The 144,179-nt window shown below is 40.1% G+C and overlaps 2 protein-coding genes across 4 annotated transcripts; one reads left to right on the top strand and one right to left on the bottom strand.

The window, feature by feature from the left end:
• Positions 1 to 45,058: 45,058 nt before the first annotated feature.
• Positions 45,059 to 137,052, bottom strand: Map2k4 (mitogen-activated protein kinase kinase 4). Of its 3 annotated transcripts, XM_048367198.1 has the most exons (12): positions 136,894 to 137,052; positions 125,868 to 125,900; positions 102,753 to 102,855; positions 82,834 to 83,008; positions 70,330 to 70,449; positions 64,042 to 64,161; positions 63,238 to 63,289; positions 62,022 to 62,149; positions 53,007 to 53,084; positions 51,667 to 51,815; positions 47,714 to 47,759; positions 45,059 to 45,863 (listed from the first exon to the last, which is right to left on the bottom strand). In XM_048367198.1, the coding sequence occupies exons 1-12, from the start codon at positions 137,006 to 137,008 to the stop codon at positions 45,750 to 45,752; spliced, it is 1,233 nt and encodes a 410-aa protein (XP_048223155.1). In that variant the 5' UTR covers positions 137,009 to 137,052; the 3' UTR covers positions 45,059 to 45,749. The 3 variants fall into 3 exon arrangements, with proteins under 3 accessions (XP_048223155.1, XP_048223156.1, XP_048223157.1); XM_048367199.1 differs by lacking the exon at positions 125,868 to 125,900; XM_048367200.1 differs by lacking the exons at positions 82,834 to 83,008; positions 125,868 to 125,900; positions 136,894 to 137,052.
• LOC125366472 (short transmembrane mitochondrial protein 1-like) lies at positions 130,402 to 130,561 on the top strand. The gene has a single exon (XM_048367201.1). The coding sequence runs from the start codon at positions 130,418 to 130,420 to the stop codon at positions 130,559 to 130,561; it is 144 nt and encodes a 47-aa protein (XP_048223158.1). The 5' UTR covers positions 130,402 to 130,417.
• Positions 137,053 to 144,179: the final 7,127 nt, after the last annotated feature.

Here is a 144,179-nt window from a genome sequence, read left to right as displayed (position 1 = left end):
AGATACTAAATGACACATTTGACAAATATTAGATGATTAATAAATGGATATAGACATTAGATGGTAGACAGATGATAAAATGGCACAGACATTTGGTAGATAATAGATGATTGATAATAGATATAGACATTACATGATAAATAGAAAAATAAATATGTGAACAGGAAGATAAAAGATAGATACATGCATATGCATGAACAGTCATGGAGAGACAGACTTAGTTGCAAATTTAGTTAGATACAAATGTCCTATTTCTCAGAGTCCCTGGTCTCACAAAGTGGCCACCATCTATCTAGGCAAACAGCCCCACAGTGGAAACCATCCAACCAGAAGGCCCCTCCCCAACACCGGTCCCATAGCTGAGCTGGCAGGAGGGTTTCTAGGCTCAGTGTCAGTGGAGCTGGCTGTGGCTTGGCTCCAGCTTAGCTTCCTTGGACCACAACACCAGCTAAAGCAAACTGCAAGTGGAGACATTGCTATTTCATTACATTGGCTCTGGGCAACTGCTTTGCTAAAAATAACTGTAAACTTCTCACAGTTCAACTAGAGGCAGGAAAACACTCCATTATTCAAAACCCACAACTTTGATTCAGAAAGTAGAAGAAAAATGCAACATAGGACTCTTCTGTTTATTAATTGATGACAAAACACAAGTGCAATCCATCCAAGATCTTCCAGCTGAGTCTGCAAAGAGCCTCTGAAAGGTGCCCTGTGTCCTAATAAGAAGCTTCAGCATCCTCTGTGTGGGAGACCCACCTCTGGGGCTGCAGATTAGCTCTAAGAGTTTGAGTGAAGAGGAGCCAGCTATTCTGAGAGTCAGATAACTATGGTATTTTCAACTTACTTACAGAGTGAGCAGTTTTTCTCTGCAATGAAAATAATTGTGGCAAGACCTTGCTTATTTCTCAACTAGATTTCATCAAGATTTGTTTCAGCATTATTCACAACAGATAAGCAACATAAAATCCCTTCATAGATGAATAGATAAAGGCAGTGAATGTTAGTCAGCCTTTCAAAAGGAGCCAGGTGCCAGTGGCTCTTACCTGTAATCCTTCTTACTTAGGAAGCTGAGATCAGGAGGATCACAGTTTCAGGAGAGCCTGTCCAGAGAAGTCCACAAGACTCCATCTCAAATTGGAGAAGTGGAGCATGGTGGCCTGAGTCTGTCATTCTAGCTACAAAATGGAAAGAAAAAAATAACTGTGGTTAAGATGTATGCCTGGTGAAGGAAACAAGACCATCTCTCAAAAATAACCATTGCAAATAAGGCCTGGATGTGTGGTTCAGCACCAGAGAAACTGCCTACCAAGCACAGGGCCCCAAGATCAAATCTCAGCACCTGTGGGGGGGGGGGCAGGGGACAAAAAACACAGTGATTTGCAACAAGATGGACAAACATAGAAGATGATGATAGGCTAAATGAGACATTCATTTCCATGAAGAATGTAAAATAGTCACACTCAGAGGCAGAGAGTACATGGTAGATGCCAGGAAGTGAGAATGGGAGAAAAGGGGGTACATTCACCCTGGGGCACAAAGTTCTACTCATTCAGGATGAAGGAGCTCCGGAGATCTAATGTGAATCATGGAAACTAGTTAGCAGTGCTACATTGGATTGTTACAATTTGCCAAGGCACTAGATCTCATGGAAAATGTTCTTACAAGCAATAACAGAAGCAGTGGAACTTTTGGGAAGTGATGGATATGATTTTTGGCCTTCAGCAGGAAGATGATGTCTTTTTTCACTGGAAGTTGTAAACAATATGTAAACCCTGCTTCACATGAACCGGTCACACCCCAATAAGGTTAGTGGTAATTTCAGCTGTAGTCTTAGCTACTTGGAAGGCTGAGATTAGGAGGAACATGGTTCCAGACCAGCTCAAGCAGAAAAGTTTGCAAGATTCCTCCTCAACCTATAATGGGATACTAGCTACCAGGGGAAGCCTAACATAAGCAAAGCAGCTGGGCAGGGAGCTGAAAAATAGCCAATGAGAAAAAATAACGGAGCTGGAAGCATGGCTCATGTAGAGAGCACTTGTCTAGTAAGCAGAGGGCCGTGACTTCAAACCCAGGACCTGAGTTCAAACCCAGAGAGAGAAGGGGGATAGAAGATGAATGGTGAGAAAGGGAGGAAGGAGGGAGAGGGAGAGAGGGAGGAGAGGGAAGGAAGAAGGAAGAGATGGAAAGAGGAAGAGGGCAAGCAGAAACTAACATCACTGAGCATGTTTGGGCATGCCTTGGTCTGTGGGTGTTGTCCTATTTCATCCCAAAAAACTCCCATCAAAGACACACGTCCAGCAAGGCGAAGCATATGTGCCCACCTCGGTCACCACAAGCACCATAATCCTTGCTCCTCTTGAGGGAAAAGCTGCTTCTCCAGCCATAGCAAAGCAGGACAGAGAGCTTGGCCACAGCACCTGCCCAACCCCCACAGACCCTGAAAGAGGGGAGGATGGGGACAGGAACCAACCTAGCCTGCAGAGGTGACAGCTGCTGGGCACATGGAGGGGTTGATGGACGGTCCCCAGGAGATTGCTTCAGCTTGAGCAAATGCTTGGGTCCCAGTAAGCCCATGTCCTAAAGACCACACACTCTTGTTTCCATTCCCTCTTCTTTCTTGAGCATAATTTTCTGAAAGTGGTTCCTTCCTCCAGCCAGTGAATTCTCATCTTAAGCACAGAGAACTTCCATGGGCCCCACCTTGAGTATTCTGCCCCAGGCTATTCCATGACAGGTCACTCCAGAACCTGGCCACATACATAGTTTGCATATTATATTAGCAGAGCTGGTGGCATGGCTCAGTGAGAGAGCACTTGCTCCCTCTGCAGTGTGTCAGTGGCTCTAGATTCCTCCCCAGCACCTTAAGCACAGAGTATCTTCTGTTAATGACACCCCCTCCCTTTCAGTCTCTCTCCACCACACCCTGCTACTAGCCTGTGTCACTGATTGAAGACACATGGTCACTTACTGCATTGCTTGTCTGTGGGCTCACTCCCATGGAACAGGAAGCTGGTCTGTCCTTCCATCTGCTATGTGCTTCAGCGACTGGCTGACTGAAGTAGCACCCTGCCTACCATCCACCTATCCCGCAGGGGTCCCATGGTGCTTAGCATAAAGGCGTCCATGCTCCATTATCATCCATTCATCAGTAAAGATGACTTAATAATCAATCACTGTTATTGGTAAATGAGTGATAATGGACCACCCATCATAATTCAACTCAAACTTCCAAAAGCCAAAGAATAAAAAGAAGAAAGTAATGTTCTGAAATAAAACTCTCCCTTAATATATGTAACATATATGATGATATATTAACATAAATAAATATTTTTTCCTTTGGTGATGCTCAGGCCTTCTGGCTTCTTAGGTAGCATTCTGTGATTTTGAGATAAAAATCTCATTTCCTGTCTAGGCCTGTGCCTAGACTGTGTTCCTCCTAATTTCTGCTCCTGCTGGTAGGTGGGATGACAGGTAGAAACCATCACGCTCAGCTTCTTCCACTGAGATGTGCTCTCATGGACTTTTTTCTTTACTCCCTGAGTTGACCTGGACCTGCGGTCCTCTGGATCTCTGCCTCCCTTACAAATGGATGATGGGTGCATGTTCCTGAGGCATTCTGCCCTTCAAGAGCTCTAAGAACTCCTGCACAGAGACAGACAGAAAACCAGAGGCCTCACTGTCCAACCCTTTGAGAGGAGTATTGTGACACATTTGGCAGGAGGAGTCAGATCTGTGTTCTTCCTGGCTCCTGTGAACTCAGCCATGCACTCAAGTGGCCTCTGGGGCCCAGAGGAGCTGGCGGATGTACTGGCTGCGACTGTGCAGGGCAGGCAGCCACCTCTCCAACTTGAGTGGATGGTAGAACCAGGAGGGGAAGGTGAGGATTGTGGAGTTTCTTCCTGGAAGGGTAGGATGAAGGGTGGAATTAGGGGAAAGGAAAGATCTAGACCCACTTCAGGACAAATCTCAGCCTAGTCACAGCCATGGGAAGGACCAAAAGTTAATGTTCCCTGGAACTGGAGAATGGACTCCCCTGAGCCCAAAGCTGTCCATTTACCAACTCGTCCTGCTCTATGGCTCTGTCCAAGGCTGCCCAATCTGACCAGGACAAACAGTGAATGTGACAGTGTTCTTTTCTGTTTGGCACAACATAATGACAGCAAAACTATTAAAAGGAATGAAGGCCATTGCGAAGAAATTCTATCTTCGCAGTAAAATGCATCCTACCCTGGGCACCCCTCTAGACGGCTGTCTGACAAAAATCTATGACATGCTGCATTTATACCACCCTCATATTTATGCCCCCATAGAACATCAATGGCAAACACAGGAAGATTCCTGCTTTTTTTTCAAGGATTATGTTTCTACTACTGTTTCTACTCTTGGCATGGGGCAAACACATTTGTAGAAAAAGAAAATGTGGTTGATGTCCACAAGGAAAAGTAATTTAGAACCTCAACACCACTACCTGACTCAACCAAAATGTCCATCAACAGACCAATGGGTACTAAACATGTGGTTCATAGTCCACTGGAATGGAATACTATTCAGTCACCAAAAAGCATGAAATACAGCAGGGTGCTGGTGGTTCACGCCTGTAATCCTAATTACTCAGGAAGCTGAGATCTGAGGATTGAGGTTTGAAGCCAGCCGAGATAAGACTCTTATTTCCAACTAACTACTAAAAAAAAAAAAAAAAAAAAAAAGCTAGAAATGGAGCTGTGGTTCAAGTGGTAGAATGCTAGTCTTGAGCAAAAGGCTCAGCAACAGCATCCAGGCCCTGACTTCAAACCCTAGAACAACCCCCTCCCACAATAAAGCATGAAACAGTCATTTGTGACAGCACAGATGGACGAGTAGTGCATGATTCTCACTCATCTGTGGGACCTATAAAAGATATCTCATAAAAGTAGAACAGTAGTTTTCCGAGAAGGAGAGAATAGGGGAGGAGTGGAAAGTTTGGTCAGTAAAAAGACCATTATATGTAGGTAACGGGTAAGTTCTAATGCTTCCTAGCACAGTAGTGTGAATATAATTAAAATAATAAAATCTGTATCTCACCATACCTAAAGAAAGAATTCTGGCTGGGCACTGGTGGCTTCACTCCCATAATTCTAGCTATTGAAGGGGCTGGTATCTGAGGATCACCGTTCAAAAGCAGCCAAGGCAGGAAAGCTGCTGAGACACTTATTTCTAATTAACCACCAAAAAGCCAGAAATGGAGCTTTAACTCAAGTGGTAGTGCTAGCCTTGAACAAAAAGCTCAGTGACAGGGTCTAAGCCCTGAGTTTAAGCCTCAGGGCTAGCAGCACACACACAAAAAAAGATTCTAATCCTTCAAATAAAGTAATTATAAAGGTTAGTCATCACCATCTCATCATCATCGATAAGCCTACTGCTTCCAAAGTTCTACTTTTGTCTACCTCAAAATTATAAATCACATTTGGTTAGTTTAGAAGGCAATTTCTTTTTACAAAAGATTCAATGGCTAAAAATTCAGCTAGCGTAACATGATAAAGGAAATTATTCCAGACTCCATGTTAGCCTATAAGAACTTTGTATAGAATTCAGGACCTGGGATTCCCATATTAACATATTTTTTCCATATTAACATATTAACTTGCATGCCATTCCAATTCACATGTTTAAGGAGTGTATTCTGGTTTATCTTATGCAGAAAAACAGAATTGTATTATATTTCCCTCTCTTTAAACATAGATGCCACTCTACATGCAAAAGTCTTTTGTGCATACACAAAGTTATTCCTGGAATCACAGAATTAAGAGCCAAACTCTGCTCGATGTGTTACACCACAGACCTCCTTCATTTCCCACAGGAATGGACTAAGTCCTAGGGATGCCTCCTGCAGGTCAGGTTCCCATGGGAACTGTCTGATTCTAGATGCTTCTCCCCAAGAAAAAACAGTTGCATTCTTCTATTCCCCACCATTCTCTCAGTCATCCATTCTATCATTTTTTCTAGGGTTCCTTGACCTCTTGGCAAAGGCCAAGTCTTCCCCCAGGCCGAGGGCATCGGCTGGGGCGTAGCAGTTGCACACCACCTTCCATGCAGCGGGGAACCTTCTTCCACCCAGAGCACATTCCTTGAGGATGCTTCAAGGTGAAAGACTCCTTCAGATTTTACTCCTATTCTTATTCCTCCATGGCTTTGCAGTTCATTGCAAAAATGCAAACTATAATCTGCTGAAGTGCACAAGTTCTGAAGCATCTGAAGGCAAAAAAGATGCAAAGGACTGGGGTAGACAGGATAGTAGGAACTAACGTGTGTGTATTTATTGAAGCTGGAAATCTGCTGCAAAGACACCTGGGAAATTCCCTCCATTGCTCAGGCTCTAGACATTCACAATGAGGCTGTAGCACACTTCCTCATCCCAGGCCAGTTCCCACCTCTCATCTCTGCCCGTTGTACACCCCATTTATCTGTTTTGCGTGCTAATCTCATGTATTCATTTGCCTACTTTATTCTGGGTCTCCTCCCTTGCTTCCATGCCACTCCTTTTCCCCAGTTTTGCCATGCTTGGGATTTCAACTTTCTTCCCTAGGGCTGATAACGAATGGAGCAACCCCTAGTGCGAAAGTGAGGGCTCCGTGTCTAATTAATCATCCTCATTTGCATACACAGGTGAAAAGCTATTTCCCACAAAACTACTGAAGTTTCCTGAGCAATCTGCAGCAATCATCTGTCAAGAGGAAAGCCAGGAGTATGTCTTGGTACACTTAGGCTACTGTAGCAAAATACCATGGACTATGCAACTTCTAAACAATGGAAATTCACTGACCATTGCTCTGAAGACTGAGCAGTCCATGAGATGAAAGTCCCAGAAAATTCAGTGTCTGTTTCCTGATTGATGGGTGGAGGCTTTTCCCAATGTCCACTTGTGGACTGAGAGGGTCGGTCTCTTGTGGCTTGCTTCTTGAGAGCACTAATCCTGTTCATGAAGGCCCTATCCTCGTGGACTTATCATCTGCCAAAGACCTCCTCTATTACTACCCCTACCACGGGGCTGCAACAAGGGAGTGTCAGGAGATGGGAAGATGGAAATATTCAAGCAGGTTGCTTAGCTAATACAAACGTCATGGGATTCCCTAGATTTGCCAGCTGTGAGCAAGGCTCACCCAGAGCTCCATACAACATTCAAGACAGCTACAAGATACAAGCAGGGAACTTTCCCAGGGGGATTTCTGGCTGTGGTTTAGGAAGAAAGCAGAGAAAGAGATATCAAATGGACAAGCAGAGAATGGTCACAGAACCCTTGCCCTTCTATGTCCCCCATATACTCCAGACTCCTAAATCTCAAGCCAGCAGCACATACTTCTTACTAAATAATTAGTCTCTGTATAAATTTATTTTATTGGTATAATGTTAAGCAAAGCACTGATTCTATGAGATCCCTCTGTGTTTCCGTAGATGGTAATGCATGAAGAACTTGTTCCAAACTTCAAACTTCATTAGAGTAAATGAGAAGTGTATTCTCATATCTGAATTTGTGTTGTAGCATCCAAAAGACTTCTTTGATGTTGGGTCATTAAGAAGTTGGATTTGGTTTGGAGAATTTCTTTGGAGAGAGGACGACATCTATGGTTGCATTCCTTCTAGAAGGGCTAGCTCAGGATGTCTCTGAGGCACAATGCATTCTGATGAAAAATAACTTTTCAACTAGCTCACACATTTAGGGAGTGAAAACAAAAATGTGAAGTCTATATTGCTTAATTGAGACTTTTTAATTTATAGTTTAAATTTATAGCTTGAGACAAATTTTCTAGACTCTTGGTTGTTGGTGGGGCTTTAAAAAATTTTTTCTATACCTAGTTTGTGGATTTGTTCATTTTGCTACTGAAGTTAGGCAGAATGAGAATTATTAAACAGATAGAAAGTCACTTCTTTATTTTTTCTGGTAACAAAAGTGTGTCGAGCCAGATGCCAGTGTCTCACAGCTGTAATCCTAGCGACTCAAGAAGCTGAGATCTGAGGACTGCAATTTGAAGGCAGCCAGGGCAGGAAAGTCTTTGGGACTCTTATCTCCAATTGACCAGCAAAAAGTTGGAAGTGGACCTGTGGATTAAGTGGTAGAGCACTGGCTTTGAAGGAAAAAGCTAAGCAAGGGTTTAAAGACCTGAGTTCAATCCCCAGTACCAGCATGCACACACACACACACACACACACACACACACACACACGTATAGATATATTGAGACATAGATATTGGAACACATATGAATTGGATATAGGTATGTCTTAGGTTTGATGTGTTTATTGTGCCTTAGAGAATTTTAACTGTTTTCTTTAATTACTGGAATGTAAGCACTGAAATGACTTTATAGATTGTGCACATGGGGAAATTTGAATGCAGAAAGACAAAATGACCAGCTTCATCCTTGACAGTCCAAAACTCTTATCACCCTAATTATGTCCTTATATTTCTGAGGGTATATTCTCAGAGAATTTTTTTTTTTTATTTTTTTTGGCCAGTCCTGGGCCTTGGACTCAGGGCCTGAGCACTGTCCCTGGCTTCTTCCCGCTCAAGGCTAGCACTCCACCACTTGAGCCACAGCGCCGCTTCTGGCCGTTTTTTTCTGTATATGTGGTGCTGGGGAATCGAACCTAGGGCCTCGTGTATCCGAGGCAGGCACTCTTGCCACTAGGCTATATCCCCAGCCCCTCTCAGAGAATTTTTTAAATTAATTTTATTTGTTTCCTTTTTTATTGTCAAGATGATGTACAGAGGGATTACAGTTACGTACTTAAGGTAGTGAATATATATATATTTATATATGCATCTTTTTTTTTCAAAAAAAATCTTACCCTTGATGTACATTGTCAATCTAGTCTACAATGCTTATGACATCTATTATTATTCACCATAAAATAATTCTTTCCAGATCCGGTGGTATATACATTTCTTTTCATTTGCTTAGTGTAATCTGTTCCTTCTTTTTCTCTAATTTCTTCTCTCCTCCCTGCTTCCCTTCAGTTGCTTAGTTTGTTCTCATCAGTGTCCATTGCAGCTATAGGGCCCTTCCTACTTTATTTATTTATTTATTTATTTACTTATTTATTGCCAGTACTGGGGCTTGCTGGTTTGGACATCACTCTAACACTCTACCTCTCTTTCCAAAGGAGCTTGGCTCAGCAAACACCACAAATTCAGACTTCCCTTCTCTAGGATCTTGAGAAAATAAGTTTCTGTTGGTTTAAGTTACTTGTTTTATGACAATACTTCCAATTTCCATCATTTTTTCTTTCAGCCAAAGGAAAACACAAGAAGGATAATTTTGCCAGGTGCCCGTGGCTCACATCTGTAATCCACTCAGGAGGTAGAATCTGAAGATTGTAATTCAAAGGCAGCCCAGGCAGGAAAGTCTTTAAGATTCTTCTCTTCAATTAACCAGCAAAAAAGCCAGAAGTAGAGCTGTGGCTCAAGTGGTAATGCCAACCTTGAGTGAAAAATCTAAGAGACAGTCCCCACACCCTGAGTTCAAGCACCAGCAACAGAACAAATGAAAATAAAATAAAGGTATTTCCCACTAGCTTTTGAACTTATTAGTCTACCCAAACATTTGTTGTCTTTAGGGGTGAGCTCTTCTTTTGTCCCAACCAACCATGGTACAAGATTCTTTCTAAGATGGAGAAAAGATGGAACTTTCTTAGAGATATTTCTCACTAAAATTTTTCCTAGTCCCTTGTCATAATCTTTTTTTTCAATCCTTGAGTTATGAGAATATCTAAGTGTTGCAGAACACATTCCCAGAAATCCTTGTCGAATATCTATCTTCATGTGGTAGAATTGGCAGCTCATGTTGAAAGCTTCTTTATGATGTATTTTGGTGCTAAGGCAAAGTTTTATTTTAGCCAATGCTGAAAGACCAGAAAACAGCAGCTTGCAAACAGGATCAATGAGTAAGAATCTATTTTTAAGCAAAGATATCTGCAAAAGAATTGAATACAATTTCTACAATGAAGATCAGTATTAATAAGAATGTAAATGGGATGGTCTTTGATGACAGAGTTATGACTGGCACAGGACAAGGCTGAATAGAGATCCAACAAGCTCAATGGTTATTTAGCTTCTCTTTCCTTCAATTCAGTGGTTTATTGTTCTATAAAGTTAAAGATGAGTGTGATACGTTGCCAGGCAGCTCTCTGCTCCAGGTAGTTGCTCAGAGCCATGGGTTCCTTCCAGATCACATCTCAGACATTTCTTAGGACATCAAGGTCATTTGATCATACACAGGTGTAAGGCAGGAAGAGTGTGTGTGTGTGCATGCACACACACGCGTGCGTGCGCATGTGTATCAGTGCTGGGGCTTGAACTCAGGATCTGGGGCCTGTCCCTGAGCTTTTTTAAAATACAAAATTTCATTATTATTATTACTATTAAGGTGTTGTACAGAAGGGTTACCATTTCATATGAGAGGTGATGAGTACATTTCTTTTTTGTGGAAAACGTCATCCCTTCCTTTGCTTTCCCCCAGTTCCTCCCACCACCCGAGGCTTTTTTTTATTCAAAAGTAACACTCTAGGGCTGGGGATATAGCCTAGTGGCAAGAGTGCCTGCCTCGGATACACGAGGCCCTAGGTTCAATTCCCCAGCACCACATATACAGAAAACGGCCAGAAGCGGCGCTGTGGCTCAAGTGGCGGAGTGCTAGCCTTGAGCGGGAAGAAGCCAGGGACAGTGCTCAGGCCCTGAGTCCAAGGCCCAGGACTGGCCAAAAAAAAAAAAAAAAAAGTAACACTCTACCCCTTGAGCCACAGCTCCAATTCTAGATTGGGGTGGCTAATTGGAGATAAGAGTCTCATGGACTTTCTTTCCCAGGCTAGCTTTGAACCATGATCTCAGCCTCCTAAGTAAGTAGGGTTACAGGTGTAAGCCACTAGTGTGGCTCAGACAGATTTTTTAAGTCATCTTTGCTGAAGCCTTACCTTTGCAGAAAACAAGAAAATGAATTACCAGAAAGGAAAAACATTAGATGCTTAGCTATTGTGCCAAGGTTTAATTGCTATATTTCTCCATCTCTTTCCTCCTCTACTTCTTGACATGTTCATGACAACCGAATAGCTATGGACCTGTTATGATCCATGGACAACTCTTGACAGCATTGGCCCCATGCACAGCAGAAGACAAGTACAGAAGAGACTCACAAACCTGTGGCCCATGTCACTTTCCTTCACTTCTGCCACATGGTCACATGGCCTGAGAAAGACCAGGTGGCTGAATAGCCCAGCTACAGCATGGTTAAGACAGAAGGGACCATCCCGTGCAGCAAGAGGTGTCCATCACAGACAACAAAGCAGGGCATGGTAAGTGAGCAACTTGATGGTTAGAATCAAGGATATCATCCAGAAAACCTCAGAGAAAAGAAACCTCAGAGAAAAATATGAACAAGATGGGGCAGGACCCAAGAAGCCCCAGTGGGCAGTGTCCTAGTTGTTCAGGATGCTATCACAAAAATACCACAGTCCCCCTGGCCCACAACCAATAGGAACTCATTGCTTACACTCCTGAGGCTGGAAGTCCAAGATGGAGGCATCGACTAGTTTGGTCCTGGGTGAGTGGGAGCCCACTTCATGGTTGTGTAGTTGTGTCAGAATTGGCAAGGGCCCTGCACAGGAACACTAATCCCTCACTCCAGCTCTCATTTTCAGGTTTTAATCATTCCTCAAAGGCTCTGCCTTCAAATACCATTACACTGGTTATCAAGTGCCCACACAGAAATGTTCAGTCTATACCTGGCAAAGTGGGGAAAGACAGTATTTAAAGCCAGAAGTTCAGGGTTGTCAAGTTCAGGGTTGCTGAAGTTAATGAAACACAGTGAGTCCCAAAGCTGGACACTGTTGAACTTTTTGTACTAACATATTTAATCTTTGTAGTCACTCTGGCCGGAAGGTGCTTTGTGAGTGCTATTTTAGAGATGAGGGAGTCCAAGGCACAGAGAAGGTAAGTGACTTTCCAAATGTCACACTGACATTCAACAGTAGAGAAACATCTTAGTCTCTTACCACCATATTTTATCACCTCTCAAACATAATACTAAGCACTGTTTTAAAGCAGCAGCCCTCATCTGTAATCCTATCCACTTGAGAGGCTAAGATTGGGTGGTTGAGATTCACAGGCCAGCCTAGGCAATTAGTTCACAAGATCTCATTTCAACCAAGAGCTGAACATCTTAGTGCTGTGTGTCCGTCATCCCAATTATTTGAGAGACTAAGGCTAAAAAGATTATGATTCCAGACTAGCCTGGGCAGAACAGTCCACAATAGTCCATCTTCACAGAAGAAGCTGGGTATGGTGCACACCCCTGTCATCCAGATTCCTGTGATGGAAAATTTTAGAACAGCTGAATTATAATCCACACATCTCAACCAGTAAAAACTGAGCCTAGTAGCATATGCTTGTCATCCTAACTATGCAGAAAGTATAAATAGGAGGACACAATACAGGCTGGCCAGGGCCAAAAACAAGATCCTATTTAAAAAATAACTAAAGCAAAAAGGCTGGAAGCATAGCTTAAGTGGGGAGCACCTGCCTAGCAAGCACAGGCCCACAGTCTGAACACCAGTAAGAAAGAGAGAGGAAGGAGGGAGGGAGGGAGGGAGGGAGGGAGAAAGGGAGGGAGAGAGAGAGAGGGAGGAAAAGAGAGAAGTAGTTAGAGAAGAAAGGAGAAGGGAGGAGGAAGGAAAGGAGACAAGGAGAAAAAGGAGGAAGCCACAGGGGAGGAGGTGGAGGAGGAAGGCGCTACAAGTTATTTTTCTACAAGAGCCAAAACAAAATCTGGCAACTGTATTTACTCAGAGATACATTAACATGAGGTAACTAAACAGGACATTTATTAACAAGAATTATGCAGCCGTATCCCTTTTATGTCCCATCCTATTAAAATGTCTTGCAAAGAAGAAGCCATTTGTAGGCCACAAATCTTACCTGGGCAGCAGCAGACAAGGGGGAGAGCAAGCCTCCTCTTTCCTCTGAAACAGTGGTGAGCACAAGCATGTCACCATTCAATCTCTTCCACTTGGAAATGAACATCAATCAATTTTTAGGGAGCACAAACTGCAAACATGGAACAAAATCAAAAGGTTCCTTTTGACTGGAGAGTAAAAAAAAAGGGCCATAGAAAAAGAATTATTCACTGAAAGCTGATATTTTCCACGAGAAAACCAATTTGGACACTCATTTACTGATTGCAAATCTTGAATGATGTACTTAGAAAGGCAAACTGCATTTCCACAGACATCTCCCCTTCTTTTCCCCACGCATAGATCTTAGCTCACCCCTGCCTTTTTTTTTTTCTTCCTTACATGCCCCCCAGGTGCCCGTAACACTCTTCTGTTTATTTGGGAGTATTTGGGAGAGAAAGTATTGGGTCTATTTGCCATGTGCTTTTGCTCAATGTTAGCAGCAACAACTGTCATACCAAACACTGTCATGCCCATGATGTATGGCTGGTAGAACCCATCATAGGGTCCCTCACCTTGAAATACAGAGCAACTATACATAAAGACAGCATAAAGAGCCTCAAGGAGCTGGGTGCCAGTGACTCATGCCTGTAATCCTAGCTACTCCAAGGCTGAGATCTGAAGATCATGGTTTAAAGCCAGCCCAGGCAGAAAAGTCCACAAGACTCCTATCTCCAATAAACCACCAGAAAATTGGAAGGGGAGCTGTGGCTCAAAGTGGTAGAGTGCTAGCACAAAGAGCTCAGGAACAGTGTTCAGGCCCCCAATTCAAGCCCCACAACAAACAACAAAGAATAAAAAAGCCTCACAGAAAGCTAGTGGTAAATAGGAGATGTGGGAAAAGAAAGCAACAGGCAGAGTTATTCTGTGCAGAACATAATACACACGTCTGATAAATCATAGTGAAACCCCTTAGGGCTATCAATGCATGCTAAAAAGGAAAAAAAAATGAATGAAAGGAAAGGAAAACAGGTACTACTGGGAGGAAGAAAAGGCTCAAAAAGAAGGTGATGATGAATATAGTCAGTGGTGTTTCTTTGCATAAATGAAAACAATAAAAACTTTTTAAGTTTTTTTAAGAAACTAGAGGGAGATAGAGAAAAGATGACAGAGTAGAGGAGGGAGATTGAGATACATGTTTTACATGCATGCAAATGTTGCAATGAAAACCCCTCTGCCCAACTAATGTATGCTAATGAAGGAGAGAAAAACAATCAGTGCAATCTCATCCTACCCAGAATGCACCAGGCTTTAGCCACTGCTCAGCCCCACTTCCAATAGTTTGCCCACACTCTCTGGTGGAGGTTGACAGCCCTTAACTGAAATACTGGAGACTAGAAAGACTTTTAGATTAGGAATCTTTTTTTTTTTTTTTGTAATTTTGGAATCTTTACATATGTATAATGAGATATCTTGGGAACACAACCCGAGTTTAGCCATAGAATTCTCTTAGATTTCATATGTACCTTGTATCTGCATCCTACCTAGTATTTGGGGCGGGAATGGGGAGTGTACCTGCATTTTTTTTTGGGGGGGGGGCAGTCCTGGGCCTTGGACTCAGGGCCTGAGCACTGTCCCTGGCTTCCTTTTGCTCAAGGCTAGCACTCTGCTACTTGAGCCACAGCACCACTTCTAGCCATTTTCTGTATATGTGGTGCTGGGGAATCGAACCCAGGGCCTTATGTATACGAGGCAAGCTCTCTTGCCACTAGACCATATCCCCAGCCCAGTACCTGCATTTTGATTGCAACCTACCAACTTGGATCAGGTATGAACTTTTCTACTCATGGAACTATGTCAGAACTTAGAGCATATCAGACTTGGGTTTTCAGCTTCAAGCCTATTTTCTCTTTTTTTCCAAATGAATGGATATTATTCACCACACCAAATCTAAGACCTCACTGATTCTGGGATGTAGCTGTTTCATATAGCTTGAAGAAATAAAAATCCCTGTCAATGAAATTTTGATGGCAGGCTTTATCACATTCAGAATCACTATTTTATATTCATGACAGAAAGAGTTGTTTTTAGGTTTCTTTAGACACAGGACTGAATCATTCCTTGTTTTGGGGCCTATATAAAAGTGAATATATATGCTATCTCTGTTGATCATGGCATTGCTTAAAAAATAAATAAATAAAAATAAAAACACCTTCATATTAAAAGACAGCTTTTACTATGTTATTGTCCAAGTTCTTTCACATTTGTTCTTCCTCCCAGTCTTCCTCTTGGTGACCCTATGTTACAATGTGTCCTCCAGGGTCTCCTAGCTTCCCTCCTAAACCAGACATTGATTCTGAAATACTTGAGGATGAGTGCTTTCTTGATCTGGCCACAAAAGATACCAGTGGATCTGTGGGGGGTTCTTAAGACTTGAACAGCTCTGGCAAGTGGCTCTGAAACTGTCTTGTCATGCTGCCATGAACAGGGGAATTCTGATGTGTGCAGGACACAAATGAGATGTCCTGGCTGTCATCTGGCCAAAAATAGTTGTGAGTTACTATGATCTCCAAGACTCATCACAAATCCAGAAGTGGGAAAATGGCCACATGCCAGTGCTCCCAATTATAATCCTAGCAATTCAGGAGACTGAGATCCAAAGGATTGAGGTTCAAAGCCAGCAAAGATAAAAAGGACTCCAATTTCCAAAATAACCAGAAAAGGCTAGACTGAAGGCACAGATCCCATGGTAGCACACTAGCTATGAGCAAGAAAGACCCTGAGTTCAAGACATAGTACTGACAAGAAAGACCCTGAATTTAAGCCTTAGTAGTGTACCATGGCTTAGAGTACAACTCTTATCTACAACTCTTTTTCTGTACTGTGCTCCTGTCCAGCTTTCTTACTCCTTGGCTTGCCACTTGGTTTATTTTCCAAGATCCCTTCTGGCCTCCCTTTCACTGCCTATATCTGACTCTGCCTTTACAAGCATTGGTCATCATATCCCAGAAAACATAACCAGTAGATTGAAAGAACATGTATAGGCATTTCTGATGGATTTGTATGCAAGCCCCCATCTGTGGTTGCAGTGATTTTTCATTCAGAGGTGGGGAAGGGACATAATGATCATCCTTTCACTCACCCCACAGATGTTTCCTGGGAGCCCTCAGGTAGTATACATACCACTGGAGCTAATACACCAGGATACACACAACACAGTGTGATATGGAATATTTATTTAGTTCATAGTCATGGGTTATACCTAAGAAGATAAAGCTGGCGGGGTGTCAGGAGCCAAACTTGCAGCTAAATTCTTCCTGACCTTTGTTGTGTTTTCAAGGACGTGCAAGGACATGGCTTAATGGAAAATCGGAAATGCTTTACTATGTCTGCCATGAATCCATTCTTATGTTAACCAAACTCATCCTGTCTTAACTACCATCAGGTAATGCTCTGGAGTCCATTCTTATGTTAACCAACCTCACCCTGTCTTAGCTATGTCAGGTTTTGCTAATTTCAAGCCTTTTTGTGTTCTGGAATTTTAAGCCTATGTTGTTTCCTGGTTTTCAAACTGCATTTATCCTGGAAGTTAAGAATAAACCTGGCTGCAGTCTTGAGTTACAATCTCGAGATGCAGACCTCCTGTACCCCATCTTTGCCTCTTGTCTTTTTTCTCTTGTCTTGTATTTTTCCTTTTCTTTAATCCTCACCCCCCTCATTCAGGATTCCCTTTTCGCTGCTGGCTGGCTCGGTAGATGTGGTGCTCTAACAGGGACCTGAACACCTGGGACGACAGCAGAGGACCCCCGCTCAGGTAAGGATGTCTGATCACTTGGGAAGGACAGCGGGAGAGAAAGAGTATTGTGGGGAGTAAGAAATTATGGGATAAAGTATAGGCTGCATGCTATATGTGCAGGCCCCCAAAGGCATGCTTAATGCCCGGGCAGTGAAATTTGGCCAATGTCACTTAGAACGTTTCTTTTACTTTATTGAGGAAGCATGCCCCCAGTTTCTGGAGGAAGGAACCAATAACTTAGAAACTTGGCAGAAAATTGAAAAAAAAAAAAAAAAAAAAGAAGAAGAAGAAGAAGAAGAAGAAGATTCAGGAACATTATGATGCAAATGGCCCTGAGAAAACCCCAGTGGATGGTATTATTCTTTGGTATCTGGTCCGAGATTGCTTAGATCCTACACATGAACAGATTAAATTCAATCAATAGATTGGAGAAACTGAACAGGGACCTGATGAGTGTTGCCCAGCCCCGGGAGCTGCTGCCCAGGAAGAGCTGAGAAAATTAATAAGATCTGAACCCATGGGCTAGATATTAAGGAAGACTCAGATGGCTCAGACACCAAGGAGAAATTATACAATGAGCCTACTAAATTGACCAATTTAGATTGACCAATTGGTAGATTGACTACTAGATTGACCAATGTTGAGAATATGTTGAAGTGCCAGACTTTGAAGTCAGGTCCCACTTTACCACGTGAACCCCACTTTACCACGTGAACCTGAGATAAGCAGGCCCTGTGAGCAAACCCAGGGCAAGCTTATTAGGGCCCAGCCAGTCAAAAACTCTAACCGCTGGGAATGCTTAACTCTGACCACCCCTAGAAGGCCTGGAGCCCTATGCCTCAAGCCCTGAGCCAATCAGATTTGTACCTGTGTCCTGATCTTGCTTGCTTGAACACCTGATTGCTGTAATTTTGTTTTTGCCTTTATAAGCCCTGTGTAATCGTAGCTTGAGGCTCCTTCCTTACCTCCGCTGTGTCGGTGGGTAAGACGAGGCCAGAGTTGCAGCTCGCTTGAATAAAACCTTGCCTTGCTTTTGCATTTCGGAATGTCTGAGTCTCGGTGGCCTTCTTGGTGGTCGTCTCGCGACTTGGCACAATAATGTGTAAATCAGTTATAGCTCTATTGTCACAGCTTCATCCAGAACAACAAACTCCCTTAAAGGTAGATACTGGTGAGCTCCCACCGACAGTCCTGGCAGACTTACAGCTCTCCTAGATGCAGGCTTCTCGCAGAAAGGAGGGACCTGAGGCTAGGGAAATGCTAACACCACCGAGGTAACTTCTCCTGACCAAGCGCTTTACTTCCATCCACCACAACAACGACAGATTTGAAACCCCAACCAGGGTGAGTGACCATTAGCCGGGAGCTTGGATTTTCCATAAAGCCACTGGGCTAGGTCAAGGAGATCAGCAATTGTGGGTGTTTGGAGTCAACTGATCTCTAGTTCAGCTCCACTGGTCGCTCATCAAGTGGGGGACAGTCTAAATTGCTTCAGGAAAGCTGCTCAAGTTTGAGCCCAATCTTACATATTTGAAATATTTTGCAGGACTTACCTAACTTCTATGAGTACTCAGGCAGATGAAGTTCTCTCTCTCTTTTTCTGCCTCTCTCTAAACTCTGCCTGCCTGCCTGTGACATAGGATGGGTATCAATATTTGTTTAACATCTGTTTTGAAAGACTCAAAGAAAGGTTTTCTGTTCTTGTTATTGATGTTTGTTAAGCTTGGAGATTTGGTTAAGTTCTGCTTGTTGTTAGCTAAATCCTGTTTTCTCTAGCATTGACCACGTGGCGGGCAATAGATTCAGTTTTAGCAAGCGCCATCTTGGTTCCATCAAGGTTCCAAAAACTCTTGGAGGTAGAGTCCCACCCATCCCCCAGGTGATGGGCGTGTCGAATTCCTAGAGGCAGGGCAGGGACTTTCCTCCAGCTCCCGATAACCCTGCCCCCACTCTGAACTCTGTAACTATGGCCTTGCATGTCAAAGGTGCTTTGCAATTCAAATGCTGGAAGATGAAGGTGTCTTACTGTGAGCTTGCTGTCTGTGTTCTGTTCATAAGCTCCCCATGGGAGCTAAGCTGGTTTCTCAATATGTGGCTTCTCGGATGATCTGAAAATTTTGGTTTACTGAAAAGGTGTTTTTTTTTTGTTTGTTTACTATCTAACCACGTGGTTCTAGAATATAGGCAAAATAATATCATTTGCCACTGGAATTCCAGAAAACTTACATGGCCAATTAAAGAACAATTCTAAGCATGCCCCAAAGCTTGTGCACACTGTCTGTATGTGTATGTATGTCTGTCTATGTCTGTCTGTTGGTAAAACTTAAAAACAAAACAAAAAACAGGTTTTAAACCTAAACTGATATGTTTGGGTTCAAGTAAATGTGTCTAAGAAAAACTCCAAAAGGTTCTAATATATAGCACGTTATATAAGTACAATGACGTAAAACCAGTGTGTTATTCTTTATGTCTATCTATGCTAAGAGTCAAGTGTACATCTAATCCTGACAATTCTTTGGTATAGACTAAGATTTTGCATCTCCATTTTTTTGTTCTTCTTTTTTTGCTGTGCTCTCATAAACTCTTTAAGATCAAGGGACCAGAGTCATTTTGTAAAAACTGCACAAATGTGACTATTAACCTAAATTTTCCTGACCCAAAATTAACATTTTGCTTTATAGGATACAGGTTGACGTGTGCTAGCTGAGTGGACCGTGGCAGCCTACAGAAAGCTGCCTCCACAGTCAGCTCCCAAACTGCCTGGTTTGCTCAGGCATCTAGGAGTCCTGTGGGGATTTTGACTGGCCCAGGCTGTCAAAGGCTACTACCCTGGCTCTGCCTGCCCCAAGATTAGAGTTGGGTTTATAGCAAGCCTATCATGACAGAGTTGCAACCGAGATTTATTCCAAGGTTAAAAGCATCAGAGTTGTGTTTGGCGACCACAGGGTTGCATTGGGGTAGCTTAGGTGTCTTCTTCCTCCATGACTCACAAACTGTCCTGGTTGCTACAGAGAGCAGACTTGGTTGGCCTTCAATCTGTGTGGATTTTGTGACTAGAGAGATGGTTAAAGGCCCAAGCCTTCAAAAATCTGTTTAAAAATGCCCTTAACCAGTCTGTGTAGAAATTTAGAGGCAACAAGCAGGAGGTGTGACAGCCTATCCAGGGAACTCTGAGATGCTACTACAGACTTATCCAGATGCAAGCCATCTCTCCTGCTAGCCTGCTAATTTGGGATGGAAGACACAGCCACTTCAGATCCACTGAAGCTGAGACTTTTATTGTTATTCATTTGTTTTCTCTTTCACATGCCAGTAAGGTAAGGTTAAATAATATGATTTGATTTAATGGCACATGGATCTCATTCAGTCTGCTGTTCTTTAAGTGTTACAGCAAAACTCTGGCAACTATTTGTTGGTCAACTCTTAAAAACTTACAGGTAAACTCTACTCCTTTTGTTCTCCTGTTGCTTTAATTGGAAATAAAAAGGGCTTTTTTTTTTTGGCCAGTCCTGGGCCTTGGACTCAGGGCCTGAGCACTGTCCCTGGCTTCTTCCCGCTCAAGGCTAGCACTCTGCCACTTGAGCCACAGCGCCGCTTCTGGCCGTTTTCTGTATATGTGGTGCTGGGGAATCGAACCTAGGGCCTCGTGTATCCGAGGCAGGCACTCTTGCCACTAGGCTATATCCCCAGCCCTAAAAAGGGCTTTTATGGATAAGACTCCTTGGACAGTTCAAAGCCAGCCCAGGCAGAGAAAAATAAATATCCCTCTTGGTCATATTTGTGGTCCTTATTATTTTACTAGTCAAAAATTACAGATTAAAACTTCTCTTTTGCGTACTTTATATGATTTTCAAAAAAATTCTGGGAGATATTAATTGGCTTCACCCTTATCTTAAATTATCCACAGCTGAATTAAAACCCTTATTTGATCTATTGAAGGGGGAACCTGACCCTACATCTCCCAGACAAATGACAACTGAAGCAGCTGAAGCCTTAAACATAGTAAATTCTGCCATTTCTTCCCAACATGTAAATTATATTGATTACCCAGCCCCTTAGGAGGCATATATTTTAACTATACCTCATTCTCCAACAGCGGTCCTCTGGCAGAAGGGACCCCTTTTATGGCTCTCCTTGCCTGCTACTCCTTCAAAAGTGTTAACTCCCTATTATCAACTGGTAGCCACCTTAGTTCCATGTGTGCCATGTGGAATCTTGTAAATATCTTGGATAAGATCCACAAGTTATTTACATACCCTATACTTTACAACAGCAAGAATGGCTTTATATTCATTGTGATTTCTGGGCCATTGCTTGGGACAATTTTATGGGCATAATTTCACATCATTGTCCCTCTAACAAATTACTTCACTTTGCCTCTTCTTACCATTGAGTGAGGGCAATACTATTACAGATGAGGCTACTCAAATTTTTCTCACTCAAATTGACTTAACAAAGCAATCACATGCTGCCCACCATCAAAACAGTCGTTCCTTACATCAGCATTTTCATAGCACATGTGAGGCGGCTCGTCAAATTGTAAAAGCTGGTCCCAACTGTACTACCTTCCTACCTGTGCCCTCCAATGGCATTAACCCTCAAGGCTTAGTGGCCAACCATGTTTGGCAAATGGATGTTACCCACATTCCCTCTTTTGGATGGCTCCACTTTGTCCATGTTACCATAGACACTTACTCTAATTTTATTATGGCTACTCCTCTTATCGGGGAAGCTAGCAAACCTTGTGTCTCCCATGCCTTATGCTGCTTTGCTACTATGGGACATATTAAAACTGATTATTAAAACATATTAAAACTGATAATGGTCCAGGATATGTTGGACGAGCTTTTCAAAGTTTTTGCAAATCTTACCAAATTGTTCACTCTACAGGAATTCCCTAGAATCCTCAAGGTCAAGAAATTGTTGAACAGGCCAACGGTTTGTTAAAACACCAAATTTCTAAATTAAAAGGGGGGGAATTATACCCCCTCTCTCCTGTTAATATTCTTTCTTGTGCTTTATTCGTACTAATTTTTTTTTTTAATTTGGACTGCAATGGCCACTCCACAGCACAGCAGTTCTGGGAAAAGAGAGAGCAAAGAGCTTTTGCCCAAGTTAAGTGGAAAGATCCTTTAACAACTGCTTGGCACGGGTCCGATCCAGTATTGACATGGGGTCGAGGACATGTCTGTGTTTTTTCACAGGATGAAAATGATGCCCACTGGCTACCTGAGCATTGCATTCAGATTGTGGAAACTCATCAGAATGGTACAAACGCTGACCCACTGGGCTTACATACCAGATCCACCGATTGTGCACCCTGCAACTTGGGAAGGAGCTGAGGTGTTTGTCCATGTCAACAGATCAGCATACGGTACAGCTCCAGATCCTTTTGTCCAACATGTTAAAATGGGAGACTTTGCAGCTTCTGGCATTGGAACCCCTTCATGTTTTACAACTGACTCCAACAGTTATATTCCAAGCTGTACTGTAATGTAATCCATAAATCATAGAATTTGGATTCCTGATAATAGTCAAGTATATAATATACAAATGACTTCATTGCCTACTGGGTTTCCTGTACATGCTAATTCTACATCGTCCTTCATGATACCTCGCTGCATCAACTCTTCTCAAATAGTTCTCCTGTAGAATCTACAGGAGAACTGCACCCCATAAAGTGTAGACATGAACACCATTCTATAACCAATATTTCAGGAACTAATTTTCAATTGATGGACTGGTCCGGAGCCAATCTCACCAACAAGTACAACCCAGGTCTGTGGTGGATGAATGGACACCCTCAACGCCATGTCTGGATGTGCTGCCCTAAATAGGCCCACTTCTTCTTTAAAAAATATTATGAGTTGTGTAACACCTCCTTATGCCCTTATGTATGGACCTTTTAATATTTCTATAGGAGCCATGTATTTCAATGTTACTTGTACTAACTGTTCTTTGACAAATTGCTTGTATAGTGGTCTTACTGATTTTGTAATTGGTATTAAGCAGCCTCCGTTTATCATGCTTCCTGTGAACATATCTGAAGCTTGGTATAAAGAAACTGGTATTCAAGTGTTAAAACATGTAAAAGAGCTCATGCGCCCTAGATGATTTGTAGGGCTATTGATAGCAAGCATTGTAGCCTTTATTTCCTTAGCTGCCTCTGCTGCAGCAGCTACTGTGGCTCTAACACAAAGTGTGCAGACAGCTCACTATGTTAATCAGATTGCTCATAATACTACGCAAGCCCGGCACTTTCAAGGCAGGATTGATGATAAGGTAGAACAAAAATTAGAAGCATTGTATGAATCTGTGTTGTCTCTGGGAGAACAAATCCATGCTTTACAAACTTTGCAACGGGTGCGCTGTCATACTGGGTTTGACTTTATTTGTGTGACCCTCCATAAATATAATGGGTTGAGCTATCCTTGGGAATAAGTTGTAGCACATCTAAATGGTATTTGGCACCATAATAATTTGTCCTTAGATCTCTTTCAACTCCATAGGCAAATAGCTGGACTAGAGCAAGCTCTGGACTCTAAAGTGGCAGAAACATAAGAACTGCTTGAACAACTTCAACAGTATATCCCTTCCTTGACTAATGTTAAGGGGCTGCTAATGACATTGTTCGGCCCAGGGATACTTTTGCTGATGGTTTTCCTATGCCTTCCTTGCATTGTACGCATATTGCAAAACTCACGGAGTTTAGCCAGTCAGCTGCATAAGGTCAAGCTCCAAGTGAATGAATTTTCTCCCAAGAGGAACTGCAGCCAGAGACGGGTTTGAGGGTGGGGCCAGCTTGACCAAACTAAGACAAGGGCCTTCAGCATTGCTCTGAAGAAGATCCCCAGGATGGGTAAGGCAGGCTGGGGTGCCCACCCCACCTAAGACAGGCGGGTTTGCTTCTTTAAACAAAGGCGGGGGAGATGTCAGGAGCCAAACTTGCAGCTAAATTCTTCCTGACCTCTGGCTGTGTTTTCAAGGACGTGCAAGGACATGGCTTAATGGAAAATCGGAAATGCTTTACTATGTCTGCCATGAGGCCATTCTTATGTTAACCAACCTCACCCTGTCTTGGCTATGTCAGGTTTTGCTAACTTCAAGCCTTTTTGTGTTATAGAATTTTAAGCCTATGCTGTTTCCTGGTTTTCAAACTGCATTTATCCTGGAAGTTAAGAATAAACCTGGCTGCAGTCTTGAGTTACAATCTCGAGATGCAGACCTCCCATACCCCATCTTTGCCTCTTGTCTTTTTTCTCTTGTCTTATATTTTTCCTTTTCTTTAATCCTCACCCCCCTCATTCAGGATTTCCTTTTCGCTGCCGGCTGGCACGGCAGAGCGGGGTGGAAGAGACTGCAAAGAGCTTCCAGGAAGGCTCCTCTGAACAGGTGACATTTGAACTGGACCTCAGCTGCAGAGGGAGGAAGCTGCAGAGGGGGATGACAAAGCAGCTGTGCAGATGGGGTGAGAAGGCTGAACCTGGATGCAGACAGTTGGACATGTGTGAGCTGAGACAGAACCAACTTGAGCCAGGAGAAAGGGGTCACAGTGGATGACAGAGAAGGACCCAGCATGTGGGTTTATGTAGCCTTCACCTGTGAAGAAGCTGATCCCCAGGAGTACTGGAGAGCATTTTGTCAACACGTTGACTTCCCTAGGGACCTCAGGGGTTACATCCTAATGCCTGCTGGCATCTCTTCACTCACCCCAATCACTCCCTACCCAGAATCCTCTGAGCACTGTGCTTTAAGGCAAAACTTCTCACAGGAAGGGTATACCTGCTTGCCAAGGGCATGGTATTATTCATCTTTATGCCCCTCACAGCACTTAACACAGGCTGAGCATTCCTCATCTAAAAATAAAAAATGTTCCAAAATCCAAAATTTTCTGATTTCACAAGTGGAAAATTACACATCCAACCTGGAGTGACAGAGTCTAGAGGGAAGACTGGCAGACTAAAAATACTGAATCAGGTTATCTGCAGGCTGTGTGTCAACAGAATGTATGAAACCCAAGTGAATTTTGTTATTATGCTCAGTCACAATATCTCATTAGATCCATGAAAATATTCCAAAATCCAAAACAATCCACAGCCTAAAACACTTCTGATCTCCATCATTTTGGATAGTTGATACTCAATAAATATGCGTAGCATTGGATTAAAACTAGTATTCTTCCTGAGTGCAGGTGTCTGGAGGCTGAGATCTGAGGACCATGGTTCAGAGCCAGCTCGGGCAGGTAAGTACATGACACTCTTATCTCCATTTAATCACCAGAAAACCGGAAGTGGTGCCATGGTTCAAGTGGTAGAGTACTAGCCTTGAACACAAAGAAGCTTTGGGACAGCCATCAGGATTTAGATTTATAAGGCCAAAGAAAACCAGAAAACAGTAAGATTTCTCTCCAAACTTCACACTCACATAAAAGCTGGGGACTTCCTTTGTGTGGCTTTCCTGATGCAGAAACATGCAGGCCTCAGGATGGGAGATTGAACCATCACTGTACTCATACTTGGCATAATATCAGCCGGGCATTTTCCAGGCAGAATGTAGGACTCAAATACTCAGAAATATTGTGTGCACATGCGTGCACACACACACATGGACACACACATGTACCTGTACCAGAGTTTGAACTCAGGGTCTTACATTGACTAGAGAAGAATGCATACTGCTAGGCCATACTTCTCATGCAATAGTCATTCTTTCTGTTTGTTTTTGAGATATGACACAGCTTCTTTTAATATCTGGATGCACATTTGGGTTTTGATCTACTTCTTTTTTGTTTGTTTGTTTGCTGGTCCTGGAGCTTGAACTCTGCTTGGGCACTGTCCTGAGGTTCTTTGGCTCACACTTAGCACTCTACCATTTGAGCTACATCATCACTTCCAGTTTTTTCTGAGTAGTTTATTGGAGATAAGAATCTCATAGACTTTCCTTCCTGGCCTGGCTTTGAACCATGATCCTTAGGTCTCAGCCTCCTGAATAGCTAGGATTCTAGATGTGAGCCACCAGCACCCAGCGACCTGCCTCTTTAATGCTTCCCATTGTAGCTGGGATGAGAAGGCCATACCACATCATAGAGACTTTCCTGCCCAGGCTAGAGGGATGACTGGCATATACCAGTGAGCCCAGCTATTGGTTGAAAAAGGGATCTTGTACGAATGTTGGGCTGGCTTTGAACCACAATCTTTCCAAGTAGCTGGGATCACAGCATGAGCTACCAGCAACTAGCTTGAAAGCCCAACAGTGGCTGTCCCAATGTAAACCACTATCACTATCTGGATCAATGGCTATGGCTACCTAGACCACTGGATTGATTGTTTCAATACCACTGTGGATGTCTTCTACTAACACTTGTTTTACTTAGTAATGGCTCCCAGATGCAAAAGGAGGGATACACAGTAGGCAGCTGAGCATAGGACATGGAAGGAGAGAGATGAAGACTGGAAATATGGGGCAAAGCTTCAGAACATAGAGAGTTCTGGTGCTCTCTCAGGCTTCAGGCATCTGCTTTGTGTCTTAGAGAGCATACCTTGCAGCTAAATGTAGGGGCGAGGGTGTTGACTGCAACCCAAATGGAAGATGAGCACCTGGATTAGGACAATGTGACAGTTGAAATAGAAAGAATATGCATAGGGGAACTTTATGGAAGTAGAATTGACAGGAAGCAGCCTCCACATGGGGAGGAGGAGAGTCAAGGAGATCAGCTTCTTAGGACATGAGCATCAGGAAACTGAGTGGTGAATTACCTAGACATGAACGCGAGGAGGAGGATCTGGGGAGAGACATAATGAGTTTGTTTTCAGATGTCCTGAGTTTGAGGAGCTATGTGCCAGACATTCTTGGGGTGACGTGTGAGAAGCAGCAAATTTTGGGTGCTGGAAATCCAAAGAGAAGTCATGGATGGTGACTCAAAAGTGGACCCCACTAATCAGTGTGTGCCTCTTGGGGAGATAGCTGGCACAAAAGGCATTCTGCTACCCTTGGAAAATTCTCTGATTATTTTTAGCTCATCTCAGAGGTAGAGGAGGGAAAATAATGGATCCCCTTTAACATTTGCATACATTCATTCTAAAATTATACTCTCCTGGTTTCCAAGGACTTGCCGTGCCTGAGTGTTGCTAGTTGGCTGCATACCTTCACCCTGTGTATATAAGGCATAATGACTCAGGCCTCTCGCAGGACTCTTTTCTGACTCGAGATGTCAAATGGAAATAGAACATATGTCTCCTGTGTTGGGACTGAGACCCTGTGGAGAATTCTATGGGCAGCAATAAATAATCCCCACGGTTCCTGGAAGGGAGCTGCATGCACAGACAGCCAAGGTCACAGCAGATTTATGTGAGCAGCATCCAGGGGCCTGCAGATAAGTGGGAGGTCCGAGGGATCCGGGCTGCAGGACAGCTGGCCCTGGGGCTGTGACACCTGGATTCCTCCAGAGCTGTGGAACAGATGTTCCTGTTGCCTAGCCTTTGTGATGCCTGACTCACTGCCAGAAAAAGAACTTCAGGCTCATTAAAATCCCAGTATGTCTTCTGACAATCATCCCATTCCTGTACCAAGGGCATAGTTACACACACTTCTACTATTGTGAGTAATAATAATAAATTCTCCCAACTACTTGGCCTACTCAGGGAGTCATGGCAGAAGAAATGCACCCTAGGTAAAGAAGGCTTCCACAGTGCCCCTTCACTCTCCTTTTCCTCCTAATTTTCTTAAGAGAACCTTTCTCTTGTGCAGAGTCTTAGTTAACTACCTTCTCAGGCTCCTAGTTTTCTCACCTGATATGAAGGTATCAGGCTACCCTGTTTACATGCAAATGATTCATCTGACAATGTTCATGTACAATGCTAACTTAAAAGTCTGGGGTTGAGGCTTAAGATTCTGCATTGAGGGTGAGGGTGAGAGCCATACTGGGATTCAAATTCATTTTCTTCAAACTCATGTTTCATGGGCTTCATGTTAGTGAGGCATACACTCCACCACTTAAGCCAGAACTCCAGCCCTTTCTGCTCTGCTTATTTTTGAGGTAGAACTTTTGCCCTGATCAGCCTGGATCATGATCCTCCCATTTATGCCATCCTCCTATTCACTTGTCTGCATGGCTGGAATGACAGCATGCACTACCATCCCTAGTTTTTTCTTGTTAAGGTGAGGGGCTGGGGACTTTCTAGATTTTTATTAGATCTGGTCTCCACCTCCTGAGTAGCTGGCATTACAAGGGTGAGCCACAGCATCCAGCCTAGTCTCACAAGTTTCTTTTATTTGGTCCATCATGGGGCTTGAACTCTTGGCCTGGGTGCTGTCCCTTAGCCCTTCATCTCATAGCTAGCACTTGAGCTACACTTTCAGTGTTCTGTGGTTAATTGGAGATAAGAGTCTCATGGACTCTTCTCAGGCTAGCTTTGCCTCCTAGTGGCTAGGATTACAGGCATGAGCCAACAGTGCCCAGTTCTCACAAGTTTGTAACAAGGCCCCAGGTGAATTCATTGTGAACCCCACTTTCCATAGAAGAAAATCACAGATGGCAAAGAGCCCTCACCTGTGTGTTAGGCTTACCAAGAATGTTTCTGACCTCGGTAGGGGAAACCAAAGGATGTGGGAAATGCATTCCTAATAAGCACAGCAAAAATTTGCCTCTGAACGAACTGATCCCTGAGCCTCTGACAATTAAGTGTTCCTACACTTGTGATTCTCTTCATCTCCAAAGATGTCCATGGGTGAATGAACTTAATGTACTCATAGCCCGGTGCTAGGTGGAGGGATTATGGGTGAATTTTGCAGAAAAACAGACACACTGAAAAATGAGTCAATAATGGAGAGGGTAAAAAAAAAAATTAGATGACCAAACAAAAAAGGTGGTATATTTAAAAAAAGGATAAATGTAAAAAGTGAGGAACATAAAAAGAAGACACAAATATAATGGAGAACAGAAAAGGAAACATCCACAGGTACAGATGGGGTTATTGAAATATAAGAAAAATTTGTAGAGAAATGTTACAATCAAGTCAACATCAATATATCTCAAAACCCAGATGATGCAATGCATGTATTTCTTTTTTTTCTTTCATTCTTTTTTTAACATGTGTTTGTGTGCGTGTGTGTGTATGTGCCAGACCCACGGCTTGAAAGCAGAGCCTGGGCACTGACCATTTTAAGCCACAGCTCCACTTTGCACTTTTTGGTGGTTAATTGGAGATAAGAGTCTCATAGATTTTCCTGCCTCAGCTGGCTTCAAACCATAATCCTCATATGTCAGCATACTGAGTAGCTAGGATTACAGGTGTGATCATATGCAGTTCTTTCCAAGTACAAAATGTAATAAGAAACTAATGCAAAAAAAAAAAAAAACACTAGACACTTCATTTAGACTTGTAACACTCAAGAAAATTAGAAAATAATTCTCTTTCTTGCCAAATCTCACATTCATATAAACCCAAACTTCACTGGTATGTTATCAAGCTCTCAAGTAAAAAGTAATCTTTAGCTGGGTGCTGGTGGCTCATACCTATAATCCCAGCTACTCAGGAGACTGGAATCTGAGGATCACAGTCCAAAGCCGGCCCAAGAAGAAAACTCTATGAGACTCTTATCTCCAATTATACAAAAAGCTGGATGTGGAGCCGTGGTTCAAGTGGTAGTGTGCTAGCTTTGAGAATAAAAAAAAGCTTACATTTAAATTTGAATTCAATTTAAATTCTTAAATTTAGATCACCAATAATAAGCTTTTTGCTTAGTGGAATATAAAATTTTAAGGGGATAAATTTCCCTCTAAGCACTGTTGAGTTGCTCTTGATCAGTCAGATCTTGAGTTAGTTGGGAGGTTGTGTGTTATTGATTAGTCAGGCCTTGAGGTTGTCAGAAAACCAGATACACTAAGGCAATGCTCAAATTTTTTATTGAATTATTGTGACAGTAAGAGCAAGCTAATAAGAGAGACAACTTCCTGCTGCTCAGTTTTCCTCCATGATCAGCATGTGTGACGGTCAAGAGAGTGTTGAGTGGACTGGTGGGGAGAAGGGTGTGAGCTTCCTGCTAAGGAGCCCTGGAAGAAAGTTATGAACCCTTAGAGGAGGAGAAGGTGATGGGTGAGAGAGCAGTGGAGTGGGAAAGTGTCAGGCCTTATTACCTCCTGTGTAGTCCCCTTTCACCCTCGAGTGTAAGCCGCCCGTCCCACAGACGGCAAAGCTGGAGGGCTACGTGCAAGCCTTGGCGTGTGTGGCCGCGAGACGCCCCACCCCCCTCACTCGCTAAGAATAAGGAGGCAGGACACGCAGGCTGTCTAGGGAAAACTTCTGGGAAATCCACTGGTTTACTCAGGGAAGGGGTTTATATGACAGTAATGGCAGCAGGAAGGGGAGGGATCTGGAGTCACTAGGGATAGGCTGATCTGGGCTGTCCATCATGGTGATATCATGGAACTTCCCCCAGAGGTGGAGATCACAGCCCACAGGACCGCCCCCTGGGCTCCGGCCAGCACCATTTTGACACACACATGGGTGCTCCGAGAGGAGAGGCGGGCTGGTTTAGGACTCTTCCAGTTCTGACCCCGAAGGGAGTAGGAGTGGCTAACAGCCACGCAGCACCAGGGCAGGAGAAAGGGGTGGTCTCTCAGGACTTGCCAAGCCGATGCCCCAACAGGAAAGTATTCATGGTGAGCACAGAACTGTGCCTTATAGAAGACTACCATAAGGAAATGTCACCTGCAGAATGCAGACAGTGCCCTGCTGAGAGCCTCAGTCAGGTGGTCTCCAAGGGGAGGCACATGGCCTAGGAATGCAGGTAAAGGTTTGCACAAGGCTGGCCAAGGACTTTCTCATTGGTTGTAATCGTCTCCAAAAAGCTTCAGTGCCCTGATGGAACGAAGTCTAGAACCGGCAGAACAGCTTCTCCTGAGAAGCAGGCCAGTCAACGCCTCAGCTCTGCCTGTGCACAGACCTGAGAAGCAGACATAGAATTTCTGCCTGGATTTTAAACTTCTCACTCAACACTGCAAATTCTGGTGTATGGCATTAATATCCAGGTTCTGGCCAAATGCTGGTGCTTCAAGCCTGTACAGAAGATGGCAATTTGAGGTCAGCCCAGACAGAAAAGTCCAAGACATCCCATCTCCAAAACAACTTAGCGAAAAGCCAGGCTGGAGGCATGGCTCAAGTGATAGGGAGCCAGCCAAGCAAGTATGAGGCCCTGAGTTCAAATTACAGTACTACTATTACTACTAATAATAATGATAATATAATGAAGAAAGATAAGAAAAAGGCAAAAAATGACATTGTGTACAGATTTTAAGGAGGGAAGGAAGGAAGGAAAGGAAAGAAGGAAGAAAGGGAGGGAGGGAGGGAGGGAGGGAAGGATATAAAAAGACAGAGACAGTGAAGTTGGTAGATTCATAAATCTGTGTATTCAAGGTGTTACTGGCACAAAAGCTTCTCTACACGATTAATAATTTCAACTTGCCCTCATTCACACTTTTGCTCTCTCATTTACATACTAAATAGGAAGAACCAGAGAGGAATGTGCAAACATGGCCTCACATAGTAAGCCAGCCATGCAAGCACAGCCATAAAGGAAAGAAGGTGAATCACAGTGGAGTGGGATGAAGGCATAGCTAAGTCTCACTGGTCATGGAGGGCTACTGAACCATAGGCACACACTTTGTAGTCCCTATCTGGGCCAAGTTCCTCCTAGAGCCTGGCAAGCCCCACTCAGGCCCCCCATGTCTCACGCTGCCATGTTCAGTGAGCAGCTAGGAGACAGCATGGTCACTGCTGAAAGGCTGGGCAGGAGAAGGAGAAGATGGGGCCAGAGACGTTTGGAGACCCTTGCTTGAAAAGGACCTGGGACACTGCTGTAAGAGGCTGAAAGACACAGATGTGTTTAGTCCATTGATGCTGCAGGACAAAACACGACAGACGGGGTGGCTTGTAAAGCCAAATTTGATTTCTCACTGTTCTGCAGACTGGAAGTGGAAGTTCAGACACCAGAAACTTGGGCCTGGCCTTTGAAGCCAGAGCTTGCTGGCTGGCTCAGAGATGGTCATCTTCTCAGTGTGCCCTTGCATGGCAGAAAGATGGTGGAATCTCTACAAAGTGTCTTTGATAAAGGTATTGATGCCTTAATGAAGCTCCACCCCTAGGACCAACCAAAGACCAGTCAAAGGCTCCATCACCCTCCAATGCTTTAAGGAATAGACTTGCAACCCATGGATTTGGTAGGACACACAAGCACTGGCACAAGATGCCACAGGAAGATGGAAAGTCAGAGGCCTGGCAGATACCAAGGAACTGAGCATGATCATCACAGGTGTGTGTATGTTCCTGTGTATAATTGAGTGTCTTGAAAGCAGTTCCTATTGCCTGTTTTATTTTTAAAAATCTGTATATACATCTATATCTATCATCTATCAATTATCTATCTATCTCTACCTATTATCTATGTATCTACTTACCTACCTATTTATATCAGGCAATGGATTTCATGAGCAATTATTTGTTAAGCTACTATTTCCTAAGCACATGCCTTGAAAAAATTAAAAATGAAAACAGTAACATTAACTCCTCAGCAAAGAATTTGAGAAAGGTAGAATTATTCTAAAGACACTCAGCAGAAAGAGTGCTCTTAGGGGGCTTTTAACTACTGCTGGCTTTAATGAACTGGGTTAATAGATTGGGGAAAATAAAGACTCTAGCCTTTACACTACCCATTATATTAATGACTATGGATGAGGTGCTTAATCTTTCTGATCTTCTGTTTTTCTCATATGCAGAAGGAAAGGAGTAAAATTAAATGACCCTTAACCTTCCTGGCCTCTGTAAACCATCCACTAAAATCAACCATCCTGGATATATTTGTTATGCAGCTACATGGCTCCACCTAGTGTCCAGATGAAACTGGCAAGTTAGAGATTTACCATCTTTTTTTTTTTTTTTTTTCTTTTGTACTGGGGTTTGAACTCAGGGCCCTATGCTTGCTAGGCTGCTACTCTAACATATGAACCACACCCCCAGTTCTGCTTTTTGCTGGCTCTTGGAGATGAAGTCTAACAAACTTGTTTCCCAGATTAACTCAAAACTTCTTTGACTAGATCTCAGCCTCCTTCGTAGTTAGGGTCACAAGCATAAGCCGAGTGCACCTCAGCCAGTATTATCTTCAATTGATGCTATTATAAAAATAAATTGTTTTTTTTTCCAGATTGTTCATTGTTGTTGTTTTTTTGTTTGTGTTTTTTTGTTTTGTTTTGTTTTGGCCAGTCCTGGGCCTTGAACTCAGGGCCTGAGCACTGTCCCTGGCTTCTTTTGAGCCACAGTGCCACTTCTGGCCGTTTTCTGTATATGTGGTGCTGGGGAATCGAACCCAGGGCCTCAGGTATACAAGGCAAGCACTCTTGCCACTAGGCCATATCCCCAGCCCAGATTGTTCATTGTTGATGCACAAAAACAAGACGTATTTTTCCCCATCCTGCTTCTTTGAGTACATTTTGAAGTTCTAATAGCCTTTATGTGAAATCTGTGGGTTTCTCTCTAAATAAGATCACATTACCTGCAAACAAAGAAAATTTTATTTCTCTTTCCAATATGGATACTTTCTCCCACTCTCCTGCAACTCAGGCTACAATTCCCAATACCATATTCAATAGAAATTGGGAAATGAATATGCTTGCCAGTTTCCTGATTATCAAGAACAGCTTCAATCATTTGCCATTAAGAGTAATGGTTAGTGCAATTTTTAAAAATTTTAATATATGGCTTTTAAGGAGTGTGACATAGGTCATTAAAATCCCTTTTACTTTTGTGGAGGGATATCCTTGCAACAGTGGTGTCACTGGTGTATGTGAGCCCCATGGCTCCCAACTCTTGGTCTGTAATCTAAATCAATCATAAGGACACCCCAGAACCCAAATATCTGTAGGACAAGGTCTTTTCTATCCACCTGGCTCCACTATCACCTATCCAGTTAATGTGGTAGAAAAGGTTGCAGCCAGTACTTTAGGATAATAGAAGTTGAGAGTTAAGGAAGAAGGAAATAAAATATTCATCATTTGTAGATATGACTGATTACATGCAAAACTGAAAACAAACTATAGGCCTGCTATAGAGAAAATGACTGAAAAAAGTATGTATAAGGCTAACATATTAAAATTCAACCTCTATATGTAATTAATGTAACTAAAAAGATCACATGCTATAACAAATAAAATCAATTACCTAGCAATAATCTATAGACCTCTATAGATGCTAGACCTCTGTAGAAAAAGATTATAAAATTTTATTGAGATAGCAAATAAGATAAGAAGATGGAAAGACATGGGACCCAAATAGGGCATAAAAGGGTAAAGATCTTAATTCCTCCCTACCTCAGCTGCAGCCCTGTTTGGCAGAGTGCTCATTTATGAACCAGCAATGTCAGCATTACATGGACACTTGTGTACAATGCACATTCTTGGTCACCCTCTACACCTGCAGAGCTAGAAGCCCTAAGGATGAAACCAGCAATCTGTACTTCAAATATCCCTCCAGGAGCTCCTGTGAAGGGTGAGGGTAGAGAATTAATGATCATTAAACTCAAGGCAATATGGTGCCAATAAAAATGAAGACAAATTTTTCAAAGAATTTCAAAATATTGCTCTCAAATTAAAACCTGTCATAACTTCTGTGACATCAAGTTGCCATTGTGACATCATAGGCCCATGAACGAATAATCTTGTGTGACTTCATAACATTTCAAATATGACATGTAAGTGATATAAAAAAATCCATTGTGACATCATGGCCATTGTGACATCACAAATTGATTATGCTCTATAATATTTATGACAACACATAGCCTTTTGGATATCATAGTCCCTTTGTGAGTTCACATACTTATTGTGAATTAATGACAATTGAAATCGAACATGTCATTTTGACTTCACAAACCCATTTTGATGTCACAAATCTATGCTGAACTCATCACCATTCTGACATCATGTCGTTGTGATATCATCAACTCATTAGGACATCACAAAACAATAATAGCAGCATAATATGATATCACATGGCCTTTGTTATATCACTGTCACATAGTGACATCACAAACCTATTATGACTTCCCAACATTGTTTTAAAAATGGCCTTTGGGACATCACAGTCCCTTTGTGAACGACTATCCTATTGTGAACTAATGACAACTGAGATCAGATGTTATTTTGACATCACAAACCTATTGTGACCTCATGACATCATTAACTCATTGTGCATGATTGTGATATAATCTTGTGACATCAGATTGCCATTGTGTCATTGTCCCACTGTGATCTCACAAACATTTTAGAGGACATATAACCTTTGAAACTTCAAGCCCCTTTTGTGAACTCATATCCTCATTGTGAACTAATAGCAATTATGATGTGATATGCCACTGTGACATCACAGACCCATTGGGACATAGAATTGGGACATCACATTGCCATTGTGACATCATAAGACACTGTAAATGCCTGCTCTGCGATTTCATTATATTTCAAATGCAGCATGCATTTTGATACCAAAACCCATTGTGACCTCATAATCATTGTGACATCACAAACCCATTGTGACATCACATTGCCATTGTGATATCACCAGCCCACTGTAGCATCACAAACCTATCATATTCTCATAATTTTGTGACATTATGTGTAGGCCCTTTGTGAGCTTTTAATCTGAGAAAACCATTAAGAGATCACATTGCCATTATGACATTACTGTTACATTGTGACATCACAAATCTGTTATAGGACCTCATAACGTTTATGACAGCTTTTGGGACATCACAGTCTCTTTGTGAACTCATATACTCATTGTGAATTAATGACAATTGAGGTAGGACATACCATTGTGACATCACTAACCCACTGTGGCGTCACAAACCTATTGTGACCACATCACCATTGTGACATCACACCATTCCATGTCATAATATTGTGACCTCCACCTTGCCATTATGATAACTCTGACCCATGTGACATCCCAAATCTATTATGACCTAATAACACCTTTGAAAACACATGGCTTTAGGGACTCACGGTCTCTTTGTGAACTCATATACTCATTTGGAAGTAATGGCAATTGAGATCAGACAGTGTCATTTTGCTATCACAAACCCATTGTGACCTCATCACCATTATGCCATCACAGTCATTGAGCCATAACCAACTCATTGGCACACCAAAAAACTATTATAACATCATATTGTAACATCATATTACCATTATGGAATCACTGTCCCATTGTGATATCACAAACCTATCATTAGCTCATAAAACTTTTGAAAAACACATGGATTTTGAGACAACACAGTTGCTTTGTAATCTGAAATTCTCATTGTGAATTAATGGCAACTGAGATCAGATATATTATTTTGACAACACAAAACTATTATGACATCATAACATTATGGCATCACATTGCCATTTGTGACATCATAAGTATTTGTGCATGCCTATTCTGTTTCATATGTGACAGGTGGTTTGATATCAGAAATCTATTGGCATCACAGACCCATTTTGATATCACTGATCTACTATGTAATCACTGACTCATCATGACATCACAAATCATGTTGTTATAACCCTATGACATTAGGTTGCCATTGTGAGAGCATAGACCCTTTATGAGCTCATAATCTGTGACATCATGTTTCAGACATGAAATTCATGCGATCTCATGACCATTATGACATCACAAACCCATTATGACATCACAAACCTATTATGGCCTTATACTTTTGGAAACACAGGGACTTTGGGACATCATGGTCCCTCTGTGAACTCATATCCTCATTGTGAACCAATGACAATTGAGACTGACATATCATTGTGATTTCACAAGTAATAAACTGTGACATAATCACCATTGTGATATCACATTGCCATTGTAACATTGCAGCGATGTCACACACCACATTGTGACATCACTAATTGCAACACCACGAAACTATTATGACATCATAATATTGTAGCATTGCATTGCCATTATCTTCCATTGTGACACCAATCTTATTATGACTTCATTTAACACCTTTGGAAACACATGGCCTTCGGGACATCATGGTTTCTGTGAACTCATATCCTCATTGTGAATTAATGGTAATTGAGATCAGATATGACATTGTGACACCACAAAACCATTTTAACATCACAAATTCAATTGTGACCTCATTGCCATTGTAACATCATATTTCCATTATAACATCACTGTCCCATTGTGACTTCACAAACCTATCGTGACCTTATAACATTTTAGAAAGCACATGGCCTTTGGGACATCATGGTGCCTTTGTTGAACTCATATCCTTATTGTGAACTAATGATAACTGAGATTGGATTTGTTATTGTGACTTCACAAACCCACTGGAACATCATCGCCACTATGATATCATATTGCCACTGTGACATGTTAGAGTCATAAGCCTTTTTCACTGCCTCTAATAAGGACTACAAAAAACTTTTGGTAGTAGACAGCTTATGTGGTTGTCCAGTTTGCCTTGTTGCTTTTACAGAAACTTAAGTGGACACATTTTTCCCCTTTCTCTATCTTCCCACTGACTGGGAGTTCAAATTTAAAGTTTTTTTAAGCAAACTAGGCAATCTCAACCCGTCACTATAAAATCTTTCTTTCTGACCACGAGAAGGGTAATCTCTGCCAAACAAGATATACAACTTCAAAGCTGTGGCCCAGTAAATTTAAAAGAAATATAAAAGGCCACCTCTCCCTCCATCTTGGTGAATGCCCTCTATTATATAATCTAGATAGAGCCCAGCTCAGACATGTCCCTTAAAAGCTGGACATTTTCTCTCAGAATCAGATAGTAGATTAGACGGTTGGAGTCACTGGGAGACAAGAAGAATAGATTATTGCTCTCTGTCTCTTCTCCCCTAGGAGCACGCGCGTGCGCGCACACACACACACACACACACACACACAAAGACACTGAAGGATTATATTATTTTTAACAAATATTAAAAGTGCCAATGCCAAATTCTAAAATTAAAACTACAAAGTTATGAAAAAAGCAGTTAAGCTTCCTTCTCCCACCTCCTTGTAGGTGTTAAATGGTGAGAGCAGGGGCACATAAAGGAGTTCTCAGCATCTGCTCTCCTCTCTGAAATGGAAAAAAAAAAAAAGCTGCAAGCTCCTGAAAAAAGTAAAACCAAAGGAATATGCCTCACAAAAGGAAGTATTGGCCTAGCACTGGTGGTGCAGCCTGTAATACTAGCACTCAGGAGGCTGCAAAAAGCCAGGCTGACGGCATGCCCAAGGGGCAGAGTACCAGGCAAACAAATTAGAATCACTGAGTTCCAATTCTAATACTGGGGGAAGCAAAGTGAGGGGGAAGAAAGCCCTGAAGGTTACCTGCACTTAGGTAGGCCTCATCCATCTTCCTCACCCAGAACCACTTGTTTATGGATCAGGAATTGCTCACTTCAGAAAGTATAAATGGGCTGCATATAGGAACAGCCATTTTGTACCTATAACTCTCATTTCCTGTGCAGGAAGGAAGAAAGGTTTCTCCCTTTTTCTGTTTCTCCCCGACCCCCTGCCCTTTTTTTTTTTTTTTAATTCTTGATATACTGAGTCCTTGCTAAAACTTTCACCTTGTGAGACTCCTGTTGGTGAAACACACTGACACGTGTTTCATCAGTGAATCGCGTGCAACTAGGATTCTATGTGGAAACTGGGAACATTCCCACTCACAGAATAGAAGGCCTGAGAGTGCTCTTAGCCAAATCATGAGGCAGTCCTTCTGTGCCAGAAGAAGCAACTCAAAAGGAACTTAATCCACACCTCCCATCGCTACTGACTGTCCAGCTACCAAAACAAGGGTGCCATTCTTTTTCCTGGAAGGAAAAGCAGGCTCTAAATCAAGGAGCTCCTTTTCTTCCCCAAAGAACTATATACCCCTTGCTCATGCCTGTAATCTTAGCTACCCAGGAGGCTAAGATTTGAGGATAACAGTTGAAAGCTATCTTAGGTAGACAAGTCCCAGAGACTCTTATCTACAACTAACCAACAAAAAGTCAGAAGTGGAGGTATGGTTCAAAGGGTAGAGCACCAGCCTTGAGCAAAATATGAGGCCCCAAGTTCAAGCCCAAGTACTGATGCATACACAAAAAGAACTACATTCATTTGGAACAGAGAACACACAAAGTCAGTGCTAAGGAAAGGATCTCTCAAAAACTAGAGGCTACAATAAGGCAAGTGAGGCAGACTCGAATTTAATGAAGGTGGATCCACCATTTGGGGCCATGAACAAAGCCAGGAATAACAGAGCTGAGACTTACTCTCGAAGTAAGAACAAATATGAAATATGAACCCTGCATACTATTCAAATTCATAGTTTGGAATAGTTTTAGAATGACTTGATGAAAACAGTAGAGCTCAATGTATGGAGATAGTCAAGAGAGATCAATATTCCTATATATTCCATTGTGCTCCTAGAGAGAATAGTTGCTTGGGGCATGCCCCCCCCCAATTTAAATGCTACATTAGAAAATATTTGCATAATGCAAAGAAAATTGGAAAGAAACACAACCATCTCTAGTTGTCAATAACACAACCTTATAATTTTATAACAAATGAATTATACAAGATGATAGGATTTAAGACCTCTGGGGAAAGATCCATTGTAATCCACACACTGGCAATGACACTCCAAATCTAAGAGGTACTTATACTACCTTCTGGTGAAAGGCACTGACTACTTACCTGGCCAATAGATCAGTTAAAAGCAGGATAAACGCAGTCACTCGGCCTGCACTTTAATCTGATTCCTTTCATCTGAGCCATTCTCTCCTCCAGTCACTTCACAATCACCTTGGAATACTATCCAGGAAGGAAAGGTTTTACAGAGAGGCATCTTGTGACAAAAAGCAGACTCCTATTCAGAGAGGTTGAGCCATCTTCTTATCTTGTGATTAAAGGTGAAACTCCCCTCCTTCCAAGAGAATAGCCAGAAACTCAGGACAGCCCACCCACCAGGCAACAGTAACTTGTTCACTCCCAAGTGATAATTGCTAACAAACTTAGAAAACAAAAACTAAGATGACTGTCAACCAGGCCTGTTTAGTCACTATGTGTATCGCTCTCCCTACCCTCATTTTGTCTATTTAAAGCAATAGCTCCTACCCGTGCCCTGAAGATAGCTTAGGCTAGCTGAAGTGCTCAATTTACCTCTTCCCACATCTGCCCATCCCACGTGATAAATCTTTCTCTACCCTTCACCACATCTGTTTATCTGGTACATGGGGGCTAGTGGCTAGACCTGACATTTGAAAGCCTTGGAGACTGGGCCTACAGTCTAAGGCTACAGTTGCAATAACAGTTTCAAAAGGCAAAGTAAAATACACAGAAACAAATTCAACAAAAGAAAGCTAGTCTTACATTCTAAAAAGTATAAGACACTGTTCATTAAAAAAAATCTAAATGAGTTGGAAAGCATCCCATGTTCATGGAAGACTTAACATTAAGGTGGTAAATAGATCCCCAAGCTGATCCATAATAAATGCCATCCCTCTGAGACCCTCAAGGAACTTCTTAGCAGCAACTGCAAAACTTGCTCTAAGATCTGCATGGGATAGGAAATGGTTCAGAATAGCCACTTGATTCTGAGAAAGGACAAGAAAGTAGGTTGTCTTAATTTAAAAATTGACTCCACTTCCTGTTCTTCAGTGAACAGTGGGATCAGCCACCAATAAATGTTAACAAGCATCCTGAACAGCTCAGCTCCAATTTTGAAATCTTTTTCTGATGATGTGCCAAAATGTGTTTATACCTCAATATAAACTGTGGCCTATTTAAACTATCTTCATTAGCACATAGTCCCAGTTAAATAACCATGTATATAGTAAATCCAATTTCCATCTGATTTGGAGTCTGTGTCCACATAGGCATTTTGCTGGAGGGACTGGTAGCTTCCCAGTCCTTATTTATACAGGTGCAATGTGAACACAGCTCTCAGAAGTAGACAGGAAGTTACTGTTACCTCAGTCTACCCACACGTAACAGGAATGAATAATTAGATGGCTCACCTAATGACTGCATAGGTAATACATCCATGAGGTGCCTGGCCCAGCAGCTAAAGACACAAAACCAGTGCTGAGCTTCCAAAATGGAGTGGCTACCCAGAGTTCCAACTGTCCTTTCTCTATCCTCCTGCTGCAAAGACAGTTGGGTAAAATCACCAATGAAAGGAAATAATACTTGCTAAAAGGACCAGGTGAAGTTCTTTTATTGTGGCTGCCATATATTATTATGCTAATACAAGTCTTCTATGCTTATTTCTCAAACTATTTTGGGGGGGGGTATTTTTGTCAGTTGTGGGGCTTGAAGTCAGGGCTTGGGGGCTGTCTCTGAGATTTTATAACTCAAGGCTAGAGTTTTAGCACTTGAGCCACAGTTCCACTTCCAGTTTCCCAGTGGTTAATTGGAGATAAGAGTCTCACAGGCCCAGTCTCCAAGAGTCTCAGAGGCTGCCTCTGAACCATGATCCTCAGATTTCAGACTCCTGAGTAGCTAGGATTGCAGTTGTGAGCCACCAGTGCCCAGCTTTCAGACCTAGTTTTTAAGGGAACTACCCAGATGCCTTTGCTTGGCCTACCAAGTGCACTCCCGCCTACTGAACCCGTTCCCAGATGACAGAGCTGGCCCCTGTAGGGTTTACAATGCACACACCTGTAGTCCTAGCTACTCAGGAGGCTGAAACCTGAAGGATCAGGGTTCAAAGCCAGCCTGGAAAGGGAAGTCAAGACTCTATCTAGTATTGGAAGTATGGTTCAAGCAATAAAGACACCTGCTGAGCAAGTATAAGCCTCTTAATTCAAATCCCAGTACTGGCAAAAAGTAATATAAAGAAGACACTACCCTGTGATTTGGGAGGACTACATTTGGGCTCAATGGAGATGAACAAAGTACTTCTCATGGAGCCTGGAACGCCATCTGTCTCTCATGACACTGTCTTGCTGGAGTGGCTGCTCAACCAGATCATGGAGACTCTCTAGGGCTACCTCCACCCTGTCCCCTTTTCCTTAGAGTGGAGGCTTAGCTGGACAGGCCAGGATTTCTCTAGGCACTTACTTGCTTCTATGGAGAATGTAGGATACTTACCCACATTTGGTCCTGAAATAGAATCTCAGGTCCTTCAATTGCAGGTACAGGAAGAGAGCAGCATGTTGAATAGCAGGGTAATCAACCAGTGCTTGATGAGACTGGGGACAGCACTTACTACTGGAAATATTCCTATTATTGCCACCAGTAAGAAAAATTGTGACGGGCTTTGACATGCTCCACTCCAACAGCTCCCACACTCCTCTCTCTGCCCACTTTCCATGCACACATCTCCCATTTCTGCCTCTCCTCTCATCACTCTTTAACCTCCCTCATCTCCTCCTTCCCCTTTCTCAGACCTAACAGCTAGGATCTAATGCTTACCTTGCAGCCACAGTACCAAGAAGAGAGCCTGGCTGGCAATGTGAGGCAGATTGGTTTTACAAAGTGAACCTATCCATTATGACACCGGAGGGCTGCCCTTACCCCTCTAGCATTAAGAATTGGGGCAACCCACAAAGAAATGAACTTAAACAGAGTGCATCACAAGACTGTATCACACTAGTCCAAACAGAAAGTAGACAAGTTTTGCCTTGTTTTTTTGTTTTTTTTTTTTTCTCTGCTCTTACGTGGCTTTTCTAAACAAGATTGACCTTCTACCACTTGATCTATAGCTCCACTTGACTTTTTGCTGGTTAATTGGAGACTTAAGTTTCTTTTGGATTTGTCTGTCGTCCAGGCTGTGAACCATGATCCTCAGATTTCAGCTTCCTGAGTAGTTAGGATAACCGGCTTGAGCAACATCGGAACCTGGATAGGTTGTGGCTTAAAAATATAAAATACAGGGCTGGGAATATGGCCTAGTGGCAAGAGTGCTTGCCTCCTACACATGAAGCTCTCGGTTCGATTCCCCAGCACCACATATATGGAAAACGACCAGAAGGGGCACTGTGGCTCAGGTGGCAGAGTGGTAGCCTTAAGCGGGAAGAAGCCAGGGATGGTGCTCAGGCCCTGAGTCCAAAGCCCAGGACTGGCCAAACAAACAAACAAACAAAAATATAAAATACAATTGCACATTGGCAGAAAGGGAAAGCAATCATCAAGACTTCTGGAAGGAGATGTTTTTTCCCCCAATGTGAAATGCACAAATAATTTAATATCATTACTTGGCTTTTCCCCCTTCCCAGGTTCTGACTTGAGAAAATCAAATTACAAAGTCATCATCACATCCTGGATTTATTACAACTGACCTGCAGGCAAAAGGATAGAACTATTACATAAACACTTCGGTTCCATGTATATATTTTAAATAGAGGAGGAATTCAAACAAGAATACAGGATAAAATATTCCAAAGCTCCAAGAAGCAGTTATGTTACTGAGCTCCATTTTTACAGACAAATAAGGCAATATCCCTGCACATTAGCTTTTTTGATAATTTTTATACACTTTCATATGGTACAAGAGAAAAATAACCAGAGCTCACAATGTACAGTTCTTACACTATTTTCACAGTTTGTGAACACTATACACCCTTTTGTTTTAATAAAGATACATTGTAATAAACTCCTTGCCCTTAAGTTTATAGTTTATAATCATATATGATTAATACACTAAATTTGCCTTTTTATTAATGTGGCCATCCACACAACAAAATGGTCAGAGTAGCTCCTGGACAGCCAGAATTACTTTAAATTCCATTTGCATAATGGCAAAGGGAGCCTACACTGAGCCAGATAGGAAGTTGACAGCGGAGAAGCAAATTCCTCTCAAGTCCTAGGGGCTACAGAGGATGATGGCTTGGTGTAGTTGAAGGAAGACACAGCGGTGCTTCCTCTCAGAACACTGGGACGTCTACAGGTGAGGTTGCCATGGGAGTGAGTGGGAGACAGGGAAATCAGGCAAAGGGACTATGGACAAACCATTTGTAAATTCTGAAATTCCCAGGGATTTAACTTGAAACAGCACCATTCTCCCTTTATTTTCTTCTGAGTCTTTGTGCCTGTCACTCCGGGAGGAGACACAGCCAATACCTGCGAGGATTTGGTTCTGTAATGGCATCATCATCTGCATCTCAGACCATGGCTGTCCTGAGTTTGTGTGCCTGGGCCACTCACAGTGCCGCCTCACTGCTCTGCAAAGCCCAGTGTTCCATGCTATGGGCTGGAGCACAACCTACTGAGATCCTGGCTATTGGGGAGGTGGAGACAAAGAGCAAATTGCGGTATTTGCTATCCAGTGTTGTGTTATTCTTTTTTATTTGTCTTTTATTTATTGGGGTAAGGGTGGAGAGGGAGTAAGAATTCCAATGAGAAGAAATGATGGTAAATTGATAAAGATTTAGCAGGTGACAAGTTTATCTCAAAGACTGCCATTTCAGATCCTTATCTAGTCACTGGGGTTTCTAGAAAAGATTGTTTCCTCACCTACATCAGCTGGGCACCATCTTTTCTTGTGTGTGTGTGAGTCTCTTGATGTCACTTGGCTTTTACTTATTTATTTATTTATTTTTTTGCTCAATGTTGGCACGCTACCATTTGAGCCACACCTCCACTTCATGCTTTTTGTTGGGTTAATTGTAGGTAAGAGTCTCAACGACATTTCTGCCCAGGTTGGCTTTGAACCACGATCCTCAGGTCTCAGTCTCTTGAGTAGTTAGGATTAAGCCACTGGTGCCCAGATTATCAGCCTTCTAAAATTAGATCATTAGATCATTTGAGACTTGGGGATAAAAATCCCTGGTAAGGAAATTTTCTGATGATTATAAAAGGTTCTGAGATACATATGTATATGGCAAAACAGGGGATTAAGCAAATTTCACAAGGCGGCAACAGACCACAGGAAAGAAACTGAAGACTTTAGAAAGTGAAGACTTGGAATAGTAATGGCAAGAAGCAATCAACTGAGATTGGTCTTTTGCTGCCTATAAGAAATCTTTAATCAATCAAGGCACATCGCTACCAGCTACTTCTTCCTGTTAGTGAGTTATGATGGCTAAAGTATCAGACTTGGGGCCCAGGGGATATATATAGTTTTTTGTTTTTATTTTCTGGATAAGATACTAGAATTAAAAACATCTGTAAACTTTGCCCTCTGGACCTTTTTCTTCTTTCAGTCCTGGTGGTTTGTGGCAGGTGGAACATGAAGTTGGCAGCACATTAAATTCTGAGAAGGAAAAATTGTTAGGATCAGCACCTTCTTTGACAAGTGGCAAACTTCGGGTCTTCCCAGCAAATAGCAGAAGGACTGTTTTATAAAGGAGAAAAAGAACACATTCTGTCCTATCTTCATATTTTAATGTTCACCTCTTGGAACATAACATGATTTTTGTTTTTGGTAAAGATAAATTCATTCTAATTTAACATCGTATATCAAACAGGAATTTTGGCTGAGCACATCATTTCCCTAAACATCAACGGGGACTGGTAAAGCAACAGAATATCAATCAAATCAGTCAATCTATTGCACTTGGTGAAGAACAAGTAAAATTCCTCCCAGTTCCAGAAAGGCAATGTGTATCACCAGCTGTGCAAGCGCTTCTCATCACTCAAGCCCTGGAGACTATGTTCAAATATCCACCACTATGCCCTTCCAGGATTTGGAAGTCACATGAGGAAAACCCCATTCCAATAGCTGCATCTCCAGGTTTCAAGTCTAGAAATGGATTTCAGATGTGATCTCATCACAGTCAACAACTCGATCGTACGGCTTCCATGTTTCATGAGTAGGCTCATCAGGAAAGAGCAGGACGAGGTCTCTCTGACCAGCATTAACACTGGGTGATCAATCGGGCATTACGGGGATACAGGTCCTAGGTGACAGAGTACACAGACATGATGGAAACGAACACCAATCTTATTGCACATGGTGTATGGGCGAGCAATTAAAAACACTGTGATAACAGGATGAAAATTCGTTACGTCTTGCTTCCTCTCAGCCCTTTTCCCTAGAGTCTGATGTAGCAGCGGTATCAATCAACATACATGGGAGAGCTGGGAGTTGCTGGCATTTGATCCAGGATTTTACACACATAGCATGCAACCTCGACAGTACGTTCTTCATACATCAAAATAAAGGGATGTTTCTGGAAGAAAATTGGAAAAGCAGCATCACAAGTCTGTGTGAGAGCCCAGACTAAACTATTCTCAATGTCAATAGAGTGCAGACATGCAGGCACAATAGAGCACAGATGTGATATTGCGGGAGAGGTGAGGACAGCCTGTGTGTTTGATGCAGATATGGTACTGGGCGTCGTGTACCTACATAGGATTCTCAGCCCTATATCCTGGCTGTGAGATCTGGGAAAAAATGCTAAGGCAGACAGCCAGATGTGTTTGTTCCTCAACATATGGCTGGAGCCTCTTCCACCCCACTTGAGGGCCATAAAGAACTACAGGAATACCAGTCGCTACTGTCTTAGGAGCAGTAAAATCCTAACCCTCTACTTTTCCATATGTAGCATTTTCTTAAAGGCCCTAAGGAAAGGTTTTTGGCTTCAGTCCTTTAGACTTCCACTCCAAAACAGGCTGAACAGACACTTGCCCCACCTATGTTCTTCTGCCCTGAGCACTGCAGAGCCTGTGGCCTAGTGCCTGCTTCACCAACCATCTTTCTGCCCTCCGTTGCTACAAACATGTTCTCTTCACCTTCTCTAAGGACACTGCTGGACACCTGTGCAATCATTGCTTGGTTGGCCATACACTGACTTAACATCCTAGGAGAGCTAGAAGCTACATGTGACCAATCTTGTTTATCAAGACATAGTTCAATATGTATTATACTCATAAATAGACTTGCTGAATGGAAAACTCCTTCGAACAACTACTTAAAGATAACAAATGAAATAAAACCAAAGTATCCCTATATCATTAAATCACAGTACTTTCTCCCTTATCTGAAACAATGCCACACTCAGTAATGTCCAAATTCCATGAGATGAATAAGAACTTCTAAAGGAAGTGGCTATGTGAAATATTGGTACGTGAGGATTAAGAGAAGCACAATGAATGCTAAAGAAGCTTTTCACTAATTTTCTTTCCTTTTTTTCCCCCTTTTTGTTGGTTGTGAAGCTTGAGCTCAGGGCATAGACGCTATCCCTGAGCCTCTTTGTGCTCAAGGCTACCACTCTACCAGTTAAGCCACAACTCCACTTCCAGTTTTTTGAGTGGGTACTTGAAAACAAGAGTCTCACAAGGGCTTTTCTGCCTGGGCTGGCTCTGAACCACAATTCTCAGATCTCAGCTTCTTGAGTAGCTAGGATTACAAGCATGAGCCACCAGTGCCTTGGCTTCACTAACTTTTTCTAACAGACAAGTTACATGTACTGTGGGAAAATGGCTATGCTGTGAAAAAATAGCTTCTTAAGTAAAAGTTGGAGTTCTCTGGGAAAAACTTATAACATGTTAAAGTTAAAACTGCCCATGAAATTTTTCCTGTTAATAGATTAGTAGGAAAATACAGATTTTTCCCTTTCCAAATTCGAGTGCCTAAAGTATCTTCAAGCCAAGCTCTGGGACTCATGCCTGTAATCTCAGTTACTCGAAGGCTGAGATCTGAGGATCATAGTTTGAAACCAGCCCCATCAGCAGACACATCTGAGAGATTCTTGTCTCCAGTTAACCAGCCAAAAAAAAAGGCTAGAAATAGAGGTGAGGCTCCATGTAAAACCACAGCCTTCAGTAAAAAAGACAAGTGAGAGTGTGAGTCCTTGAGTTCAAGCACACGCACGCACACACACACGCACACACACACACACACACACACACACACACACACACACACACACACACCACATCACATAACTAAAAAGCACTCAACAAGATCAAGCTGTCTGACAGACCTCTTCTGGCCTAGTGAGCCACACACTAGTCTTAGCATGGACTGCTCTAACTTGGCGTGGGAACACATCTTAAGTTCCTCAGGTCTCATACTCACCAGAAGCTCTTTATACTTTGGCCTTTTGGATTCATCCTTCGTAAGGCTAAAATAACACAAAAGAACAGCATTAAAATGACATGTTTACCCAAGTATTTTTTTAATATTACAAAGAATCCAAGTTTCTCTTCAGATCCAAAGCAACCAAGGAGACAGCCTGGTAAACATAGAAAAATCAGACAAAATTACTCAACCTCATTAGGGAAAAATTAAGGGGAAAAGAAAAGTCAATTGTTAAGGATTTACTAGTCATAAGTATAATTTATATATACACATATGCACATACACAAATTTTAATCAGCAATCCGGTAATCCTGATCGAGTTTCACAGATTTACCCACATCTCTCACAAAGCTACATGTCATGTGCTACATGGATTCCCTCTAAAAATGAAGGACTTGGTCTTCCATGCAAGCAACACTGCAGCTGACAAGCCTCTATTAATATCCTCTTCTAGCTTTCCCCAACTACACAGAGCTTCCCTGGCCTTCGTGCAGGAGGAAAGTCCATGAGACTTTTATTTCCAATTAACCACCAGAAAACTGAAGTGTCGCTGTGACTCAAGTGGGTAGAACACTAGAGCTCAGGGACAGTGCCCAGGCCCAGCGTTGGAGCTCCATGACAGACAAAGAAAAAAAATCCATTAAAAATTAGCACCAGAAGAAGCTTAAAAATACAAACAACTTCCTGACTTGCATTACCTACTACCTTTATGAATTCTATCTGCTTTCATCTTGCATTTAAATAGAACCATACTTTTTGACATCTTCTTGTATTCAACATCACTTGCAAGACTTTCCATGTTGCATTTGTAAGCAAGGCTCAGTCTCCTCTGATGCTATATTCCAAGGTATAAACAATGTATAATGTGCCTGCTCTACTCTTACTACATTTGTTACCTGTAGGTTATGATGAGTATAAGCAACTGGTGCACATTCTTATTGGTATCTCTCAACATTTTGCTCTCCATTCTTTCAATGGGGATATAATTGGGACTTGAATTGCTATTTGTGGGATATGTATCTAGTATGTTAAATCAACTCCAGAAGCATACCATTAATCTGCACTCCTACACGTTATGTAAGAGACATCTTACAGGCACTAACACTTAGAGCCATTTCTTATGTGGTAGTCAATCCATTGATTTCAGCAGTATTGCAGTGTAGTTGTGATTTGGTTTTCCCTGATGACTAATAATGTCAAATGAACATCCTTTAATGTTTATTGATCTCTAGAGTGTGTTTTTCAGGACTATTTTATTAGCTTACTATTTTTTACTTATGTATTTTAGTGTGTCATCTTTTTAAGGACAATTCAATAATGGTATTATTTTTACTGACATATCTCAGTGTTTTGTTAGGATTCTTTATATAGTCTGTATGAAAAATTATATATGAAATATCTAAATGGAAAATAACTCTTTTCCCATTGTATGGCTTCGCATAGGTTTTATTGTTTACAGGTTTTATTTGTGTTTTGTTTTTGTGTTGCTACTGGGGCATGAATTCCAGGTTGCATGTTCATGTTCAGCATTTTCACTCATGGATGGTGAGTTGAGCCATGCCCCCCAGTTCCAGTTTTTTGCTGATCAATTGGAGGTAAGTGTCTTGAGAATTTGTCCGTCTGGGTTGGCTTCAACCCATGATTCTCAGATCTCAGCCTTCTGAGTAGCTAGGTAACAGGTATGTCACTAGTGCTTGGCTCAATATAAAGTCCTTAATTATAATGAAATGTAATTTTCTCAATTTTCTCTCCTATGCCCAGTTGCTCTATATGTACAGTTTAAGAAATCTTTATCCAAAGGTAATGCAAACATTTTCACATGTTATCCTCTAAATGCTTTTAATTTATTCAAGTGTAGAAATTCAGTTTGGCAGGAAAAATAATTGGCGTGGAATAAGAAATATGCACACAGCAACAGAGCACATCTACCTCAGTAGATGTGAGTGGGCTTTGAGAGCCAGGTTAAACTGAACTACTTTAAAGACTAGAAAGTCCCTTTCACTAGACAATGTTTCTTATTTGCTTGTTTCCCTTGGCCAACCATGAACTTAATATATCACAAATACACTGAATATCTGTTTCTATTCTGTAAGTTTTTGGAGGGCTACAAACCCATGTATGATCCATGATATTCTGTCTCTCCAAATCAGCTTCTGTTTTCTTCAGGAAAACATTAAAAATTAAGAATGCTTATTCTACATGGTTTTACATAGGAAGCAACATAGGCAAATAAGCATCATAAAAATACAACTCTAATTTAAAAAGTAGTTTGGAACAAAGCTTTGCTTTTTTATTTTTTGGTTGGTCCTGGAGCTTGAACTCTGGGCCTGGGCACTATCCCTGAGCTTCTCTGGCTCAAAACTAGTGCTCTCCCACTTGAGCCACAGCACTGCTTCTAGCTTTTTGTGAGTAGTTTATTGGAGATAAGAGACTCATATACTTTCTTGCCTTAGGCTGGCTTTGAACTGGAGTCCTCAGATCTCAGCCTCCTGAGTAGCTAGGATTATAGGCGTGAGCCACCAGTGCCCAGCTGAACAAAGCATATTTGACTGTGAAGGAAACAGTTTGAAAGTGGAATGACTCAGACTAGAAATAACACTTGACACATAATCAAGTACAGTGGCAGGGAGACTAGGTGAATGTAAAAACTAATGTAAGTACATAATAACTATGAGTATCTTTCAACTCTAGACCTCAGGGACATGGAATGACATGGCACGCTTAACATACTCAAGGAAAACAATGAGACAGCGATGACTGTAACTTATCCATTGTGGGAAACAAGTAAAAAAAAAAACAGCATAACACAACACAAGTACTTTGACTGCACAGTTAGAAAAAAAAATCCAATAGATACCTAGGAATTTACAGCAATCCCACCCTAGTGAAGGCTCTCAGGTGATGATCTTGTAACATTTCTTTGGCTCTCTCAAGTAAATATTATATAAAACAGTATTTATATATTAATAGGCACTGTGTATATCATGCACAGACTGGTAAATAACAGACTGTTTTTTAAAAAGAGAAAAAAGCCAATTTTAGTCATCCAAGTTGCCTTCTACCTAAAACCTAAGACTATTTCCCTGAAAGACCCACATAAGGTAAGATATAGTTAGAAAAGGGGGAAGGGATTTGAAAAGTAGAGTTAAGCAAAGCATTTGCTTCCTAGTGGATCAAAAGGGGGACAAGGTTAGATTTTCGTAGTCTTCCAAGACCCAGAACACAGATGCAATCCTGTGAGGGAAAAATGGTGAGAAACAAAAATAAGCATGTTTAAGATTAAAGAAGAAGACAGACTGCATAGCTACCCTGTGCTCATAACCATAAGCACATCTTTAAACCATGCTCAATAAGACAAGCAATTCCCGAAGTATTCAAACAAGAACACAAAAAGATTCCACTTAAAATGAATGGCAACACTATAAGACATGACCACAACGTGCCACATTTGCATTTAGTTATCCTTAGGTGCAATAAACAAATAAAAAGAACAGTTAGAAAAAGGTAGACAACATAAACAGGTGTAGAATTCATACCTGCAGAATGAAGTTCCCAAGAACCAATATATACCAATGAAGCTGAGGGCCCAAACCCTACCATGTACACATAGCCTGCTATGTGCACACAGGACAGGGACCCACACATGAAAGTCTGATCTAAAAGCCTGGTGATTCTGGTATTTTGTGGTAAAAACTACACCAGAATGAGATGATCACTCTTAACTAGTTGTAAGGTAGTGGAGGTCTGGAGGCAGCAGCTACTGTACTGCCCATAGCTGCCTTTCACCAATACCTGAGAAGATTCCTCTGGAGGCCATCTCGAGCCTTCCAGGGCTTGGAAGACAGGAGATGAGAACAGATGTGACCTCTGCTGTGCAAAGCATCAATGTAGTGAAGATCAAGTGACCTGTTTTCACAACTGTGTTAAAGCACTGGTAAACAAGTACTCACCACAAATTGACAAAGTTGGTGAAGCTTGGGGAGAATTCCCTCTCCTCAGAGTTGCTCAGCTGTGGAGGGTCTCCTTTCACGACCTGTGTTAGCTGATCAAATACACTATTCCACTTTGGATAAGGAAATCGGCCTGTGGCCAACTCATACTAAAGAGAACAGAGGAAACACAGCAAAAGCACGGGGCATTATTTACTCCACCATATTGGAATAGCACAGAGGCAATCTAAATTTCAAGCAAAACTCCCATTAAACTTCAATCAAACCCTGCTCCAGGTTGAGGTAGAATGCTCAGAACCATGAAGACTCTAAGTGGAGGTCACACTTAGAAATTAAAGTAACAGAGACAGCTGTATGTCAAAAAATGCAAGGGTTAAAGTTAAATACCAAGCAAAGGATGTCCTATGATGCAAGCCCCAGGGAAACCTCTGACTTTGACCCTGTTTAAGTAAGAGACTCTGGAAGGCTTTATCTAGAACTTTTCAAATACAGACTCTCTACACAATCTGCTGTCACCTCCAAGGGATGCAATAGTCCAGAACACTTGTCAAATTACTTTGCAAGGCAAAAACAAGGTAGAACAAACAAAGTCCAACCTGAGCTCTGAGGAAACAATGTATAAACCCTAGTCTACAGCTATTTTTTATAGCAACTACTACTTCAACCATAGCCAGATTTTATTGTTAATAAAGAAATCAAGTCAGGCCAGGCATAGTAGTGTATACCTATAACCCCACCTATTCCGGAGACACACAAAGGTAGGATCATAGTTCAAAGTCATTCCAAGTAAAAGTTATCAAGACCCTATCTTAACCAACAAGCCAAGTGCAGGGGCAAGCATTGTAACACCAGCTACACAGGCAGTATAGGTAGGAGAATCATGATCCAAAGCTGTCTGTGAGCCAGAAAGCAGCTCAGAAGACACAAACTCTTCAGTGCCTTGACCTTGGACTTGCTGGTCTCCACAACTATAAGGAATACATTTCTAGGGTTTCTCTGTGTTTACTGTGGTGGTTGTTTGTTTGGGTGCTGGAGATCAAACCCAGAGCTTCATACATGCTTCCCAAACAATCCATAAATAAGCTACGTATCCAGTCCTAAATTTCCATTTTGGATAAGCTACCCAGTTTATGATTTCTTATTAAAGTAGCCCAAACTAACGCAGGTATTTTTTCAACAAAATTAAAATTACAATACAGTCCAGAAATAAGGAAGAAGTGGTATTTATTTGTGCTTGCCTGTTACAAATTAGTACCTTTTCTTTCTCACTAGTCTTTCTACGTGCTTTTTACCCTAATTATCTAATTAGGACAAGACACAGCAGAGTCAAGATAACATACCAATGTGATTCCCAAACTCCAGACATCAGAGCGGACATCATAGCCTTGTCGAGATGCACTGGGGTCTATTCTTTCAGGCTGGAACACAAAGAGAATTCAAGATTATTAATTGTGCTTACCCTCAAGGAATGGACACATAGGAGCCATAGAAGGGTAGCTGTCCAGAAAGCTAGCAGGGAATCCGTGCCCCAAGTTGGGCTGGGAGTAGTAGGAAATTATTAAATGAAAAGCCAACTGCCAACCACAAAACTCAGCTCAATCGCTACTCCAAAAAAGAAGACACAGTGACCCTTATAATTTCCCCCCAAAACATTCAAAGTGTTTATGAAGTTGAAGCTGAGAATGACCAAGAGGAGAAAGGAAAAACACTGAAAGAACAGTAAAGAATTACAGGATCATATTAGTCACAATTAATGATAAACTGGAGGGAAAAGATAAAAGACAGACTAAGACATGATTTTTACCAATGTTTGGATCCGTGGGTAAGGCCAAAGAACATTATTCATGAAATGCAAAACAAAACAGGAGGTGAAGTTGCTACAATTATCCCACCTATTCTTCATGATAAAGCTAAATTTATCTTCCTGCATTCATTATTAACATTATTTACCTTTTCCCCAATTTTTGATCCAAACTAAAGTAGCATAAAAGCCCAAGATAGCCAAGTGGCTCATGTTAATATAGCTGATGGCTTATCCCTGTAGGCCTAAGGACACAGGAAGCTGAGATCTGCCCAAGCAAAGAAGTCTGAGAGAGGCTGGGAATGTGGCTGAGTGGTAGAGTGCTTGCCCAACATTCATGAAGCCCTGGGTTCAATTCCTCAGTACCACATAAACAAAAAAGGCTAGAAGTGGCACTATGGCTCAAGTCGTAGAGTGCTAGCCTTGAGGAAAAGGAAGCCAGGGTCAGTGCTCAGGCCCTGAGTTCAAGCCCCAGGACTGGGAAGAAGAAGAAAGAAGAAGAAAGAAGAAGAAGAAAGAAGAAAGAAGAAAGAAGAAGAAAGAAGAAAGAAGAAAGAAGAAGAAGAAGAAGAAGAAGAAGAAGAAGAAGAAGAAGAAGAAGAAGAAGAAGAAGAAGAAGAAGAAGAAGAAGAAGAAGAAGCCGCCTGAGAGACTCTTATCTTCAATTAATCAGCAAAAAGTTGGACATAGAGCTGTGGCCAATGTGGTAGATTGCCCTAAGTTCAAAGTCCAATATCAGAGCCATATGTACGTGTGCACATGCACATGCACACTCACACGCTCTCTCTCTCTCTCTCTCTCTCTCTCTCTCTCTCTCTCTCTCTCTCTCTCTCTCTCTCTCTCTCTCTCTCCTATGAAGAGCAAAACTTTTTAGTAACTTCTTCCAAGGGGGCATCTTTACAATGCCTTAAAATTAAGGCAGCATCTTTTAAACAGTATGTCAATGATGGAGAAGAAAAGCCAAGCAAGAGGACAATTGGTGGCAGTTGTTGGTGGACCTTCCCCAGGCTGGCAGCAATTGCTGCTGAAAGAAGAACCCAGAAAAGTACAGCTATGGATTAGCTTGCATTCTCATTCTCTGTGTCAGTGATGACTAATTTGGAAATGCATATATTTTAATTTATAGATAAGATCTGTGCTGTATCAGTATTTCATTCACAGCAAATTACTTTCCTTTTAGCTTTAAATATACTTTGTCTGGTAAGATACAGATTACATGAAAGTCTCAGATATTTAACCAAAAACAAACAAAAAATCAAAAACTATTTTACTACCAACAGCCAGATAAACAGTTTCTCCACATTCTCATGAAATGTTCACTAATTCAGACTGTGTTCTGAGGCATCACACACTTTATTTTAAAGAATGTACATTATGCAGACATGTTCTCAAATGACAAATAATTAAATTAGAAACAAAAAACAGAAGATACCTAGGAAAGTCTTCAAATATTTGGAGGCTAAATAACACACAGATAAAGGAATAGTTAGAAAGGTTTGAGCTAATTGAAAGTAAAATTACAACTTACAGTACATGCATTAGAAGACTCTCAAATAAATAACCTAACTTTATAGCTTAAGGAACTCAACAACACAAAACAAATTAAATCCAAAGTAAGCAACCAATAGGCAGGATGTAAAAAAAAAAAAAAGAATGGAAATACGTGGAGTGGAAATAGAAACCAGAGAGAAAAAAACAGTGGGAAATTGGTACACCTCAAGCAAGACCAACCAAAGAAAAAGACTGAAATGATTAAACATGAAAAGTGAAAGAAATAAATGATGCAGACACACTGTTGAAAATCGAAACTCTACCAAAATTTGTGGAAATATGAATGACCTTAAACCTATGTTATTTCAGGAACTTTTTAAAACCTTGCCATTGGTAAAGTCTAGACACAGATGGTGCACTGGTGAACTTTCCCAAACATGCAGGGAAGAGTAGCAGATGTCTTGCACAGACTTTTTTTAAAAATCAGAGAAAAACGGCTTGCTTCCCAACTCATATCAGGAGGCTAACATAACCATTTACAAAATCCCAACAAAAAATCACTAACAAAATTTGAGCAAATCCAATCCAGCAAGACAGTAGATAACATGTCATGACCAAGTAGAACTTTCTTAATACTGTATTAGCATAATTAGCTTAATTTCATGGAGGCATCTAACACTATACTTGCTGATGAAATACAGAACATTTCTGGGAACAAATCATATATGTCTGCTGTATTTCTATATGGTACTACATTGGTTCTAGCCACTAGGAAAAGGCATAAAAAGGCGGGGGGGGGGGGAGGATTGCCTTATTCAGAGACAATTGAACTACTATAACTATCTAGGACATTCCTAGAGACATTTGAACTTGTATAACTCTGTATGTAGGACATTCTGCTAAAACAGGAGAAGTAAAACAAGGCCACAGGACATAATGACAACACATGCAAATTAGTTGTATTTCTATGTGATCCTAGTAAAGGACAGAAAAAATTTAATTCAAAAGAACAATATAAAAATGGACTCACAATAGAATCCATGTCATCTTTAGTACTGAATTTTAAAGGCACACACAAGCTTCATGCTGAGTAATTAAGAAGACCTAAGCCAGTAGAGAAACCTGTCTGGTCCTAAGACATCCAGTATTATACTACCCACAGGGGAACAGATGCACTACCCATGTAATACAAAACTCAGCAATACAGAAGAAAGAACTACCAACACACACATAGGTATCTACCACATAGGTATCTCCTCAAGGAAGAGACAAGGAAAACAGGCACAAGTAAATTCATACTGTAGGCATGGTCCTACACACCTGTGATGCCAGTACTTGGAAGGCTGAAGCAGGAGTGTCATATCAAGACCAGCCTAGAGCTACATCCCAAGATCTATCTTTAAAGAAACAAGAAAACATATACTTTTTAAGTTTATATTTATATGAAGCTTGAGTTCCTATTTTGGATGGAAAAACCGACAGTAACAGAAAACAGTGCTGTTGGCTGCCACAGGTAGGAGGGGAACATGCAGTACAGAGTTTCTGGGGATGAACATAAGGAACCTTTTCCACTAGCAGGCAGGCATGTTCTGAACCTGCCTAACTATGATATTTGCCAACACTCAAAGGGGGCTCACAATTGGGTGTGGGGGGGGCATCATTGGTGGTTAGTGTGATAATGTCTTTTTGTGACTTGTATGTTTATATCACTGAACATCTGGAATTTCTAACATGTATGAGTTAGGGAAACTGTACCCAATTCCTAGAAATAGAGCAAAAAATGATTCCATCTCCTTTCAATGCCATGGGGCACATTATTTAAGAAGCCTAGCCAAGGAATATTTAAATGTACTTGATTGTTTGCTCTTTATTAGGATCCAGACACTTAATTTAGTGATTAAAAATTAAAAACTTTCATTTACTAAGGATGCAAATGATTTCTGTCCAATTACCCCAAAAGGTACAGTTTTATGAACCTAAAAATAATCAGCAATTTTATCTAATGGCTAACTATTCCACCTAACTACTCATTCTGACATTCTCTCTTCTGTGATCATAAATGCTGATTTACTCTAATGTTCTTTGAGTCAGTTTTATAATATCCTGAGTGCTCAGTTTCTCATTAATGAGTTAAATGCATTTCTTCATATTTATTGTTTGTATATGCAAGGCCTAGAAGATTTTGAAAATTATTCCTTGAAAAACATAAACCTAATGTTAATAAAATGAATTCAATTCCCTGAGAGTATTTTAAAAATTATTTCTTGAAGAACATAAATCTAAGATTAATAAAATGAATTCAATACCCTGTCCTCGAAATATAAATCATAAATATAGGCTTTAAAACAGAAGGTGTTTTAAAAGTATGACAAAAAATTTTCTTAGAGAATATAGAGTACATAACATTAATAAAATCAGCAAAATATTGATGGAACTGTTTTATATCAGAAATAGATATAATCTACAAAAGACACACAACAAGTTAGTTCATATTGAAATATATAAAATGTAAATCAGTAAACAAGGCACAATATTAACAAATTTTGAACAAGCTCTCTTCTATCTCTTTTCAAAAGAAACAAATAAGTATTATGTATAATGTAGCAGTAATAGTACAAACCTTTTCTGATATTTCAGTTTTAATTTATCAAGCCACAAAGAATCACAACAAGCCCCTCACACCAAGGCAGAATTATAGGCTCAAATGCTTCAGAAGCAAGTAATCAGCCACAAGAGTAAAAAGTCAATGAGCTACTTAATACTAGTAAGTTGTGTTATACAACTAATTACATCAAAACTTAATAACTGCAGGGTACCAGTGACTCACACCTGTAATCTTAGCTACTCAAGAGGCTGAGATTTGAGGATGGTGGCTCAAGGCCAGCCTAGGCAGGAAAGTGTGAGATTCTTATCTCCAGTTAAGCAGTAAAAACAAAATGAAATAAACAAAAAAACAGGAAGTAAAGGTGTAGCTCAAGTGGTAGAGCAGCAGCCTCCAGCAGAATGGTAAAGGAACACCCAAGCCTTGAGTTCAAGTCCCCCCAATACTAGCACATACACACTCTCTCTAAATTAATTATCTTAATTAAATTAAATAAATTCAAGTCGATCAAGGAGGACTTGATGGAAAACCTGAAAAATGTTTATTCTGATGACAGCAGTTGAAATAGTACGGTAAAACCAAAGAGAACAGATCTAAGAAAATAAAGAATGTAGTGACAATTGGTATATCTAGCTCTTAGGAGATTAAAAACACTTGTGATGGTAAAGAACCCAGATATGTACAGGTTATATGAAAAGAATAACAAGGAGCATTAAGATAGCTTGAGTGGATGGAGAGAAATAATACTGTATCATATTGGCAAAACTAGATATTGCAAAATAGCAATTATTAAATAAATTTACAAGTTTAATAAGATTCCAGTTGAGTTTTTTAAATAAAGGTGCTTCTATCACCCGAAAAACACAGGAAACTATGTGTAACAAAGTCCTGAAACAGTTCCAAATCTAAAAATTTAGCATATAGGTATTCATTCTAAATAATAGTTTGAAAGAATAAATGTTTAAATAATATCCAAATTAGTTAAATATTAGGAATAAAATGAGTATAATTATAGATGTATTGTTTTTCCTTTTCATAATCACCAGTATTGACTGCACAGTTGTACCTCAGTAGTTGAGTGATTATGTATAAAAGGTAAAGCCAGGTCCTGGTGGCCAGGTCCCAGCTACTCAGGAAGACAAGATCTAAGGATTGAGGTTTGAAGCCAGCCTAAGCAGTTACGTCTTTGAGACCTTTATCACCAATACACTACAAAAAAGTCAGAAGTAGAGCTATGGCTCAAGTGATGTAGCGCTAGCCTTGAGCAAAAAAAGCTTAAGGGCAGCACTCAGACCCTGAGTTCAAGCTCCAGGACCAGTATCAAAAAAAAGGGCGGGGGGGGGGGGGGGCTGGGAATGTGGCCTGGCGGTAGAGAGCTGGCCTAGTCATGCATGAAGCCCTGGGTTCGATTCCTCAGCACCACATACACAGAAAAAGACAGAAGTGGTGCTGTGGCTCAAGTGGTAGAGTGCTAGTCTTGAGCACCAAGAAGCCAGGGACAGTGCTCAGGCCCTGAGTTCAAGCCCAGGACTGGTTAAAAAAAAAAAGAATTTAAAAAAAAAGGGCGGGGGGGTAACAGATGGGATCACATTGAATTAAAAAGCTTCTGTACACCGAGAGACAATAAACAAACTGTAAAAATAGCTTATAAAATGAGAAAAAAATCCTTACCAGAATAACTTCTACATTAGCCCTTATATCTCTGCCTCCAGAGTAGCCAGGATTACAGACATGAGCCACTAGTGCTGGGCCTGCAATAGCACTTTTATCTGCTATAGGAAACCTCTTTTCCTTACATCTCATGAGCCAACCACAGCTAGCTTCAAACTTTCTGTAGAAGCTTTCCCAGAACTGAAAAAAGTTAAGGCCTTGCTTTGGACAGGCTTGGAATGTTGCAGTTAGGTTAATCTTCCATCCAAACCGCTCAAACTTTCTGTATCAGTAATCAGAATACTTCATTTTCTTATTCTTCTGTGTGTCCACTGAAGCAGCACTTTCAATTTCCTTGGAGAACTTCTCCTTTGCATTTACATCTTGACTAGTGTCAAGAGGCCCAGTTTCCTGTCTATGTCCACTTTGTGCATGCCTTCCTTCCTCAGTAAGTTATTTCTAGCTTTGATTTAAAGAGGGAGACTCAAAGAGTAATCAATGGGCCTAATCTCAAGACGGTCATGTCCCTGCAAATAGAGAGGCCTAGACTCAGGGGCATCTAGTTAATGAAGCTACCATCACACTAATTAACTTTGTGGTCTTATATGCACATGATTTGTGGAACCTAAAAATGATGACAATGGTAATTTCAAAAATCTCTGGTCATTGATCACACAGATATACTAATAGTGAAGAAGTTTGAAATATCACCAGACTTGCTCAATACAGCTCAATATAGACCTTTAGTCTTTAAATTGCAAAATATGTGCAAAGTGAAATGAAACAAAACACAATGAAATGAAGTACGTATGTATTCTTTGTGGATTTAAATATTTTTAATAAAACTACCAATGTAGCATTCTTCAAATACATGCAACTGTTACAAAAATAGAAATAAAAATAGAAATAACTCAATAATTACTTCAGTAAGGAAAACTATGAGGTACAGAGGATAAATTACTCAATTACTATACACAAACAATAGCGCATGATATCATTTAGGGATATAAATCCATATGCAGCCTATGGAGAGAACCATATCAAATTTAGAATCTATACCTGACTATTCCAATATGCTTCACCTAGTAAAAAATTAAATTTACTTCAACATGGAAGGGAAAATCCAATTTAGAAGAAAACTGTCACTGACATATGACCAGATTATGAGGGGTAGTTGTCTCACTTTTAGAAATAAGTAATTCATGCTGAGCGCTGGTGGCTCACATCTGTCATCCTAGCTACTCAGGAAGCTGGGATCTAAGGATCACAGTTCGAAACCAACATGGGCAAGAAAGTCTGTAAGACTCTTTATCTCCAATGAACCACCAGAAAATTGCAAGTGTCACTGTGGCTCAAAGTGGTAGAGTGTTATCTTTAAGCAAAAGAGCTCAAGGGCAACACTCAAGCCCTGAGTTCAAGTCCCATAACCAACAAAAAGAAGAAAAAGGGAGGGGAGGAGGGAGGGAGGAAGGAAGAAAACAAGATAGAAATAAATAAATTTGAGCCAAGTATGGTGTTTTACTCCTGCAAACTCAGAACTCATGTCCTTAGCTGTTAAGCTAGTTATCCCTAATTATGATGAGAAATGCATGGCTTTCTGAAATGTCTCAAGAATCTGCATGGGCAGTCAATAATCACAAAGCCCAGAACTTAAGTATCTTTTTAAAAATCTTGAAACAGACACACACACACACACACACACACACACACACACACACACTTTTTATTTTTCTAACAAAACTAAAAGGCAAGAATTTTAAAACATCGCCAACATTAAAAATTTTCAATGCAACGGTGTTCAAACACAAAGCCAACATCTTAACATGCTAAGAGAACTTCTGTGATGCTGGCTTTCACACTATTTACTCATTGAGAAGTAAGTAGAAAAGAAAGGAATGCTGGTAAAATCTTACTTTCAAATCATATGTGAAATAACAAAAGGAATCTGTAAAAACACAAAAGTAAGTCTCTCCCCCAGGCCTGGCACATGCACACAGGCACACAAATGTCAGAACCTTACCTGTCACCATTTAAAGATGTGTCCTGGTCACCAAAGAGCCAAAGACACATTCAACGAGGACACTAACACCTTAAAGAAAATGTTTTAAAATCTAGACACCAAACTCTAATTAAAAATCACATTAGAATGCAGGCTGTGGGAATCAGTGCAGATACATGGGGCAGGTGAGCACAAAAGCTCTGAGAGGACATCATCTCTCTTTGGGTAGAGAGGCTCCAGGTTGCAAAATGCCTAAAGACTTCCAGCCTTAAATTTGTCTGCATGCTTCTTGCCCATTCCCTTCAGCAGGAACTGACACTACTCAATCACAGGTACACATGAGGCATATGCACTCTGCTATGAACCAAAGTCTTCCTATTCTTCAATAACTGGAAATGGCATTTGTTAGCAGCCCAGGAGACATTCTCAGCACGCACTGATTACCCACACGAGAAGAAAGCTCAGGAGGGTTTAGAAACACAAACTTCTAGAGAACATACCATCTTGGTGCCAAAGTAAAGTGAATATAATAGAAAAGGGTAGGGGGAAAAGACTATCAACAAAACAAAAAACAATAAAGCCACAAATGCTAAATGTCATGTGAGAGGGCTACTGACTCTCGAAGCTCAAAGAACTAATTAAGCAAAGGTTCGCGTGGAAGCTAGAACCTGAGTTTGGGCTGAGGGGAGGGGAACATATACCCACATGGTAAAGCCCCATGAGCAATGGTAGATTCCTTTCAGTCAACATTAAAAGGCACAGAGCTTCTGTGCAACAGCTACCTAGCAAGAAGCCCTGGACTCCGCACTTACTGCCATATATGGCCTACACCCAGCGTCTCTTGTCTTGGCAATGGAGTCCACAAGCTGTCCACTGATGCCAAAGTCACAGAGCTTAATATTTCCACTTCTGTCTAGAAGAATATTTGAAGGTTTGATATCTACAAGAGAGAAATGTCATTAGGTATACAATTACAAATATATCACACAGAACACTCTTGTAAGTGAAGAAGAAACATGGGATATGGGCAGTAGCTTGGCTTTAAAATGCTTTAAATGTATACCTGACTTACTAAGCTGTAATCTCTCTGTACATCACCTTTATAATAACAATAAAATATTTTTAAAAAATAAAGTGCTTTAGTGTAGAGTCTGGGAAGTAGCTCAGTAACTGAGTATTTGTGCGACATGCACAGAATCCTGGAAGGAAGGAAGGAAGGAAGGAAGGAAGGAAGGAAGGAAGGAAGGAAGGAAGGAAGGAAGGAAGGAAGGAAATAAAAGAATGCAAAGATGCTGCACTCTGCTCTCAGATACCTCTCAATGTCCACAGGTCCACCTTGATTCCTTGCTCATATGCAGAGAAAACATCAATTACCTACCAAGGAAATGAGTATTCATCTAATTTACCCCCTTTCCATTATTTTTACTACACATACTAATTGTGCAAAATAATGGGTAGCATTATGGGTAGCAATTACTTTTTAACTAGGAGTAATAGTTTACAGCAAAATCTAATTCCTAAGCCCAATATTCTAACAGTTAGAATAATTATTATACTAAAAGTATGAATTAGATTTATAGAATCCTAATGTGGAGGCTCAACTAAAGCTTTTAAGAACACACGGGATTTTTTTTTTTTTTTACTAAAAATACAAATATTTCAGAGACATTTATATAGTGAAAAGTTCATATAGTGATCAGTTCTTTAAAACAAATGGAAAAAGAGTTAATTTCTTTTCTGTAAAAAAGCAATCCAGGCTGGGCATTGGTGGCTCACTCACATAACTCTAGCTACTCAGCTGAGATCTGAGGATCAGGATTCAGAGCCACCCTGTGCAGAAAAGTCTATGACACTCATCTCCAAGTAAGTACCAAAAAAAGCCACATGTGGACTTGTGCCTCAAGTAGTGGAGTGCTAGCGTTGGGCACAAAAGCTCAAAAATGGCACCAGACCCCGAGTTCAAGACCCAGGATCAGCACAAAAAACACACACAAAGGAAAAAAATAATAATACAGCAATCCTACTTACCTCTGTGAATAATTTTCAAGTTTTCTTTTAAGTGGTTTAGTGCTTTCACAGTCTAGAGGAACAAGAAGAGATGGGATAAAGGATTAAAAAAAATAATAAAACAGCATAACAGTTTACCATATGCAACAGCACAAGCAGCCCTTCCTACATGAAAGGCATGACACTCATCAGGATGCACTCACTGGACTCATAGACATGTTGAACTGAAACCCCCATGTACAACCATTCAAAAATAACTTAAAAAAACTTTAGAAAGTAATAAGTACTCTCTGATGGATTGAAAATGCAGCAACCCATCATTAATACAGTAGGTCACTCAAAGTCTGCAATGCATCTTCTGTACCTCCGGTTCCATTAGTAACAGTAACGAGCAATATTGTTCACAAGTCTCAGCTCCTGACAACCTCCCACCTAATGGGGTCCCCCAAGGCTTCAACACTGCTCCTGCAGAGCCAGTTTATTACTCAGCCTTTCAGTAAAGAGGCTTTACATAGATTTCTACAATTCTGATTAACTTGGGGCCATGTACAGTAATATACTATATTTAGAAATAGATTTATAGCAATAGGGAAAGTGAACACAAAGTAGCTTTTTCTAGTCTTACATAAGGCTTGGTCTGCTACAGTTCCTGGAGCACTGAGTGAAAATAATATTGAATTATTTGTCCAGTATAGATATGAAAGGTGTTCTTATGACCTTGGAGGTTCAATCTAGGAAGAACTGTCAAATATCTGCATTGAAAACACTAGCAACTCCTTTATTTGGGTATATACACAAAGAAGAATTTGAAGACCAGATACTTACTGCTAAAGTGATTTTGCCTAAAATTTCTTCTGGAATAACATCATCTAATACACTATATACATATTTGTAAAACTTATCAAACGAGGTAGACATGAGTTCCATACAGATCCAACAGTCACCCTATAAAACAACAATATGTGTTACTGTTACATGTTAAGGTTAAGTACCTTCTTGCCCTCACTTAGAAAGTAATTAGGAAAAAAGCTATGCTCTTTTTCATATTGAAGCTGGTTCTGGGCAAAAGTCGTGAGATCTGATTTGAAAAAATAAGGAAAGCTAGAGGAGCTGAGGTGTGGTTCCGGTGATAGAGCATTTGCCAGAAAGCCCTGAGCTGAAGCTTCTTAACTTGAGGGGATTAAAAAAGCCAGATGTATTCACTTTTAATTATAGGGATAGTACTACATAGAAAATTAGTATACTTTTACAAAATTTAACCATCATCAAAGACAAAATTAGGACATGTGTGGAAAACCAATCTTGCTGACTGAGAAAAAGAGATGGCAGACAATTTACTCGAGAGAGTAATGAAAGTTCTCAAATTATGTACCTCCTGAAAGTAAAAATACTCTTAGGATGAAAACAAAAATTATCTCACACAATTTTTAGGTTACTAATTTATGATGCCAGCTATTTCCTTGAAGATTTCCTACCCACCAACCTCCTGTCCCTCAAGCCTAAATGACTATGTGAGATAAATGCCCCACAGGGTAAAATGACTTGATAGTCACTGAGAGAATGAAGATTCCTTAAGTCTTTCTTTAGCCAACACTTATAAGGCTGTGTAAGTGGAGCACACGGTGTCATGATCCATTCCCACGAACATTCATTCATACAGCCAAGTGGCTATAGAGTCTATGCTTATAGAAAGCTTATGTGAGCCAGGTACTGGTGGCTCATGCCTGTAAGCCTAGCTGCTCAGGAGGCTGAGGCTGAGATCTGAAGATCATGGTTCAAAGTTCTTATTTCCAATAAACTACTGAAAAAACAGCTGGAAGTGGTTCTGGCAAATTCAGGTAAACCCCACAGTTGGTAGGATGAGGCAGGAAGATTGAGAGTTCAAAATCAGCTTGGTCTAATGTAGAAATACCATGTCTGAAGGAAAAAGAAAAGACAGAAAAGAGGACGGGGAGAGCAGGAAGAGGGAGGAAGAAGGAGGAGGAGGGAGGAGGAGGAAGAGGAGGAGGAGGAGGAGGAGAAGGAGGAGGAGGAGGAGGTGGCAGCAGCTACTTATGTGACATAATAAGTTTAACAAAGTAAGCATTTACTATTATTTTCTGTAAGGCATCCTCTAAATCTGTTTCTTGTGACTGTTTTGGAGAAAATTAAAACTCTCTGCCCAAAACAGGAACTTGAATTTATTTATATTAAAATCTCAAGTGTCATGCCTCATTAGAGAAAAATACAGCACATTGAAAGCAAGAATAGGATGGTACATAACCTCAAGAGTGGTAAAGATCTTTTACATTATGAATCTGCCTTAGTATCTTGCCTCTCCTACTGACTATTTCTGTTGACCAGGCCTCCTCACTTCTGGTCTATGCACTGAGAATGCTCCACTATCATCATGAGACGCCATGACAAGTCTAGTGGGTTAATATGGAAGGTGTTACATAAAATAGAAAGACATAGGAGTAGGAGGTAAGAATTACCCTGGATGAAAAAGAGAGGCAGAAAAAAGCAGATGGCTCCAAAACAGGAGGACCTTGTAGCTTTTAAGGTACTTCTAATATCTTTGATAGTGACTTTGGTTGTAACTAAAAATAGAAACCAACACTTGAGCTTCATTTAAAGAAAGCAGAAAGACAAGAAAGGAATGGCCCTATGTTGCCAGAATGGTAGCAACAACTGCTTTCACATTCAAACCAAACATGGAACAGCCCAATGCCTGGAACTCAAAACAAGAAATCACTAATGCAAAATTACTGAAAAGGAATAGTGGAAGATGAAATACGGCACTTGGACTACTATATAGAAGGTGATAAACTGTTCAGCTACTAAGGCAACAAAAGATTTCCTAAAGGTAAGACCCACAAAAACCCAGTAACATTCTTAGATAACAATAACCAGTTGGAAAATGGTAAGTAAAATGTTTAAGCACAATATTCACAACAGAAATGAAAGCAACAGACACACAGAAATATATCTAGCAAAAAGGCAATACCCATATGGAAAGTGTAAAATGAAGGAACTAACAAACCTGACCAAATGGAGAGGTAGACCAGACATACCAATACGAAGAGTCCAATCATAAAGACATCAACTTCTCTCCAAACTAATCTAAGGAATCATTGAAGTTCTTTATATTTAAAATGTTCATGGCCTTGGACAAACTGACTTCAAAACTTATATAGAAACGTAGAGCCAAGAATCAAAAGCTAAGTTTGAGAACCAAGGATGTAGAATACTTACCTATCATGTACAAGACTCTGGGTTCAATAACCCTCAACACTGAGAGGATTCAAGGGCCATAAGCACAATAATAGTCTGATTCAAAAGGCATTGAGGGAGGCTGGGAATATGGCCTCGTGGTAGAGTCCTTGCCTCATACACATAAAGCCCTGGGTTCAATTCCTCAGCACTACATATATAGAAAAGCCAGAAGTGGCACTGTAGCTCAAGTGGTAAAGTGCTAGCCTTAAGCAAAAAGAAGCCAGGGTCAGTGCTCAGGACCTGAGTTCCAGCCAGGATTGGCAAAAAAAGGAAAAAAAAAAAAGGCATTGAGAAACTTTGATACAGAAGAGCTACAAAGCAAATACTGGAGTAAGGATGGAAATACTGGCCTTTCATATAGAAGAAACTGTGAGTAGGGAGTACATTGATGATCTTGACCTTGGGATAATTCCACAGGTGTCTCCATTGGTTCAAACATCAAACTGTATGTTTTCAATGTGTGCAGTGCACTGTAGCCAATTTTTAACTCTATTGGGTATATTTAGAACTTGTGAGAAGAATAGGATAGGCAAAAGAGATGGGTAGTGAAGAAGAAACTAAACTCTGCCAACAGCACCATGTTCTACGTCCACAAGTTACTCAAAACAGCACTTCTGCCCTAGAATTTATTTCCCAACTTCAAAAGATATTTGAAATAGACAGTGGGCATAGCTCAGTGAAGAGACAATCCAGGTCCTGGGTTCAACCTTCAACATCAAAAAGAAATATCGAAGATGATTACAACCAAAGTTTACATGCTACTACATTCTGAAACCTTATATAGAAAAATGCACTCACAGAGTACTAGGTCTCAGTCATGACAAAATAAAGAGTAGGTAGAAGCTCAAAGTTACTTCCATTATTCAATACTGTCAAGCTCTTTTTTCCCTCCTTGTCTCCAAAGTCTGAAAATGTCTTTTAGAGACCTGTGCAGCTGACCATCCACTAATCAAAATCAAACCTGTTGATCCCAGTTTAATTCTAGAAAGCAGTACATTTACATGATTAAAGAAAATGGCAAGTTACCAGCTCTGGTATGAAGAATTATTATTCCCTGGTTCTGAATAAAGTTTCAGAGCTATCACAAGCTTAGTACTACCCAATAGCAAGATTACTCTGCACAAAGAATTGGCAACTTTATGAAGATCTCAAAGCTCCCTGATGGATGGGTGATGAAAACAGAACATGAATTAAAATCTGAAATGGTATGAATTTTGTGAAATTAAATAACTACAGGTTCTCACAGTGGAATGAAATATATCACCTCTTGCATATACCATCAGGCTTATTCATTTCTATTATCTCATAAATCAATAATTTCATTCATTATTAGAACTAAGAGTCATCAAAACCAGATGTTTTCTGCAGAGTGTGGTACTTGTTTCCTATAATCCTAGCCCTTTCAGGCTGACACAGGAGAATCAAAAGTTTAAGTTTAATCTCAGCTATATAGTAAGATTCTATCAACAAAACAAAAACCCAGATGTTTTACTTTTATCAAACTCAAGAGAAATCGTTCTCTAAGCTCTTTTTAAATCTATTCAATACTTCATAATTTAACACTTACGAACTTTCTGCTTTTCTAAAACTTTGGTTTTTTGTGTGTTTTTTTTTTTGTGACTCTGAAATTACCTATTACTCTCCCTTTCTAAGATTTGGAGAGAGAGACCATGTTTCACCTACTTACACATTTTGTGAGTTTATACCCCGTGACTATATAGCTCCTAAGCCATTGTTTGGGCTTCTGAAAAATTAGAACATGTAAATGACTAATTTTACAGAAAGCTACAAGTTCTTCATTTGTGCAACACTCCTGATAAGTGGAAAAGATGGCAAGATTTTTGTGTTTGGAGTTCTGTTTCTATCAGTTATTATGTAACTTTTGTTAGATTTATAGTCTAAATTTTGCACCCTATAAGGGTGTGCTTGCAGACTTGAGGCTCTGATTTTAATACGTGTGTGTGTGTGTGTGTGTGTGTGTGTGTGTGTGTGTGTGTGTGTGTGTGTGTGTGTGTGTTGCTCCAAATTCATTTTCCTCTTTGGAAAACAGAGATGCCACCCAATCCCGAGACTGCTACAGAAACAATAAAATTTAAAAAAAAAAGATAAAGCACTAATATCTTGGTGCTTTGGGCTGTGTATTTCAACTCCCTTCAATCTTCCTGAGATAGAAAACAACATTTTTCTCAACTGTCCATAGAAAGAAAACAGAGAGATACTATTTAAACACTATTTCAAGTCTTGGTACTTTGTATCCAATACCACTTCAACCACAGATATCACTTACTCCCTTTCATATATCAGAAGCTCACACCCTCCAACCTGGGACTGCCTAGTTAAGTGCTGCTTAAGTGAATGGTGAAGAAACAAAGCGCATATAACAGCACAATGAGGTTCACTTGGGAGGAAGAGAGAGTCTACAGTAACAGGGAATGCAGTCTGGGAATACTGGCTGTGAAATTCAGTTAGGAGAAAGCATCAAGTTCAGTCCCTAATGAACTGTTTTGCTTAAGAGACAAAGTAAGTGACCAAATGGTTTAATGTTTGTAAAGAATAGTTCACAGTTGGGAATGCAGGGAAGAAGAGATAACATTTTTCTGCAAACTAAAGAAAGTTCCAGATTCATGATTTTACAGATAGCATACTAGGGTAATACTTAGGTCCACAATACAGTAACTAAAAACATGATACATAACATGGTTGTAAAATAATGACACAGGTTAATAAATTCAATGTAGTTGGTCACAAAAATTAATATAAAAGTACAATAGAAAGCTCATGAAGCCGTGTGCTGGTGGCTCATGCCTGTAATCCTACCTACACAGGAGGCTGAGAGCTGAGGATTGTGGTTCAAAGCCAGCCCAAGCAGGAAAGTCCACGAGACTCTCATCTCCAATTAACTACCAGAAGTAGCATTGTGGCTCAAAGTAGTAGAGTGCTAGCCTTGAGCAGAAGAGCTCATGGACAGAGCCAGGAAAGAAGAGATGGAAGAAAAAAAGGAATGGAGGGAGGGAGGGAGGGAGGGAGGGAGGGAGGGAGGGAGGGAGGGAGGGAGGGAGAGAGAGCGCTTATGAGGTATAAAATAGGACTGGCAATCTAACCAAGAAATGGCTCTATGGTAAAGTAGCACTTGCCTGTCACCACAGCTGATTAAAGGCAGAGAAAAATAAAAATTTCACACCTGGTATCCACACACCTGGCTATCCAAAACCTTCACTACCCCCACCACACAAAAGTAGGAGTGGGTAAGTTTTTCTTCTATCCAGTTCACAACAACCAAAACACCTTACCATCTACAGATGAGAATCACATTTTTAGAGTGTATGAAATACAAAGCGTGAGTCTTATACAATTTCTAATGGCAGTCCAGACTACCATGAAATGTTTCACTCACAGCTGCTCTGTGGTAGACTGTTAGATTCCTGGTCCTGTCTCACTTCAAGGTTTTCCAACACAGAAACCCAAACAGGAAACAGGATCATGACACCCAGAGAAAAGAAAAGAACTACAGAAAAATCTGGATAAGGAGAATTAGAAAAAAAAAAATCCATTGTAACTAATTGTATTTATTAGCTTCCATGTCTGAATTCTGACAGGTAATACTGAGGATTTGTAGGAAAAAGAAAGTAAGTGTTAACATTAAAGGCAGGTATATTTGATGACCAAAAGGAGTTATAGCCTGAAGCAGGAGGGCACAAAGACAACATAAATAGAATCTAGATCTACAATAAAAGAGCAGGTATCACCTGTGGCCAATTCGTCGCATTTGGCTATAGATTAGAATCTAATGTTGCCATTTCCAACTTGTCCCAATCACACATTTGTTCATCAGCTAAAACCCAACCCATTTGTTCCTACCTCTCTGAAGAGTGCACCATAAAACTGAACAATGTAGGGGCAATCACTACTCCGCATTACTACATCCAAATCCATAAGAAGTTGTTTTTGCTCCTTTTCATCCACCGTTGACCGTATTCTCTGGAAAAGAATGACAACAGAGGTCACAAAAACAGAAAACAGTTTTAAACCCCTGTGAACAGAACTTTTACAGTAGCAGAAAGTTATCAGACTTCACAAATGCTAACCAGCCACAGGTTATCATCTTGCCTTTTACTTCACAGGAATAATTCTGATCATAGACATTTTAACAAAATAAGACTTAGGAATGCTTTAAATGGCATGGCATTCACTGGTAATGTCAGAAGTTATGCAACACAAGTCTTAGGCAAGTAAGATTTAGCATCCACATGCAAATATAAAGAAAACTATAATGAGCGACAGCAGTTTATATATGGGTGTGCTATAACTGTAGGTGGCTTTGTATATGCACACTCCCTATTTGAGAACTATAGGGGAGCTACTACTACTTGATGCAAGAGCAATCTCTTCACTCCCTAACATCTGCATACCACAGCTTCCTCCCTCAGTCATGAGATACGGGAAATGGTCCAGAACAGGAGGAGAGAATGCTAAGTGTTAGCATCAGGTAGTGCACAAAGTTCCAACTCTCTCAAATCCTAGTCTATGACTTTCTTGGTTTACTATACTTCCTATACATTAGAAAAAAAAAGCTCTACCTGACTCTCTACTTATCAATCAACATGCAAGTCAATATAAACCTGTGAAAGAAAACCTGAAGGAAGAAATAGAGAGCTTTTTGTGTGATTATTCTTAAGCTGAGACCTAAACTGTTCTATATGTTATGGACCTGGACATTTCCTTCCCCCAGGTTTCCAAATTCTCTGAACATTTCTAAGAGATGAGCAGAAGCCATTGGAACCATTACCTCCCGCCTCCTATCTAGGGACAGTTTAAAGTGCACAGATGTTCAGAGGAACCACCCTACGGCACTAGAGAGCACAGAGGCGAGTCAGAAAGCATAACATTAATAATGAACTGGGGTTTAACATTAAGGCATGCAAACAACTTTTGTTCTCATAAGAAAGCTCACAACATCACACTGCACCACTGTGTACAACACATAGCACATACTTACAAGTTAAGTTAGTATCAAAAAATACACAAGGAAGCATTTGTCCTCCAAAGACTTCGAAGTTATCTGTCCTCAACGTTCTTGAAAAGGGATGAAGGCAGTCAATTAAGTTCTTGAGCTCATTGTACAGAAGAGAAACCAGAAGCAAAGACACAAAAGGCGCATTCCATTTGACACAAGAACAGAAATAGGCTCTCAGCTCCGTTTTTTGACACTACATGAGGAATTCCATATGGCTCAAAGACAAAAATTAATTTTATTGCCTTGCCAGTGACAGTATTTCATACTAAGAAGTATTAACAAGCATCTTCCTCAGATAGACTGGTTTATTTGAAAGTTTTACATAGCATGTTAATGTCAGATGAATAAGGATAAAAATGAGAATAAAATATATAACTAGTAATGTAAAAGAAATCTTTCCTTCTCTCATTCTCATGTCTGTATTTTGAAAGTCTGGGAATTAATCATCTTGCTTGTTAATCATCATCAGTCCAATACTTTCTCAAAAAGGATATTTTTTTAATGTCTATGTACTTATTATTTAGTGGGAGGAATGGGGCTTAAACTCAGGGCCTTGCACTCTTGCTTGGGTTTTTTCACTCAAGACTGGTCTACTACCACTTGAGCCATACCTCTATTTCCAACAAAGATTGTTTTTTTTAAAGTCACAGTAGCCCAGAGATGTGTTTGCTCAAAACACAACATTGACAATTTTTTGTAATCTTTATATTTATTCCTGTTTTTAAGATAGTATTTTCAGAGTGAGGCTGTGAAAATATTTATTCAAGGCAACTGGTTTTAAAAGGGTCTTCATAAATACATCTAAACTTAAGACAAAGAGTTGATAACTAAAGACAAGCAAAGGAAAACATTAAAATCACCCTTCAGTTAGAGAACTAGTTAAAGAACTGTTATTCTTTTAAATTTTTATTTTCATGGATATATGCAAAATGTAACTAAACTAACACACATGCTCACAAAGCACAATTTAGAAAGTTGTCTTTTTTGCTAGTCTTTGGTTGTTGTTTTCTAGAACTGTTTCTGTGGTTTCTTAAATTTACATCAGTTTCAGGTGCTTATGCAAATCTTGGAAAGCAAATTACAAGAAAATGTTCAACAGTTATCAAGGTTTGGCTTTTGCAAGCCAATTTCCAAATGCCCCCATTGTAGCCACTGAAATGATGCAGTCTACAATATGAATTTGGGGCCTCACAGAAATCCCTGATGGATGAAGCAGAATGTGGAGGTCCCTCCCCACACAGCACTAACCTTTTCCTGTCATCACACAGCAGGAAAACCAGTTAACCTGTAACATTCTCCAACTCCACTTTCAATACACAGCAGCAGCTGGATAATCCGCTGGCCTAACTAACATAAGACTGACAGTGATCCTGGCTGCCTTTCAATATGCTCTCTGAACATTATGTCCAAGCAACTGGCTGGGGGACAGGAAAGCAGCTACCAGATAGTACTCCATCTGCATTCACTGGGACTAATGGCCAGGGAATTACAGTTTTAGGGCTGAGTTGTAACATCTCATCAGAGCACTTAACAAAATAAATGAATTCCAAAGGCCTCAAGGACCCCCAAAAAGGCTTAAGTACAAGCACACATCTACAACATTCAGACTGGAGAGTACTTAGTGAGAATTAATGTCTCATATCAGTGAATACTTAGTAACAAAGGTCACTACCAGGAAATGTTTTTTTGTTTTGGTTTTGGTTTGGTTGGAAATGAAGACAATTATTCGTGGGAAAGACTTCTACCATTTGAAACAGTGAAGCTAGGATCATCTCTTTTTAAGATAGCATAACTATGTAAAAGTTGAACATATCAATGAGAACCAGTGTCCCTTCCCCTCATAAATCTGCCCTTCACTAGGGCACAGGAAGACAGAGTACAGAGGAGAAGACAATTCTGATCCTCATAATTCTCTTGTGGTAACACGCTCCCAGATCACATCTATTGATCAATGCTCCGAATTCTAGTAAATTGTCCTTCATTTACATCATAAATTTAAGTTAGTAAGGCTTGTGTGGTTTCAAAGCTCTTTTTTTTTTTTTTTACAAAGAATGGCTTGAAATGTCCATAACCAAGTATTTCTAAAAGTCCTCTCATTAACTATAAAGGAAACAGGTGTAGGGTTTTAGTGATTAGAGATGAGTACTGAGGCTAAAATATGACAAGGCAATCTAACTAAAAAACTGTCCATTCTCAAAGAGAAGTGCCATTTTCAATTTATCACCAACCAAACTCAGAATACTTGAAGACATTCTACTCTTCAGCAAAACTTTGTGGGACCTGCTACCATCCAGTTAGCTGAAGCTCACTGCTCAGCACACATGGCACATGACTCTATAGAAGCAGATATGGTCACCCTGTTACTTCAGGGTTTGTATTCCATATTTCAAGCAAGTGCCAAACGTCTTCCCCAGTGGATATGATGGCCAAGGAAAAACACTCCTCTAACAAAAGCCAACCCAAAAGCTTGAAGACAGCTGTCTACCTTCTGTATTAAGTGCAGTGGCCAATGGGAATTCTAGAACAGGCACATGAGCAAATGCACCACAGGAAACTTTACATCAAGTGTCATACTGAAATCCAAGACATGACAAGAACCACATTCTCTCAATATTAGTTGTAATGGCTGAATTGTAAAGATGCACCCAAAGGTTGGGAGTGTAGCTTAGAGACATACTGCATGGCTAGTATGTTTGAGGCCCTGGATTCAGGGAAGAAAGGAGAAAAGAAAGCAAAGGGAAAAAAGGGAAGAGGAAAGATAAGAGAGAGGGAGGGTAGTAGAAGGAAAAAGAAAATAGGACAGGAGAGAAGGGGAGGAGAGGAAATAATGGGAAGGGAGAGAAAAGTAGAAGATAGGAAAGGGAAAAAAATATTGTCCAGCCCCTGTGATGTATAAACACCAATAAAGTTATGCCATAAACACACCTTTGTTCCTGCTAAAGACCTCCTATAGTTAGTCAGTAACACAAAAGGGAACAGATACACCCAGATCTCAAGGTACTCCCACTACCCCCAAGTCTTACAGATATTCTATTCTCCCAGTAGAAAACACAGGAATTCACTTGTAATAGAAGGAAAAATCCCAGAAACCACTGCAGCACACCAAAATCCTGTCACCTTCCTCTGGGCTATAGAAAGTCTTGGAAATTATTATTTTCCTGATTTATAAAATGAACATTCTATATATGCCATAGGTGCAGCACATACATACACATACCAGCTGTATGATTTTCATCCTTCGCTGGCTAGATTTCCACAGAGATTACACACAATGTCTCACAATGCCATCATTAATAAGGCAGATAGCAACAGTAGCCAAAACAGAGAAGAAAGAAAAGAAAGGAGAAGAGAGACAGAGAAAGAAAGAAAAGCAAGGTAGGTTTAGATTGCTGTTTAAAGAGGCAAAATTTCCTTTCTTGTCACAAAGGAACAAATGGGAGAGCATTAAATCAACTGTTTTACATTATGAAGGCATATGCTTTTAATAAGGCAGTAGAGAGGATGCTAATTCTTAACTTCACACTAAATTAATTATTAGTAGCATTTCACATTCTTCTCACTGAGGATGAGGAGTCTAATTAGCATTCTTTTTTCCCTCTTCTACCAGAGAACCTGCAGATGCACAGCAAAAGCACGTTACATTACATCACAGAGGAGCTGCCCTAGGGACAAAGTTAATGGAATAGGCCTGTCATGCTTTATTAGGGAAGCATCTTCTTCTTCCTCTTTTCTAAATATGTAATGTAAATTTGAAAAAAAAATGTCAACCAGCGATGAAACTTTTAAGGGTCTGAAGATGGCAATGACGTATCATACCCTCAGTTCCTGTGACAAGAAAGTGAGGCAACAGTACAAACCTGATGTACAAGCAGTTCAAGAGGTATGACTGCAAGACAACAAACAAGGCTAGAAAACATGCATGGGCCACCCTATCCCACCTCCCGCCATGGAAAGGGTGGCATAAATGAACTTAGCTTTTCTCCAAGTAACCAAGGCTTCTGAGATATGGTCCAAAGGCACAACTCGGGTCAGTCAAGCAATGGCAGGTTTCAGAAACTAAATATCCAATGTCTAGAAACCTACATGGACCTCTCTGTACATCACTTTGACAATAAACAAGAAAAAAAAAAAGAAACCTACATGGGCTAGTTAAAATAGATCCACCCACAGCAAACACTTCTGAACTGTCTGATTTGTACCACAAAATTCCCTCTCAGTTAGTGTCCTGAGGCTACCAGTACAGGTAGGTAAGTCTCCACTTCCTATTCTCTTTGTGTGGGGAGTATGGGCAGGGAAGGGGTGCTGAGGACTAAACCCAGGACCTCAAGCATATCAAACAAGCACCCTCCCAGTGAGCACCCTGAACTGGTCTTACTTTCTCCATCACCAGGGTAATACTATGTTTATCTTATTTATTGTTTCCCACAAACAATCTGCACTCTGAAAACCACAGACTTGAAGCAAAGCCAAGACTCCCTCGATCACATCCCTAGAATCTACCCAGTCTTGGAAGGGCTCCACTTACACTTTCCATAAGAAATACCACAGTTCATAAACATTAGAAGGTATTTTTTTTATTATGGTTCTGTCCTATATAGCCTGGCCTGAGCTTTCCTGTATATACATTGTATTTCCATAAGCATGCCACTGAAAGTAAACAAAATGATAGCTACATGAAATCACTACACTGTTTGGGGAACTGAGTCTATCACAACATGTAGGAATTACTAAGTAAAAATGAAGATAATGGAAAAACTATGGCTCTGTCAGTCATGAATTTCTAAATGAAGCCACATGAGCTAGCCAATCATAAGTACACAATAATGAAATCCGAACAACACAGCAATGACTTCTGCATCCCACAGATACCTGAATAATCAAATATCATCACTACGGTCTTTTAGTTGCCTAACAAAGTACCCTATACCACCTTTCCTAATTTAAGAACACTCTTGTCACACAGAATTCTAGTGGTTTCAGAATAACAGGCAAGACTAATAGTTAAAACACTAAAATGGACCTCCTCTTATTATTACTGACCATCACAATCCCACCAAAATCATTCAATTAATGGAACTTTCAATAGAAGGAGTATGTTTACTAGAGTGACATATTTTTCGGATTACATATGCTTGTCATCTGCACCAAGAGTGGTGGGTACTAATCAGCAGACAACAGAGAAGGGCTGAGCTGAGTGCTGCTGATTCTGTCACAGAGAGTCCCAATCCTTCCCAACAAGCATCAGAAGTAAGATAGGTCTGGATTCTAGGTCAAGAACACTGAACTCAAAATACAAATACTAGGCTGAGAACATCGCTCAAGTGGTAGAGGGCCAGCTTAGCAAGCATAATGACTTGAGTCCAAACCCTATTTCCACCAGAAATAAGTGAACAGAATTCCAGATATCAAAGATCAAATAACCAGGCCTGGATCAGAAACAGTTATATCAGTGAACAAGAGTGGTAAGAGAGGAGTTGAGGGTAGGAGAAACAAGTGAAGTGGGTCACTACCAAAGAAAACACTCAAGGCTCTTTCATACAAGTTCACATTGCTAACTCAAGTCTAGCCTACATACACAACTCAAGCAATCTGCTTTTCTGACTAACCAAAGTTAACTTGCCAAGCAGAGGACTAAAAAAAATCATCATCATAATCAGCAGCCACTACCACAGAACCTATCTACATATGCAAACCCTAGCTCCAGGAGCTCCCATGAACTCCATTCTCCAGCGAGATGGAAGCTGTACCCCAGAACAAGAACCTGATGTTCCTTCAGACAAGAATCCAGCTCCTGCTACCTTCAGAGACAGCAATCCTATTTCCATTTTAACTTTTCTGTGCTCCCCTGGTTGATCTCCAGTAGCCTACAAACATGAAAGCCGCACACACAACTCCAAAAAAATCTATTTGTACACTGAGTCCATTAAAAACAAACAAACAGGGAAGCTTGTGCTGCGCTGCCAGTCATCCTTCCTTTATTCAGCAATCCGTGTAAGCCATCAGCTTACATTCTCTGTCTCAGCCCAGGGCTCTGAACTTCATCTCCTCTTCTTCATTCTTCTCCTGAGTCCTGGGATTTGCTTTGTCTCCCTAATTCTGATCACCCCAGCCTAACAAATGTTGTATGTTTCTAGCAGACCTGATTTTCTCTAACCATGGCTGAGAAACCTAATCCTGACTCATCTTGCAAACACTGGGCCTGAACTCTGAGTTTTGCCACACAGTACTAACCATTATAAATGGCTCCACAGAGAAGCAAGTCTACTTTAGTCTCAAGTCCCACATTCAGTGGTTACCCCACCATCATGCAAAATGGAACATTAACTATAATGTTTACTGGAGAACTGTTCACAATAGCCAGGGAACAGAAATGGCTCAAGTATCTTATCAACGGATGCTCAAGTATCTATCAATTTATGAGTGGATAGGGATTATGCAATTCCCACAAACCATGAAATACTATTCAGCCAGACAAAAGAATGGAACTCTGTCAGTCAGGAAAATATGAGTGTAACTGGAGATTATGTTCAGTAAAATAACCCAGGCACAGAAAGATAAACACTGTGTGGTTCTTGTTAGTCAAAACTAAAAAAAAAGTTGATCTCACTGAGCATGGTGGCTCAAGCCTATAATCTTAGCTATGTGGGAGACAAAAGAATGGGAAATTGAGGTTTGAGCCTAGCCCAGGTATACAAGTTTACAGGATTCCTTCTCAATCAATTGCTTGGTGTGGTAGTGCACACCTATTATTCTACAGGGAAAGCACAATGGCTAGGCATGGTGGCATGTGCGTGTCACTCCCAATGACTCCAGGGAGCACAAGTAGGAAGATCATAACCTAAGCCAATCGGGGCATGAAGCAAGACTATCTCAAAAATCATCAGAGCAAAAGGGGCTGGAGGTATAGTTCAAGTGGTAAAATGCCTCTTCTTGCCTTGTAAGCATGAGGCTCCAAGTTCAATCCTCACTAACAACAAAAAAAAGTTGATCTCACAGAAGCTGAGAGTACAATGGTGGTTAAGAACTGGGAATGGATCACAAGAGACTGATGGGGAACTGCTGTTGATCAATGGGAATTAAGTTAGAGTTAGATGTAAATAAGAAGTTCCGGTATGCTATGCATTAGACACAGGAAGACAGTAGATATTAATAATGTACAATATATTTTAAAAATCTAGAAGGGGTTTATTTTCACCACAAAGAAATAAAAAATGTTGAAGAAATGCTGAACCTATTTTGAACATTACACATGTATTCATGTATCAAAATAGTATGTTAACTCCCTAATATGTACAATCTATGTTTTTATACATTCTCATTTAAATTTTTTAATTTAAATGAAAAGAATGGGACATTAAGTATTTTTTGTAGCATGTTTATCAAAGTAAGAAGCAGATTGACAGCTCCCCTCGCTGAGCTTCAAGAGACTCTTTATGGCCAACAATGCCTCTGCCCTAGGCAGCCCCCAGGACTCAGTCATCAGGCACAGGTACATAAACCAGTAGACTCACACCTGCTCAAGAAAGAAGATCTCTTTTTCAAGTTACGTGCAAATAAAATCAGTGGCTTTACAATGTCCATGCCTACCGTCCTAACAAAGAACCTCACTAGCTGTCTGAGAGAGTATCCTAAATATATGCCTTTTTGAGTCTGATTTATCATACTTACCTTAAACTGTTATTTTTAGACCAAGAATTACTCCTTGTAGCTAAATAGTCACCTACTCACACATCTCACGTGGCAAAATTAATTTGGAGAAAGTAAAAATGAAGAAACGAAAATGTTTATAGAGCTACTCAAAGCAAACCTTAAAATATAATTTTCAGGCCAGCATATTATATATCCACAAAATACATATTAAAATGTCAGCATGGATCTACTTGGAAGTGTGTTTCCCCTTTTGCCAGCAGTGATGAAAAGGTTTCAGCAGTGAGCAACTGTCTCACAGTTCCTTTAAATGTACCATGTCAAATGTAAGTTCTTAATCATGGATTGTTTCCACATAATTAGGCTGTCAATCTGATAGGCTGTCAATCTGATAGGTGACTGGATGCTATCGGAATGTACTCTCACGTGTGATGAAAGACTAGAGAATGCAACAATAAATACATTTAAATTTTCACCACGGATGATGTACATCCATCACCAATTGGTATATTTCAATGTATATTCTTATTCTTCTGTTGTTACAAAAGTCATGGAATTCGGGCTGGGGATATAGCCTAGTGGAAAGAGTGCCTGCCTCGGATACACGAGGCCCTAGGTTTGATTCCCCAGCACCACATATACAGAAAACGGCCAGAAGCGGCGCTGTGGCTCAAGTGGCAGAGTGCTAGCCTTGAGCGGGAAGAAGCCAGGGACAGTGCTCAGGCCCTGAGTCCAAGGCCCAGGACTGGCCAAAAAAAAAAAAAAAAAAAGTCATGGAATTCAATGATATATCTCACCTATAGGAAGATTGATACAGGAAGTCTGATATTAGTCATACATCCATCTTCTTCTACCTTAAGCTGCTATGCTCCCTGAATTCTTTAAGGTTGTAAACAAATTATGCCTTCTAGGAAGCATGGATTTAACTGTGGTTAGTCTACAGGTCCCATGGCTAACTGCCAAAGCTCTTTAAAGAGTTGGGATCTACAACAATATCCAACCCCTGCTCTCATTGTAGTCACTGATAAAATTATATTATGAAGGCTGGAAAATAATTCTCTATTTTCTCTCTTATATTTCTTCAAAACCTGAGAGTTACATCAAAACAATCAAATTAATTATTGAGGGGAAACTACCTTAAATGTCAAGAGTAAAGTATTTTCTTTACTTTTCAAATCCTTTATCTTGGAAAAACTCCGTGTTACTAAAATAATTGATGTTATTGATCAATACAGTTGAAGGGCACATAACACAAACAACGAAAGTGGAATGGATTTTTTCCAAGTGCTTCCATTTCCTTACGAATGGAGCAGTGTCATTCCTTCTGATGGAGGCAAAGAATTCCATTTTGTATATGTACCACATTTTCCTGATCCACTCGTCTACTGAGGGGCATCTAAGTGACCCAGACCCAAAGAAACATAAACCCTATGGTATCCCTCATAGGAAATAACTAGTATAGGAATAGGCCAGCCATGGCAGAAGACAAAAATACCCCAATAACTACACCTATATGACCACATAAGAAGATACCAAGTGAAATGAACTCTGCGTTACGGAAACAAGAGTTATATCAATGTTGTAATTATTCTCAACATGCTATGTGAACTCGTACTACTTTTTTTCTCTTTTTCCTTGTCTGTTTGTTTGACTGAGTGGTTGTCTAGTTTTGTTTCTCTTGTAGTCCCTTCCTGTGGCTGTACCCTCACTACCACTATACTACATCTGAGTACCCTGTATATTGTCTGATATGGAACTGGGGAAGGGAGAGGGAATACAAAAATCAAGAGACAAAGAACAAAAAGACAAACCATTCAAAAAAAAAAAACCACTTAGAAACCATTTGGTGTAAACCAACTGCACAACTCTTGTGGGGAGAGGGGAAGGGAGAAGGGGAAGGGGGGAGGGGGGAAATGAGGGAGGAGGTAACAGGTAGAACGACAAATGTACTCACTGCCTTTCATATGAATCTGTAACCCCTCTGTATCACACTTTGACAATAAAGAAAAAAAAGTGGAATGGATTTTTTTTTCAGTGTTTAAAATACATTCCCTGGAGGCTGGATGAATGGTTTAGGACCTTCAGCATATAGGAAAGTTTTCCCTTACAACCCAATCCTGTGAAACTGGAGGTCAACATGGGTATGGAAGATTAAACGCATATCCAGAAAAGGTTCAATAAAATAATCTCTTTCCACTTACAATGAGTGAACCCCAAACAAAAAATCAATTCCCATTCCCAGAAAAAAATTATCTTAATGACTAATTCAGAGGTCTTAGCCCGTAGGACCTGCAGTCATAAGCAAAATGGTGGGTATGTTCATGTCTTCCTATGAAAAATGTACAAACATTATCAAAAACAGAGAACCTACATTTCCTGACATTATTTAATTACTTTTACATAAGTCAGCATCAGAGATGTCCAATAAGAAAGGAAAATAAAATAGTTAACAGATTTTCCCCCAGTCCTGGAGCTTGAACTCAGGGCCTGGGGGTGCTGTCTCTGAGCTTCTTTTGCTAAAGGCTAGTGCTCAACCAGTTGAGCCATAGCACTACTTCTGGGCTTTTCTGAGTAGTTTACTGGAGATGAGAGTCTCACAGACTTGCCTGCCCAGGGTGGTTTCAAACCACAATCCTCAGATCTCAGTCTCCTTAAGTAGATTATAGGCGTAAGTCACCAGTGCCTAGCTAATGGTAAGATTTTGCTTGCAACAATCTTCCACATAGGATGTGTTTTAAACTAGTTCCATGCTTAACTAGTTAACTGGTAACTGAACTAGTTAACAGTTTAAGGCCTGTGACAGACACAAATGTCATCTCATCAAGCCACTTTGACAAAACTCTCAAAACAGGAGACTAATTGGAAGAAAATTAATTCAGATTGTTAAAAAAGAAAAAAAAGGCAGTGTAAGCTTTTTAAATTTTCCCCTATTGATGATTTTCCTCACAGGCCTCATATAAAACAAATATATTTGTTTCACATCAAAAAACAGAGTACAGTTATGCACACCCAGCCAGAGTCAGATGAACACCAACAGGTTCATCACAGGCACCAATCTACCCGCCAAATCTCCATCTCTGGCCTGTTGTTACATGAACACAGTAAGTAGCATGACACAGGAAGGACAGCATATGATAACATCATTACAAGGTATGCATTTCAATACAACTTTTGAAGCCAGGGAACAGGGCAGTACTGAGTAGAGATGCAATAAACAAAGAGAAGCCGAGCCGGTCAGGACTGAGTAAGGTTGAGGTTAGTGGCAACAGCATGTGTGTGGTTTCCAGGAAACCTTCTGCAAGACTGCTGTTAGCCCTAGCCCCGCACCTTGCCTAGCCCAGTGTGCTGCCTCTTCCTCCAGCGCCCGTCTGGCTTAGAGCAGCCCTGCCCTGCTCCCAGGGTGCAGCCGCCCAGCCTGAACTCACCTTGACCGTGAAAGGGGCTGGTTAAGACCTGTTAGTGCGTCGTGCCAAAAGTGCAACGAACATACACACTTGGTACATTCATGTTTCCAGAGAAAGAAAACATGCCTCTAACAAGACAACCTCTACACAGCACACCTTCCAGGAAGTCAAGAGAGACAGTGGTTTAAATACCCCTATGAACCAGAAATATAAGAACAGAATGACACAGTGGATAACTTGCACCACAGAATTCCCGCTATGGATTCAAGTACCAAAAGTAATCACGGCATCACCTACTTTAACTGCCATTATCTGCCCACTGGGTTTGTGGATCATTTTGTTGACAGAACCATAAGCTCCTCGTCCAATCTCTCCAAGGTCTTTCAAATCCTCTGCAGTGAAATCCCAGAGTTGCTCGGGGGAGATCTTCAGTTTTCCTGACGACTCAATGCTGTGTGTTCTCAGTCTCTCTCTGTTAAAATATTGGGAAGCAATTTTTCCACATTTTAAACAGGTTTTAACTTTTTTGCTTTTAGCTAGCACTGCTTAAGGTGTGAGGAAAATTTGTGTTTTTTCATAAATTAAAACAGTCAAACCTCTAGGTTTGGTGTTTGACATCATTTTTATATTAAAAAAATCTAAATTCACATATCCTGTAGACATAGCGTCAATGACATTCATAAAACCAAGTTTCCATTTGTTGACAACTCTAATACTGTCAATTTTCATTTCTGCATATTAGATCCTTTCCAAAACAGGCAAAATCATATTATCAAGTGAGAATCCCAGGAGCTGAGAACTTAATCTCCAAACAGTCCTTACTCTATCTTACCCAACATTAATTAGCCCAAGGCTTCAATCTTAGCCCAGGCAGCTTATCCTATAGGAATCAAAACAAAACATCAAGGGATGGAAGTCAGAAAGCAGCATTTTAAATTTTATTTTAACTTTTGAATAATCCCAAAATGTTTGGGGACCACTGCCTTAATATACTGCCCCCTTCTTGTCACCCCTTGCTAGTCAGGGAATGGGTAGTTTTAGCTGGCTCTAGGAGGAAATCTGTCATGTGCTATTCCAAATCATATCTTCAGTTCAATAAGTACAGCAAGTGGTTGAAAAATGAGTTATTCATGGAAATGAGAGCTCATTCCTTAGTGACGTGCATTAAATAAAATGTTAGCTCCTTAATTATTTTTGTGAAGAAATAATCCAATAAAAAATATAAAGTTAGCCAGGTACCAGTTAGCTCATACTTGTAATCCTACCTACTTAGGAGGCTGAGATCTAAGGACTGTGGCTTGAAGCCAGAGCAGGAAGGATAGTCTTATGAGACTCTTACCTCCAATAAACTATTCAAAAAAGCCAGAAGTGGTGCTGTGGCTCAAGTGGTAGATTACTAGCCTTGAGCAAAAGAAGCTCAGGGAAAGTACCCAAGCCCAGAGCTTAAGTCCCAGCACACATACACACACTCTCTGTCTGTCTCTCTCTCTCTACACACACACACACACACACACACACACACATAAATCAATCTGTCCCCCACCTCTACCCATAACCCAATATGTAGGATCAAATTCTATCAACCTAGAAAGGGTAATGTTTATAAAGAAAGAGTTTAGGATTGGGAATATGGCCTAGTGGCAAGAGTGCTCACCTCGTATACATGAAGCCCAGGGTTCGATTCCTCAGCACCACATATATAGAAAACGGCCAGAAGTGGTGCTGTGGCTCAAGTGGCAGAGTGCTAGCCTTTAGCAAAAAAAGAAGCCAGGGACAGTGCTCAGGCCCTGAGTTCAAGGCCCAGGACTGGCCAAAAAAAAGAAAGAAAGAAAGAATCTAAGTACCAACCACATTTTTCATTTTTTTATTTCACAATAAATGATCAGAATCTGTTTTAAACACTGATCTTGTGATATGAACAAGGAAAGCTTGTGTGTTTAAGTTCACTATTTTTCCTCTACCAAAACTCTGGAAAAGTCTATCTGCAAAACTCTATCAAAGGGCTGGGGATATAGCCTAGTGGCAAGAGTGCTCGCCTCGTATACATGAAGCTCTGGGTTCGATTCCCCAGTAGCACTTATACAGAAAATGGCCAGAAGTGGCGCTGTGGCTCATATGGCAGAGTGCTATCCTTAAGCAAGAAGAAGCCAGGGACAGTGCTTAGGCCCTGAGTTCAAGGCCCAGGACTGGCCAAAAAAAAACCAAAAACCTCTATCAAAACCCCTCCAATTAGTATACAATGTTTATGTAACTATTTCTAAGGTTCTCAAAATCTTGACAGGATTCAAATCTCTCTTGCAGTATAGTTATATTTATGTTATATTAGTACTAATATTAATAGCCAGGATTCACAGTTCAAAGATTAGTAACTTCATCTAAATAACAACTTAAAGAGCCAATATTCCAAATAACAGATATTCAAACAGTATTATTAAGTCATAATTCCAGCTTTCATTCATGTAGGTGCTTTTCCATTCCAAAAAATCTTCATTTTCTTCATTTGATATTGGAGTACCTACAGTCACAAGAAGCCCAGAAATCAGTTTTACAAGTGACCATTTATGTACAGGTAAAGCTAGGATTGATCTTTTAATAGGGAACTTGTATGTACACATGAACACAGATACTTTCACAGTAACCTTTTTTCATGAAGCAGAAAGATTAAGCCAGGACACAGTATGACACAGAGGAATTCCACTGCTAGTGATTATTGTTCTGTAAGCACTGGGAAGTAAACACTGACTCTGTATCTAAGTTATCATTGTAGAAACACACAGCATCAGCCTAACACTGAGGATAAGTGAGAAAAGTTAACTGGAACTACTTTTAAGTTGGAAGCTACTTTTTTTTTTTGCCAGTCCTGGGGCTTGAGCTCAGAGCCTGAGCACTGTTCCTAGCTTCTTTTTCCTCAAGGCTAGCACTCTACCACTTGAGCCACAATGCTACCTCCAGCTTTTTCTGTTTACGTGGTGCTGAGGAATAGAACTCAGCACTTCTTGAGTGCTAGGCAAGCACTCTACCACTAAGCTGCATTCTCAGCCCACATTTTTAATTTTAGTCTTTAGTGTAAGAGCTGTAGCAGACAGGCTGTAGGTGGTTTGTATACTTTCTTTTAGTGTAAGCTTCTCCCTTTGAGTGTCTGTCAGTGGAATTATGATGTTTTTCAAGCAAATAGAATATTATGGCAAAAGTGATAAGATGCCACTCTTATGATTGGATTGTTACATAACACTTTTTGCTAGCATTTCCAAGAACTGAAGTTAATTTTTCACTACTACACACAAATCATAGAATACCAATATATCAATATTACATTTTCAATCATTGTTAAGACTCAATTTTAGAATTGTGGAACATCTCTGGCAATGGTTTAGCATAATGTCGTCTGGTGTAGCTTCCATATAAAGCTTTTCCTCCCCTGCCTCACCCTCTCTGTGGTATTGGGGATTCTGTCACGTGAGTCATGCAACCAGCCCCCCTTTTGTATTTAAGACAGGATCCCCTTGTTAACTTCTGACACAGGATGGCCTTAATTTTGTAATCCTCCTGCCTCTGCCTCCCAAGTATGTAGAATTATACAAGTATGGCTGCATGGTTGGCTCTTTATTTTCTTTCTGAAAGTGAACGCTTTGACAATTAAGAGGTGCAAGGTGGGGGCTGGGAATATGGCCTAGTGGCAAGAGTGCTTGCCTCGTATACATGAGGCCCTGGGTTCGATTCCTCAGCACCCCATATACAGAAAATGGCCAGAAGTGGCGCTGTGGCTCAAGTGGCAGAGTGCTAGCCTTGAGCAAAAAAGAAGCCAGGGACAGTGCTGAGGCCCTGAGTTCACGGCCTAGGACTGGCCAAAAAAAAAAAAAAAGAGGTGCAAGGTATCTTTTTGGGTGAATGGAATTTCCCCCAAACTAAATGCTTGTTAAGATACACAACAACTCTGAATAGGCTTTAAAGCAACTAAACAAGATACCTTAAATGTGTGTGGTTACAAGACATAGAGTCTCCCTCAGTGAAGCTATTGAGAGAAAATGGCTTCTCACACAGGTATCGAACCCAGGGCTTCGTGCATGGTAGGCAAGCACTCTACCACTAAGCCACATGCCCAGCCCCACAGATTAATGATTTTACAAAACATTCTTTATTTTCCAAGTCTAAAAAAGCAATTTGTTAATTTGCGCATGACCTTCGGTATCAGAGCAGATTTTATCATTTTTAACATAGCAGGCATGTAACAAACTAATGAAAGGATAAATGCAGCTTAGCATAGATTTGTGAAAGCCGATGCATATAAAGTAGTTGTCTCTGCAGACTGCTCCTTTTCACCACGGACAGATTATTAGTGTGCTCCCATGGTGGGAACTGTGCTTTGAGTCGTGATCGATTCAGAAGACACATGAATGCCAAGTTATAGACTACTACCGTCAACATACTGGAATAGAGTACTCAGCTACAGTACTGCTTGGACTCCTGACTCTTCAAAACATTTTAAATGTCATCTTTGTATTCATTTATTACAGATACTATTTGGGAATCTACTTTGACAGCTAGCAAGGCAATATGCTACTGCTATTGAATGATTACAGCAATTCACAGAAGACTTTAAGCAAACTGAACAAACATATCAAGCCCAGTTTTTTGCTTGAAGAGAGGGATACGAAATTATTGACTAGCCAGTGTCGGTCACTCAAATGTAATGCTTATATAACATAGCTATTTCTAAGAAAATCAGAATGGGGTAGACAGCTGTTACAAGTTTTTATATTAAATGTTACGGGTATAAGAACCACTGTATGCAAAAATAAACACTTATTTTTACGTAGCTATTTGGTAAAAAAAAAAGTTGTGAAAAGCACAGAAAGACATGTCATGACTATGACATCGTCATATGTTCCTATAGCATTTCTTCACTCATTTATTCATGCCGATGGCCTGGCACCTTTCCTATTAAAACCAAGGGAGTTTCATAGTTCTAACTTCAACCATGATGACTTTGGAAGGAAGAGTGCAAGACAGCATTGGACTGCCTAACCATTAAACTCTAGCAGTCAGTCAACTTATACCCACAAGTACTTTAGGGACCAATAAAAGAATGCAAATAAACATTTTTAAAAAGAGAGAAAAGCACTGAGAATACTAGTGAAACACAAAAATGTAAAAAGTACTCTTTTTACAGGTATACTCTTAAAGAAGGACAAAAAGTTCTCTGACTCTTTCTTGGAAAAGCACTATTTCTTTTTTCTTTAATTTTATTGTATTGTCAAGGTAATGTACAGAGGGGTTAGAGTTACATACATAAGATAGTGAGTACATTTCTTGATATACTTGTTACCCCCTCCCTCATTTTTCTTCCACCTTTCCTTCCCCCAATCTCCTCCCTCCAATTGTGCAGTTAATTTCCAACCTATTGCCTTGTGAGTATCACTTTTTCTTCTGATCTATTGCTCTACCACTGATTTGAAATATGCCTTCAGGTGTGTCAAGGAAACAAAGCAGATCTTCTATTCCCATTTCCCACCTCCTTCCCTTCGTTCGTTCTCTCCCTTTTTTCCTTTCCTTTTTCTCCTCCCCTTCCTTCCCCTCCCCTCTATCCTTCTTCTGTTTCTTCCTTTACTTCAGTGTTGGGGATTGAACCAGGAACTAATTCTTTGAATATGTACAAATACGACTGAATAAAAAGTAAAAGTGGAGGCTTAATACAGCTCAACTAGAAAATGCTGAAGAGACATAACAATGAGTGCCATTTGGGAGGCAGACAAAGGAGGACTGCTAGTTTGAGGCCAGCTTAGGTAAAGTTTATGAGATGACTCAAAAAGAGAATAAAAACAAAAGGAATAAGGAGTATGGCTTAAGCAGTAGATGGTTTGTCTAGCAAGAATTAGCTCCTGAGGCTGGGAATATGGCCTAGTAGTAGAGTGCTTGCCTCATATACATGAAGCCTTGGATTTGATTCCTCAGCACCACATATATAGAAAAAGCCAAAAGTGGCTCTGTGGCTCAAAGGGTAGAGTGCTAGCCTTGAGCAAAAAGAAGCCAGGAACAGTGCTCAGGCCCTGAGTTCCAGTCCCAAGACTGGCAAAAGAAGAAAAAAAAATAGGAAAAGCACTATTTCTTGAGAAAGGGAATGTATTTCATTTTAATCTGTAAATATGCTTCATTTCTTCTTCCTAATTTCCTATGTGTACTGTCATAGAGACTGTCCTTCATTGCCTTCACCGACAGATATATCAGCCAGGGAAGCTGTCATGGGAACCTGGGGAAATAACCAACCAGCCCTGCCACCCAACGTCCACTCTCCATTTGTCCTTTCTCATGGCATCCTCCTTTGTGGGGGAAGCAGTGCACTGGGCTAAAAGCAATCATTCATTAAAAACACCATTGATTCGTTAACTGCTTACAGAGTGAATTAAGTTCCTTCTCAAACATCACATGTTCAAGGCCCAGCTCTTAAATCCAACTATAGTGAAGACAGAGCCTATGAAGTGGTAATGAGGGCTAAAAGGAGGTTAATGAAGGTGGGGCTCTAATCCAACTAAATTATCATCATAAGAGAAGATTCACACTGGTGGCTCAGGCCTATAATCCTAGCTACTCAGGAGGCTGAGATCTGAGGATCATGGTTTAAAGCAAGAAAGTCCATGAGACTTTTACCTCCAATTAACCACCAGAAAACAGGAAGTGGCACTGTGGCTTAAGGGGGACAGTGCTACTAGCCTTTAGCTGAAGAACTCAGGGACAGTCCCTAGACCTAGAGTTCAAGCCCCAGGACCAACAAAAAGGGGGCAGGAGGAGGAGACTCATTAGAAGGTCATTAGAAGGTCACACGAGCTATCAATCAGTGAGATTATTTCCACATACAAGCCATGGAAAGAGACCTCTGAACAAAAGCCATCCTGTTGTCACTTTTTCTTTGACTACAGAGCTCCCACAATTAGGAGAGGTTAAGGAAATAAATTCTGTTGTAAGCCACGAAATCTATGGTTTTTCTTTTCATGTGTTTGTTTTTATGGTAGGCCAGGCTAAGGTACCAGCCATCCTTGTAGTTAGAGATGGCAAATTTAAACAAGCTAGAAAGAAAGTCCTTCTTCATATATATCCCCACCCTGTCTGTTTCATAGAACAGCAGAAACATCTTGAGGCCCTGCCATCCTCGACATTCTTGAGAACCCCACCTGGTAGCTAGAAGTATGTAGCAGCAATGACTGACAAGGGTAAATTCAGTATTCAGTGGCTAGCTGCACCAAATGCTACACTTCCTCAAACCCACAGACTAGTTTGACCAGAAGCACTTTCCCTAAATTGAATCTCAGCCTCTGGAGTCTCTGATTTCCTAGAGCCCAAACTAATCCTGTGGCAAATGAATAATTCTTAGTTGCTAGAGACATAATAATTCCATATCCTAGAGGAAACACACGCATACCCCTCATGAGCAGAAACCATTGGCACATGCTATGACAGCCAAAAAAAAAAAATGCAATGTGTGTCCATAAATGTAACTACTGTGAAACAAGCAAGTTTATGGGTAGAATAATTAACATAGGACTTGAATGCATACCAAACAGGACTTACTAAAGTACGATACAATGTGGTTGTTTTGAAATCAGGGACTTGTTACATGAAAAATACGAAACCTATCATCAGCTCTATACAGGCCACCACAACTGCCCCCACACTTGTCTTTTCTTTTTTGTTTTGTTTTGTTTTTGTTGCCAGTCCTGGGGCGTGGACTCAGGGCCTGAGCACTATCCCTGGCTTCTTTTTACTCAAGGCTAGCACTCTACCTCTTGAGCCACAGCACCACTTCCAGTTTTTTCTACATATGTGGTACTGAGGAATCGAACCCAGGGCTTCATGTATAGGAGGCGAGCACTTTACCACTAGGCCATATTCCCAGCCCCCACGCTCGTCTTTTCTGATTACTAATCTTCTTGGGAGAAGGACCAATATGTCCATTTATGACTTAATTCCACAGCTAAGTTAGTTGTCATCTTTCCATTGACCCAAACAAATCTACACATTTCTGAAATTTAAAAACAATCACCAAGAACTGTGACATAATGTCCCCAGAACTGATTAACTCAAAGAGTTCACATGTCCCAGACAAAAATGTGTCACCCTCCATTTCTCTCCCTGGAGACTAAGTGAGAAGCATTATTTCCTGTGGAGGAATGCGTGTTGAGTGAAATGAAGATGCTCTGTGATTGAGACTCATGGACCAAAGGAAATCACCTTCCCTCAGCCAGTCTCATCACTAAGAGAAAACTTTGGTAATGTTTTTTTCTTTATTCTGGCTGCATTATGATAAAAAGCTTAGCATGAGTGCCAGGTATCAATAAGGAAGAAGATTTTGAGTTTTAGGTCATTCTGGGCTACATAATGAGACCCTGTCTCAATTTTTTTTTAAGTTTGTAACAAAGTTGTCTTCATTTTCAGTTCATATTTTCATCTTGCTTCTTAATAAGTATTACTGAGACATCATTTTGTGCTATGCACCTGAAATAGATTCTCCAAAGTTAGAACTTTAGCTTCTGAAGCAAGGAAGAACCAAAATCTCAACTACTTTCCATTAAGAATCTGTTTTTGTTAGTTTATCGGTTCTTTTACTGGGGCTTGAACTAAGGACCTGGGCACTATCCCTTAGCTTTTTCATTCTGGGTTAGGCCTCTACCATTTGAGTCATAACTCCACCTTTGTGTTTTTGATAGTTAAATGGAGATAAGAGTATGATATAATGTCCTGCCTGGGCTGGCTTCAAACTGCTATCCTCAGATCTTTGCTTCCTGAGTAGCTAGGATTACAGGCATGAATCACCAATGACTCACCCTGTCGCTTCTTTTTACTACACTTACTATATGAATTTTCTTCTCAGCAATTAACTAACAAACCATTACATTCTTGAGTATACTTTCATCTTTTGAGGAACACTTAAATCAATGAGAAAAATTTTTTTATAAAGATAGATTTCATCTGCAGACAAATTTAAGAACACAGGCATTTTGCCAGCCAGATTCAAAACTCCACACTATTCTGAGTGCTTTATGTTGTTAAATTTTTGCTTGAATATATGAACTGTGACCAACCAGCTTAATACAAACCTAAACTATGCTTTAAATTGGATTTTATTGCATTTCCTTAGGATATTCTTACACATACTCGGGATACCTAAAGAAAAGTTAAAATTGTTGGACTGAAAGGCATTTGAATCTTTCTGAAAAAGTATTTGGGTTTAAGATAAAATTTAATGTTATAAATATTTTGTTAAAGAAAAAAATTTAAACTGATTCTCATGGCTTCTTAAAGACCATCTCAATTTGATGTTCAGGGTACAAATATTCACAGGTTAACAATTCATGCACAAAGGAAACAAAGAGTTCTTTCAGGCCTGTCTTTCTAGGAATTCTTCTTGAAAATCTTGGATTGGCTTTGTGTTTTCCATCTGGGCTAAGTATGAAGAATCAAGAGATACCCAGTCCCAGGCAAACCAATCTACAATCTCATTAACATTTTCAGGAAAGTATGTTAGACTAATCTGGGTATGCTCACCTTGGTGAACCTTACCTTAGACGTACTTCTAAGCATTTTTCACCTAATTCTTATGATTATTTCATAAAGTCTGTGCCAAAGGTTTCATTTTATTTAAGGTTTTTATTTTAATATCTATTTTTTGACAGTCATGGGGCTTGAACTCAGGATCTGGGCACTGTCATTCAGTTCTTTTGCTCAAGGTTAGTATTCTACCACGTTGAGGTATAGCTCCACTTAAGTTTTTCAGTGGTTAATTGGAGATGAGTCTTATATTACCTTTCCTGCTCAGGCTGGCTTTGAATTGCAATCCTAAAATCTTAGCCTGCTGTGTAGCTAGGATTACAGGTGTGAGCCACTGGCACCCAGCTAAGAGGTTTCATTTTAAAGTACACAGGTAAGGATATGCCATCAGAATGAGAAAAGTTTGCTCTCCAGCTCCAGTATACACACACACACACACACACACACACACACACACACACAGAGAGAGAGAGAGAGAGAGAGAGAGAGAGAGAGAGAGAGAGAGAGAGAGAGACTGGAATCCTTGGGTGAACGTTTGGCTCTACACTATGAGCCAGTATGACTTTTCAAACATTTCAGAATTGTAGTTAAATATGCTAAACACAGTCTTCTGGGAATGCAAGCATCATGGATTAGTATCATTAATATGGCTTTATAAATGAGCCCATGTGATATGAGGCAATGTCACTGACATCTCTAGCCTCAGTTAATTATTTATATACTCATACAATGATTCAAGGAATCTCCAAGGAGCCAAGACTGAGACTTGTACATTGAGGTGTACATTCTATACCAACACTCTGCTGCTTAAATCTATTTCTTTTGAAACATTTTTTTCTAATATCATAATCTATTTATGAGTCTCATTTCTGATTCTTATCTTGGTGAAAACTATTTTTTTTTTCATTAAAATCCAAACTTACTTGCTGTTTTTATAGGGATGGAAGTTTAGAAAAGACATGAAGAGATACGAAGAATAGGATATGAAGGGTCAGGCACTGGTCTTCATCAATCTGCTGAGTATCTTAGTGTAGATATTCTAGCACCACCGCTTCCCTCCTGATTATGCATCATAGGAACCACATTCTATAGTCTTAACTAGGCCTAGACGGTCTCACCTTGAGAAGTAAGTTAACATCTTTCCCAGTAATTCAAGTCTTCTATAGAGTGTGTTCTTCACATTTCTAAGGAAAGCTCACCAAGAACTAGTATCCTTAACATAATAGCTCTTAAGCTATTATTACTACCCAATTCTTCAATATAGATATATATTCATCTAGAACCTCAAAATGCACTCCTATCTCCACAAATGTTATGAAAAGTTTTAGAAGGACTTGAGTGAAGAATTTTGAAACACACTTTGAAAAAGGATGAACATGGTTGAAATAAATTGTTTGCAATTAAGAAAACTGAGCAACAATGAAACCTGTTGAATTTGTTTTGGGAAGGAGACGGGGGAGAGGAGATGACAAAGAGGATGAAGTGGGCCAGAACATGCTGGGATCATGGGTGGAAATATAATAATGAGATGCTTCTCTGTATAGCTAATGTAAGCTACAATGAGTGAAGAAATGAATAATGAATCAATGAATGAATGAACAAATGGCAGCTTCCTATATAAAGATAAGCCCTAAAGAAGACAACCATCCTTCTAAGGCACAAACAAAAGAGAAGGTGGAGACATACGGCAAAACACACAATTGCAGATAAAAGCAGGATTTATGGGAATGTGACAGCTTCCATACAGGCTTCGAATGAAAAGGAGAAAGAAGAAAGGAACTTTCACCTTGATTTCAGATTTCTGGCCTCAAGAGCTGTGAGAGTGCTGGGAATGTGGCTTAGGGGTAGAGTGCTTGCCCAGCATACACGTAGGCCTGGGTTTGATTTCGCAGCACCACATAAACAGAAAAGGCCAGAAGTGGTTCTGTGGTTCAAGTGGTAGAGTGCTGGCCTTGAGCAAAAAATCTCAGGGACAGCGACAGGCCCTGAGTTCAGTCCCCAGGACTGACCAAAAAAAAAAAAAAAAGAACTGTGAGAGAACAAATTTCTGTAGGTTTAAGCCACCGAGTCGGTTACAGTAATTCATTATGGCAGCCTAAGAGCTCAATAAACCAAAACCACGAGTTCCTGTTTCTATAAAGATTCAGAGGCTAAGTATCTCAGGCTTCACCATAGACTCTGCAATAAACTGCTGTTGCAAAATATACAACCTGATGAGTGTGGCTAACATCCAATAAAACTTTACAGGCAAGAAACAAACAAGCCAGATACATAGCTTGTGAGCTTTATAGCTTGCTGACTACATGACAATTGATACAGAACTGATACCACAATGGCTAAGCATTTAAATTGCACCTATCATTTAAGTGACTTAAATCTTAATATCTATTTATTTCCTGTATCTTTTATCTCTCTTAGGTTTATAATGATGCTATATAAGAAACCACAATTATCTATTCAAATCTGCCAACTTAAGGTCCAGAATTTAACATCCAAATGCATTTCAGAATTTTCCTTAACAATCTCCCATAAAACAAGAGATAGTAAATAGAATGAAAGTTTGACTGCCCTTCCTAAATTCTCTCATCACTGAGGTAAGCAGCATATCTCCTTGGACATTTCTCCTATCTGCATATCTTTCAAGAGGTATTAGACAATTATCATCATAGATTTCTTCATCCTGGACATGAGAACTCAATTTCTCATACCAAATGACTGCTTTTCCCTTGATAAATAAGTATCTTCTTGTGCATAAAATCCACTATTGTAACAACATTGTATTATTTGACACGTTTTAGAAGTGTCTTATTACCACATTCTTCCCTCTCTCTCATTTATGCGACAAACATATCTTCCTTAACAAATAATTTCTTTTCTTCTTTCCCCCTAAGCAACCTCGGATTTATCAAGCCAGCATGTACTAACTGCCTCAAAAATCCTTTACTTCCTCCTTAGCATGTACATATATAACCCTGCTAATCTTCCTTAGGAAAAAACCAAAACACAACACATACCCTGCAAAACATGGCAAGTGCTCTTCTGCGTCCAAGGATCTCTAGATGAATACTGCTTTATGCATCCTTCTGCAATGCAGCTCTGTTAATTCTGGAAATTTCCACAGTAAAAGGCTGTCTGCTGGTTACCATGGAAACCGCCTGCTTCCTAGCACTACTCAGAAAATGAGCATCTTTGCCTCGTTCTCACATGAAGCAAAAAGTAAAAACTGAAAAACAAAGATGTCCAGAAGAACAGCTCCAAATTCCAAGTAGAAATGTTAACATTTCATATTGTTTTCAGATAATATTGGACAAGCAAGGTAGTACATGCCTATAAGCTCAGCACTATGGAGGCTAAAACAGGAGGATTAAGAATTTTAGACCAGCTTGATCCTGGTAAAACTGAACACAGAAAAAAAAAAAGAAAGAAAAAGAAGTGGGATAACATACACAATACAGTGGGAAGCTAAGGACCAGTCATAAACAGGAAAGCAGTGTTTATGACAGTGGTTATATGGAATCAACAGAGATTACTAAGAGGCAAGAATGGAATTCAGGAGCTGGCACTTGATGGATGACAGTGAAATTAACTGATGCCACTGAAGTCAGAGAAAATGGATATGGGTAGTAAAGAGGGGAAGCATCCATCATGACTACTAGAGGTTGTTTTGAATGAATGAGTTTTCTTGCCATGGCTAAGATGAAGACTGTTGGTGTGGAGTATCTGGAGATGTGGAATTCAGAAGGGCAAGGAATTGATTTTAGCTACACTGAGTTTGAGATGCCCATGGAACAGCCCACCGAGATGATGTCAGGTGACATATATGCATATCTCGCTTTGATGTTAGGAAATACACATTGAAGATTAAAATACTGTGAGTTGCTAACTTATCAGTGATAAAACTTGCCTCAAACAATGACAATGTATTTATATAAAAGTGGATCCAAGGCTGAGCCCCAGAGAAATGTAACATTTAGAGACAAGAAAGGGCAAAACAAAGTGATGCTTGAGAGGTAAGGAGAAAGTGAGAGTGTGTGATATTACAGAACTCAGCATTATTTCAGAGCAGGTGGAAAAAGGTTATGGTTCTGTATGCCTGATGCTCTGAGGATACAGCTACAACTACCTTGCTGGTACAATCTGCTGAGAACTCTTGATTTCTTAGCAACCTGGATGGATAGTAGAGGAAGAATTTTAAAGAGATTGGGACCCAGACAGAAAAAAAGATCGTTTTTTTAAGTAGTTGTACAAAGGGGTTTCAGGGAACAAGTCAATTTATGTGTACAATGCATCTTGATCTCATGTTGGATTGGGGCAGCTTTTCTAACTTGGTTTTTGAGACAAGTTCTCAATATGCAACCCAGGAAGGTCTCAAATTCTGATAGTCCTGTCTCCGGCTTTCATATACTTGAGATCAGAGGTGTGTACCACCAGCTCCAATGAGTTACCAGAGTTGTGTAACTAGAAAGCCCTACATTGTGTAGTACATTTCCCCACCCCGATGACCTCTCCACTCTTGATCCGAGTCCACTTTTCCCTCCTCTTTTAATTTTCCTCCATCCCAATTGGTATCCTTTCCACTCTACATGAAGCCAAGTCTTCCCCACCTTGGCAATTCCAAATGCCTGGGATGCCTCCACTTGCAACACTCCCTTTTACTATCTAGCAAAGGTACAATCTAGTTTACAAGCCTCAGTGACTACTTCAATATCTTCGTGATGCAGGAATGGTCTGGGCTCATTTCCTTTGATAGCATGCGTGCTGTTTACAGTTTTACAGGCACATATGACGCACACACACACACACACAATCTACCTCTAAACATCAAGTAGCAATTTCCTATACAACTGGGATAATAGGCATGGTCCACTTTTTACTGGCTGAAATGGAGTCTCACAAACTTTGTGCGAAGGCTACATCTGAATTGTGATATTCCTAATCTCCGCCTTTTGAGTGCCTAGGATTACAGCTGATGCCACTGCACCAGGCCAGGGCTTTTAATTTTCAAACCCACTCAATGAAGAGACTTCTAGGTGTGCATGTGTTTATCCTCCTCTTGCTCTTAAATAATGAAACAATAAGCAGTGGTATGGGTGTGTTTGTGCGCACACACATATACCACTACTGGGGTTTAAACTCCAGGCCTCTCTCTCAGCTTTCTTTCTGGACATAGACTCTACCACTTGAGCCACACCTCCAGCCCTACTTTGTGCTGGTTAACTGGAAATGAGTCTCTTGAGCTTTTTCTGCCCAGGCTGGACTCAAACCTCAATCCTTCAGTTATCAGTATCCTGAGAAGCTAGGGTTACAAGCATGAGCCACTACCTCCAGTGCCTCACTAAAGGCAATGGCTTCTAAATAGAAATACACCATTAAGGAACAGATATAAAGAAGAAAGAATAGCAAAAAGTGAGTTTTCCGAGACTGGGGGAAAAAAAAGATCCAAATACCAAAAAGAAAGTAGTGAGTCACACATCAAGGTTTAGAAATGATAGTCATTTATCATTAGAGTAACACTGTCAATATTTTGAAAAAAAAAAATTCTACTCCAGATTCCAACAGCCAAAAAAGTACTAACCTGATTGCCAGCTGATGGTGGCTCATGACTGTAATCATAGCTACTCCGAAGGTTGAGATCTGAGGATCATGGTTTGAAGCCAGCCTGGCCATGAAATTCTGTGAGCCTCTCATGTACAAATTACCACCAGAAAAGAAGAGTGGAAGTGTGGTTCAAAGTGACAGAGCACTAGCCTTGAGTGAAAGAGCTAAGCAACAGCGCCCAGGCTGAGTTCAAGCCCCATGACCAAAAAAAAGCACAAATCTATTTCAAAGATTAGTTGGATAAAGACATGTTTCCAACATTCCAAGACCCCCAAAACATTTCCTTATTAAGACAGAACTCTTCTCAGGAAGACTTAGAAAGTACACTCCACCAAACCAAGGATTGAAAGCTGGGGAGAAGCTGGACACTGGTGGCTCATACCTGTAAATCCTAGCTACTCAGGAAGCTGAGATTAGAATTACAGCTCCAAGCCAGCCCAGGCAGGAAAGTCCATGAGATTCTTAACTCCAATTAACCACCAGAAAGCCAGGAGTGGATCTATAGCTCAAGTGGTAGAGCACTAGCCTTGAGCACAAACACTCAGGGGCAGTGCCCTGGCCCCAAGTTTAAACCCCATGTCTGGCACATAAAACAAAAAAGGTTGGGGAGGGAGACAGGAAGACAAAGAAAACATGAAATGCCAGAAATGGAATCAAACCAGCTATTCACAAATTGTGAAGAAGTCCTAAAGTGCACCCATTCCAGTTCAGAGCAAAAGTACAGACAGACCTCTAAATATCATTGAACTACAGCTTTCAGAAGTATAATAAAAGCTTTACTAGACTGTACACACAATAGCATTATCTACTGCAGGCAGAAGCTGAAAATAACCCAAGTGTCCATCAACAGTTGAATAGATAAAGAAAATTTTGTATGCATATACAGTAAACTATTATTCACTCTTCAGAGAAGAAGGAGATTCTGACATGGACTGCAACAGGGTAGTCCTTGAAGACATTTCATTCAGTGAGCTTGTAACAAAACAACTGTGTTTCTGATTTCACTTGTATTAGTTGCCTACAGCAACACAAAGGAAGAGAGCAAAAGGAAAGCAGCAGAAATTGTCTTAAAAACAGATACATGAATCATTATACTAAAAGACTTTATTTGATAACCCTAGTTACCCAGAAGGCAGAGATCAAGAGGATCACTGAGTACAGTTGGGCAAAAACATAGCAAGATCTCAATGTCAACCAACAAGCTCAGTATGGTGGTACAAGCCTGTAACAATCAGCTATGTGGGAGGTATAGTTCAAACTCCAGTACCATTTTTCAATGAAAGTAAGATACAATAAAATGGCTCATCTACTACACATAGACATGGGCCCATACCTAGGATAATCCTCATACAGTTACAGAACACCAAAAATTCGGAACTAGTGCCAAAAGCTTCCAATGAGAGGTAGAAGAAGGCAATCTAATCTGTAAGCAATATCTCTGCCACAACTAAACAGATCAAAGCATGGCTCCACAAACTTACACTTAACTCATCAAAATGCCATTCTCCCTTCTCTTCCCCTATACTCCTCAATCTTGCAAAATCCAATTCAAATCTTGCTCCTCGGTGAAATTTCTCACTAAGTACTTTATCTAACCTCTCTTGCTCCTCTGTCTTTCCTTTGACATTCTGTCTGCATTACCTTATGCTCTACTTCTTGAGCTGTCATTTCTTGGCACTTCACTTAAACTGTTGGTTCTCAGAAACTACTGGTGCACTCTTGCATTTTTTAAAAAGCATTCCAAAGGATCCTTCACACAGGAAAAATGGAATGCCCATCTAGATCTGAAAGTGGTTCCTGGACATAACTTTATTCGTTCTTTCCTTTCCTAAAATTTATAAAGATTTGCATTTATAACCCTACTAAAGCTCATGGAAATTTTAGGAGGAAAATATATATAAATAGCAAGAGATATCTTACTTCAGAGCTCCCACAAAAGCAAGTAATGGATTCTAAGTTGCAAAGTACTTCTCTTTTTTATCTAAGTAATTATTTATTGTCAAAGTGATATGCGGAGGGGTTATAGTTTCATACGTAAGGCAGTGGGTACACAGCAACAATGATGTTTTTAGGCTTCTGGTACACAGCACAAAGGAAGAGAACAAAAGGACACCTATGACAGGCCTGGGAAAGTAGAGATATGCTGTCCTTGGAAATACAACAAGAATCATCTATCAATTCCAGTAATGGCCTATTTCTAGCCCAGACCACAGACCTGTGTAACAATAAATCCAAAAAACTCTTAGTTGAATTTTTTTCATATTTCTCAATCCCATGCTTTATGATTTTTTAAACTGTCTTCAAGTAGCTGCCATTAACAAAGCAGTTTAGGAATACAATGCATCTTGATGGATGTCACCCCTTTCACCATCCTCACTCATCCCTCCCTCACGTTTCTTTATTGTGTAGGATAAACATTGAGTTCTTGACTGTATGTCCTAAGACTGGAGAGCTCAGGGAAAATGAGACATGGGAAACAGCAGCCAGGAATTCAAGAGATAAACATTGTGTTAATTCGTAGCTTGAAAAAAGTAAAAAGGCACTATTTTCTTGGTTGTAAATCTTAAACTCCCCCCATAAGCTGCAACATTTAGTAAAAAGAAAAAAGGAGGAGAGAGAGAACAGCTTTCTATCTGACCTTGAGGAGGGAGAGAGCAGCTTTCTATCTGACCTTGTACACTGGCTCATACAGTTTCGTGCTCTGGAACTGAGCATGACTATGAGAGGGAGGCAGAGGCCTATTGGTTTTGGGAGACCTCCTCCCAGGAGCATCACTGGTCCAGTAACATTCCCAAACATCTGTGTACTTGTTAAGAGACAGAATAGATCACTGAGGTGGTTACAAACTTACTATAAAGCACTAGCTAAACAATAAGACTTAAAACCCAATCAACTCAAGTTTTAGAATAAAAAAGGGTTTGTTCGCCCTATTTACTTATTTAAAAGATAAAAATGGATTTTTGTCTATGAATTTTCCATAAATGAAGAGTCTGAACAGAAAAGAACATTTTCAAATATGTAAATGTCATTCCAGTTCTAAATTTAAGTCAGTAGCATTCCCCTGGTTACAACAGCTTTTCAAAGATATTTGAAGCTGGGCACCGGTAGCTCACACCTGTAATTCTCACTACTCAGGAGACAAAGATCTGAGGATCAAGGTTCAAAACCAGCATGGGCAGGAAGGTCCAGGAGACTTTTATCCCCAGTTAAGCACCAAAAAGAAGGAAGCAGAGGTGGCTCAAGTGGTAGAGCACCAGCCTTGACCAAAAATGCTAATTAAGCGCCCCCAGATCCTAAGTACATGCCCCCATATTGGTGCCAAAATACAGTAATAATATTAATTAATAAAGAGAGAGACCTAAGAATTTGGGTGATTCATTACTAAAGGGCTTTTAAAAGAGAGATTTGCTCATCTTGATGATTACTACGTAAACCTTTTCTTAGGCTTCAAACTCATGCTTGGCCAGTAACCATGGTAACAGGAATTCTAGGAAAAAAGAAATGAGGGCTTTTTTTAACAGCATTTTCTTGCTGCTTGAGTTATGCTATGACCAACTAAAAGATATGAGATTTCTTGATAAATACAAATGTTTCCAACAGTATAAAGTCTGGTTTCTGAAGAGAAATAGAATTATGAACACCATTCTATTCTAGAATGATTCTAAACCAGAACCAGTTCTTCTACTCTTAGTTTCTTTACAGATAGGGTCTCAAGGTTTTTCCCAGGGGCTTGCAATCTTCTCAATCTCTTTTTCTGCAGAAGCTGGAGTCCTAGTAAAATAAATTGTTACTACAGTGGTCATTTAATGTTGTTTTCATTCTAAATGTACAGGTCAAAGCAGGAGTGTATATTCAAATGTGTACACCACTCCCTTCTAGTCAAGGCAAGGTTCAAAGATAACCAAGTATTTATAGTCAGGCATTCCTGTCAAAGCATACTGTACCACCTTGTTACGTTTGCAAATAAAATTTATACCGATCTTCAGATGGAAAGAAAATGAGAATAAAAGAGTCTCTGAGAAAACTAAGTCCATTTCAAGCCTAGTAAGGTTTACATCCAAATTGTTGAAAAATTATTTATAACACAATGTATTCTGTGATAGTTTTTGTTTTCTTTCACAGACATATCCACAATTAATGATTGAATTCAGCCTCTAGGAAAGTGCTTTATCATTCAAACCATACGGAGTGCTGCTTTTACTTTCTTTACAGATAAGGTCTCATGGTTTTGTCCAGGGACTAGCATTGGACCACAATCTACCTACCTCTTTGTCTGCAATAACTGGGATTACTAATGTGTACCACTGTGCCTGGCTCTGCACAGCTCATTAATACAGACTGTCCACTGCTTGCTTTATAGTCCAAATACCCAGGATTAGAGAAAAAGTCTTTCCATGGATCTGAGCATAAATGTAATGAAGGCCTTCCTCTTCATAACAGGTTTAGGGGAAGGAGCAATTATTTTCCAATATATCACTTCACTTAAATTGAAGTTTATGTAAAATATTATCCTGTAAACTCACAGACATATTTCTAACAATATTTCCAGTGGGATGCTACAATATAATTTCTATCCTTTAATTAATAAACATTCATTACCCAAATAACCAAAGGTCACTGACACCTGTAACAATGACAGGGGCACAACTTTCAATTTCCTATGACCTGGAAAATCCTACAGAAACTGAACTTCCTCAGAATGGAATCTACCTTGTCAACAAGTAAGTGATGAGGATTTGTAGAGGGAGGACTTTTAATCTGCTAAATACAACCTGCCATTTAACTGGCAGTCTGGGAGGAGGAAGATAAGCAGTATTCGCAGGAAATTTAGTAAGAGGTATTAAAATCATACAAATGCATCTGTCTCTTTGGCTCTTTGTTCCACAAGGAAACTTTTAAAAAGGAAAACTGTACTTACCAATTCAAGAATGGAAAACCAATAATTTTCTAATTAAGTCCCAATGATAATATTTCTAAATCCTAAGAAAATAGAAATAACAAACCCTGGGCTTAAAAACATAAAACACAATTGTGTTTATGTGAGTTGGGCCTTTGATTTTATCACAGAGAATACTCACATATGTGGATTTTGGACTCCTGTCGTGTTGGGATTCAGAGTAAACCTGGCTGTAGACTTGACTGGCGGATTTGCAAAATTCAACTTCAGTGCTTTGCGTTTACCTGGGAAATAACAAATAAAAAGTAAAAGTTTCAGGTACCATAAAACAGGTCTTATGAGGACATAAGAAATTTGAACAGAAAGGCAGAAAAGCCTGTTTTCACAAACAGTTGCTATTGGACAACTTTTTGAAAGGTAAAAATGAGCTACTCAGAATTGCCAAAAAAACAGATGAAAATGCGCTGTAGTTATTACTAATCCCAAACCCTCTACTATAGAACAGTCCAAGCCATAAAGATACTCAGAACCTCTATTTACATTGTCCTTGGCTGTGATACATTTGCAAAGGAAATATCAGCCATTCCAAGAATCCTTTATCTCAGCAGATAATTGCAAAAGAAAAAAAAAGCTTAAATATCACCACTTGTTCAGCATTATAATTTAATGCTTATAGTTTAATAAAAATAATTTTCCCTCAAGATCAATATTACTTCACAACTGAAAGATCTTAAATATTCCCAAACTATAATGGTCTAAAAACATCATGGTACAGTCTATTCTATGCTAATATAATAAGAACTCAACATAATTATTTTCTTAAGGAAGTTTCATTGGGGTGAGAGGCAGCAATCTTTTTTTAAACACATGAATGAAACATGTCTGCTACACAGAAAACAGGAATTTCAAGGAAGAAAAAACAAAAATATTCTTTAAAATAAAACTTTGGAAACACATGCCCACATAATATATGATTTATAAAATAAAATTTTTATTAACAAGGTGTTGTACATAGGTGTTACCATTTCATAATTTTTAAGTATATACTTATCAATCCACTTACCAACCTCAAGATCACTCCTTTCTGTTGATACCTTCTTTCCCTTATAAGTAGATAAGATGTATTTTGTTCTCTACAATTTAAGTCAGTTCCAAACACTGTTTTTGTTTTTGCTTGCAGTGTTTGGGGCTAGAACCCAAGACCTGTGAATGCTGAGCAGATTCCTTTATTTATTTATTTGTGTGTGTGTGTGTGTGTGTGTGTGTGTGTGTGTGTGTGTGTGTGTATGCCAGTTGTAGGGCTTGAACACAGAATGCAGGGCCTGTTCCTGAGCTTCTTTGGCTCAAAGCTAATAATATCCGACCACTGTAGCCTAAGGACCACTTCTAGCTTTTTCAGTAGTTTATTGGAAATAAGGCTCACAGACTTTCCTGTACGGGCTTAGATTTGAACCACAAGCCTCATATCTCAGCCTCCTGAATAGCTAAGATTACAGGCATAAGCCACAGGCCCCCAACTTTAAGCAGGCGCTCTTTCTCTGAGCCATATCTCTAGGCCCAAAATACCAGTTTTACTAACTTTCCTCATTCATTACTTTTCTTTCTGTATTGATACAGAACACAGAACCATTTCTTTGGAATTTACACGGACATATTCTAACAGAATGACACTAAGTATGTGCAGCAAATCTTGGTTTATGTTCACATTAAAGATATTTTGCCTGAATTCACTTGTAAAAGAGTTTACTACACATGTATCTACCCATTTTTAAGAAATCTTTAAATCCAAACTTTTTCTGGCCCTAATGGATTCAGAAGATTTATCAAAGGGCTTAAAATGTAGACCTGAGATTTGCAAGTTGGAGTAAGAGACTACAGTAAGAGAACACTGAGTTCTGGGACTATCAGGAATAAGCCATGCTACAGCACAATGGGAATTCCAGCAACACCTAACACAGACATTTATATATATGGTGAAAATGAGGGAAGCGATAACACTGCTCAAAAAGAAATGCACTCATGAACTTACCTATGTAACTGTAACCCCTCTGTATAAAATGTTTTTTTAATTATTTTAAAAGACAAAAAATAGATAAATAAAAATACAATACAGAAATAGGTGCTCATGGCTCATATCTGTAATCCTAGTTACTCAGAAGGCTGAGATCTGAGGACTGTGGTTGGTTCAAAGACAGCCCAGACAGAAAAGTCCAAGAGACCCCTATCTCCAAATAACCACTTTTTAGTGATTGGCCAGAAGTAGAGCTGTGGCTCAAGTGATAGAGCACTAGACTTGAGAGAAAAGTCTCAAGAAACAGCAACAGCGCCCAGGCCTTAAGTTCAAACCCCAAGACTAACACACACACACAAGCACACACACACACGCACATATATAATACTCATATATATATATACACACATATATAATACCCAAAGGCAGAGGATTGCTCTCAGACCCTGAACATTAATGAAACTTACTGTACTAGATTTTAAATTGCTTAAGACTCCCGAGTCCTTCTACTTTCTCCCTCTTTCAATTGGAATGTCTGTTGCCCAATGCCTGTGCCACCACTATATTTTGGAAGCAAGGAGGTCTTCCAGTTTCTAGGTCCATAAATGGAGGATGAGTACTATGCACAAGGCATCAAATACTGAGTCTCAACCTTATCTGACTAGGAGAAGACATGGGAACTGATAATCTTTAGGTGGGGTTAGATCTGACTTGATGATAAAATGAGGTAATACTCTGAAACAGGCATAGCAGTACAAAAACTATATAAATAAAAATAAAGTGCAGAGATGGGTGCCCATGGCTCATATCCATAGTCCTAGTTACTCAGGAGGCTGAGATCTGAGGATCACAGTTCAAAGACAGCCTGGGCAGGAAAGTCCATGAGTCTCCTAGCTCACATTAACCACCAAAAGGCTGGAAGTGGAGCTGTGGTAGAACACTAGCTTTGAGCTCAAGTGCTCAGGAACAGGGACAGGCCCTGAGTTTAAACCTCAGGACTGGCACAAAAAATTAATTAATTAAATTAATGTTTTTTAAAAACTGGAGGCTTTAAAGGCTACTTACTCCATAAGAACAAGCACAGAATGATTTAATATGAACAGAATGACCTAACTAGCATAAATTAGACTTAAATACACTCTATGTTTAAGAAACAACATCTGTGACTTCCTTGAAAACAACTATATATTATAGTCATTTACTAACAAGATATACTCAATTATTATAAAAGTTCCAAGTCTAAGAATGAATGAGGGGCTGGGGATATAGCCTAGCGGCAAGAGTGCCTGCCTCGGATACACGAGGCCCTAGGTTCGATTCCCCAGCACCACATATACAGAAAACGGCCAGAAGCGGCGCTGTGGCTCAAGTGGCAGAGTGCTAGCCTTGAGCGGGAAGAAGCCAGGGACAGTGCTCAGGCCCTGAGTCCAAGGCCCAGGACTGGCACAAAAAAAAAAAAAAAAAAAAAAAAGAATGAATGAGAGAGAGAACTTCTTTTTTTTTTTTGGCCAGTCCTGGGGCTTGAACTCAGAGCCTGGGCACTGTCTCCAAACTTCTTTTGCTCAAAGCTAACACTCTACCACTGAGCCACAGAGCCACTTCAGGCTTTTTCTGTGTATGTGGTACTGAGGTATCAAACCCATGGCTTCATGCATGCTAGGCAAACACTCTACCAGCAAGCCACATTCCAGCCTGAGAACCTAAAATTCTTGCTGAAGTGTTTGGGATTAGACTAAGTTACATTTCTCATGTGTGTACCCCAACTTTCCAAATGATGGTCAGTTTAAGATGAAATCATAATGTGGTCTGAGAAAAAAAAAATTCCATACTTATTTCCACAGTGGTTGAACTAATTATATTCCCACCAGCAGTGGTCAAGGGTTCTTCCTCCTCCATCCTATCAGAATTTGTTGTTTCTTTCCTTGATGGTAGGGTAGAGGTGAAACGGAATTTCAGTGTTGCTTCTTATTAGCATTTCCTTTATAGCTAAGGATGCTGAGCATACAGTCGTGTATTTATTGGCCATTTGTTCTTCTTTTGAACTTCATTTTTCCACTTGCTAATTGGATTATTTGTTCTTTCAAGTGTTTAATTTTTTGATATGTTTTGTATACTCTGAAAATTAAGTCTCTAGTGAGATGAATAGCTGGAAAAGATTTTCTCACATTCTGTAAGCTGACTCTTTGTTCTGGTAATTATTTCCTTTGCTGTGCAGCTTTTTAGTTTAATGCACTCTCATTTCCTATTTCTTGCTCTTATCTCCTGAACTATTTGGTGTCCTGTTCAGAAAGTCATTATGTGCCTATATCTTCAAGTGTTTTGCCTATGTTTTGCTATAGTAATTTTAAAGTTTCAGGTCTTGTTTTAAGATGGTTTGAAATGATTTTTGAACAAGGTGAGAGGTAGGAATCTACTTCCAATCTTATCCATGCGAATATTCATTTTCCACAACCCATTTGTTGAAGAGACTGTCTTCCAACATCTAATTTTGGCACCTGTGTTGGCAATCAGATGGTTGTAATAGTACCTTTTTTTTTTTCCTCTGTTTTCTAATCTAGTTCAATAAGTCAGTATCATGTTGGTATATTTTACTGTGGCTCTGTAGTATAAATTGAGGACGGGTATTTTGATATGTTGTTTTATTCAAGATTGTTTTTCTATTTCAGGTCTTTTATGCTTCGGTATGAACTTGAGGATTTTTATATTTCTATAAAGAATAAAACTGAAATTCTGATAGGGATTGCGCTGAATCTGTAGATCTCATTCAGTAGTGTAATCATATAGGTAACATTAATTCTCCCAATCCATGAACACAATTCATCCTATAGATCCTTCTTCAGGTCATTCTTCAGTGCTTCACACTTAAAATTGTAGAGGTCGTTAACCCCATTATGCCAAGGTATTTTATTCTAGTTTTGAAGTCTATTATAAATGGATTATCTTCCAGCCAGTCTATCTCAGCTAATCTATCCTTACTATATAGAAAAGCTACTGGTTTTTTGCTGTTTAACTCTGAGGCTGGAACTTGAACTCTGTACTGAAGCTTTTGCTTACTGGCTAGTTCTCTACCAACTGACTGGTGCCTCCATCCCTACTATTGACTTTTGAATGTTGAGTAAGTATCCTGTTACTTTGCTATAATGTTTTAGGGTCTAAATTTTTTTGGTGTAGTCATTAAAGTCTCTAAAATATAGGATCTTATCATCTGCAAATAGAGATGTTAGCTACCCCTTTTCCTGTTTGTATTTCTTGTGCATTATAATTCTGGCTAAAAAATATTCAAGCATTATATTTAATAAAAATCATTTCTGATTTTAAAGGAAATAGTTTCAGGTTTTTTTTAGTATAATTATCTGTTTGTCATATATAGCTATTATCACATTGAAGTATATTCTTTACATCCTTAGTTTCCTGGGGACATTTGTTGTAAAAGTATGTCAAATATTCTCAAAAGCTTTTTCTGCACCTATTATGATGACTATGCAATTTTTTTCTACTGTTGATTTTATGTTCTGTATTAAATGTATTGATTTATAAATGATAAACCATCATTACTTAACTAGAATTAAGCCAACTTGACCATGGTATGTGGTGAGTTGTTTGGATATCAAGAACTTTTGTATTTATGTTCATCAAAGAAATTATAGAAAAAAATATATGCTGCGCTTTTAATCCATTTTGCTTTCACATAAATACTGGCTTCATGGAATGAGTTTAGTGGCATTCCATCACTTTCTATTTTATAGAACAGGTTGAGGAACACTGAGTTTTACTTAAAGTTCTATGCTGGGTGTTGGTGGCTCTTATCTATAATCCTACCTACTGAGAAGGCTGGATCTGGAGGATCACAGTTTCATACCAAAGTAGGCAGAAAAGTAAAAGAGACTTCATCTTCAAATTAAGCAGCAAAAAGCTAGAAGCATGGCTCAAATGGAGAGCATACATCAAGTGAGAAAGCTGAGCAAGTACAAACAAGGTCCTGAGTTCAAACTTGAGTACCAGCAGAAATGAATAAAATTAAGTTCTGGTAGAATCTGGCAGTGAATCAATCTGATTTCTTGTTGGGAGATGATTATGCTTCAATCTCCTTGCTTATTATAGACATGTGTATATTACTTGCATCCTCTTACTGCAATTTCAGTAGGCCATAAATGTCTAGAAATTTATCTCTTCTAGATTTTCCAGTTAACTGGAATATACCTTTTCAAAATATTCCCTAATTAGTATTTGCTGAAATATTCTTTTCATCTTAAAATTCACTAATTTGAGTCTTCTCTTTCTTTTGGATAGTTTGGCTAAGGGCTTGTCAAACAGTTTATCTTTTCAAAGAACCTACTCTTCTGTTTCGTTGACTCTTTGTATCATTCTCTTAGTTCCATTAACTTGTGCCCCATCTTTGTTATTTCTTCTCATCTGGTCTTGCTAAGAGGTTGGGGTGCACAAGGTAACAAACAGTACAAGAAATGTATTCAATGCCTAACGTATGAAACTGTAACCTCTCTGTACATCAGTTTGATAATAAAAATTTAAAAAAAAAAAACGATTTCCAATTTGAGTTGTGGTGTACTGGTACTGAAACGTGAACTCAGTTCCTTCCTTGGCTTTCTGGCTCACTGCTGGCACTTTACCACTTGAGCCACACTTCTATTTATGGCTTCATACTGGGTGAGAAATAGAGACTTGTGTATTTGTCTGTCTGGGGTGGCTTCAAACCCTGATCTTCAGATCTCAGCTTACTGCATAGCTAGGATGATAGGTGAAGCCACCAGCATCTGGCTAAGATTTCTGACAAGTTTTCAGCATCCTAAGTTACTGTGCTTAACAACCTAACTGCTGGTAAAATATGGCTTTATTAGAAGATATCTTTAGTATGTCTTCTCTGTGTGTAAATAGGGTCTCTTTTTTTACATAATATTCCTATTACAAAATAATATCAAATGTGGTATTTTACTTATATATACATATTAAAAGCATTATAGTTCAAAGGCATATCCACATATGTAATACTTTTGGCATAGAAGAGTCTCATAAACATGAGGCAGGTTCTCTACCATTAAGTCACATTTTGAGCCCCAATTCTGACTATTGGATGTATAGCTGGTTATATACATAGCTATATGTATAGCTATAACCTGTACTACTACCACTGTTTTTGTTGTATCCTAATGGTTATGGTAAGCTATGTTTTCATTTCATGAGTTCGATGATTTTTAAATTTTCTACCTGATTTCTTCACTGATCCACTAATCAACATTTATGTTGTTCAATGTCCACATTTATGTGATTACCATAATTCCTTTTACTGTTAATTTCTAGTAGTATTTGACATATTAAAATCAAGGAAATCATCTTAATGTTTTTATATCGGTTAAGAATTGCTTTATGCTGTACAATTTATAGGTATAGGCAGGAACTTCTTGAATAGAGTCTCAGGGGCACAAAAGACAGGAGAGAGACTCGACAAGTGAGACTACATTAAAATAAAAAGTTTATGCACAGCTAAGGACATACTTACTAAACTAGAAAGACAGCCAAATAATTGGGAAAAGAGCTTTACCAGCAATATATCAAAGGCATAATATCCAACATATACAAGGATCTCAAGAAACTAACTCCTCCCAAACTTAATACACCAGTTACTAAATGGGCAAGGGAGCTAAGAAGAGACTTTACAGAAGAGGTAAGAATGACAAAGAAACACATGAGGATATGCTCATCGTGCCTGGCCATAAAGGAAACGAAAACCAAAACAACTCTGAGATTCTATCTCACCCCAGTTAGATTGGCTAACATTTTGAATTCAAACAACAATTCTGGTGAGGACGTAAACTAATACAACCACTCTGAAAAGCAGTCTGGAAGGCTCCTAAACAAACTGAACATAGACCTCTATCACCCAGCCACACCACTCCTTGGCATCTACCCTGAGCATCTTGAGCCAGGATATGATAAGGACACCTGAACATCCATGTTCACTGCCACACTATTCACAATAGCCAAGATACGGAAACAGCCCAGCTGCCTGACAATAGACACGTGGATCAAAAAAATCTGGTACAATGGAATTTTACACAACCATTAGAAAGAATAAAATAATTATCATCTGCAGAGAAATGGATGTAACTAGAATACATCATGTCAAGTAAGTAATACAAGCTCAGAGAGACAAACAGCACATGTTCTCCCTGGTATGCAGAAGTTAGATCTAAAACTTACTGGGCTATGACAAATTACATAGGATTCTAGATACTCACATACAGTGAGACCAAAAGTCTTAGGAGAGAATCACAAAGGCATAATGCCTAAGCATCTCTTCATATTTACAAAAAATTATACACATACTAAAACAAACCCAAAGATATGGAAACAAAACCTTTTTTTCTTTTCTGATAATTCTGTATTCTTCACTTTATATACAGTGTATTCATGTGCATATCCATGGGAGGGTGGGAGGGAAAGCACAGAATCAGAGGAAAAAGGGTCAAAAGGGCAGCAGTGGAGCGTGTTGGACACTGATGAAAGTGAACTATGCAACTCCCATGTGGAGCTAGGAGAGAGAGAATGGGGTAGAATAAGAACACATGATACTATGTGAAAGGTAATATACTTATGACCCGACTCATGTAAATGTATATTACCTGTAAAATAACAATAAAGTAATTTTTTAAAAAGAATTGCTTTATGATCTAAAATGTGACCTGTTTTGGAGAAAGTTCTACAGACTGCTGAGAATGTCTATTCTGTAGCTCCTGGATGGATAACTATAGGCCCACCATATTATCCATCTGATATATGGTACAGCTTAACTCTGAAGAATCTCTGTTATTTTCATCAAGTTCTCCTTACCAATGACAGTGAATATTCCCAAGTCACCTACTGTCATTCTATCTGGTCCTATTTGCACCTTTATGTCCAGTGGCATTTGTTTTATAGCATGGGGTACACCAAAGTTCTATGCATATAAATTTTAATAGATATATGCTCCTAATTCATTCTTCCCTCTACTAATCTGTGTTGTCCTTCTTTAGCATGGCTAACTTTGGCTCCTATTTGCTAACAAGAATCTTGGCATCCTTTCACTCTCAGTTATGTGTCTGTCTGGTAGATGAATTTGTTACGTATAATAAATAGTTGTTCTTTGTTTTTATTTTTCAATTTTTTTTGGTTGGTCATGGGACTTGAACTCTGGGCCTGGACACTGTCCCTGAGCAGTTCAAGGCTAGCACCCTACCACTTTAAGTCACAGCACTACTTCTGGGTTTTTGGTGGTCTCATGGATTTTCCTGACTGGGCTGGCTTTGGACTGCCATGATCCTCAGATCTCAGGCTCCTGGTGTGAGCGACTAGTGCCCAGCAAATCTTTGTTTTTAATTCAAAGAGCCAATTTGCAACATTTTACTGAAGAGTTAAAAATCAGTATCAATCAATTCCTATAATTTTATGGGGGGGGTTCCAGGTTGATTTGAATTCTACTAGTTTTTCTTCTTTCTTGTTCTTCTTAGGAGTGTAGACCCTTTACTGAATTGAGCATGTTCCATTCTTTTCTTTATTAAAATTTCTCTCCTGAAATTTTCCCCTTCCATTCATCTTTATGATGTCTTTCCATCTCATTTATGTGAAATGTTCTTTTAAATACTTTCTTTTTTTTTCAAATTTTTATTATCAAACTGATGTACAGAGAGGTTACAGTTTCATACATTAGGCATTGGATACATTTCTTGTACTGTTTGTTACCTTGTCCCTCATACTCCCCTCCCTCCTCTCCCTTTCCCTTTCCCCCCCTGAGGTGTTCAGTTAAATACTTTCTGTAATGCTGGCTTAGTGGTCAGGAATTGCTTTAAACTGCTTTTTTTTTTTTTTTGTCTTTTCTTTTTTGGTACTGGGGATCGAACCCAGGGCGTTGCACTTGCTAGGTAAGCGCTTTGCCACCGAGCTACATCCCAGCCCAGGAATTGCTTTAACTTAGGCTTGTTTTGCTAGGTTTTGAATTCTCCATCATTTTTAAATGATAACTTTGCTGGATATAGCAATCTTGGGGGACTGTTGTTTTCTTTTGGAGCTTAAAGTTTATCATTCCATACTTTTCTAGCTTTTACTATTTATGCTAAGAGGTCTAGGAATAATTCTGATTGGTTTACTTTCATAATTTTTTTCTCTTGCAGTTTTAACTATCCTTCCTTTTATTATCTAGTCTTGGCATGTTAACTATAATGTGACTTGCAGAGGTACTTTTCTAGTCATGTATACTTGGAGCTCTAAATGCCTCCACTTAAATGTGCATATTGTACCTTAGATTTATGAAATTTTCTCCTTTAATTTCAAATAATTAGTTTTCTACTCTCTCTTAATTTCTTGTTCTACTCTATGGTTTAAATGGCTTCTTAATTATGTACTAGAATACAGACAGAGAGACAGACACAGACACAGACAGACAGACACACACACACACACACACACACACACACACTAGCACTACTGTGGTTCTAACTCTGGGTCTTGTGCTTACTAGGAAATTTTACCAATGAAGTATATATTGTAGTACCCTAGAAATCTTGAAGAGAATTTAATTTTAATGTTTTTTCCTTATTACTGAGTGTAATATTCCCTTGAACTTGTTCTCAATCCCTAGTAGGCTTTATTCTAATTGATCCAGTCTACTAGTGATTTTCTACTACATATTTTTAATTGATTTATTGTACAGAGGGGTTACAGTCTTATATGTTAGGCAGTGTTAGGCAGTGAGTACATGTCTTATCCAACTTGTTACCTCCTTCCCCATTTTCCTCCCACCTTCCCCCATCCCCCCCCAACCTGTTGAACAATTGGTTTACAGCATATAGTTTTGTAAGTATTGTTGCTGCACTGGTTCGCCTTTTACCCTTTGTCTCTGAATTTTGAGGTTCCCCTTCCTTTCCCTACTTCCAATATCTACTATAAATTTTTAATTAGATTCTCTGGGCTTTATTTATTTATTGCTTGTTGGTTTCTTTTGCTTCCAGAATTTCAATTTCCTTGCTGGATTTCTAAATCATGTTTCACAGATCTTAAATTGACTTCCTTATTTCATGTTTCTGTCTAAATCTTTTCTGATGTCACAGTGCCACTTCTGGCTCTTTCTGAGGAGTTTATTGGAGATAAGAGTCTAATGGACTTTTCTGCCCTGCTGGCTTCAAACCACAATCCTCAGATCTCAGCTTCCTGAGTAGGTAGGATTACAGATGTGAGCCACCAGTGCTTGGTGATTTTTATTTTCTTTATTTTTGAGGCATTTCAGCCATTTTAATCTCTCTGGACAGGATTGCTAAACTGTTATGGACTTTTGGAGAAGTCACATTGCCTTTTTTATACTATTTGTGTTTCTATATTGAAATCAGAACATCTGATGTATGTTGGATTCTCTTCCACTGTCACACAGAAATGAGAAAATAGTAACATCGCAAATTAGTTATTTAAATATAGCTAAAAATGTAAACATTAATCCAAATGAGTTTAAAAAGAAAAGGATTTACTTAGAGAATAAACTAGTAGTTTAAACTTTTCAAACATATTGGCGTTACTAATTAACAAAAAAGAAGGGAGCTAGGAAAAAGAAAACATAAGTAGCGAGATATAGAGGGGAAAAGTGTACATTGTGAAGGTGCTAGGAATAATAGCAAGAAAGCCAGGAGCCAGTGGCTCAAGCTTATAATCCTAGCCACTCAGAAGGCTGACATCTGGGGACTAAGATTTGAGGCTAGCTTGGGCAAAAGGGTTCACAAGACAACACCTACAATTAGCTGGCAAAAGGCTGAGCTGGAGGTATGGCTCACGTAGTAGAGCACCAGCTGAACTATATCCCGAGTTGAAACCTTCATAGGAAGAAAGGAAGAAAGGGAGGGAAGGAAACATTAAAATATACACAATACACAACAGAAGAAAGTAAAGCACCAGAACTGCAACAAAGAAAAAACAAAGCAAGAACAATCACTAATTCTTTCTTATTAATAAAGGTAGATTCCACTTCCAAAACACAGAAAAAATATTTCCTTGCTATTGTTTGACTGATAGTCTGTCTGTGGAGAATGTTTTAAGTCTAAACAAGTTTGGCCAGCAGTGGTTCTCTAATGTGGAAATTTGGCTCAGTGACAGATTATCAACCTGGCATTTTCAAGGTGCTAACTTTGACACCCCCCACCCCCTGCAAGCCTGCAAGCATAAGTAGTAAACAGAAAGTATCATTTCCATGTTGGGCTTGGTTTTCTTCTTGACTCCAGGTCACTGGGGACTCTACCCTTCAGTTTGTTTCAGTGTCACTGCTTTAGGCAACTCAGGGTTTAAGCCTTAATCTGCTGTACCTGCCATGTCGCTCAGAGACATGCTGACTCATAGCCTGCTTTTCACTCAACTGGGTATAACTCCCAGCTCTCTGAACCAACTTTCAACTCACCCCATTTGACTCACAAAGGTGACTGGTGATGCAAATAGTGAGCCCACATTGGCAGTTGCTGCCAGTGCACGGCCTTGGCTTGCAAAGTATACCTTCCCCCCAAGTACTGCTGGGTGGGATCTCAGTCCTGGTCTTTGATAGTTTCAAAGGTCTACAACATGGGTTCTTGGTGTGTCATCTGCCTAATCTACTGGAGAAAGAATTTGGGGGGGATGGAGATATAAGACAAAAGTTCTTCTACTCGCCACAGCTGAGGCAATTCTATTTATATAGCTTTAGATCTCCAACCAGGTATCTTTCATCACAAAGACTACAAACAAATATGCTATTACTCTGGGGTTTTTTCCCCCAAATGCCTGAAATAAGCTTCCCTGGGAGAAAGGAAATAAACTGTACTCTAAATAAACTGAGACAGACTTTTAGATGCCAAAAAAAGAGATTAAAATGTTAATTCAGAAGTCTTTAAAATAATCTTCAAAAAAAAGATTATAATTTTTTGACAATACCCCTAGGGAAGGATTGTCACTTAGTCAGCTTCAAACCAGTCAACAGAGATAAACAAAGCATTCTCTTGGCTACAAGAGAGAAATCAGGCATGAACAAGCATCTTACTAATTATTGATATGAACAAGGTTTCTTAGGCAAAAGGATTCCCCTAAAGCCTAGTATCAGACCTAATAGAGAAAACATTTATTAATTGAAATGTCACTGAGGTATGACTGAAGTGGTAACATCTTACCTAATAAGTGCATTGCCCTAAGTTTAAACCCTAGTATCATGAAAATAAATGAAGAAACAAACAAACAGACATGCAAAACCACTAAGATGAAAATGATAAATTTTTATACCTACACAAAAAACACAACTGTGTCACAATTTTAAAATGCAATGGCCCCCTGTAACACAGGATCAGGTAAAGCGGGGGTCTCCAGCTTATAGTGCTTTTTAGGAAGTTCTGGAGACTTTTAAGAGGTTTCCTTCTATGTTGCATATGACTAAAACACAAGGTCACAGAAAAATGGCTAGCTTAAACTCTAGCAAAGAACTAAAAGGCCTATTGGTCATGGGTCACAGCCATTTTTTCCTGTCAGCAAACCCCATAACACACAATGACTATTCAAAATTTAACTTTCCACCACTCATAAATGAAGCCAGCACCTTCGCTACATTTCTTTAACTACTCCATCAGTATTTCTGCTTTCTGTACTGCCAAACCTTTGTTAAATATGCTGTGGCATAATGAAAAGGTTTATTCAGCACAATGAAAGATCACAAAAATGTTCCTTGGCTGACTGAGACTCCACTGATTGGTCTCAGGCCACATGGCTAAGATCTACATAGCAACCAACAATATGGCATATTGACATACCCCTGCTCCTTAGAACATTCACCTATATTCTTAACCATACAAAGAAAGCCAGATTCTGGTCAAAAGTGAGTCTGATCCACTCTTTCCCTATCTGCCCAAATGCCTACAGAGTTTCCCACCATTACAATCCTGTAAAAACTTCACTAGCAAATATACTAGGATAAGGAAAACTGTAAAATACAATTTCACAGTGAAAAGTATCTATCGGAGTCCAATTTAAATTAAAATCCAACTGTGTTATTACCAAGGCAAATAAGAGAGGTGGAAAATGAACAACCATCTCTGACACAATGCGAGTATTGTATACATATAAACAGTCACCATAGCACTGCTATACTTCTCTCTCCTCCATGAATGGCTTCTTTTAACCCTTATTAAATACCTCTTAATCTCAAAGACATTAAGATGTGAATAAGACTTTCATTTCTTAGGGAACACAATTAAGAGTGACTTGTTGCCCATAACTGTATTCTATAGATTGAAATACTTTTTTTTAAAGTTAGACTAAATTCAGAAAAATCAAGAGTGAATGGCACTCATTATGCTATCTGTTGCATTGTGTATGTAGTACACAAGCATACTCTGACTGAAATGTTTCTAATTTGCTTTGTACATACTTACGATCTAATGAGGAAAAGGAAAAGAAACAGTTTGAGAACTTCATGGGGAGGCTTCAGTACATTGAAGCTGGATGACTGAACAGAAAAAGTAGAGAAAGAGAACTGAATCAGAAAGCATCAGCTAGAGGGTGAATGATTGGACACAAGAAGTTCTGTCTGTCTGCTCTTCAGTTTTTAAATATATCTTGGAGGATAATTCTTTTTGTTTTGTTTTTGTACAAGACAGGGCGTCAAATCCACTATCTGATTTTTGCTTTTGCTCTTTGGCTGGTGTTCCACCTCAGCCTGCCTTCAACCCAATAATTCTCATTTACTTTAATCTTTACCAAACTGCCTTTTGATTTTGATGCCAAAGTCCTGATTTCAAAGAACTTAAACAATCTAAATTCAGCTTCTTTATGGAAAATCCTATATAAATCTCATTTGTCAACTAACTTTACCACCTACATAAATGTAAGTAAACTCTGCTATCATACAGTAGCAATAAATTTAGCCAAGCACTGGTGGCTCACACTTGAAACCCTAGCTACTTAGGAGGATCACAGTTCGAAGCCAACCCCAGGCTCCAATTTACCACTAGAAAACCAGAAGTGGCAGTATATCTCAAATGATAGAGAAAAGCCTTGAGAAAAGGAGCTCAGAGACAGCACCCAGGCCCCCATTTCATGCCCCATAATCAACAATAAATAAATAAGGCCACTGTTTCTTTGTATTGTTGAAAAGCTCAGCTGAATTTGGTATTTTTCAAGTAACAGAATATTATTCATTAATTGTACATTTTTTTACTAAAAAATATATGAAGATTTAGGGAATGTGGCTTAATGGTAGAGTGCTTGCCTAGAATACATGAAGCCCTGGGTTCAATTCCTCAGCACTGCATAAACAGAAAAAGCCATAAGTGGTTCTGTGGCTCAAGTGGTAGAGTGCTAGCCTTGAGCAAAAAGAAGCCAGGGACAGTGCTCAGGCCCTGAGTCCAAGCTCCAGGACTGGCAAAAAGGAAGGAAGGAAAGAAGGAAGGAAGGAAGGAAGGAAGGAAGGAAGGAAGGAAGGAAGGAAGGAAGGAAGGAAGGAAGGATTAGAAGTTCAAACAGCTGGATTTTATAAGCTCTTTTTTTTTAATTTTGTTATTATAAAGGAGTTGTTCAGAAGGATAATTCCATAAGTCAAGTAATAAATACATTTCTTTTGAAACAATGTTCACCCTCCTTTACTCTGCTTCCCATCCCTGCCCACAAGTTGCATAATTGATTTTTTAACATGATGTGTATTAAATAACATGACTGCATTTGTTCACCCTTTCTCCCTACCTTCTATGCCCCCCTTTTTGCATTTCCAAAAAGATAAAACAAAAGCAAAAACAAACAACATCAACAATAACAACTTATAAGCTCTTAGGGGTTTTGGGTTTTGATTTTTTGTTTGTTTTTTTTTTTGGGGGGGGGGGGTTGCCAGTGCTGGGGCTTGAACTCAGGGCCTGAGCACTGTCACTGGCTTTTTTTTTGCTCAAGGCTAGCACTCTGCCACTTGAGCCACAGCACCACTTCTGGCCATTTTCTATATATGTGGTGCTGAGGAACTGAACCTAGGGCTTCATGTATACAAGGCAAGCATCTTGCCACTAGGCCATATTTCCAGCCCAAGCTCTTAGTTTTAAATTCAGGGAAGTTTGAACTGAGATCCATACCCTCATTCCCCTGTCTCTTACATCATTTTCAATAAATTCAAAATATCATCATTTACAGACTCTTATCAGGTCCAAGAACTTAACATCAATCTCAAATTTCTAGAAATATACATGAAGCATCCTTCTTTTCTTGTGTTTTATTATCACCAATTATAAACAATTACAGATATTTCTTGTGAAAGAACAATTGTACAATTAAGGGCATGATGACACATCCCCATAGTCCCAGCACTCAGAAGGGAAGAGGCAGGATGATCAAAATTTAGAGTTTAAGGCCAGCCTGGGATACATGGGTCCTGATACCACTGGCTCACACTTGTAATCCTAGCTACTCAAGAGGCTGAGATCTGAGGATCATGGCTCAAAGCCAGCCTAAGAAAGAAAGTCTTGTGAAGTTCTTATCTCCAATTAACCACCAAAAAGTCAGAAGTGGAAATATGCTTCAAGTGGTACAGTACCAGCCTTGAGTGAAAGAGATAAGGGACATAGCCCAGGCCCTGAGTTCAAGCAAAAAGGAAAGGAGGGGACCATAGACAGGGTTGTTCTTCAGAAAACAGAATACAATAGTAGAAAGAAAGAAAACAGAAATATCATAATGAAATACCATACTGAAACCACTTGATGCAATTAACACACCTTTTTTTAAAACTGTGACAATGAAACCCTCATTTGTACAATTAATGTATGCCAAATAAAGTCAATTTCAGAGTGAGTATAGCCCAAGTGCTCACTAGCGGTATTTCTTTAGGACAGGCGTTCAGTTCAAATGTCAGCACCAATAACAACAACAAAAAAAAAAAGGTAACTGATTACAAAACCAATATTGTTAGGTGCCAGTGGATCCCACCTATAATCCTAGCCTATTCAAGGAGGCTGAGATCTGAAGATCATGGTTCAAAGTCAGGTGGGGCAATAAAATCTCATGAGACTCTTACCTCCAACTAACCACCAAAAAGCTGGAAGTGGGACTCTGGCTCAAGTGGTAGAGTGCTAGCCTCAAGCAAAAAACTTCAAGGACCGCACCCAGGCCCTGAGTTCAAGCCCCATATCAGCAACATAATAAATAAATCCCACATTAAAAATAAACAAGATTACATGTGTAACTGTAACCTCTTTGTACATCACCTTGACAATAAAATTAAATTTTAAAAAATAAGCAAGAATCAGTCATTAGGATGCCTCCATTCTTCTGCAAATACAGTGATGTACATAAAGTGACATCAAAAATATTTGTGCCACTAAAGGTAACAGCTGTGGAGCATATAATTTTCTACATAAAGATCCTGTTGTTATACATACATTCCCACGTAAAACAATTCCTAAAAGCCACCAAAAGTAAAGAAGCAAAGTTACAGAAACTCAATACTCACAAAATTTTCTTTAGAGACCAAGACCTCTTTGTCTATGAATTGATAATACAGTGCAACACGTGAAAAAACAGTTGACAGCATTGTGTAAAAACTAAATTATTAAAGGAGTATTCAACAAATTTCTAACCATTCCCATATTGAATATCATAGGATTCTTTCAGATGCTTGCTGAGAAAAATTGCTATGCCCAGGGATTCTTAATGGACAATGTTTTCATGCAAAAAGAAAAAAGAAAGAAAGTCAGAATTCTGACAAACACCAGGTAAATCTGATGTTTGTAAAAGAATTTCTCAAACTCGGTGCCTAAAGGTAAACTTTCAGCTTTACCCCCAACATCTCATTTACACCAAAAGCAAACTGTGTTTAAAACAACAGTAAGTTATGTCATTAAAGCCAATGAAGCATGATAATTCAAACTTGGTCACAAATTACACCAATACCTTTTACATGAACAAAAGCGTATCTTCAAATAATTAACCCATGAACTTTCTAAATGTAGAAATTCAACATTTAGAAATGAAAGATATTTTCCCCTAAAGTATTTTAACATTCAGAATAATACAATGATTAAAAATAAAGCATTGTTGTCCTAAATAAACATAATACTTTATTTTCTTATCTAATATATATTACCTTAAATAAACATGTATATTTAAAAGAACAAAAATCAGATAAATAAACAAACTATAAGTTACAGAAAAGATCACCATGAGGAATGGTAGATTTGTCTGATGTCTATGAAAATCCGCTTTTTGTACATGTAAATATACCCACCCCTCTCCAATAAAATTCCATTACTTTACAACAGGCAATTGTAAAAGCTTACTGGAATAGAGTGATGTAGAAATATAAAGAACAAAAAGTATGTGAAAGTCAAACAATAGGAAAAAATTAATCCTTCAGAGCTTCCATTAGTCATCAGATCATATGACAATAAATCTTTGATTTGTGACAGAAAATTCAGCATTTGAAGCAACAATCCTCAAACTCAAAATCTAATTGTGTGCTCTTTGTCTCTGTCCCACCTACAATTACTGTATGGCATATAATCATTTCTGATAAATCTAACTGTAACCTTCCCTGACAAGTCTGAAAAACCTTTAGAATAAAATTATAGCTTCTGGCACTAGAATATGCCTCAACTGGGGAGAAATTCCATTGATGATTTTAAGTCCTTAATTTTTAGAGAAATGAGTGACTTCTTTTTTATGGCAGTACTGGGGTTTGAACTTCGGTTCTCCCATTACCAAGCAGGTACTCTACCACTTAAGCTGCACAAACATCCTTCTTTTAGGTTTTTTTATCTTTCAGATAAGATACTGGGCTTTCTGTTTCCTAATATGTTCCCTGAGTAGCTGAAAATTGTAGGTATCACTACAAATGGACTATGAATAACTGTTCGGGTGGTTGTTGGTTTGGGGGAGTATGGGAGGAAATTTTGTTGGTGATACTTGACTTTAAATTGAGGGTCTACTGTTTGAACCATTCTCACAGCCTTTTCCTTTCCTTTTTTTTTGTCCTTACAAATTATTTTTTCTGTTGGTGATGGGCTTGAACTCTGGTCCCGGGCACTGTCCCTGAGTTCTTCAGCTCAAGGCTGGCGCTCTACCACTTTGAGCCATAGCACCACTTCCCAAAAAAATGTTTGCCAGTCCTGGGGCTTAATTCAGGGCCCGAGCACTGTCCTTGGCTTCTTTTTGCTCAAGGCTAGCACTCTACCACTTGAGCCACAGCACCACTTCTGGCTTTTTCTATATATGTGGTGCTGAGGAATTGAACCCAAGGCTTCATGTATACGAGGTAAGCACTCTTGCCACTAGGCCATATTCCCAGCCCCCCAAATTATTTTTAAGGTAATATAAGTATGGTATTTTTGCCTTGGGCTAGCTTCAGATCAAGATCTTCCAATCCATGGCCTTTTGCTTTAGTGGGACCAGATAACACAGGCTACTATGCCTGGCTTATTGACTAACTTTTATTTTTACTAATATTTTGCCCATGCTGGCCTTGCCCACAATCCTCTCAATTTCTGCTGCCTCCTGAATAACTAGAATTACAGGTGTGAGCCATAGTGCATGGCTCAGTAATAACTTTGAACAAAATTAATGTTAAATGTCTGCATTCCAGAGCAAACTGGAAGAGGGCTTGTGCAAGCATACAAAATCGCACTTTTAATTTGTAAGTCATGAAACAATAGAATGAGCCTTTGGAGGAAAAAAGAAAACTTATATCCATACATGTAAGAAGTGAAATTTTTTCATAAAATAGTAGCACTGCTAGTACAAACATAAAGTTTTCATCTTTCCCTACCATCTTCTAGCTCCAACTCTCCCTGGTGTGTGAGCTCCTTTTCCTAAGCCTTCAGGAAAGTCTGAACCAGCCAGCATAAATGGTTGTGCTCTGCTGGAGACCTGCGCCATGGTTTCTGATAAAGACAGCAGTGACTGCATTGGAACAGTAACCTGTAGTGCAAGCTGTTCCAGGGGCAGAGGCAGAAGGAATGCTTGAAGGCCAATCTGAGCAACAAAGTGAGTTCCTCCCAACCCCCCACCCAAGAAGATGACAGTGATGATGAGACTCATAGCACCCGTTATGCTCAGTCCCTCTGAAGGACATCATCCCCTAAGGACCAACTCTAGTTCACTTCCCTATGCTCAGGGCAGCTGCCTAGTCTACCCATTCTGTACAAGAAACTCGCTTGGGGGCTGGGAATGTGGCCTAATGCTAGAGTGCTTGCATAGCATGCACAAAGCCCTGGGTTTGATTCTTCAGCACCACATATACAGAAAAAGCCAGAAGGGGTGCTGTGGCTCAAGTGGTAGAGTGCTAGCCTTGAGCAAAAAGAAGCCAGGGACAGTGCTCAGGCCCTGAGTGCAAGCCTCCGGACTGGCAGAAAAAGAAAAAGGAAGAGAGGGAGGGAGGGAGGGAGGGAGGGAGGGAGGGAGGGAGGGAGGAAGGAAGGAAGGAAGGAAGGAAGGAAGGAAGGAAGGAAGGAAGGAAGGAAGGAAGGCAAGCTGGCTGTATAGTCTTTACGTTCCCCATAGGTGCTCCATGAATGGATGCATGGATGTAACTGCTGAATCCCCAAAGCTGGAAAATAAACAGGATCCTCTCAAGGAAAGAGAGAAACAAAATGGGAGATGGGGGAAGTTGAAAAACACAGCAACCCTGAGAAGGATCCAGTGAAAGCAAAGAGGCATCTGTGAGGCCTTCCTCAGGGCTAAGCTCCGAAGGCTCACTCCCACCACAGTTGGAAAACTGGGGGGAACCATACAGAAGGTCAAAGGCCTTTGTGGTCTGTCTATAGAGCTATTTGCAGATACTGTTTCTTACTCAAGTACACACTAAGAAGAGCAACAGTGTGAATACAACTGAGGAGTGGGCAGCATTCCATGTTTGAACATAAGACACTGTATCTGCTATTTAAGTCATTCCTCAAGCTCTATTAGTTTCATATTATTTTTTTAGATAGGGTCTTGCGTTTTGCCTGAGGCCAGCCTTGGACTGTGTTCCCCTGACCTATGACCTCCCAAGTAACTGGGATGACAGTCACAGGCCACTATGGTCAGATGGGATCTCACTAACATTTTGCCAGGCCTGGCCCTGAGCTGATATCCTTGGATCTCTTCGCCCCAAGCAGTCAGGGTTACAGGTCACCATACCTTGCCAGTTAATTGAAAAAAATTAAATGTCAAGTCTTTTTTCACAAACTAGTCCAAGTTAAAACTGTCATGCTGAATACTAAACAAACATATTATGCTAATAAGTTAAATTTTTAAAAAATTGGGGCTGGGAATATGGCCTAGTGGCTAGAGTGCTTGCCTCATATACATAAAGCCCTAGGTTCAATTCCACAGCACTATATATATAGAAAAGGCCAGAAGTGGCGCTGTGGGTCAAGTTGGCAGAGTGCTAGCCTTGAGCAAAAAAGAAGCCAGGGACAGTGCTCAGGCCCTGAGTTCAAGCCCCAGGACTGGCAAAACAGCAACAACAACAACAACAAAAAAAAAAGTTAAGCTGGGTGCTGGTGCCTCATGCCTATAATCCTAGCTACTCAGGAGGCTGAGACCTGAGCATCACAGTTCAAAGCTAGCCCAGGGAGAAAAGACTCCATGAGACTATTATCTACAATTAACCACCCAAAAACAGAAGTGGTGCTGTGGCTCAAAGTGGTAGAGTGCTAGCCTTGAGCAAATGAGATCAGGAACAATGCCAAGTTCAAGCCCCACAACCAACAAATAAACCAAAAAAAAGATAAAAAATCATATTCTATTAAAATTAAAACAGCATAAAACAAAAATTTTAACTTCACTACTATTACATATGTAGCTTCACTATAGACAGGAAACCACATACTATTTTTAGTTTATTATTTATGGTAATAGAAAAGTGACAATCTGGAAGCATGGTTCAGTGGTACTGCCCGGGAAATACAAGGCCATGAGTTCAAACCCCAGCACCTTTCTTTTCCCTTCAAAAAAGAATATAAACATCTGAAAAAGAGGTTAATGAATCAACTAAAAACTTTTACCCTAGGACTTAAATGCCTTATTTCTGCTACTTACTTACCATGTTCATTTCATGAGATAATTCAAGAAATAAATTTTTGCTCACTCCACTTCATAGGAAATCACAATTGCCATCCAATAGACTAAGCATTTTAAATTTAAACATACATACACATACACACACACACACACACACACACACACACACACACACAGAGTTTCTATTATAAAAGAAATGCTTTCTCCCCAGATTAGGTTTTTTCCCCTTTGCAGTAATTTACTTAAGAATGATGCACTGTAGTCACCAATCCTCCATAAACATTGGATAAAGAAAATGACATTGTGGAAAATATATTTTGGAATATTTGTATGTTAAAGAAAGAAAAGCTTCCTTGACATAACATTTGATTATATTTTATACAAAATCAAGTTTAAAATTCAAAATGCATTTTATTTTAGCTTTATAAACACTGCTTTTTTTGACAGAAAAGTTATTCTGTATTTTATGAAGACTCATATATCCTAATTCAGAATGGGAAGAGAAGAAGAAATAAGTTTTATTTTAAAGAAAAGAAATTGATGGGCACCAGTGGCTCATGCCTGTAATCCTATCCACTCAGGAGGCTGAGTATCATGGTTCGAAGGCAGCCAGGGTAGAAAAGTCACCATGAGACTCTAATCTCCCATTAACTACTCAAAAACTGGAAGTGGCACTATGACTCAAGTGGTAGAACACCAGCCCTGAGTAAAAAAGCTCAGGGACAGTGCCTAGGCCCTGAGTTCAAGTCCCACAACCAACCCCCCCCCCCCAAAAAAAAAGGGAAAGAAAAATTTTAAGTTCATTGGATATATTTTCAAAAGAGTTTTAAAGTATATTATTATCAATGAATGCAGTTAGATGGTTTCTGTACCCAACTTAAAATATATCTTCCTTCAACTTGTAACTGAAATTGTAGTCAAGTCTATACAGCTATATTTTTTATACCTATATACAAATGATACAAATGTATCTTTTTTCCAGGCATTACTGATTAAACTTCACACATTCTAAGCAAGGGATCTGCCACTGAGCTATACTGCCAGCCCCATGTGATCAGCTCTATGCACCATTTTTCTATTTCAAGTAAAAACAACAATTTCTAGTCAAGCATGTTAAGAATAGATTCGGGAGGGAGGGACAGAATGAAAAATGGAAGCTCTTGAAATGTAAAACTGTCATGGTTGGTTAGTTAAACAGTGGACACATTCCCAATACCAAGATGGATATAAAAAAATATAAGTAGCATAATATCAAAATGTATAGCTTACTTTGTGCCTTTTCACAGAAGTTTATCTGAAAGCCTAAAGTAAAAGAGATAAGTTCCAGTTCATTTACTGTAAATCAAACAAACCAAAATTAGAACATGACATTGCATTTTTACATTACATTTTGAATAAAAGTAATTCAAAAACAGTCCAAACCACATTACCCCCACCATTACAGAGACCATGGTGCTAACACTAGGGCTTTCTTTTAAGAACTCAGCTCTTGGGCTTTGCTCATGGCTCACAGAAGAGCACTTGACTAGCAAACACAAGGCCCTGAGCACAGCCAAATAATAATAGTAGTAATAGTATAATAATAATAATATAGCAATGAAATTAAGGTTAGTGTTGTACTGTCCTAGTTTTCATTTTTCCCATATATTCAATAAAATTTCATTTAACCCTTAAGAGTTTCAAGATATCCCAATTTTCATATTTTTCAACCTACAAATTTAGAATATATTACAAGTCATCTTATTAACCCAAATTACTGGTTTAAAAAGTATATGTGATTAATTACCACCAATGACTCAAAAGGTTTAGTTAACTCATAAGTTATGAAACTTAAGCACACATAAAAAAGCAACTTAGTTTTCTATTCAAACACTAACTTGGGATAGTAAGTCAAAGAACTACTGAAGAAAAGCTGAAATTCTCCTAAATTAGCATAGAAAAAGACAAAATGCCCTTGAACGTTGTAAAGAAAATATGAAATCTCTTGCCAAATGCGAACACATTTTCCAAGTCCAACTGTTTATGCTTATACCCTATAGATATACTGTGTGAGTGTGTGTGTGTATGTGAGAGGCATATAGATAAACATACAGACACAGATTCTTCATACAACAGATCTAGTGAAATCAGTTATCTTTTAAAAAGCCACTGTTGGGCACAGTGGTGAAGACTGTCCACTGCAGCACTCAGGAGTCAGACGAATCATGAATCTGAGGCCAACCTGGATGACATACTAATATTCTGGGCCAAAGAAATAAAGTCCAAAATCTTTATAAAATATTCTTTCAGCTGGGAATGTGGCTTAGTGGTAGACTGCTTGTCCAGCATGCATGAAGCCCTGGGTTTGATTCCTCAGTATCACATACACAGAAAAAGCCGGAAGTAGCACTGTGGCTCAAGTGTTAGAGTGCTAGCCTTGAGGAAAAAGAAGCTCACAGACAGTGCCTAGGCCCTGACTGACAAGCCCCAGGACTGGCAAAAAAAAAAAAAAAAAAAAAAAAAAAAAAAATTCTTTCATTTCTTAGTTTACTGGACAAATAGGTACTCTTCTATCTATGTTTGCATATATTACTATGGTGGGGAAAATAAATTAGAGTAAGTTTGTGTTTATACAAATTCAATCAAAACATGTAAGACTAAGAGCCCAGATTAAAGACAGGATATATTTAAGTAGATACAAGTATACTTATCTGTCCCATTACCATGATTCTTAGGATTCTAAGAAGATAGAGTTATTCTATTCATAATGTACAAAAATGTAAAAGGTAGCTAAAGTAGCTAACCTTGACACAGAGGGTCCTTGGGTACACCATGGACTGCCTAACCATACAAACAAGGAGGAAGTGGCAGTGGAGAGAGAGTCCATGGAAAATAAGTTCTGGGGCAAAACTGTCTTTACCATGCAGGTCAACTTGATGCACAGCCTCCTTCCCAAGTGCAGCAGGAAGAGAATCAAGGAAGAAAACCCAGAAATCCGGCCAAATCCAAACTAAAAGTCAGCCAGCCTTTTACCAGGCAAAAAGAGCAGCGTACAAGTCAGGAGGGAAGGGCTCTCTGCAAACATGAGAGGAAAGAGGGCATTGGAGCTTGCCCTGGGAGAAGGAAGGAAAATCTCACCTCCTACCACAATTAGAGGAGACCACAGAAACAACAAAACAATTCTAAGGCAATTGTTCTCTTTGTTGCTCTGAATATCCCCAGTGGTTGTTACTAAGTAGCAAAGAGAAAAGGTAAGAAGAGGGGCACAAAATGGCAATGTAAATGAGGAAGAGAGCATGAAAGCAAAACTTAAGAGGTGTATGAAAAACCAGTAGTTAGATGTCTATGTAAGGCTCTATGGCCAAAAATAAAAGTTGCAGAATAAAGTAAACAATAGAAAAGAAGGATAGTGGTAGATCACTTGCCTGGCATGCAGAGAGTGCTGGGTTTGGTCCCAGAACTACATAAATCAATGAATCAGTATTTTGGTATAGTTTAGTTCTCTCTACCCCCTCTCTCCCTCTCCCTCCCCCACTGCCCCCCCCGTGTGTGTGTGTGTGTGTGTGTGTGTGTGTGTGTGTGTGTGTGTGTGTGTGCTGGTACCAGGGAAAGAACTCAGTGCTCTACCACTTAAGCCACACCTCTAGTCTAGCATGTTCACTGGCTAATTGGAGATGGAGTCTTGCAGGATTTTCTGCCTGGGGTGTTCTCTGACCTTCATCTTCAAGGTCTCAGCCTCCAGAGTAAGGTAGGATAATAGGTGTGAGCGCCTGGCATACATAAGATTTTTTAAAGTTACATGTGACTACAAATGGCAGACTGTCAACAATAATTATTTTAATACAATAAAAGCTAAGCCTAGTTTAAGGGCAAAAAAAAATCTCAGAACCTGTTCCGTCATCAGTGCAGAATCAACAAATTTAACTTAAAAAGCATACTTTTCTGTCTCCATGTACATTTCCTGGCTCATGATTTCCTCCCCAAGTCAGGGCACAGAATGTAGAATTTCTCTTCCACATGTGAGGCTCTTAGAAACCCCTCATTTTGCCTGGTCCTTTGGTCTTGGAGATGGCCATAAAGCAATTCTCTGCTCAGGGATAAGGGTGTAGGTCTGTGGTAGAGGTTCTGCTTGGGATGCATGAGGCCTTGGGTCTGGGTTCCATTCCAAGCATGGAGGGGTTGGGGGAGGCACACACAGAGACCAAAAGGAGAGACAGAGAGACAGAGAAATTCTCTGACCTTACTATAGTAGGAATGGTAGTCCTTCCTCATTATAGAGGAGTGAAACCCCATATTCTGAAGGGAAGAACGGTGCACAGAAACAAAAGAAGCCAAAATGCTAAAGCAGACAGGCCTTGCTAGGTTTTCCAAAAAAGAGCACTAGCATTAGATACACAATGATATCTCCACAAAACCCCAAAGGAACAGGGCTCAAAGAGCTTCCAGAGAGCTGAATAAATGGAAGTTCCAGGAGGGGTCGCTCACTTACATCCTGACCAATGCATCTTTTCATCTCCAATTCATCTTCTGTTTAAAAAAAAAAAAAGTAACATTCTTTATAAACAGGCAAACATGTTTCTCAGAACTCCAGCTTGGGAACTCCAATTTCTAGGTAGTGGGTCAGAAACACAGGTAAATTACCTAGGATTTGTGAATGGCACTCCAAAACAGCAGAAGCTTTCCAACTGTGGGATCTGATAGTACTTCTGCAAAGCAGAACCTTTAAAATACTTTTGGGGCCAGGTGCCGATGGTCCATTCTTGTAATCCTAGCTAGCTACTTAGGAGGCTGAGATCTAAGGATCACAGTTCAAAGCCAGCCCAAGCAGGAAAACCTCATGTGAGACACATATCCCCAACTATCAAAAAGCTAGAAGTGGAGCTGTGGCACAGGTAGTAGAGTGCTAGTCTTGAGCCAAAAAGCTCCAAAACAACTCCCTAGGCCCTGAGTTCGAGTCTCAGTAGTGGGGAAAAAAGTAATCAATCAATCAAAAAAGCTTTTGAAGTCTGTGATAACTGATGTAATGTGAAAGCAGAAAAAAAAAAGATACTTTGTTTTTCTGACTGAATACATCAGCCAGTTTTCCTAGGTACATCCTGGTATCCTGGGGACCTGATAACCCAACACCCTCCAACAAGCATCTAACTTGGATTCCAGAGAAATTCCCAAAGTAGTTCCATGTCTCATTGGATGTCACTTACTTTTTAGCAAGGCCAAGTAATAGGAAGACATAGATATGATACATACACAGGATACATTCAAGGTAGGTCTTGTCTTGCCGTTTTGAAAATTCTGTCTGCAGGAATTCAACCGAGAAACAATACAACCGAGAAAAGCTCTTCTGGGACTCAGTCCTCCTGACCCATCTTGATGGGTGCTGCTATTAGCCAATGCTCCCTTCCCCCATTTTGCTGTGGTTATGTACATCAGAGGACTTCTTGCCCTTGAATACTTTCTATTAGTGCACATTACTCCCAAGCTGGATGAGTGTAAGGACTTCTAGGGGTTAACAGCATAGGCATATCCATCAACACAACAGTCATTTGATGACAAATTTAGTCAGAATGGAACAAATGGTGTTAACTTTTGAAGTGAGTTAAATATATATTGCTCAAAAGATGGTATTTCTCTTCAAATCTACACTGGCAACTGGGCCAATGCCTGACAAAGTTTTCTCTTTAGTTGCAGATTCCCAGCAAAAGTGCCTCTGGAGTCAAAGTGCCACTATAACCATTCAGACAATTTAGAACAGGCTAACACAAATAGACAGACCAAAAAAAAAAAAAAAATTGAACCTGGAGCCTTAAATTATCTGTTTCTGGGTCCTCCCCGCCGACATCATGCTGCAGTTCCTGCTTGGATTTACTTTGGGCAACGTGGTTGGGATGAATCTGGCTCAGAACTATGATATACCAAACCTGGCTAAAAAAACTGAAGAGATCAAAAAGGACTTGGAAGCAAAAAAGAAGCCCTCCAGTTCCTGAGGCCGTCTCCAGCACTGTACTCTGGACACATCGATTTTGCCCAGCCACTCTGGGGAGCTCCTTTACTTCCTGACCCAAAGCTTCTGTTCTTATCTGTCTCAGCCATTTCTTACTCGCTAGACCCTGGGTGTTGCCTCAGAGCAGAAATGGGGCCACAAGTTCAGAACTCCTTTCTGCTTCCAACAGCCTTGCCTCCCCCTATCTTCCTCTCGTGTACTTGGGAGGCTCTAAGACTGGAATTATGGTGCTAGATTAGAAAACAAGACCTTTAATTCAGTTTCTTTGGAATTTCTACTCTTTTGTCAAAAGAAAAATTGATGAGTTTTGTATAGCTGATCAGATAGACGTAATGCTGATTTCATAGTTAGCAATTATAATGGGTGCTTGTTTAACACTTGTTACTAAATTTTGTTGCCTCAGAGTAATTAAAATGAATGTGTAGAAGCCAGTTTCTGGTGAAGTATCCATTTATTTTATACTGCTGTCAGCTCCGTAGTTGATAATTAAATCAATAAATCAGTTTGTTATTTGCTGGGAAGTTATGAGAGTCCTGTCAGAATTGGGAATTTTTAAGAATGCAAAACAGTTCTCTTTGTCTCAGTAGAGTTCACAATTTATTTGGTGTGTGCATTTCTTTCATGATATGTTTGTTCTGATACATTATTTTCCTTCAGAAAAATTTTTCTTGAGACTGAAGATGCATTTGATGTTATGTGATGGATAAACGAGAAGTTGTTGATAAAGGAAATGTTACAGCTTTTCACATTAAAAATGTACTTGCATTACAAAAAAAAAATCTGTTTCTACGGAATGTGTATGACACTCAAGCAAAGCCTCTTAGATGGTATTTGAAGGGCCAAAAATGACTTAGAGAGAGCTCAGAAAAAAGCACATGTGAGCTGCTGCAGACGAAGACAAAAGGCAAACAGACAAAAAACCCACCACTATGAGAGCATGTTAGTTCCCTAATTTTTGAAAGGGATTAAGTACACCCAAACCACGTTAATATCATGCTCATCTGAGGGTAAATACATGGAGACTAAACAAGGAATTTTCTACTATCTGACAATATTTAAGTCCTGAGAGAAAAGATCAACACATTGCAGAAACAGAGGCACATATACTTTGTATCTATTTCCTTAGAAATCACTTTTAAAAGGGTCAGTGTTTTTCAGAATTAATAGTAGACTCTAATGTGGATCTAGGGTTGCATTCTATAATCCTAGCACTTAGGAGGCTGGCTGAAGCAAGAAGATCAAGACTTTGAAGTCAATCTGAAAGTTTGTGGCCACCTAGACTACGTAGTGACACTGTCTTGGGAGGAAAAAAAAAGAATACATACATACATACACACACACACACACACACACACACACACACACACATACACTATTCTTACCACTTTAAGAAAACAAGTTTTGGAGGTGGAGCTGTGACTCACATGGTAGATCACCAGCCTAGAGTGAAAAAGCCAAGCAAGTCCTAATCCCAGCACCAAAATAATAATAATAATAATAATAATAATAATATAACTGGCATTTCTCAGGTCCCTGAGTTAACTTTTCATCAAACACCTTATTTTTCTCTCTGCTGCATTTTAAGTGATCAGCCAACAGGAATAGGCAAACATCATGCCTAATAATCACTATATACTGAAAGCTATTATTTTCCAGGCACTTTTTGCATACATTCATATAACTTACACAGCAGTCTATAAGTTATTTTATTATCCTCATTTGAATAGATCAGAAACTCTAAAATCTTGAAAAAATAAGGTAATTTCCCCCAAGGACAAAGAGTTTATGCTTGGTAAAGTAGTTTTCTGAGCCTTGGTTTTCTGGGTCAAAATTCAGGGTTCTCCTCACCTCAAATACTTTTCATTTCAAAACACTACTACAGGCAAAGGTAAAGCTAGTACTGCAGGAGAAGGCATCCTGCCTTTGCAGTTCCATTAAAGAAGCTGAATTTTCCACTGGAGAGCTCTGTTCACCATGATAGGCCACTCCACAACCTGTGAACAGTGGCACAACCTAAGTGCCACCATTCTAAGCCCTATACACTTGAAATTAAGTATGTGGGATCTGATTCTTTTCACAGTTTTCATTAACCTGGCAATACCCACTGAGTTTCTTATTTGCCAGTATAGAAAACGCAAGCCATACCTACGAAGATTCTCAAATACTAACAAGCCAAATCCACACTTTAGGTTGGGATTTCATGAAATAAACAAATTATGAAGACTGCCAAATAGTAACAAGTAAATCCCACACTTTAGGTTGGGATTTCATGGAATAAACAATCATATTACACAGTATTCTACTACACAACCTCCTAGTTACATTTACCTAGGATGACCAAATATTGTTGAAATAGTAGCAATAAAACTGTATCTCGGGCTGGGAACATGGCCTAGTGACAAAAGTGCTTGCCTCATATACATGAAGCCCTGGGTTCGATTCCCCAGCACGACATATATAAAAAACGGCCAGAAGTGGTGCTGTGGCTCAAGTGGCAGAGTGCTAGCCTTGAGCAAAAAGAAGCCAGGGACAGTGTGTTCAGACCCTGAGTCCAAGGCCCAGGACTGGCAAAAAAAAAACAACACAAAACTGTATCTCATAGTGGTTCATTTGCATGTCTTTTCTCTTCAAAAGCAAACTTGTCCTAACGAGGTGTTGTTGTTGTTGTTTTTCTAATAAAACTATTTTCCTGGGCTGGGAATGTGGCCTAGTGCTTGCCTAGTACTTGCCTAGCATGCATGAAGTGCAGGATTTGATTTCTCATATACAGAAAAAAGCCCCAAGTGGTGCTGTGACTCAAGTGGTCAGGACTGGCAAAGAAAATAAAATAAAACTATTTTCCTCACGTAAAAAGCTCATCTACATTTTGGTAGTTTTAGTCACCCAAAGAACCAAAGTACAAAAACTATTCAACTTGTAAAAAAAAAAAAAAAGTCAGAATGAATGAAAATATCGAAATACATGAGGAATAACAAAATTAACAACTCTTTACATTATCTGAAGGACAATGATAAGAATGATAAGAGAAAAAATATGCCAGATTAGAAGTTACAACTGCTGTGCTAGGGTTTGACTCAAGTGATAAAGGAGTACTAACAAAAAAAAGGAAGAAACTAGCCAAGTGTTAGTATGATAATGTAACTAAATAACTGTTACAGAAGTAAAACTCACTATAATTCCCATCCCTGCCATGGCCAAAACCACTGGAAAAAATAAAAAAAAAAGCGGACGGGCTGGGGATATGGCCTAGTGGCAAGCGTGCTTGCCTCCTATACATGAGGCCCTGGGTTCAATTCCCCAGCACCACATATACAGAAAACGGCCAGAAGCGACGCTGTGGCTCAAGTGGCAGAGTGCTGCTAGCCTTGAACAAAAAGAAGCCAGGGACAGTGCTCAGGCCCTGAGTCCAAGCCTGAGGACTGGCAAAAAAAAAAAAAAAAAGCAGAGTAAATTTACGGGTAGACTTCTACTTCTTATTCTCACTGTCACCATTTTGAGAATCATCAGACCCAAGAAAGATAGATGTGAAGTTTGACAGAGAACAAAGAATCCTGTAGAATAATAGTCTAAGAAAGGAATTGTTCTATACTGAAAAATGGTGATGCCCACAAGCAAAAAGAGTGGGACCCAGTAATAAGGAAGGTAGAAGAACTGAGAGGTAAAGCATGACAAGTTTGGCACTTGGGAAGTAGAATGAAGAGACTCTATGGGTAGTAAGATTGTTACTAAGGACACCAGATATTTGTGTTGCATCCTCACTATATGTACAGTGCATATATATAATGCACTCCCAAAGTATTTGAAAGATAAGCAGTAGCCTTACTTTCCAACTGAAGAACTAAACTGAGGCTTAGAGAGGTTAAGTACCTTATTGGTATTCATAAACAGTTTAAATCCTGGTAAGGTGAGTAAGACCCAGGACTCCAGAGTTCTCCGTAATTAAGCTTTATGATAGAAAGAAAACAATGTTCGCCAACTTAGACCATTCTTGGGTCACTCATATCAAGCCATGAAAATGTATGCAGGCTTATCATGTGCCCAGCACTGTGCCTGCCCACAGAAGATGTCCAGTGTCTGCTCAACAAGACCCATTCCTCAAGTCCTACAATTCAATGAGGCTGAAGGAAAGGGCACAGTCATTAACTCCCAGAAAGACAGTTTTTCAGACAGGAAGTAGAAGCAGATGGTGAGAGGAGAGGAGTTGGCATGAAAGCCCAGGTAATATAGCAAGATGCCATCTTAAAAATAAAAAAGTCAAGTGCTGGTGGCTCATGCCTGTAATCCTAGCTACTCAGAAGACTGTAGATCTTCACTCAAAGACAGGCCAAAGCAGCAAAATCCAAGAGACTCTTACCTCTAATTAACTACCAAGAAGCTGGAAGCGGAGCTGTGCCTCAAGTGATAGAGCACAAAAGGTAAAGGACAGTACTCAGGCTCTAAGTTCAAGCCCCAGTATTGGGCACAATAAGCAAATAAATAAAAACATACTGTTTTTTCAAATGTATACAGCTTTTTCAGAGCCCCCCCCCCCCCAGTTAATTCTGAAATATTTTAGCTAAGCTTTATAAGTCACCCATTTTGGACAAGACACAGAAACCTAAACTACCATTGTGCTGTTTCATTTAGTCCTAACACCAATTAGACTGTGAAGCTCTAAAATCATGAAATCAGTCTTGTACGTCTCCTGTACAGTGTGCTGCATGACATAGCAGCCATCAAAAACTAACTTGTTTTGAATTTGTTAGCTCAGAGCTTGCACAGGACATGTCATCAGAGCTCTGACATCATCCAGTCTATCTACCAATCACAATTATTTTTATGCAGTCTAAATTTACCTTAGAGAGAGGGCAGCAAAGATGAGTAAAATCCTATCTCTGTTACATGCATCACAGCATGCTTTTGAAAAACAATAGAGCCAACATATGTCTGCTGTCCCCTAACTAAACAAAAGGAACCCTTTAGGAAGAGTTGGACCAACAAGTAACCATGGATCATACTGACACTTAAGTCTTCTGCTAAAGCTGCCAAGCCATCTCTCAGATGTTCTCTTTTAAAAAGAGCAGTATTGCCAGCAGCAGTGGCTCACATCTGTAATGCTAACACTTAGAGGCTGAGATCTGAGAATCAAGGTTCAAGGCCAGCCTGGGCAGGAAAGTCCATGAGACTCTTATTCCCAATTAACCACCAAAAAAGCAGGACATGGAGCTGTAGCTCAAGAGCATTGGCCTTGAGAGTAAGGGACAGTACTCAGGTCGTAAGTTCAAGCCTCAGTACTGGCACAAAATTAAAAACAAAACACATTATTATTATTCAAAATTCCCCCTTAGTAGACTTAAGGAAATGGTCCCTAATGGTCTCAGGCCTGGTATTTCTACACACACACACACACACACACACACACACACACACACACACACACACACACACACACACACACACGAGGTAATCCTCCTTCCCTGTGGGAAAAGCCATTAATTAGGAGAGCTGCCCTCCTCTGAGCTCCACACACGAACACTTTGACCTCCAACATTCTATTTCCTGAGTATCTCCATTTAAACCGAATCCACTCTTCTATTCTTGTGCCTTATTTCTATGTTTCTGCATGCAATGTTAGCTCACATCTCTGGCTTGACACAAACCAATGCAATGGCTGGCTACCTACCTTACAGGTGGCACAGGCCTGGGCAACCCCCACCCCCACACAGGTCCTCCGAGATCACGGACAGCTGCAAAGTAGCTTCCCCGCAGCACCTCGGGAGCCGGAGGTCAGCCTGGCGGTCTGCTCCCAGCTGCGCCCTTGCTGAGAAGCAAGATGGCCCTGAGCAGGGCCCGCTGCGGCGCTGGGCGGCGGTGGCCGAGGGGCTCGGGGCCGGGACGCCGCCGCCTACCTGCGTGGCCGCGGGGACCCGAGCAAGGCCCCGGGGCGCCCCTGGCTCGGCCCAATCCCGGAAATGTGGGGGTCCAATCGGCGTCAGGTAAGCCGCAGTCGGGAGGGGAGGTCAGCGGGCGCGGTCCGGGCCAGGTGGGCCCCGCGGGCCGGCGGGGAGCCGGGCAGGGCCGAGGGCCGAGCGCAGGCGGAGGCCGCAGCCTGGAGCCTGCGCGGGCCGCAGCCCCGGGACCCAGGCCGGGCCCGAGGCGGGCAGCAGCCTCGCGCGAAGCCGGGAGGAGGGAACGGAGGGGAGGAGACGGTGCGGGGGGCCCCGGGGGCTCCCCGTGCTGGGTGCCGGGGGGCCGTCTACGGGCGCAGAGACAGGCCGCGACCACACTGACCACCGCGCCGGGGGACCCGGGTCTCGGCGCGCCCGTCTTCCTTACCCTGCATGCTGCTGACGGCCGGGTGCCCGGGCGCCGGGGACCCTACGGGACCCGGGATGCCGCTGGCGCTGCCACCCCCGGAGCCGCCGCCGCCGCTCGGGCTCGGAGCCGCCATTGTTGGGAGTGAGGAGCCGAGCGGCACCGCGGCGGCTGCAATGCAGCAAGCTCGGCCTCTCACACTGGTGAGGGCGCGGCGTGAGCCCGCCCCGACCACGCCCCTCTACACGCCCCCCGAGCTGCACAGGCCACGCCTCTCGGACACGCCTCCGCCAGGACCGACACCTGCTGCGCTGGAGGAGGCTCCGGGCCCTGATTGCCCTGGGACAGACAGCGGGTCTGCCAGGCAGCCTTGGGCCCTAAAGTGTTTTGCAGAATCAGGAGCGTGTGTGCGTTTGGAGGGGGGAAAAAAAGAGCAGATTTGTAGCTTCCATCGTTCCTACAGAGGCCTATGATCCCCTAAATTTAGGACGATCATTGGAGCCTCATAACCCCAAATCAGAATAAGTAACAGGGGAAGCAACCTGTTTCAGAGGCCATGCTCCCTGTCCAGTCTCTGAGACATCACTTTCCGAGGACAATCAGCCCTGCCTGTGTTACCAAGCCTGGCCAGAGAAAGTGGAGAAAGTCGGGGGGACGGCGGGCGGGGGGCGGGGGTGGTCCTGAAAGAGCCTAGGGCTCTTACTGTAATTCTAGCTACTCAGGAGGCTGAGATCTGAGGTTCAAAGGCAGCCCTGGCAAGAAAAATCCTAAAATTCTTACCTTCAGTGTGATACCAAAAAGCAAGGAGTGGGGCTGTGGCTCAAGTGGTTGGGTACTAGCTTTGAGCAGAAAAAAAAAAAAAAAAGAAAAGAAAAAACTTAAGAACAGCATCCAGGCTCTGAGTTCAAGCCTCAGTGCTGCCACACACACACACACACACACACACACAAATAATCCAGACTGTTCAGCCTAGAATATAAGCTAAAATTTTCCCTATCTTCATCTCCTACCTAATGCTGATAGAAGAGAAACTGGAGCAAGTTGGAAAGTGGTTATCAAAACATCAACATAACTTGCCCAGAATTATGGGGGGAATGGATGCAGAGAAACTGGGGACTCCCTCTCCATACAACTTTGTATTTCTGTTGGCTTGGCAATTTTGGCATACTGGGGAAAGGTATAATAGTCTCCTCCTCAAATTTGATGGCCATGTCCCAAGTGCTGTATCCTGTCGCCACCAGACATGAGAGGAAGGATAACCAGATACCAGCCAGTTTTAATAAGCAATCTCCAGAAACTTATTCTGATGTCTGCACTAGTGTTCCTAAACAGTTCCTATTATCTGATGTTGACTGTGTATATCTCGTCTCATTTCTCATTTGTAGTTACTGGAATTCATAGTGATGTGGGTAAATGGCTTGGATGCTGGGACCTAGTGGCTCACTTCTGTAATCCTACTGACTCAGGAGGCTGAGATATGAGGATCAGTTCAAAGCCAGCCTAGATGATAAATCCAAGAGACTCTTATCTCCAGTAACCAGAAAAGGAAGGAAGGAAGGAAGGAAGGAAGGAAGGAAGGAAGGAAGGAAGGAAGGAAGGAAGGAAGGAAGGAAGGAGAAAGTGGGGATGTGGCTCAAATAGTAGAGAGACAGCTCTGAGTGAAAAAGCTAAGCAAGAGCTCAAGTATATATCCCCAAAAGAGGTAATTATGATGTTTTAAAGCATATAGCTTGGCCTAGTCCAACACAACTACTGTTCCTGTAAAGATACTGGAACACAGATGTACAGAGGAGGTTTAGCAGCTATAATAGGAGAGGATAGTGAGCCACAAGCCAAGAAGAGAAACCTTAGGAAAAATCAACTTTCCATTGCATTCATCTCAGGTTTCCATCCTCAGATCTATGGGCAAATAGAGGTCTGTTGTTTAAGCCTCAAAGTCTATGGTATTTTGCTGCAGTACCTCTAACAAACTAAAACTGTACACAATATTTTGTTTTAAAGAATTGTTTAAAAGAAGTTTACCTTGGTGTGGGAGAGGGGGCTAATTATCATAGTAGCTCGCATCATGTTTGAGGAAATGGGAAGATAAGTAAGCAATGTGCATAAGTAACCAGTAAATTCACAGCTATAGTGGTCCTTAAAGAAATTCCCCAAGGGGCCTAACCCCCTAAGGGTCTTCTAGGAACAGTTTTCCTGTCTAAAGATTGGCATGAGAGAGTAACATTGCTGCCAAGAGCAAGGCATGGAAAGATAACTGTGCTGTCTAGAGAGAGACTGCACAGGAAGAGTATTGGTGTCCCCCCCGCCTAGAGAGCCTTTGTTAAGAAATTTGGCTTGCTGCTTGCTTGCTTGTCTTTGATACCTCTCAATGGTTAGATTAAGAATACATTTTTTATTTCTTGTTCCAAAAATAAAAAGTAACTTACAAATATATTTCACCTCAAGAGCCTAAATTCATCCTGTAGGACATTAATCTGAAGCTTCAGATAACTCCATGTGGCTGAAAGAGTGGCCAGACAGTTCCTTTAAGGGTTCAGCAGTCGACATTGAGCAAAATACAGCTCCAATTCATTCTGAAATCACCAGGGCTCAAGATCAGGCCATTTAATGACTGATGGACACAAGGCTTTGCAGGTTTCTGTGTATCATTTGGGTATCATATATAACTGGAAGTATGGGCCATGTGCAAAGTTTGACCTATTCCTACCATCAAAACAACCAGAGTTTCAGCCAGACACTGGTGGCTCATGCCTGAAATCTTAGCTACTCAAGAGGCTGAGATCGGAAGATCTTTATTCAAAGCCAGCCATGCAGGAAAGTCCTGAAGACTCTTATCTCTAATTAATCACCAAAAAGCCAGAAGTGTACATGTGGTTCACATGGTAGAGTGCTGGCACTGAACAAAAAAGCTCAGGGAAAGCACCCAGGCCCTGAGTTCAAGCTCTAGGACTGGCACACAAAATAAATAAATAAACAGACAAATAAATAGAACCAAAGATTTGGGGGCAAATATTTGAAAACATTATTTATAAAAATAAAAGAATGTGGGCTGGGGATATAGCCTAGTGGCAAGAGTGCCTGCCTCGGATACACGAGGCCCTAGGTTCGATTCCCCAGCACCACATATACAGAAAACGGCCAGAAGCGGCGCTGTGGCTCAAGTGGCAGAGTGCTAGCCTTGAGCGGGAAGAAGCCAGGGACAGTGCTCAGGCCCTGAGTCCAAGGCCCAGAACTGGCAAAAAAAAAAAAATAATAAAAGAATGTGTGGCTGGGAATGTGGCTTAGTGGGAGAGTGACAGCCTAGTATGCACAAAGCCCTGAGTTCAATTCCTCAGCACCACATAAACAGAAAAAGCTGGAAGTGGCGCTGTGAGCAAAAAGAAGCCGGAACAGTGCTCAGGCCCTGAGTCCCAAGCCCCAGAAAAAAATTAAATAAATAAAAAATTTAAAAAATAATTAAATAAATAAATAAAATGAAAGCATACAAGTATCACACTTGCAAGTCACTAGTCCCAAAGAAATGCCATATTCATAATATTACTTATTATCTGACCATTATGCTGCTGGAATTAAACTTTATAGTGGCACTGTGTTACCTATTTTCTGTTCTACTTTGAGTTTAGGGAGGAAAAAGGGAAGGAAGGAAGGGGTGAAAAAAATGAAGGACAAAAGAAAGTATCTGGGGCATTGAGGTATGTGCCTGTAACTCCAGCATTTAGGAGACTGGAGCCATAGTATACCAAGTTTGAGTCCATAGTTAGACCTTATGTAATAATGAAAGAAAATAAAAGTGCTTCTGATAGATCAGGTCATTTGGGGATTGACTAGGAAAGTAACAGACGAAGTTTGTTGTTAAGGTGATTGTTCCTGTTGTTGTAGATTGAGTGACAATATAATGGCTTGAGTTGAATAACATTTGTTTTATTGTATCTTACTGATAAAAACTTTCTTGAACTATACTTCCCTTACCAATAATTAAATCACTGAAAGTGTACAATATATAAGATTTTAGTATATGTAGGAAGTTATGCAACCTTCACAACAATCAGGTTTAGAGCATTTTCATCACCTCAAAAGAAGCACTATCTCTTTTGCAGTCTTTCTCCAGTGACCCCCAATCATCCCACACAAACAGCAGGCAAACAACCACTAATCTAAATTCTACTTTGTTTTCTTGTTCTGGTATTGGGGCTTGAACTCATTACCTTTTGATCTTAGCTTTTTAGCTCAAGGCTGGAACTCTGTCCTTTAAACCACACCCCCACTTTCAGAATCTTTCTGGTTAATTAGTGCTACAGCCTCTAGGATTTGTGTGACTGAGCTAATGCCAAATCATAACCTAGGATTATAGCTATCTTTAATAAAATACCTATTCTGTATATTCTATATAAATGGAGCCATAGACTAGGAGGGCTTTTGTGACTGATTTCTTTTTGCATATTTTTAAAGGTTCACTCAGGTTGGAACACATATTAGTACTTCACTCCTTTCTATGGTTGGATATGTGTGTGGGTATGTGTGTGTGTGTGTGTGTGTGTGTGCATATCTGTTTAACCATGTGTAGTTGGATAAACATTTTGGATTGTTGCCACTTTGGGCTACTGTGAATAATTCTGAAGTGAACATTTGTACACAAGTTCTCCTAGGGACATGTTTTTAGTTCTCTTGTGCGCATATCTAGGAGTGAAATTGATGGGTCATATGGTCCCTGTTAAATTTAACCATGTGAAGAACTACCTTCCCATAGTAGATGAATCATTTATATATTCAGCAGCAAACTATGAGAGTTCCAGTTTCTACACACATACACACACACGCACGCACGCACATAGGCACAATGTACATACCCAAGCTAACAATTTTTAGTATCTGACAGAAATTATAAATTGCAAATGAAACATTTCAATGACAATATCCACTGAGATGGATTAGCAGTCATTGTATCTTTTATAAATTAAATTAAATACACTTGTTTCAAGAAAGGCTACCAATAAACTCTTCTGACCATCTGCCGATCACTTTTGATTCAATAAGACTCTCCAATTGAGCCAGTCAGGATTCAGGAAAGCCTTCTTTCTAACCCCTAAATTCAGGATGTTGGCTCTCTTCAATATTGTGGAGTGAGTAATTACAATCTAAGTAACTGACAAAACACTTCATCAGCAGAATACATTAAGAGTTTGTTGCTTAACACAGGAAATACTCTAGTTGTAGAATGTGGGAAAGAACTGAATATATAAATGATTCAGCCACTGTGGAAAGAATTTTTTTAAATTCAACATGACGTTGTGGGCATGGCTCAGTTGGTAGAGTACCTGCCCATCCAGAACAGCCCCAAATTACACATTGCTAAAATTAAAAAAAAAAAAAAGCCTAATCATACCAAAAGTGAAAAATGCAAATTAAGAACAAAATATGATGAAAATGTTCAATTATCTAACATACAAATGACAACTATAGTATGAACCTAGCAAGTAAAGTTCTGTACTTGGCAGAATTGAATGAACTTAGCAATGGCTGTCAAAATTACAAATGTATATGCCCTTTAAGTCAGCACTCAACTTTAAAATTTTTTTTCTTTTTTTTTCTTTTTTTTTTTTTTTTTTGGTTGGTCTTGGGTCTTAAACTCTGGGCCTGGGCACTGTCCCTGAGCTCTTCAGCTCAAGGATAGTTAGTGCTCTACCATTTGAGCCACAGCACCACTTCCAGTTTTCTGCTGGCTAATTGGAGATAAGAATCTCACAGAATGACATTGTCCCATTTGCAAGGAAATGGAAGGACTTGGAAAAAATTATACTAAGTGAAGTGAGCCAGACCCAAAGAAACATGGACTCTATGGTCTCCCTTATTGGGAATAATTAGCACAGGTTTAGGCAAGTCACAGCAGAGGATCACAAGAGCCCAATAGCTATACCCTATGATCACATAAGATGATACTAAATGAAATGAACTCCATGTTATGGAAATGATTGTTATATCACAGTTGTAACTACTTTCAACGTCCCATGTGTATCTGTAGCTTCTACTATTGATGATGTTCTTGTATCACCTTCCTGTGGTTGTATCTACACTATCTCTGTAATCTTATCTGAGTATATTGGAAACCGTCTATACTGGTATTAGAACTAGGAAATTGAAAGGGAATGCCAAAATCAAGAGACACAGGGTAAAAGAAGACAAACAACTACAAAGCAATACTTGCAAAACTGTTTGGCATAAGTGAACTGAACACCTCATGGGGGGAAAGGGAAAGGGGAAGGAGGGTGGGGGGAATGAGGGACAATGTAACAAACAGTACAAGAAATGTATTCAATGCCTAAGGTATGAAACTGTAACCTCTCTGTACATCAGTTTGATAATAAAAATTTGAAAAAAGAATCTCACAGACATTTCTGCCTATGGCTGACTTTGAACCACACGCAATCCTCAGATCTCAGCCACCTGAGTAGCTAAGATTACAGGCATAAACCACTGACACTCGGCTTTTTCTTTTCTTTATTGAGATTAAGTAACAACATAAATTTCACCATACACATTTTAACCTTGCCAAGGATGCACATCATCATTCTAATCTACAAAGTTTATGAATTCTATGAATGTTAACATTAAAACCATTTCTTCCAGATCAGGTGATATGCACTTTGCTTTCCTTTTGCTTAGTATCATCTGTTCCCTTTTTCATTTCCTTCCTCCCATCACTGCCCTTGAGTTGCTTAGCTCAGTTTCATCAATGTCCACTGTAGCTGATAGGCCCCTCTGCTGTACAGTACTCAACTTTTCCAGAAGCTTCATACAAATACTTTAACAGGGTTGAAAATGGCATATGGATATTGTTATTGAGCATGATAATTTTATAATGAAATATTAGAATTGTTTCAGGGTTTGAAATGGTATGGGGTTCAAGGGAGGGGATTCCCTGTCCCTCCAAGAGTCCACCACTCAGAGTCAGTCTCAAGCAAAAAGATGGATTTATTGGGGAAGCAAAAAGTGAACTGACCAGCCAGGAAAGCAACACAGCCTCCGGAGCTGAACTGCGACAGTGAAAAGCAGGCTGACCAGCCAGAGACACAGTGCAGACTCGGGAGCTAACACCATGACCATGAGCAGTCCTCAAATTGGGGCTTATAAAGATAAAAGCAAAGCACAGATGTAGGGGCTTGACTCAGGGGGTAGAGCACACACTAAGTTCACAGATGTAGGAGGTTGACGCAGGGGGTAAAGCAAGCAACAAAGCAAGCGTGGCACAGATGTAGGAAGCTGATCCAGGGGGTAGAGCACGCAACAAACAAGTTAAGCAAGCCATTTAC

This window comes from Perognathus longimembris, chromosome 17 (genome assembly GCF_023159225.1).
Source record: "Perognathus longimembris pacificus isolate PPM17 chromosome 17, ASM2315922v1, whole genome shotgun sequence".
NCBI lineage: Eukaryota > Metazoa > Chordata > Mammalia > Rodentia > Heteromyidae > Perognathus > Perognathus longimembris.
This window is presented reverse-complemented; position numbering and strand designations above follow the sequence as displayed.

Bases quoted from the DNA above. Each gene is read 5' to 3' on its own strand.
- LOC125366472 (XM_048367201.1), top strand. From the start codon at position 130,418: ATGCTGCAGTTCCTGCTTGGATTTACTTTGGGCAACGTGGTTGGGATG.
- Map2k4 (XM_048367198.1), bottom strand. From the start codon at position 137,008: ATGGCGGCTCCGAGCCCGAGCGGCGGCGGCGGCTCCGGGGGTGGCAGC. The intron at 83,009-102,752 runs GTGAGTATTCTC...ATATTTTAACAG, and splicing joins GGAGTCCAAAATCCACATAT to AGAGAGACTGAGAACACACA. The intron at 51,816-53,006 runs GTATGTTATCTT...TGTTCTCTTTAG, and splicing joins GGAGTTTGGGAATCACATTG to TATGAGTTGGCCACAGGCCG.